Source organism: Pyrus communis, chromosome 9 (genome assembly GCF_041283825.1).
Source record: "Pyrus communis isolate YQ-2024b chromosome 9, ASM4128382v1, whole genome shotgun sequence".
Classification (NCBI taxonomy): Eukaryota; Viridiplantae; Streptophyta; class Magnoliopsida; order Rosales; family Rosaceae; genus Pyrus; species Pyrus communis.
The window spans coordinates 9210946-9326932 of NC_142573.1; the positions used below are offsets into that span (position 1 = coordinate 9210946).

The following is a 115987-nucleotide window of genomic DNA, read 5'->3' on the forward strand; positions in this document are numbered from 1 at the left end:
CTCACTGGCATTGTTGATGGCTCGGTGGCTGCTCCACCCAAATTTCTTCGTAATTTGGCTGGAAATCGCACATCTACGTTGAATCCTGAGTTCGTAATCTCATTCATTAAGAAATGAAATCACAATTATTCAATACAAGCGAGCACATAGATGAGATCAAAGGTGTAGAAATGTTGGCAACCACTATAGGTAAAATTCAGAAGATATAATGGAAGCGGTCAATAGCGGTCGAAGTGGCCACAGTGCAAGCAGGTAGGCATCATTGCAAGCAGGCAGGCAACATTACACACAGGCAAGTAGCATGCTTCGGTGCCTTCAGTGAACCTAGGGTGATGACAGGCTCGCGCCTCTGACGCTCCTCCTACATTCTTAGCGGCACCAACTAAGAAGTGGCATGTTGAAGCGTGACCATCGACTTTGCCTTACTCTGAGTTGGGACGCCGATAGATTTGCCACTTGCAGCGGAGGTCCTAACGGTCATTCCCTTGGTTGCGAGAACAACTTGACCATTCTTGGAAGCCATTGATTTCGAGGGTTGTTTGGATTTCTTGAATGGAGAAATAGATGAAGGGCAAAGATTTTCCCATTGGGTGTGCCAAATTTGTAAAGACGAAATTCCTACAACAAATAACACAAGAACACATGTACAAAATAATATTTGTATTAGTGAATTTAGGGTTTATGACATGCTCGACCCTGATATCCCCTGAACACCAAGGTAGGCACGTGCTAACCGACACCCGAAGGTGACGAAGCCATATTAGGATGCATGAGAACTAATAATATAAATAATACTTATAAATTTAAATGTAATTAATATGCAATTGAGGAACATGTTCAAAACATACAACTAATTCTATACACTAGAAAATAAATGATATAAAATTGAATGAACAAAGGAGTGGGTCCAACACCGAGAGAACTCGAAGATGCCGATGCAGAAGTGCCTTGATGCCAAGATTGTATGCCTCGATTCTAAGTCTTGAGGCGGCGCAAAACAAACATGAGTAGACCAAGTTATATATAAATAATACTGAAACAATTATTCAACATACTAACCCCCAAAGTTTTATGAAAACTAATAGCTTCATAGGTGATAGGTTTTTCCGAAAACGCTAGCATGCCATAAAACTTCTCATGAAACATATATAGTAAAATGTGCTAAATAGTGGGATCATGTAATAGTATCTCACGGCCAAAGCCACCAACTTATGCCCGACCGAAGCCAATATATGAGTATCATCGTCTTTAGGCACCAACCTATGCCTGACCAAAGCCCATATATGTATCATCGCCCATCGACAGAACCGTGACCACTAGAGACGCACAAAAACATTGAATATACTATTTCCAAACATAGGTACATATATCTCAAAAACATCTTCATAGCATATAGTCATCCACCATATATACTATAAAGAAGTGTAAAAACATGTTCATAACAGTATATAGTCATCCATCATATATACTACAAAGAACATAAGTTCGATAAAATATGGTATTCCAAAATATTCTCAGTATAGCATGATAACCATAAAGTGTTAATCTAATTTACTCATAAAACGTTTCATAAAATGTAACCATTAAATCATACTTTTCATGTATGCATTTCTACTATTAAAACATGCATTTTAGAAAGGGGTACACTCATACATAATTCGCCATAAAAAAGCCAAGCAAACTAGCGAAGATAGAAACGTCACAATAAATGCACCTAAGCACATAAAGGGTTCAATTAATAAAACTCTAACTAAATGATTGAATTTGGGAAAACAGACGTAAAAAACAGATTCAGGACGTCAAATTACCTTAAGAATAGTCCTTGATAAATTTTGTAAAAGTCAACACAAAGAATATTCTTTGAGAATATTCCCATGTGTGAGATACATGATACATGTCACGTAAGTCAAATAATTCATTTCTGCTAATAGTTGACACGTGTCCTCTTGATGACTCTTCCGGTTTTGATAAGTCACATGTCATGTGTACGATTGATGAGATACATGATACATGTCACGTAAATCCTCGTATGTCAAAATTTAATGCGTTGATGAACATTTATTTTTACCAAAATTTACATGTCTACAACTTTATCTGACCGTATAGTAATTTCTCTCAAGAACTTGGAGGGCACTATACCGTTGTTTATGTACGCTTACATATATTGTAGTGTCTCCCAACTATATTATTGCTAAAAATTTGTAACCGGTTTCAAAACTTGTTCATATATTCTCAATTCCCATGGGGGAGAAGCAGTATTGTTGGGATATTGGAATAAAAATGTTTACCAGTCCCAATCTATTTTTTTTTTTTTGTTTTTTGTGGTTTTATCATTTTTAACCAATGAGAGAAAATGCAACATTCCCCCCGCCCCACCCCTCCATCATAGATTGAGTAATATCTTAACACAATCTGTCTTCACAAATGTGAAAAGATAACAACACAATTAAAGTCAAAATTTTTGGGCCATCCCAATTTTTAACTTTTGACTAAAGATGAATATGATTTTTGTAAAGAGTCTATAAACGAATCCAGATCCTCATTGTGAGGATTCTAGGAATCCGTTAATTGTGTTAGTTGATCGTATATCGTGCAGTTAAAAATCATATTAAATTTATTTATTTAAAATTAAACACAAATAGTACCTAACAAAAATTGACCACACGATGTACGATAAAAGGACACGATTCACGGATCCTCAAGATCCTCACAAAAATAATCCGGAGATGATCTTGTTGGTCTATAGACTAACTTTGACAAATACGACACAAGGATTCACATATAAGCAGAAGTTTGTGGAAGAAGAAATAAAATTATAAATGATCCGAGTGCATTATTTCAAGCTCCTGCATTGAACTTGGAATAATCCCAAAAATAGTGACATGGCTGGACCACTAAAGTTAAGTTGGCACCTACAATATTTACCCTAATTACAATATTTAATGATGAAACAATGCTAATAAACCAAGTCATATTTTGTTGAAGAATAGAATCTCATACCGGTAAGAAAAAAAATATACAATTAATATAAGGCAGTTTCTACCACTAATATTATAAGTGATTAAATTGGTATAACATTGGTAATATTGATGGTGGACCATGTTTAGACCTATAAAGTTTCGCATGATATCAGTTAAGATTATTTTTTCGACAAGTCGTAGGCCCGATTTACTGGGCTTAAATTTGCCTCTTTAAGTTGGGCTTTCGAAAAATTACTGTAGCTCCAACTTAAAGAGATTAAATGACTGTACCCTCAAAAAATTGCGTTGGCCCTAGTAACTGAATGATGATCGAACTCTCGAAAAGTTGCGCTAGCTTTGATTTAATGACTTGACTAGTTCCTAGTAAATTGGCCATTGTGACTTGGATTGCCCCATGCCTTTCTTGGTTGGACAAGCCCAACCGTCGACTTCCGTCTTCCTGAATTGGGAAAGCAAGAACAAGTCTATTTTCCTTTTCTTCTTATTACAGGCGACCCAAAAATGAGTTCACAAGACACGATGCGTAGGCTCATCACATCAAAGTTGCCAATCTAAAGTAGTGTGCGTCACTTTATGTATCAAATTCAAATTTTCTTTTTTGTACAACTAATGTAACATAGACAATGACTGAAAAGAAACTGGCTTGAGTTTCATAGGAGAAGACAAAGTTGTATGGAATGCTGATTTGAGGTCAACAATTTAATGCATGTATTCTCCGTAAACAGACGGGTATAGTATTTGTGTACCTATTTCTCATGCCTTTTAGTCAAATAGATTGTGTTCGAGTTGGACAACAGTCATACAACACAACATACAGAAGGCGGAATGACACAATCACGCAAAAACATGACCTATAGGAAGGATCGATGTACAAGAGCACTTATACAATTCCACGATATGTTAATATTCCACCATGCTTTCGAAGTTGATGTTCTCATTGGCCTACTCTATCGACACTGGCCGGGCAAGGAGGATATCCCAAAAGCTTCCTAGGCCCAAGGACTAATCCCTCCGGAATATGTGAGATGCTCCTACCGTGCACTGCAGCACAGTGCCTGGCCACTTTGACAGTTTCGGGGTTCGAACCTAGGCTGGAGAGCACCAACCTATATTATTGAATGTGTAACAATCCATTTCAAATTTTATGTAACGAAAAAAATATTTTTGTATTTTCACTTTGAATGAGTTTTATTTGTTTTAAACTTGCTTTATGCCTTAAATGGTGTGCCCAAAGTGGGGCCCACCCCCGCCTTTTGTCCCCCATCCCACTCTCCTCTCTTTCTCCTCTCCTTTCCGTGAGCTCTCTCACTCTCCCTCTCACAACTCTCTCTTCCTCTCGGCTCTCTCTGAAAACAGCCCTTCCAAGGGCCTACCACAACAAACAACAACAACAATAACCCTCCACCACCATCCTCTCTCCTCTAGGTGAATCCATGAACCCAGAAAACACCCCAAACCTTTCCCTTACCCTCGACCGACACTATTCATCGTCTTCCTCGTCGAGTTTCTCACAATTCCGACGAAGGTAAGCCTTGAAATTGGTCCCTATCATTGTAGATCATGGCTAGGTTCACGGTTAGTAAGTTTTTGGGTGATTTTGGTGGGGTAGGAACTCGGAAAAGCTCAAGGGAAGTCACTGTGCAAATATGGAAATTTCCAGGCCGTGGTCGTTTGGCCAACTTTCAGGCCATTTTCCGGCAAACTTGAAGGACATTTTTGCCAAAGATGATTGCAAAACCCTAATTGTTGGATTTATTGAAATATAAATCAACCTTAAATGGTCAACAATGTAATAGGAATGTAATATTGAAGAATATTGATGAGATTGTAATTTGATTCCCTCTGAATCAATCTTATATTCGGGTTTTGGAATACAATTAAGATTAAGATTGATCGAGTATTTGACAACAATATGAGGCTAATAAGTGGCATCACAGCCACTAATTATATGATTAAAACCTATTAAGTTTGAAGTTGGATTATATAATATTTTCATTAACTGCTTTTTTATTTTATTTTGATCTTAAATGACCAAGGTGTCATTGCATATGCTTGGCATACTAATTAAAATATTATCTGTCCCCAGTATGTTTGAACAGAACGTCACATTCTTTTCAAGAATGTATTATGCACCCAAAACAGAGATAGAACACTAAATTTGTAAATTACCGTTGCATCCTTTTGTTTTATGAAATTTAAAGCGCTTTTATTCTTTAATTTTCCTCATAAAAATTCACTCCAATCTTATCCTAAATCAAAACACTTTCTCTGGCCTTACTCACAAACACAAATTCTTCCCACATTTTGGTAATTTGACTCCGCCCGTAACAACATGACTTCTTATTTGATGACCCTACAAGTTCAACCACATTGATGCTCCTGTTTAAGATTCACTTCATAGAACTTGTCTCAAAAAACCGACATGTAAGATAAAAGGTGCTCAACAATCTCCGGTTATGCCATAACATATTGCTGTCTTGCATGTTTTTTGGTCTACTGATGTAAAAAATGAGAGCCCTTCCTCATGCTCGCGTGCATGTTAAATGTGCAAAAAATTAAACTTCCAAGCAATGGTGTTGATTATAAAATGGACTTTGAAATCTTTTCACACACTCATCAAGAAGCAGCCTGGATGGTGCAAGTAATGCTAAATTTTAAGATTAGAATTAGTGGACAGTTCGAATTTGGCACGTGATTTGACATAGAGTCAAACGACAAAATCCATTTGTAGACGGCTAAAATTTGAACCGATGAGGCTGCTGCAGCTGTCTACTTTTTTAAAAGCCAACACAGATATTTTAAGCCATCGGTGGATTCGAATTTGGTCTACATTAGGTCTTCCAATGAGAATTTGATGTCTGTGTTCACGCCTTTCTCAGCGTTCACAGGACCACCAATACTATACTTGAAAGGTTGAAGGTACGAAATTTGTTTTCTTGCGTGTATATAATAAAATATTCAATCATGGACATGGACGTCCAAGGAATCGTTGCCTACAGTCTACAGTGGGGCCATATATAATTAACAATAGTGAAAAGCGAGAATCAAACACCCCATCTGGGATGCAAGAAAAAATATTTATAACCGCTTAAATTATGTGCGCATGTATTTGGCTTGGTATGTTATAATAAGTTCATGACTAGCAGACGTGTAATTCATATCACTACCTACATGTTGGCATATATAAAAAAATATATTTAATACACTAATGGTGCCTGCACTGTGTACAAGCTCATATATTAGAGCACCTGACTCTTCCTCAGTGCTAAACCAGCTAATTAATTAGGCAGATGGTCTTCTTGAGCCATCTCCTTGTTTCCAGAAATGAAGACTTCCTCACAACCGAAAATCATGGCATCCCAAGAAGAAAAAGCACCTTCCACCAAAGCTGCTTCTTCACAGCATTCATTTCAACTCATTCCAATTATACTCCTCCTTATGTTGGCTTCTTCAGATTCAGAAGCAAAAGCAGAAGTTGTTGGCCAAGAAGCAGAAGCTCTTCTGAAATGGAAAGCTAGCCTTGACAACAATACAAGCAGACTCTCTCTTTTGTCTTCCTGGACTGGAAACAGTAATTGCAATTGGGATGGCATTTCTTGCAACAGTTTCGGAAGCATAACACAAATAAACCTCGCTTTTTCTGGCTTAAGAGGTACATTTCATGCTTTTAATTTCTCAGCTTTCCCAAGTCTCATGAGCCTAAATTTAAGCCACAACGCGATTTTCGGAACCATCCCATCGGAGATAGAGTTTCTGAAAAGCCTTCAAATCCTTGATCTTTCTAGAAACAACATCAATGGGTCCATTCCACATGAAGTTGGAATGTTAGGCAACTTAACCATTCTGTCCCTTAAAGACAACAATCTCTCTGGAAATCTCCCTACAGAAATATGCATGCTGAATTCACTGAGTGTGATCGATGTAGCAGATAACAGTCTCATGGGTTCCATTCCAGAAGCAATTGGAAACCTGATTAGCCTCAAGGAGTTGTATCTGATGGGAAATCAATTAATTGGAAATATCCCACCTGAAGTAGGAAAGCTCAAATTTCTTACTCATTTGGGATTGGTTGGTAACAAACTCAATGGCTCTCTTCCTTCAGAACTGAATAATTTTACATTTTTAAAGTGGTTGGCGTTGAGTAACAACAACTTTTCTGGCAGCATTCCCCACGATATATGCATCAGCGGAGCACTCGAATGGTTTACAGCACACAGCAATCAGTTGACAGGCCCCATGCCTAGAAGCTTGAGGAACTGCACCAGCTTAGTTAGACTGAGGCTTGAGAGGAACCAGCTGACAGCAAACATAGCTCAAGAGTTTGGCATTTATCCGAAACTAACTTATGCCGATTTGAGTTACAACAGATTCTATGGAGAGCTTTCAGAAAACTGGGAGCAGTGCCAAAGTTTACAAAGCTTGAGGCTCAGGAACAACAGAATTTCCGGGGAGATACCTCGGCTTGAGGGATTAGTTCCGCTCAATGTGCTCGACCTATCTTCAAATAATCTCACAGGGACAATCCCAAAGGAACTATGGAAGTTGACAACCTTGTTCGACCTTAACCTAGGTGATAACAAACTTTCAGGCAGCGTGCCCTCGGAGATTGGAATGCTAACCAATCTACAATATCTTAACTTAGCAGCCAATGATTTCAGTGGACTAATTCCGGAGAAATTAGGCGGGTGCACAGAGTTGTTGAGCTTGAACTTGAGCAGAAACAGATTTAGTGGGAGCATTCCTTTTCAGATGGGGAGCATAAACACTCTTCAAGTTCTTGATCTCAGCCAAAATTCACTGATGAGTGAAATCCCACCACAGCTTGGGAATTTGATGAAGTTGGAAGCCTTGAATCTCTCTCACAACGAGCTCTCTGGTTCGATCCCATCTACATTCAGTAACATGTTGAGCTTGACAGTCGTTGACATATCATACAACCATTTGGAGGGTCCCCTTCCCAACAACAAAGCGTTCCATGAGGCTTCGTTTCTAGCTTTTGCGAATAACACAGGCTTGTGTGGCAATGCTACCGGTTTGAATGTTTGCCCGTCCAAAACAAAGGGGGAGAAAAAGAGCAGAAAATCAGTTATCTTCATCGTACTCCTTGTTTTAAGCATCCTGTTTTTTGCAATTGGGGTAACTGGGGTTCTTTGTGTGGTCTGCTGTCGGCAGGAAGGGCAATCAAATGAAGACCAGTTTACGGTTTGGAGCTGTGATGGAAGACTTGAGTACGAAGACATCATTGAAGCCACAGAGGAATTCGACTCCAAATATTGTGTGGGGGTGGGAGGCAATGCGACTGTTTATAAAGCTGAGCTGCCAACAGGTCGGATTGTTGCGGTGAAGAAACTTCACATGCTGCAGGATAGTGGAGTGGCAAACCTCAAGGCTTTCGAGAGTGAGGTTCGTACTCTTTCAGAGGTTCGTCACAGAAACATTTTGAAGCTTTATGGTTTCTGTTCGCATCCACAGCACCCTCTTTTGTTGTACGATTACGTAGAAGGAGGAAGCTTGGAAAACATACTGACCGACGAAAACCATGCGGTTAAGTTTGGATGGATCGAGAGGGTGAATGTTGTCAAGGATGTTGCTAATGCATTGTCTTATATGCATCATGATTGTTCACCTCCGATAGTACATCGAGACATTTCGAGTAAGAACATCTTGCTGGATTTGGAATATCGAGCTTATGTCTCCGATTTTGGTACAGCTAAGCTCTTGAATCTTGAGACTTCAAATTGGACTTCGTTTGCAGGCACATTCGGATACAGTGCTCCAGGTACTTATCTTCTGAATTCTTCCATTTAACATAAGTACTTATTTCCTGCTTTTACTCATCATGACTTGTTCTTTGTTCTGCAGAGTTAGCATACACAATGGAAACGAACGAGAAATGCGATCTTTATAGCTTTGGAGTGGTTGCACTAGAAGTGATCATGGGAAAGCATCCCGGAGACCTCCTCTCCTATTTTTTGTCATTGTCATTAACATCAACACCCGAACCTATGAAACTGAACGACATCTTAGATAAGAGGCTCCCGCTTCCAGAAAATCATGTCGTTGAAAAAGTGATCACCGTTGCAAACCTTGCATTTGCGTGCTTGCGGACGAATCCCCAATCTCGACCAACCATGCAACAAATTTCCCGCGAGTTGTTATTTTGAAGGACCATTTTTGCCTTTTTAAGTCAAAACCCAATTACATAAGCTATGACGAAAGCTGGGCCGGAAGATCCAAACCATTCAAGGGAGAGAAAGAAATGTGGGCCGTTCAAGTTTTTGGATTTCCATGAAGTGAGCCAATGGAATATGAAGAGAGTAATACAGTTCCCTCAAATCAAGCAGATAAAACTGTCATTAGAACGTGATCTTTTGCTTTTCACAATTCACTCGTTTCATTTATTTACTGTTTTATTGTATTTACTTGCCTTCTATGACTTTACGTAGTTAGTTGTGTGTGTGTGTGTGTATATATATATATAATCTTTGAGAATACAACAATCATCGAGTCAATTAATCCAAATACACTTAGCCTCTCCTATTCTCTGCGCTACTTTTCCTTCCTGTGCCATTCTCAAATTCTATCTCGTATCAGCCTTAACCCTCACTAACGCTCATCAAACTCGATCCCCTATGGCCTCGATCACAGCTGCCTCTAACACCTCCACTATTGGCGATCTTTCTCTTCTTCTTCCACCATGACCGCCATCACCTTGTCCCTTCCCACCATCTTCAATATCTCTCACATGATCAATACTCCCTTGGATAGCCAAAACTACCTCTGTGGTGCTCTCAGTTTCAAGATATTCTTGACATTCAAGACCCTTGTCCTCACCATTCGTGATCAAATCCGCACCTTGAAACACGATTCAGAGAAACCTATCACTTGAGTACCTCCTACACGCCAAAAGCCTCTTTGACTCCCTTGCCACCATTTGTGCTGCCCTAAATGAGGCTGAACTCATTGATTATATTCTTGCTGGTCTCGGGCAAGAATATAAGGCATTTAAAACTTTTGTCCATCTTCGTAGTTCTATTTCGTTTGATGACTTTTATGACTTACTGATTCAGGAGGAGCACCTTATCAAGACAATATCTTCTCTTTCTCTGTCCTCTGGCATTGCTCTTGTTGCTGATCGTGCTTCCCCTGGCCATGCCAGCCACAACAACACCTCTACCCTTTCTCCTCGCACCAACGGATATCCAGGCAACAGTAGAGGTCGTGGTCGTTCTGGTCGTGGCGGTTGCTGCTCCCACAATACTTGGAACCGTCACACTAATTGGCATCCCCGCGGTCCATTGACTGAAAACCGTCCACCTCTTCTCCCTACTCTGACACCGCCGCCCACTCCACCTCAATATCAGTTTGATGTCCTCTGCCAACTATGTGGTAAACCTCATCACGGAATCTAAGAATGTTCGAAACGAGGAAATTTACATATTTCGCCACTACCATGTAAGAACAAGTTTATGATCCGAGGAACCCGAATTCATCCAATTGAATCACAACTTATATAAGCCTTTCATTAAACACACTCAAGAACAAAATCGTTAAAAACATACCTGCATTATTCGATCCTAATGATGAAGCCATTGCAGCTTCTGTGCTCAAAACCTTCTCCTCTTTTGAGATAATAACAGCTCTTCTAATCAAAGGTCTTAGAACAAAATAAGCCAGTAACCGCAAGAGCAGTGGTTTAAGCAATATATATAGTACTCCTCCGTCTATTCCTTATCAGAATCAGACTAGGATCTAAACTATACAAACCATAAAGAATTATGAATTCCAACACTAAGCTCTTTTCCCAAACCAATTGAACTTCTCTCAATATTGTTATCCTAAAACATTGAAGACAACCAAATAGCTTTAATCAAGCCTTTTCGATATCAATCTCAAACACTATTACCGGTTCTATTATATATTTCATACTCATAATCTTACATACCATACACCTTGGACATGCCGAGACTACTTGGGAGGTTGATTTTGGAGCCACCCATCATATGACTGCTAGAGTATGAGTATGATTCATATAGTTTGATAATAATCCTTGTTGTCTCGGATTACAATAAAGAAGTCTTAATATGTTTATAAGAGTTAATTCAACTGTGGTTTGGATTGAAACTCTGTGTTGATAAGCTCGGGTATAGAATTCATGCTTGCACAAGGATTTGGTCTTGTAATCCTTGTAGGATTGTTATAGGGCAATCTAGTAGTATAAAACCACAAGCCCCTGCTCTCACAAAGAATGCTCTTTTGTTCCAATTACCTATAACTTGGAAAGCATTAAGTTTTGCAGAGAAGAGAAGGCTTGTGCAGATTTTCATGGCTTCTTCGTCTATGAACATGTCTGCAGGTATGTACTGGTGTAATTGCTTCTGTTCTTACATTCACATTACATACACGATCAAAGGGTTGTGATTTAGTTGATTAATCCTTATGTTCTTGGCTAATGAGTTAATCTATAAGTTTATATTTCTTCTTACATGTGGTGTAAAAGCCAGTGGATTTTTCATTTAAATTCAATCTTAAAATCGTTCTTTAAATTTGCAAACCAAACTGACCTAAAGGAACAAGTCTGTTTAAATTCGAATTGAAGTATACGATGTCGTTTGATTAGTATTCTTTAAAATTATGACCATTGGCTTCGGAAAACAAAACTGGGTTTTAAAATTACTATTAAAATTTTTTGACTGTTATAGAAGCAAAGAGGAAAAAACAACTCTTAATTTTCAATCTGTGAAGGAAAGATCCATAATCTGATATGGCAATTTCATCTTTCCCAAACATCATAAAATCAAAATTCTTGTATATCTATTGCATCCACTGTGTTGATTATGATGTATGCATATTAGGTAATTTCTATTTCCTCTTAATCCATCTTGTGTTAATATAGTAATACATAAAGATGTATTCTGTAATTTCTGCCATGATTAATGAAAAACGTTGAATGAAGATTATACAATGCGTTTGATTCCATATCTGCAGTTTATTGACATGTTGTTCTTTTGTTTTCTTGTCACAATTGGAATTATGATTGGCGTGATGATTGAGTTTCTGTATACACAGATGGGTTGTTTAATCTATATATGTTTTTCATGTTCATGAGAAATTTATATATATGACTAAATTGATTCATAAGCATTGTGTGTTAAGTGAAAATGGATTGAAATCAAGAACTTTTGGTTCTTTTGTTGAGATTTCATTTTGAATCTGTCTGCAGTTTCACTTAAGACGCTCAACCTTGCTAGTGTGTCTATTCTCACTGGAGGCAGCAATTACAAGAAATGGAGGCGTGAAATTGGTTTATTGCTGACATTCAATGAGTTCGACATTGCATTGGATTCGCCCAAACCACCAGATTTGATGGATAAGAGTACCAAAGCTGAGAAAGCTGATTCTGAAAGGTGGATGAAGGCTAATAAAATTGCCTTACTAATTCTTGAGAATGCAATGACTGACACAATGAGAGGGGGCATAAAGATGCATGCTCTTGCGGTGGATTATCTCAAAGCCATTGAAAACAAGTTCAAGGAGTCTGAAAAGGCAGAAATTAGCTTGTACATGTCAATGTTGACAACTTACAAGATTGATGGCAATACTTCCATCAAGGACTATATAATGAAGATGACAGATGTAGCAGAAAAGCTTAACTCAATGGATGTGACTATTGGTGAAAAACAACTTGTCTTCATGATTCTGCAAGCATTACTAGCAAAGTATAGTCAATTGAAAGTGTCCTATAATACTCAAGACAAGACATGGACCGCTGATGAGTTAATTGCTCAATGTGTGCAAGAGGAATCTCGACAGAAACAAGAAAAATGCAAGGAGCTCGAATCTGTCAATCTTGTGCATAAAGAGACCACTTATGCTTTTGGTAAGACATTTAAATTCTCTGATAAGTCTGGTAATCCTGCTAAAAATACTAAACCCTCTAAGTCTAACAATCTTAAAGTTAAACCTAAAGATGTTTCTAAGATCAAGTGTCATCACTACAAGACTAAGGGTCATTATAGAAAGGATTGTGAGATATTCAAGGATTGGTTGAAAAGTAAAGGTAGAATTGATGTCTATGTGTGTGTGGAGTCGAATTTGGTTGAAATTCCTGCTAATTCTTGGTGGTTTGACTCTGGTTCTTCAGTTCACATCACAAACACATTGCATGGTTTTGAAAAACAAAAACAAACTGGTATAAATTCTTATAATGTTTTTGTGGGGGAAGGGTCAAAAGTAGAAGTTAAGGCTATTGGAATTATGAATTTAAAAATGAAGTCAGGTTTTGTTCTTAAGTTAAATGATGTTTTATATGTCCCAACAATGAGAAGGAGTTTGATATCTGCATCAAAATTAGTGAAACAAGGTTTTGGTTTTTCTTGTGATGATCAAAATATTAACTTTTTTCAAAAACATAAGAAAAATATATTGTTATAGATAGCTGTTTTGTATGAAGAACTATGGAAATTAGATTGCATAGTGGTGGAAACACCTAGTTTTGTTTTAAACACGAGTATCAAAAGAATGCTTGACTCTAAGTTTTCATATGAGCTTTGGCACAAAAGGCTGGGACACATTTCAAAAGATAGGATTTTGCAATTAACTAAAACTAATTTGATTCCTGCACTTGATTTCAAAAATGCCAAAGAGTGTATTGATTGTATGGAAGGAAAATTAACCAACACAAGGAATTTTGAGGCCAAGAGAAGTCAGAATCTCTTAGAAATTATCCATACTGATATTTGTGGTCCCTTTCCAGTTAAAACTATCTATGGAAATAGCTATTTTGTGAATTTCATTGATGACTTCTCTAGATATAGTTATACCTTTCTTATTAGTGAAAAATCAGCAGCACTTGAATGTTTCATAATCCTTAAGACTGAAGTTGAGAAACAACTAAATAGGGAGATTAAGATTGTTAGATCCAAAAGAGAGGGAGTATTTTGGCAAGTACACTGAGGCTGGACAATAGAAGGGTCCCTTTGAACTTTATCTCCAACAACAAGGCATTATAGCATAATATACCACACCTGGAACACCACAACAAAACAGTGATGCTAAAAGAAGGAACATAACTCTTATTGGAATGGTTCGAAGCATGATATCAAGATCCAAGTTGCCTAGTTTTCTCAGGGGTGAAGCACTCAAGACTGCAAATTATATTTTGAATAGAATTCCCACCAAAGCTGTTAAGAGTACACCTTTTGAAGTCTGGACTAAAAGAAAGCCACGCTTTGGACACTTTCATGTGTGGGGGTGCAAATTTGAGGCAAGATTCTATAATCCCAGTGAGAAAAAGTTGGATTTTAGAACAACAACCTGTTATTTCATCGGATACTCAGAGAAATCCAAGGGTTTTAAGTTCTATTGTCCACAAGCACACTCAAGGATCCAAGAGACTCACAATGCAATATTTATAGAAAATCAAAATGTTGCTAATTTGATAACAACTGAAGAATTCATTTTTGAAGAGTTGCATGATTCTCAAATTGCTGATTGTCCAAATAATTATATTCAAGTACTAGTTTTTTAGAGATCTTCAATAGTTAAAGATAAAGATACAACAATGACTAATGATGTTCCACAACCAGTTATTGATGGTCAAATTGAAACTACAACTGAAGCAGTTCTACATCAAAATGATCAACCTATGCAGCAGCCATTAAGACAATCATCCAGAATTCGAAAACCAACAATATCAAGTGACTATGTGTATTTGCAGGAATATGAATATGATTTTAGTGATATAGATGACCCATTGACATATCCTCAGGCAATGGCTAGTTCTCAATCAGTCTTGTGGGAGAAAGCTATGAAAGAGGAGTTGGAATCTATGTCAAAGAACAATGTATGGACATTGGTGAATTCTGATTCAAGTATCAAGTCAATAGGTTGCAAATAGGTTTATAAGACCAAAAAAGATGCTAAAGGAAGAATAAAGAAATACAAGGCTCGATTGGTTGCCAAGGGCTTTACATAGAGAGAGGGTATTGATTTTAGTGATACTTCTTCCCCAGTTTCTTCGAAAGACTACATGAGAGTGATCATGGCATTAGTGGCTCATTTTGATTTAGAGTTACATCAGATGGATGTCAAGACTACTTTTCTTAATGGAGAATTGGAGGAAGTCATCTACATGAGGCAACCAACCGGTTTTGTAGAACAAGGGAAGGACAATATGGTTTGCAAGCTCAATAAGTCAATTTATGGACTTAAGCAAGCAAGTAGGCAATGGTATCTCAAGTTTGATAGAGTGGTTACTGCACATGGCTTCATTGAGAACAAATTGGATGGCTGCATATATTTTAAGTTCAATGGAACCAGATTTATTTTTCTGGTTTTATATGTAGATGACATTTTGATAGCTAGTTCAGATAAGCAGTTGCTGCAAGAAACCAAAACCATGCTCAATTCTAATTTTGAGATGAAAGATTTGGGGGAAGCTCACTATGTGTTAGGGATAGAGATTGTCCGAGACAGAAAGAAAAGGCTTCTAGGACTTTCACAAAAGGGGTATATTGAGAGAGTGTTAGCCTATGTAATATAGAGAACTGCAATGGTGCTGATGTTCCTGTGAATAAAGGTGAAAATTTTTCCCGAGAATAATGTCCACAACGAAATCTGGAAAAGGAGAAGATGAAGTTAAAGCCCTATGCCTCTCTTGTAGGAAGCCTAATGTATGCAAGAATTTGCACTCGGCCTGATCTTGCATTCATTGTTGGTTTATTAGGAAGATATTAATCGAATCCAGGTGAGATGCATTGGGTGGCTGCAAAGAAGATACTTCGATATTTGCAGAGGACAAAAAGTTTTCTGCTAGTGTATGGGAAGAACAACACATTAGAAGTTGTTGGTTTCACTGATTCAAACTTGGCTGGAGATTTGGATGAACGGAAATCAACAGGTGGTTATGTTTTCATGTTCACTGGAGGTGCTATTTCTTGGAAAAGTGCAAAACAAACTATAGTGTCTACTTCTACCATGGAAGCAGAATTTATAGCTTGTTTTGAGGGTATGAAACAGGCTGTGTGGCTTAAAAACCTTATCAGTGAATTAAGAATTGTTGATTTAATTCAAAAACCATTGAAGATGTTATGTGACAACAATTCAGCAGTGTTTTTCTCCAAAAACAATAAAAGGACTTCAGCTTCTCGGTTGATGGAAGTGAAGTTCCTTAAGGTTAGGGAAAAGATGAAAGAATGTGCCATCATTGTGGAACACTTGGCCACTGATTTGATGATAGGTGATCCTTTAACTAAGGTCTTGCCTAATGGAATTTTCAAAGATCATATTACTCGAATGGGAGTACTGGATGGTCTTGATAAGTGGGAGTAGTCATAACCGATATCAAGAGCTTGTGGAAGCCTGTTGTGGAGTGCTTTACAAGTAGGAGTATGTTGCACAAGGTTTTCTGGAAGCTAAGTTTTATAGCTAGTTTCTTGTTTCGTGTTTTGTAGCTAGATTTTATTTATGCTATCTAGTTAGTTAATGTTTTCATATAGTTCAACCTTTCCAGATAAATCTGTGATCAGTTGTTCAATGGAAACAGTTTGATAATTCAATAAAGCTTGAGTCAATATTTTCGACATTTTGATAAGCTGTTGGTGAATTATAATATTTTGTTTTCTGTTTTGGGCTTTATGAGTGGGAGTGAACTTCTGGTTTGCTCAAAAGCTGTGAGATGTTGTTGATAGTATGAATTGGACTTTGTGATTTATAAGATAAATTTGTACGATGTATTGCAGAGGAGTTTATGAATTCATTGACTGATATGTGTGAGTAGTATTCTGTTGGAAACATATATGTAAGACTTATGCGATCACCTTTATGTTGAATCTGAGATGATTATTTGCTATTGTGAAATCATACTCAAGTGAGAGAATGTTAGAGTATGAGTATGATTCATATAGTTTGATAATAATTCTTGTTGTCTCGGATTACAATAAAGAAGTCTTAATATGTTTATAAGAGTTAATTCGACTGTGGTTTGGATTGAAACTCTGTGTTGATAACTCGGGTATAGAACTCATGCTTGCACAAGGATTTGGTCTTGTAATCCTTGTGGGATTGTTATAGGGCAATCTAGTAGTATAAAACCACAAGCCCCTGCTCTCACAAATAACGTTCTTTTGTTCCAATTACCTATAACTTGGAAAGCATTAAGTTTTGTGCAGATTTTCATGGCTTCTACGTCTATGAACATGTCTGCAGGTATGTACTGCTGTAATTGCTTCTGTTCTTACATTCACATTACATACACGATCAAAGGGTTGTGATTTAGTTGATTAATCCTTATGTTCTTGGCTGATGAGTTAATCTATAAGTTTATATTTCTTCTTACAATGACTTCTGATCCATCTACTCCTAGCCTACTTCAGCCCTACACAGTATCTCTCGTATTGGCCAATCATCATTATCATGTTCACATGGTTCTCTCTCTCATTATACGTCCCTGTTATAAAAAAGAATCTGTTGTCCATTTGTCGATTTTGTCGTGATAATTTCTGCTACTTTGAGATGGATGATATTTCTTTTCGTGTGAAGGAGAAGAGGACAGGACATGTGCTTCTTCTTGGCATAATTATGGAGGCTGCATTCGGGCTGATCTTAAGTTACACCAAAAATCGCTTTCTATGGCGAACGAACAACCCGCAATGTATGGCATGCTCTCCTTGGTCATTCTTCTAAGTGGTATTTTTAATGTATTGGCAAGTAAGTACCACTTTAACCTATTAGTGGTCCAGTGAATTCAAATACAGCATGCCATATATGCCCTTTAGGCAAAGCTTGTAGACTCCTTTACTTCTTACACTCATACATCTTCCAGTATTTTGACTTTTGCATCTTCATGTTTGGGGACCTGCCCCTATTTCATCAAATTTTGGGTACAAGTTTTACTTATCAATTGTGAATGATTTCTCTCGGTTTATGTGGTTATTTCCTCTTGCCTAAAAATCGAATGTCATGTCTACCTTTGTGACATTTATGGTTGAGAATAGGTTTAGTAACACTATTATCATACAAATCGATGGTGGCCGTGAGCTCACTAGTCATGCTTTTTGTACCTTTCTTCAACAACATGGTATAACTCAACAATTTTCTTGTCCTTATAGGCCACAGTAAAATGGAACTGTGGAATGAAAGCATTGTCATATTTTTGAAATGGGTTAGCCCTGCTTCAACGCCTATTTCCACTGCCCCATCCGCTATGGCATTGGCACTGCAGGCACCATCTACTTTCTCGCCGACTTTCAACCACAACATCACTTCATCGGACTCTACATACTCATCTCCTCAGCCACAAAAATTCAGAAATGTAAATACCTTGACTTATGGCTCCGATAGATATCTGCTTCCACATGGATTATCACCTGCACTTTATGACCCTTTGTCCTTTGAGCCATCAAGCTACACCCAAACCTCCAAATATCCACATTGGCAGCAAGCCATGTTGGAAGAGTATGAGGCCCTTCACCAGAACCATACTTAATCCCTTCCTGTCACTTGCCATATGAATATTGTAGGGTGCAAATGGGTCATTCGGGTAAAACAAAAGGCGGATGGCCCTATTGAACGATATACAGCATGACTAGTTGTTAAAGGTTATAATTAACAAGAAGGTCTTGATTATGCATAAATATTTAGTGCATCTGTCAAAACAGACACCATTCAAACCATCCTTGCCTTAGCTATTTCCAAGAACTGGACTTTGCAGCAACTTGATGTTTGGAATGCATTCGTAAATGGAATCTTGCAAAATGAGGTCTATCTGAAACAACCGCTTGGTTTTGTCGATCCCCAATGCTGCACGCATGCTTGTCATCTTCAAAAGCTCTATATGGACTGAAACAAGCCCCTCGTGCTTGGTTTTAACGTTTACACTTTTTATTGCGTGGCCTAGGCTTCTTCCACAGCCAATCAGATGCGTCCTTGTTCATTCAACATTCCTCCACACCCTTTATACGTTCTTGTCTATCTGGATGACTTGATTGTCACATGCTCTAACGCTAATGCTATTCACCAGTTTATTGACTGATTTTGTGCTACATATGCAAGTCGCAAGCTGGGGACCTTGCTTTCTTTCTTGGTATGGAAGTCACACGAAAAGAAAATCAGATGTCTTTGTCTCAATCTCGCTATGCTACAGATTTATTAAAGAAGTTTAAGATGGATCTCTGAAAGCCTAGCCCCACCCCGTTTCTATCTTCTATTCGCTTGTCTGCTCATGATGGCGATTCCATTCCGCACCCTGCATTGTATCGCAGCATGGTTGGTGGTCTACATTACCTTACTTTATCTCACCCAGACATTGCATTTTGTATTGTGTTTTCTATTATCCCATGCAGTTTGATTTACTGATTGATTTTACAACCTCAATCTTCGAGTGTTTCTGATCAGCAAGTATTTCATGAATGAGTGTCACAATTTGCGTGTTATTTTTCTTTAGCTTTTGTCATACAAGAGTTGAAACTGTTCCCATCCTTCTTGGTCATGGTTGCCGAGGACCCTTTTTTGGTTTTTCGTTACCAGATGATGGCTTTGGTGGTTGAATTTTTGTATGAATATTAATCTATTTTGCTGTATCTGCTCACGTACATGTTTGTTTATTCGTATCAGGCTTACTGATCCGGTTTTTCATTTTCTTTTGTGTCAGGTAGTAAATATTTGTAGAGAAAATGGAATCTGGAGCAAGCGAAACAAGCACAGTTGTAACTCAACTTAGTGTCGGTGGATTTGGTAGACATGTGATTGTGCCTGATCTTGTAAAGTACTTGGAAGAGTGCATTGGGCTTGTATATTTGTGCAGGTTGAAAACTTCTTTGACCCCTCAACACTAATTTCCAGATTTTTGTCTCACTGATGCTTCAAATATAAAGATCAAGTGATTATACCGTGGTGGAGCATCATGCATTTGTGCATTTTGCTTGCCTAATTCTGTGGCTTGTGCTATGGATGCAGCAGGGCATTCTCAACTTTTTTACAACAATGAACCATTGAAAGTTAGTTTAGGCCCTGAGAATCCATCTTTCTTGAATAGGAGGAGGGTGGATATTTGCATTCAAGTTATCTGATGTACATGTTGAGATTGGAAATTTAGTTAGCCAAGATGAATTTTTTGTTACTTGGAGAGGACCTCCTTATGGTGACTTTATTGTGGATCATTTTGATGGAACATGCAAATTATGGTTTACTAGAGACACTGAGTTTTCATTTGAAGGGAAAAGGAAGAATGCAGTCATTGTCGGAGCGAAGCACTTTAATAGGAAGCAAAAACTGATTCTGAATCATCTGATGAAAATTCTTAACAATTCCAATAACATCGCTCTTGTGTTTTGTTGTATAGGGCCAAGTCATCTTAGTATAATCATTCACCCATAACACAAACCATCAAATTTCGTGCATAGTTGAAACAACGGAAGGACCCGACACATCAAAATGCACTCATTTAAAAGGAACAGTTCTTTAAGGGGAACTCAATGAATAAAAGGTTCGATGACTCTTTGCTAGAGTACATACATGACACTCTAGTTCAAAGTTTGAAATACCAGTAAATAATGATGAAACCAACTTTTGTAAGTAGCCAAACGAGGCATGCCCAAGCCACCGATGCCATAACAAATCTTCTTAATTTTGTCACCATTTCCACTACGTACTTGATTCATTATGCTGGAAGCCACATCATCGACTTAATACAATCTCATTCTCTTAGTACCACACCCAATTATAGCACGAGTGCGGATATCCTGAAGTAAGCAAAAAAAACGAAAATATTAGTATGATACAATCTAGTTGTTTGGTAACTTGACCGACTGATAAAAGATGATTTGATAATGCCAGAATAAGTAAGGTATTGTGTAAAGATAAAGATGGGCGAGTGCAATAGAACCAGCCCTTGTTACTGAGATAACATCCCCATTGGCAGTGATGACACTCTCTTTTGGAAGAGAAATCATGGATTGAAAGAGAGAATTGTCATGCGTCATGTGGTCACTAATCCCAAAATCAATAATCCAACTGATTTTTCCCGAATATCTTGAATCATCTCGATCATCAAAGAGGGATATTTGATCAACAAGAGGCAATATTGTCTTCTTTCCCATGGTTGCAGTGTATTGAACTATTGATTCGGCAAGCGTAGCTTTAAGCTTTTCAATGCCAATTGCCAAGAACAAGTCGCACAACAAGGATTAGGATTTTTTGTGCTACTTGTAAAAACACAAAACAACATTGAGTAAATTTTAGTTTCGGGTAGGATTGACTGTCCAAAACATTAGACAATCGACAAGTTTTGGGGGCTGGTAGCCAAGCAAGAATAGGTTTTTCGAATTTAGGAGTTTCTTTCTGGGAAAAAAGAGACATGTCGAAATGTGCTTTGATGCCAAAATAAAAGTGTAAAACTATATATGAGTTTCATGGTTTGTATTATTGTGTTTTATTCTTCTCTCAAGGAGGAAATATACATAGTATAAGGATGTCTAGGTACATAGAACCCCTATTCAAGGAGAAACCCCTATCAATTACAAATCTATAATAAATAGGAAAATTAACTAACGCTAACAAACATGACAATTTCTTATTAGATGACCTTACAAGTTCAACCCCATGATGCTCATGTTGAAGATTCACTTCATCGATAAAACTTGTCTCTAAAAACCGACATGTAAGGCCTAAAATATGAACTAGTCTCAACAATCTTCAGTTATGCCCTAACATATTGTTGCTTTGTTATGATAGTCTACTGATGTCAATTTAAGAGTCGTCCTTGTGCTCATGTGCATGTTGAATGTGCAAAAAAATATATTTCCAAGCAATTTCTCTAGTCTTGATGATGAAATGGACTCTAAAATCAATTTCTCTAGTCTCAACAATCTTCAGTTATGCCCTAACATATTGTTGCCACGTTATGATAGTCTACTGATGTCAATTTGAGAGTCGTCCTCATCCTCGTGCTCATGTGCATGTTGAATGTGCAAAAAATTATATTTCCAAGCAATTTCTCTAGTCTTGATGATGAAATGGACTCTGAAATCAATTTCTTTAGTCTCAACAATCTCTAGTTATGCCCTAACATATTGTTGCCGCGTTATGATAGTCTACTGATGTCAATTTGAGAGAGTCGTCCTCGTGCTCATGTGCATGTTGAATGTGCAAAAAATTATATTCCCAAGCAATTTCTCTAGTCTTGATGATGAAATGGACTCTGAAATCAATTTCTCTAGTCTCAACAATCTCCAGTTATGCCCTAACATATTGTTGCCGCATTATGATAGTCTACTAATGTCAATTTGAGAGTCATCCTCGTGCTCATTTGCACTTGAATGTGCAAAAAATTATATTTCCAAGCAATTTTTCTAGACTTGATGATGAAATAGACTCTGAAAAACCAGATTTGGCATCATCTTTTCACACACTCATCAAGAAGTAGCTTGGATGGTGCAAGAAATGCTAAAGTTTAAGATTCGAATTAGTCAGATAGCTCGGATTTGACATAAAGTCAATCAAACGACAAAATTCATTTCTAGACCGCTAAAGTTTGAACCTCGTTTTTGCATAATCTCTATTTTTCTAAAGCCAACACACATTTTAAGTCACCACTAGCAGTTGAATCTGGTCTACCTCAGGTCTTCCAATGAGTTTGATGTCTAAGTTCACAATTTCCTCAACATTCACACAACCACCAATACTATACTTGAAAAGTCAGCATTAAGTGTAATAAACAATTAGTTGGAAATTTGAAAAAAAATTCAATCAATTGCATTATAATACTTATATACCCGACTGTATTTAGAACATAATAAAAAATTTCTCGAAGAGTTGAAACTAAGAAATTTTATTTTTGCATATATATAATAAAAATGCAAAAAAAAATGTCCATAAATATTTGAATTACAAGTCATTTCTAGTTTTTATTTATTTTTTATTTTTTATTTTGCTACAAAAAAGTTAGACAAAATGAAATACCGGTTTTTCTTTTTTGTATTTTATGCAACCATCATTTAGAAAGGGAGTAATTAAATTTTGGGTTCTCAAGTATAAGATGAATACTCTTAATTAATTAGGCTACGTGATTTGGCTTGCAACATTGTAATATGTTCTTGACTAACACTAACAGACACGTAGTCAATCATATCCCTACCTACATGTTGGCATATATAAATCACTATATTATATAAAATAATCAAGTGGTGCCTGCACTGCGTACAAGCTCATATATTAGAGCACCAAACTCTTCCCAACGCCAAACCAGCTTAATTAGGCAGATGGTTCTTGAGCCATCTCCTTGTTTCCAGAAATGAAGATTTCCTCACAACCAAAAATCATGGCATCCCAAGAAGAAAAAGCACTTTCCATCAAAGCTGCTTCTTCACAGCATTCATTTCAACTCCTCCCAGTTATACTCCTTCTTATGTTGGCTTCTTCAGATTCAGCAGCAAAAGCAGAAGTTGCTGGACAAAAAGCAGAAGCAGCTCTTCTGAATTGGAAAGCTAGCCTTGACAACAATACAAGCCTCGCTTTCCTGGATCGGAAACAGTAATTGCAATTGGGATGGAATTTCTTGCAACGGTTTTGGAAGCATAACACAAATAAACCTCACTACTTCTGGCTTAGGAGGTACACTTCATGCTTTTAATTTCTCATCTTTCCCAAGTCTCATGAGCCTAAACTTAAGCCACAATGCGATTTTTGGAATCATCCCATCGGAGATAGAGTTTCTGAAAAGCCTTCAAATCCTTGATCTTTCTGGAAACAACATCAATGGGTCCATTCCACATGAAGTTGGAATGTTAGGCAACTTAACCATTCTGTTCCTTCAAGACAACACTCTCTCTGGAAACCTCCCTACAGAAATATGCCTGTTGAATTCACTCAGTGTGATCGATGTAGCGGATAACAGTCTCACAGGTTCGATTCCAGAAGCAATTGGAAACCTGTCCAGCTTAACCGTTCTGTCCCTTTCTCGCAACAATTTCTCCAGCTCAATTCCTTCCACTATAGGCAACCTGATTAGCCTCAAGGAGTTGTATCTGATTGGCAACCAATTAACTGGAAATATCCCACCTGAAGTTGGAAAGCTCAAATTTCTTACTCACTTGGGGTTGGTGAATAACAAACTCAATGGCTCTGTTCCTTCAGAAATGAATAATTTTACATTTTTGAGTGGTTGGCATTGAGCAACAACAACTTTTCTGGCAATATTCCCCGCGATATATGCATCAGCGGAGTACTCGAATGGTTTACAGCACACAGCAATCAGTTGACAGGCCCTATGCCTAGAAGCTTGAGGAACTGCACCAGCTTAGTTAGATTAAGGTTTGAGAGGAACCAGCTGACAGCAAACATAGCTCTAGAGTTTGGCATTTATCCAAAACTAACTTATTTCGATTTGAGTTACAACAGATTCTATGGAGAGCTTTCAGAAAACTGGGAGCAGTGCCAAAGCTTACAAAGCTTGAGGCTCAGCAACAACAGAATTTCCGGGGGGATACCTCAGTTTGAGGGATCAATTCAGCTCCATGTGCTTGACCTACCTTCGAATAATCTCACTGGGGCAATCCCAAAGGAACTAGGGAATTTGACATCCTTGTTCAACCTCAACCTAGGTGATAACAAACTTTCGGGTAGCGTGCCTTCGGAGATTGGAATGCTTACCTATCTACAACATCTTAACTTAGCAGCAAATGATTTCAGTGGACAAATTCCAGAAAAATTAGACGGGTGCAGAGAGTTGTTGAACTTGAACTTGAGCAGAAACAGATTTAGTGAGAGCATTCCTCTTCAGATTGGGAGCATAAGCTCCCTTCAGGTTCTTGATCTCAGTCAAAATTCACTGATGAGTGAAATCCCACCACAGCTTGGAAATTTGATGAAGTTGGAAGCGTTGAATATCTCCCACAACAATCTCTCTGGTTTGATCCCATCTACAGTCGATAACATGTTGAGCTTGACAGTTGTTGACATGTCATACAATCATTTGGGGGGTCCTCTTCCCAACAACAAAGCATTCCACGAGGCTTCTGTTCTAGCTTTTGCAAATAACACAGGCTTGTGTGGCAATGCCACAGGTCTGAATGTTTGCCCGTCCAAAACAAGAAGGGAGAAAAAATCAGCAAATCGGTTATCTTCATTGTACTCCTTGTTTTAGGCATCCTGTTTTTTGCATTTATGGTAACTGGAATTCTTTTTGTGGTCTGCTATCCGCGGGAAGCGCAATTAAATGAAGACCAGTTTGCGGTTTGGAGCTATGACGGAAGACTTGAGTATGAAGACATCATTGAATCTACAGAGGAATTCAACTCCAAATATTGTGTGGGGGTGGGAGGTAATGCAACTGTTTATAAAGCTGAGCTGCCAACAGGCCGGATTGTTGCAGTGAAGAAACATCACATGCTGCAGGACGGTGGAGTGGCAAATCTCAAGGCTTTTGAGGGTGAGGTTCGTACTCTTTAAGAGGTTCGTCACAGAAACATTTTGAAGCTTTATGGTTTCTGTTCGCATCCACAGCACCCTCTTTTGTTGTACAATTTCGTAGAAGGAGGAAGCATGGAAAACATACTGACCGACGAAAATGATGCAGTTAAGTTTGGATGGATTGAGAGGGTGAATGTTGTAAAGGATTTTGCTAATGCATTGTCTTATATGCATCATGATTGTTCACCTCCGATAGTACATCGAGACATTTCGAGTAAGAACATCTTGCTGGATTTGGAATATCGAGCTTATGTCTCCGATTTTGGAACAGCTAAGCTCTTGAATCTTGAGACTTCAAATTGGACTTCGTTTGCAGGCACATTCGGATACAGTGCTCCAGGTACTTATCTTCTGAACTCTTCCATTTAACGTAAGTACTTATTTCCTGGTTTTACTCATCATGACTTGGTCTTTGTTCTGCAGAGTTAGCATACACGATGGAAACGAACGAGAAATGTGATGTTTATAGTTTTGGAGTGGTAGCACTAGAAGTGATAATGGGAAAGCATCCAGGAGACCTCCTCTCCTATTTTTTGTCATGGTCATTAACATCAACACCCGAACCTACACAACTGAACGATGTCTTAGACAAGAGGCTCCCGCCTCCTGGAAATCATGTTGTCCAAAAAGTGATCACCGTTGCAAACCTTGCATTTGCGTGCTTGCAAACGAATCCACAATCTCGACCAACCATGGTACAAATTTCCCGCAAATTGTTATTATGAATTACCATTTTTTCCAAAGATGTTCGAAATGATTATCTCATGAATCTTGATCAGAAATCTCCGCTATCTTCTTTGACATTAATTCTTCATCTGTCTAATGTCTATACAATAGCTCTTCGAAATATAAATTAAAATGCAGTCTTCACATCTAATGGGATGGGAAACTGATTCAGAAAACCAGACTTCGCCGCTTAAATCTTCGGATACTGTGAGTTTGCTTGCATTTATGCATTGATTTGCAAATTTTTGCTTCAGGGCAACTTTGGGGTAATTTTTATAGGCATTCCATTGGAAGGGAATTGAAGGGGATCCATGGTTATAGGCTCATCGGGATAGAGCAAAGACCAATTATAACGAGTAACAATGAAATGCATGAAGATGAGGATGTTCAACTTGGCCAGTTGGTGATAGGAGCATATTTAGGCGACTTACTTAGCTTGTTTTCGTGCATCTATGTTGTTAATTCATAGTTGTTTTAGTAGTTTAAGCCATTTTCGTGTGTTTTTAGGTTCATATGGCTAAGGAAGCAAAAAGATGCATTTTGGAGCATTTTGGAGCAAAATTGGGCTTGGAATGGATAGCATATGCTTGGAGCCAAAGTGTTGGACGAATTTGAAAGCCTTGTATGCACTTTGGACATAAAACAAAGGGCCTAGCCCAATCAAACAATCCTTTGAGCCATGCAAAACCTCTAGCCCAATCAACAACCCTTAGCCACATGCATTTCCACCTTCCTACTTCATCATTTCATCATTGCACCACCATTCACACACACATGCACTTACTCTTTCATCATTGCACCACCAATTCAACACATGCATTTCCACTTTCCTACTTCATCATTTCATCATTGCACCACCATTCACACACACATGCACTTAGTCTTTCATCATTGCACCGCAAATTCAACACATGCATTCACACACCAACAACCTAGCTCTTTTTCCATCATTATTTCATCCACATGCACTCTCAATCATAACAACCACATTCACTCTTAAACAATCACCCACATATTCTCCCATTCCCTCTATAAAAACCCATGCATTCATACACAAAAATCACATCTCATTTTCATACACAACACACCACAAACACATCCAATCTCCCCTCATTGCCGTGAGCTACCATTCCCTTATAATCCAAACACCACTCCTCATCCATTTCCATAATTCCCCAATCCATTCAACACACCAACAACATCCCTTAGACCTTGTGCTACGACGAAGAGGAAGATAAGAGGGCCTAAACGTTCATACAATTCAAGTTTGAGTTGTTGGAATGTTTAGGTGTTTCTTTGATTCTCTTTGTTTTGTACCATGAGGAACTTCCTCTCGGCTTCATTCCATTAGATACACTCTCCCATTTCTTAAAGGATTTCGACATCAGTTTTGCTTCAAGGGTTCTTTCTTCTTAATCCTATGTTCACTCATGTTATATATTTTTATGTCAAACCTTTTGTAAACATGAAGTGTAACTAATCTCTCTCTAGGGATTCGATGTAGCCTTGCAAGATTGCCGTGTAGTTAATTCGGAATTCTCATTTAATCTATCTATTTCTTGTTTCATTCTCCGATTTAATTGTGACTTAGTGTGTTGATTTTAATGCTTGATCATCATTTGAATTAACCACAGGTTGTTTAGCCAAGATTAAAGCACACATCATGCATAATCTTGGTAGATATGTGAATGAATGAAGGGAATGTTTTGCAAACATCCTGCCGAGTGTTCCCTTTGGTTTTGTGAAAGTTTCTTGTGCACTACATAGTCTTGATTAGGAACCAAAGTTGCACATCACAATTAGGCTCATGATTAGAGACATTTGATCAAATCCACACATCATATGGCTGATCATATCTAAGTGAAACAAACCCAAGAAATAAGTAGAGGGATGAGTATAATCTGACTTAACAAGCATGGACTTGGCTTAGCAATGGTGAAATCGAATCTCTAGCTTCATCTCCATTTGTGCTATCTCTTTTTATTAGCTGTTGATTCATTCATTTTGTGTTTACTTCATTTCCTTATGCTTTAATTTACAATCTGTCATTTAGTTTAATCAAAACCTAAATCCCCCTTTACCTTATTGTTCAATTTAGTTAGAAATCAATTTAGTTTATGCTTTAAAGCATTTTGAGTCTTTGGTTTGTCTTAGTGTTTTAAAGTTTAGTTTTGCATTCTTTGAGTCTAGTATAGTGTTTTAGATTGTGTTTTTAGCGTTTTTGAGTCAAATCCAAGTGATTAACAATCCCTCCTAATCCCCGGTCCAGAACGATCCCTACTTACATACTTACTACAATTGTCAAAAAGAGGGTTTAATTTGTGTGCGTATAATTCTCGCATCAAATTTTGGCGCCGTTGTCGGGGATTAGAAAATTTGCTAATCCCTTGGATTGTTTTATTTTCATTTGTTCTTTTTATTTTATTCCACATTCTTAATCTTGTTTTGTTTCTTGTTTTAGGTACTAGTTTATGACTCGGAGTTCTCATCCGATTCATGAACATATCCTGGAGTGATTGGGTTCTACGTCCGGCTGCAAGACGTAAAAGAAAGCGCTACTTGGGAGGCAACCCAATGCACTGAATAAAACAAAGCATGTTCATAAAAAAATAAAAAAATAAAAAAATAAAAAATTTATTTATTAAATAAAATACTAAACATGGAGAAAGGTGGAGCCTTCACAGAGGTTGTTTACGTGAAGCCCCACTACGAGGCGTCGAAGCAGAAGGCATAGAAGCGGAAGGCATAGAAGCGGGAGGCATAGAAGCGGAAGGCATCGGAGCGGAAGGCATCAGAGCGGGAGGCATCGGAGCTAGAGCATTCCAGGCCTCAATACTTGGCCAAGCGCTGGATGACCCAGGAAAAAGGTGCCTCTGGAGATAAGCAGCAAGCTTTTGACGGTCACTTTGAATCCGACCTTCAGATTCTTGCAGCTCATCAAGCTTCCTCTTCATGCCCGCTGAATAGTTATTTGCAAGCACATGCAAACTTCTATTCTCGTACTTAAGCTGTTTGATCTCCTGCTTAAGACTTTCCACCTCTCCCATCAACGATTCCACTTGGCGGGACCGAGCAAGCAGGCGTTGGCCCATGTTGGACACAGAGCTCGCACACTGAACACTAAGTGCGAGGGACTCTTGAACGGCCAACTCATCGGACCGTCCTGACAGCAGCCTACTATCTTTTGGAGTGAGGAGGTTCCTAGCTACTATTGTAGCTGTTGTGGCGTCCTGCATCACAGAGTCTTCACCTGAAAGAGGACCGTTAGAAGATAAGAAAGAAGGGCGCCATACGTTACCTTGACGCGGCGCGCCCGTTTCACTGCTGAGACTCAATTCTAAGCTAAGGTTCGATGGGTTTGCCATTTTTCAAAAGTGTTCAAAGAGAAGGGGTGGATGGAGTTAAATTTCAAAGGGCCGGAGACGATGTTCAAGAATGGGAATTCTTCAGAGTGTGTTTGTTGGGGTGATCGATACCTCTATAAAAAGCCAAGGCGACGCGTCCACCGATTCAAAAAGCCGGAATTTCCGGCGTAATTTTGGCGACGCTTTCTCGGCTTTTCAGAAGACGTGTTCAACTTTGTCAAAAGATTTCTTCTTTTCAGAAAACACGTGGAGGCCATCATCGCAACTACACGTCTTTAGCCGACAAGCGCAAAGTTCGGCGACGCTTTCTCTGCTTTTCAGAAAACGCGTGCAGCTTTGTCAAAAGAGCCGCATCCGCACTACTACGTGTCGTTCAGAAAGCGAAGGGGCGTCGTTCAGAAATCGAAGGGGCGCCTGCTCAGAAATCGAAGAGGCGTCTTCAAAGATCGAAGAGGCGTCACTATTTCAAAAAGCCGGATTTGCGGGATCAAAACGTTTGTCGACAAAGGTAAAAGAAGAGTACCACCACTTGATATTATCTCTATATATGTCGACCTTCGTCTTTTATGGCAAGGAAAATCTGAAGAAAATGCCCAACTCTCCCTCACCTCTGAGGGCGCACTCCCAGCAAAGCCTTTTGAAATACTCAATTTTTTCTTCTTCCCCAAAGATGATACCGGATGCCTGGAGTACAGATGACCCAGGAGGAAACGGCAGATTGAAGTGTGCTGATTCATTCACCGCTTCTTCAAAAGCAAAGGTATCTCATATCATCAAGGTCAAAAGCAAAAGTATCTCATATCATGCTTTTTCCCTGTCTTTTTCTTTGTCCTTGTTCTTACTCGCATGGCAAAGTAAAAGAAGCAATCAGCCGGCACTTGGAGTCAGTCTTCCGATCTGGAGCCAACTACCTGGAATCTATTCCTGATTGCTTACCTAGCGTTGCTCTCGAGTAGTCATCTTCAACGGTTGATACACTTCCGGAGAAGGGACCACTTCTGCAAAAGGGAGCGAGTAAGGCAAGTGACAATGATACATTGAAGCATGTGGAGACAAACATAGGCTGAGTTATCCTCCAACCCTTTTCAATACGAATTGGAAAGATTGAACAAAGAAACAGACCAAAGGGGTAAGCTCAGACCTTCGGGGAAGACCAAAAGAATCCTCCAGCCCAGTAGCACAAAGGAAAATCAACGATGGGCGGAAACCAGTTCAAGAGAAAGCCTGTGGAATCACCAAGATCAATGCCTCAATGCAATCACCAAGGAGAAGAGGGAATTTACACTCCATAACCAGATTTGCGTCCCTAAACTCTTCTCTTTGTTAATTACATTTTGCCATGTTTAGTATGTTTAAGTGCTTTTTGTGTGTTTACTTATGTTTTGTGTGAATCTATGCTTAAAACATTGAGGACAATGTTTAATTTAAGTGTGGGGGGGGTAACTAATGTTGTTAATGCAAATTCGTGGGATTTTATCACCCATAACTTCAAATGTTGTTCCTTGCTGTTTTAAGGTGTTTTTAAATTGTTTTAGAGTGTTTTAGTGTGTTTTGTTTTATAACTCCGAAAATCACATAAAAATTTGAAAAAAATGTTTTGAAAAGCCTAAAAATAGTGTTTTGAGTCGTTTTTGTGTGTTTGTGTCTTAGGGTACCTTCCAACACAATGATAAGGATTTGGTTTGTAATTGCATGACGGTTAAAAAGAGTTATAAACATGGATGAAAGTTTGATTTACTCTTGGTATATGCTTGGTTATGGTTATAATGTATGACTTCACATGCAATCATAAAAGAAAAATTCGTTTTTGTAACATGCTTGAAGGAAGGAACTCAAACAAACGCTACAACCTTGTGAGACTTGAGCCTAAACATTCTTTGGAGAGTTATTTTCTGTGATTCTTTGTTTTCTAAAGTTGTTGCATGATCTCATTATTCCTTGCTTGGTTGCTACTTAGAATGCAATTGTATCATGCTAGAACTAAATGCTAGAACTTATATCCATTTCATTCAAAGCATTGAATTGCATAACATATATCAAGATAAAGTTGTGTAGTTGCCACCATAGCCAAATAGCCTTACTTCCCATATTTCGTATTTGTTGTAAGTTTTAACCCCTTTGAGCCTTGTTTAGCCTATGTTCTTTGTTAACCCATGTTATCCTTACCTAGCCTAGAATAGGACCATCCATGCCTTTGTTCTTAAAGCATAGTAAGCATGACGGAAAATGAATTCCTTTTTGATTAATATGTTGCAGAAAATAAGTGTGGGGGAAGGATTATTGATGAGAGTTGTTGTGCCATAGGCACGGCTAAAAAAAAAAAAAAAAAAAAATTGAAAAAAAAATGAAAAAGAAAAGAAAAATAAGAGTTGTTTGAATTTCCCCTATTAGTCTAAAAGTTGTTTTCCGCGCTCTAAAGGGAATTCTAAGTGCCTAATTCAATACTTTGCTCACTATTGCTTTAAGAATGTTTGTTTATCCTTCACCTTTCATTGTTAACCAATACCCTAGCCCCGTTACACCCCTTTGACTTCTATCTTGATCGTTATGTGTTCAATAATGTGGAGTTTGGATTTGATATGAGCTTATGGAATCACTGGTTCTCATTCTAAGTAGTAGCATTCCATTCATGAGATCATATTCATGTCATTATTGTAAATCCAGAAAATGCTTTCTTTGTTATAACATATGTGAGATACTAGTCTTTCATGTTTACATCAATCTCTCACATATAACTAGTGTAGGGTGTGTAGTCAGAAAATCTGTGTGAAAATAGAGTGCATTCTAGTAAGGAATTGAGTAAATTCTCTAAAGCATGTTACTACATTTGAAATGTGTTTTAATTGCTTAATTGTGAACTAGTATGTGGTGACTATGATTAAGAATGTACTTAAGTGTAAAGATGGCTAAAATCTGTGAGAATAATGATTTTTAACTAGTCATGTGCATTGGAAATCCCTAAGACGGTTGTTGGAAGGTTTAGGTTGTGTTTTACTTGTTTAGTGTCGTTTTGTTTATTTGTTATTATTTTGTTTTGCTCGAGGACTAGCAAAAGCTAAGTATGGGGGAATTTGATAGGAGCATATTTAGGCGACTTACTTAGCTTGTTTTCGTGCATCTATGTTGTTAATTCATAGTTGTTTTAGTAGTTTAAGCCATTTTCGTGTGTTTTTAGGTTCATATGGCTAAGGAAGCAAAAAGATGCATTTTGGAGCATTTTGGAGCAAAATTGGGCTTGGAATGGATAACATATGCTTGGAGCCAAAGTGTTGGACGAATTTGAAAGCCTTGTATGCACTTTGGACATAAAACAAAGGGCCTAGCCCAATCAAACAATCCTTTGAGCCATGCAAAACCTCTAGCCCAATCAACAACCCTTAGCCACATGCATTTCCACCTTCCTACTTCATCATTTCATCATTGCACCACCATTCACACACACATGCACTTACTCTTTCATCATTGCACCACCAATTCAACACATGCATTTCCACCTTCCTACTTCATCATTTCATCATTGCACCACCATTCACACACACATGCACTTAGTCTTTCATCATTGCACCACAAATTCAACACATGCATTCACACACCAACAACCTAGCTCTTTTTCCATCATTATTTCATCCACATGCACTCTCAATCATAACAACCACATTCACTCTTAAACAATCACCCACATATTCTCCCATTCCCCCTATAAAAACCCATGCATTCATACACAAAAATCACATCTCATTTTCATACACAACACACCACAAACACATCCAATCTCCCCTCATTGTCGTAAGCTACCATTCCCTTATAATCCAAACACCACTCCTCATCCATTTCCATAATTCCCCAATCCATTCAACACACCAACAACATCCCTTAGACCTTGTGCTACGACGAAGAGGAAGATAAGAGGGCCTAAACGTTCATACAATTCAAGTTTGAGTTGTTGGAATGTTTAGGTGTTTCTTTGATTCTCTTTGTTTTGTACCATGAGGAACTTCCTCTCGGCTTCATTCCATTAGATACACTCTCCCATTTCTTAAAGGATTTCGACATCAGTTTTGCTTCAAGGGTTCTTTCTTCTTAATCCTATGTTCACTCATGTTATATATTTTTATGTCAAACCTTTTGTAAACATGAAGTGTAACTAATCTCTCTCTAGGGATTCGATGTAGCCTTGCAAGATTGCCGTGTAGTTAATTCAGAATTCTCATTTAATCTATCTATTTCTTGTTTCATTCTCCGATTTAATTGTGACTTAGTGTGTTGATTTTAATGCTTGATCATCATTTGAATTAACCACAGGTTGTTTAGCCAAGATTAAAGCACACATCATGCATAATCTTGGTAGATATGTGAATTAATGAAGGGAATGTTTTGCAAACATCCTGCCGAGTGTTCCCTTTGGTTTTGTGAAAGTTTCTTGTGCACTACATAGTCTTGATTAGGAACCAAAGTTGCACATCACAATTAGGCTCATGATTAGAGACATTTGATCAAATCCACACATCATATGGCTGATCATATCTAAGTGAAACAAACCCAAGAAATAAGTAGAGGGATGAGTATAATCTGACTTAACAAGCATGGACTTGGCTTAGCAATGGTGAAATCGAATCTCTAGCTTCATCTCCATTTGTGCTATCTCTTTTTATTAGCTGTTGATTCATTCATTTTGTGTTTACTTCATTTCCTTATGCTTTAATTTACAATCTGTCATTTAGTTTAATCAAAACCTAAATCCCCATTTACCTTATTGTTCAATTTAGTTAGAAATCAATTTAGTTTATGCTTTAAAGCATTTTGAGTCTTTGGTTTGTCTTAGTGTTTTAAAGTTTAGTTTTGCATTCTTTGAGTCTAGTATAGTGTTTTAGATTGTGTTTTTAGCGTTTTTGAGTCAAATCCAAGTGATTAACAATCCCTCCTAATCCCCGGTCCATAACGATCCCTACTTACATACTTACTACAATTGTCAAAAAGAGGGTTTAATTTGTGTGCGTATAATTCTCGCATCAGTTTGCTACCCTGCAGACACTCTCGGCCCTCCCCCTGAATGGAAGGAACACATACGGTGGTACAGACTTTTCAAACCGACTTGGATTGAAACTCAGATTATCTTGAAAATATTCGGAGTTGTAATGCGTTTATTGGAAGAAAACAGACAAGGAACGTGCGGAACGTGCACAGACAGCACAGCAAGAACAGAACGTGCACAGACAGCACAGCAAGCTCAGTAAGGAACGTGCACAGACAGCACAGCAAGGAACGTGCAAGTGCATGTGTGCTGTCAGATTACAAGTGTGTAGGGTGTAAAGTTTTTCAGTTTTCTTTGTATTGTGTATAAGTATGCCTTCCATAAGGCTTTCTAAGATATGAAATATATCACAATTCGAATCAGAAATCAATATGGTATCAGAGCAGGAAAAATAACATGCTTCTGCATCATCTTATCCATGTCGTTCGCATTCACGCCGAGTCAATGAACCAGAGAAAAATGGGGAGAGAGCTGCCATGCACGACAGCTCCGACTGACCAAATTGCCATCAGAACGTAATCCAACCCATCAGCGAATCACAGCAAAGCTCAAGAAAGAAGCTAATACAAATTCAACGCCGGTAGTTAACGACTGGTCGTCTTGTCGTGTCGGAGCTGTCTTCGTCTTCGCCTCTCTTTCTCAGCCACGACCATCTGGTGAACCCTTTCGATTCCGACGAGGAACATCAGACAGAGCAGAATCCGAAAAAGGGTAACGAAAGCAAACGGCAACAAGAGCAGGAACAGAGCAAAGGCGGAACCTTGGTGACCGTCGACGGCGCAAATGAGCTAGAACTCGAGACGCTGCTCAAAGCCTCGGCGTACATGGGCATTCTGAAAAAGCCAGATCCAAACTAACTCCGTGGTGGTGTCGCAGCCGAACCGGTGCACCGTTTGCAGGAAACGGGTCGGGTTGACCAGGTTCAAGTGCAGGTGCGGGACCACGTTCTGCGGGGTTTCACAGGTACCCCGAGAAGCACGCTTGCTCGATCGATTTCAAGACCCTCGGGAGGGAGGAGATCGCCAGCCGAGAAACTCAAGAAGATTTGATCCGGGCAGTTCATCGAGCACGTGTGGGAATTAAGCTGATTTTCTGTTCCCTTAGTTTTTTAATTTAATTTTATATTAGTTTTTCAAAAACAAAAAAAAAAAAAAAAAAAAAAAAAAAAAAAAAGAGGAAAAAAAAAAAAAAAAAAAAATTCTTTCTTTATTCTTATAGGTCTTTATATGGCGGAAGAGAATTCTTATTCGTTTGGAGATTCCCAGATATCTTCCTCCTCAACCATGTCTGAGGTGGATGTCAATCCAAATCAAAGATTAAGCTCGGTCTTGTTAAATGAGTTTAATTACTTACCTTGGTCAAGAGCAGTGAGTCTTGCCCTAGGTGGAAGGTCCAAGCTAGGGTTCATAAATGGAAGCATCGAAGTTCCTGATGTTTCTTCACCAACTTATGAAATCTGGCTTTGCAAGGATCAGCTAGTTATGTCATGGCTCCTAAATTCCATGGAACGTAAACTAGCTGAAATATTCAGTTATTCTGAATCATCATTCAAACTATGGCAGACAGTCAAAGAAATGTATGGCAGCCAGAACAATGCTGCACGTGTGTTTCAATTGAAGAAGAACATTTCCACATACAACAAGAAGGAAAACCCTTTGTTCAACTTCTAGGCAGCATGAAGAGCATGTGGAATGAGCTGGAAATGTATCGGCCTCACACAACTGAGGCGTCTTTACTACTAAAAAGGGCAGAAGAAGACAAGATATTTCAACTCTTGTCAAGTCTCGATCCAGGATACGAAGACCTACGAAGCCACATACTCATGAACCCCGAACTACCTTCATTCACCAGCGTATGTGCAACAATCCAACGTGAAGAAGTACGAAGGAAAGTCATGAACACTGGCACAAAAACCAGTGTAACTGAAGCAAGGGCTTATCTAGCCAACGAAAGAAAATACAAAGTGAAGAATCCACACTTAAAGTGCCAACACTGCAACTATACTGGTCACGTTAAGGAGACATGCTGGATTTTACATCCAGAATTAAAGCCAGAGTTCATGAAGGATAACAAGGGCTCACAAAGACTGAACTGTGCACCACATAGAGCCAACAATGCAACTACCTCAACCTCTCATAGGTCTGATGCACTCAAGAGCTTCACTGCAAATCCAGCTGCACTTATAAATGAGTTTGCAGTGTATCTTCAAAGCAAGAAAGAAAGGATTAAGAGTGACCAAACGGTTGGCTTTGAAGATGGAAGTTCAAAAGCTTTGCTAGGCAAGTTTGCTGGATTTCTGACAGAAACACAACACATGGCCCAAGATGACATGCAAGGTATCATGACTGCTTTTAAAACTGCTCTTAATGTAAATATGATGCATGATTTGTGGATTGTTGATTCGGGTGCCACAGATCATATGACCAACCATGTTTCTAAGTTTCACAAGTTTGAAAAATTTTCAAAACCGTCTCAAGTCTCAACTGCCAATGGTGAGAGTTCTAAGGTTTTAGGGAAGGGAAATGTCAACTTAATATCGGACAAAATTGAGTCAGTAGCCTTATTTGTTCCTTCTTTTCCATTTCAACTTCTATCTGTGGGTAAAATCACCAATACCTTAAATTGTTTGGCCATTTTCTCTCCTCACAATGTCATTTTTCAGGATTGCCTCACCAAGAAGACGATTGGTGAAGGGTTTTACCTTGATGGCCTCTATTACATATCAAAAAACAGTCCCAGAGGATTTCAAGCCAAGTCCAGTCCATCCCAAGATAGTCAATTATGGCATCAACGTTTAGCTCATCCTTCCCAACCTGTTTTGTCTTCCTTGTTTCCAAACTTAGGTAATGATTTAATTTCGTGTGAAACATGTCATTTGTCTAAAGCCACCAGATTGCCTTTTACATCATCCTTATCTAGGACTAGTAAAGTTTTCGAACTAGTTCACTCAGATGTATGGGGACCAACGTTTGAATCTTTTGATGGTTATAAGTATTATGTAACTTTTGTTGATGATTTCTCTAGAGCCACATGGTTGTACCTTTTAAAGTCTAAGAGTGAAGTGATTGAAGTTTTTAAGGATTTTCACAATCTTGTTAAGAACCATTTTTCCTCTCAAATTCAAACCTTAAGATCTGACAATGGCACCGAATATATGTCCCATATCATGTCATTATATTTGAGCAAGCATGGTATCATGCATCAAACAAGTTGTGTCGGCACACCTCAACAAAATGGTGTAGCTGAAAGGAAAAATCGTGACATTCTGGAAAAAACGAGAGCATTAATGTTACAAATGAACGTACCAAAGAGATTTTGGTCACAAGGAGTCATGGCGGCTGTGTACATCATCAATAGACTTCCTAGCCGAGTCTTGGGTTTTAAATCTCCACTTGAAGTCATGAAGGGAAGAAAAATCGACCTTTCACATCTTAGAGTCTTTGGCTGTGTCTGTTTTGTTCATATACAGTCACACCATCGAGATAAGTTGGACCCTAGAGCTCTCAAATGTATTTTTCTTGGTTATTCATCAACACAAAAAGGATATAAGTGCTATGATCCTCAACTAAGAAAAATAATTGTATCTAAAGATGTACGATTCCATGAAGCTAACCCTTTTTTCAGCAAATCACATGAAGCCACAAGTCAGGGGGAGTGCATCTTAGACCTAATTCCTCTACCAAGAATCTGTACTTCTACACCTCCCATTGAAGTCAATAATGAAGGTACTCATCCTGATAATTCTGTGCATGATGATGACTCGGTGCATGATGATGACAACGGCAACATAGAAAATCCTCAAGGAGTGGATGACAATTTGAATGAGGATGAGACAAACCTCCTAGTACCTCGACGCAATCCTCGGCGTGATAGACAACCTCCCACAAGGTTTCAAGATTTTGTCACATATAAACCGAGGCATCCAATTTCAAATTGCGTGTCGTATCAAAAGGTAACTCCATCTCATGCTGCCTTTCTTAACAACATTTCAAGTCACAGTGAGCCTCAAAACTTTTATGAGGCTAATAATCAAGTTGTGTGGAAAGAAGCAATGAGAGAAGAACTCAAAGCACTAGACCAACACAAAACCTGGAGCATCACCAAACTTCCACAAGGAAAAAAGGCAGTAGGCTGTAAGTGGATCTATAAGATCAAGTTTAATTCTGATGGTTCGATTGAGAGGCATAAAGCCAGGCTGGTGGCACGAGGATTCACTCAAACATTTGAGGTGGATTACAAGGAAACATTTGCTCCTGTCGCAAAAATGAACTCAGTAAGGGTTCTATTGTCTGTTGCCGTCAACAAAGGTTGGTCTATGTATCAAATGGACGTGAAGAACGCCTTTCTACATGGTGATCTTGAAGAAGAAGTCTATATGAGATTGCCACCAGGACACCCTCAAAGCCAAGAGCCTAATTTGGTGTGTAAGTTACATAAGTCAATTTATGGACTGAAGCAATCACCACGTGCTTGGTATGCAAAACTAAGTAGCGTTCTTCATAGCATTGGTTTCAAAAGGAGTAATGCAGATTCATCATTATTTGTTCGCACAAGAGCTGCAAGCAAATTAGTTGTGTTGATATATGTGGATGACTTAATAATTACAGGTGATAATGCTGCTGAAATCACCACACTCAAACAATCACTTCAACAACAATTTGCGGTTAAAGATCTTGGGGTATTGAAGTATTTTCTTGGAATCGAAATGGCATCTTCTTACAAGGGACTATTTCTTAATCAACGAAAGTACGTCATGGACCTACTTAAAGATGCAAATATGAGTGATGCCAAGCCTGCACTTACCCCTCTTGATAGCAAGCTTAAGCTTGACTTGGGAGGCACGCCACTCTCGGATATCAGCTTATATCAGAGGCTTGTCGGCAAGCTGATCTACCTAACGATCACCAGACCAGACATCTCACATTCAGTAAGTATTGCCAGTCAGTTCATGCACTCTCCCACCATCGAGCATCTGAACCTTGTCAAAAGAATCTTACGTTACTTAAAAGGGTCTGTTGGTCGTGGCATCCTCATGGCAAAGAATGACAACACTCAAATCATGGGGTACTGTGATGCTGATTGGGCAGGAAACGCAATCGATCGCAAGTCCACCACTGGTTATTGTACCTTTGTTGGTGGAAACCTGGTCACGTGGAAGAGCAAGAAACAAACTGTCATCGCAAGATCAAGTGCCGAAGCTGAATATCGTGCAATGGCCTCAACCGCGTGTGAGCTGATATGGCTAAAAGGACTTTTATGTGACTTAGGTGTGTTCACAGCTCAACCAATGACCTTATTCTGTGACAACCAGGCTGCCATGCACATAGCATCAAACCCCGTCTTTCACGAGAGGACGAAGCATATTGAAGTCGACTGTCATTATGTCCGTGAACAAGTACAGTCGCAGGTGATTCAGACACATTATGTAAAAAGCCTCGATCAACTGGCTGATATATTCACCAAACCTCTGGCTTCTCATCAGTTTCAAAGACTCCTCTCCAAGCTTGGATCCATCAACCTACTGGATCCAGCTTGAGGGGGAGTATTGGAAGAAAACAGACAAGGAACGTGCGGAACGTGCACAGACAGCACAGCAAGAACAGAACGTGCACAGACAGCACAGCAAGCTCAGTAAGGAACGTGCACAGACAGCACATCAAGGAACGTGCAAGTGCATGTGTGCTGTCAGATTACAAGTGTGTAGGGTGTAAAGTTTTTCAGTTTTCTTTGTATTGTGTATAAGTATGCCTTCCATAAGGCTTTCTAAGATATGAAATATATCACAATTCGAATCAGAAATCAATAGCGTTCCATACGTTGTCCACAACACCTGCATAAAATTAACCAATATAAATTAGTCCAAGCTCTGTAAGTGAAAACTGGAATAAAATTGTATGGAGCAAAGCAGACGGCGTGTACCTTCCATCCTCTGGGAATGGTGAATCCTTCATACTCAATGTCAGCAATGGCTTTCCTGAAAGAGCCAAAGATGGGAGGGAAGAGCCGTATGCTTTCACAAGCAACCTGCCAGGTATACTTCATCTTCTTTTTGTCATCCTGTGTCAGATTTTCACCTAGCCCTTTGCTTCTCATTATCTCAGCATGTTCTGATAAAAAACAAAATGCAACTCACCAATATGTTCGCAATTAAAATCGATGAAATTGGACTGCATCAAATGTTACATACCTTTGAGTAGAACACTATGGAAACATGGATGCTGAGCCGACATTTTGAAGGTCATGGCAATGGCAAAAGAAGTAGTATCATGTGCTGCAAAAACAAGCAAAGCCACAACAACCTCCTCTTCGGTGATTCCTCTGCGAATCGTACTAGCCACCAATCGAGAAAGCAACGCTACTCCCTGCTCTTCTTCTTCTTCTAGATTTCCTTCCATTTGCACCCTCTTCTATCTTAGTACTTCAACCAGCATTTTGTCTATCTCCACCCTCGCTTTCTTTACTCTCCAAACCTTGAACCAGGAATCTGAACCTGCACTGCAAAAACCCTTTCCAAAACTCTCTCAAATGTTCCCAACATCTCTGCCTCCACATCGATCCCCAAGAAGCACTCAAACACTAGAGTAAACGTCAAGATTTTCGTCGAACGGTAGAGGCTAATTTTGTCCTGGCCTTTCCACTTTATGTCCAAATGCAACTGCACAGAGTTGCATATTTTGGGCACTAAAGTCTCTAGCCCCGCCTGGCCAAGGCTCGCCTATAAGCCTGCGAAGGCAGCGGTGCCTCTCCCCTTGCTTTTCCATGATGGAGTCCTTTCCCATCAGCTGAACGGAAGTCGAAGGCCACGAGCTCACCACCAACTTGAACTCATTGGACAACAGAGACTTGTTAGCATTGCTCCATTTACAATCACAGTTGGTGATTATGTGTAGTGAAGATTTTGCCATATTTCGCAATCCGGGGTTGGATGAAATCATCAAACAAACTGTTCTTCCGTTGAGCTTCATAGAACTCCATTGTCTGGCCTACCCAAGGAGGCCCCATCTTGCCTGGTGGCAGTCTTTTCTTGTTCGTGTTGTGGATGCAAATTTCCGCCTTCTTGATCTTGGACAAAATTGCACCTACAAAACAATTAACACCTTAGCTTAAGGCCAAGAGCCTCACGCACCCACGATGAATTGGGGGAGGGGGGGGGATTGGCCGAAGAACCTCCGATGCCAACGTTAGAATTTAGAGAGAAAAATTATTTGGAGAATTTTTGGAGTTTTACCAGAGTGTGGACTTCACTTTTTAGAGAAAATAGGGTCATATATATAGGGAATACAGGTGGCCCTTAGAGGTTTTTTGTGTGAAAATGGGTGATTTAATTGGTGATTAATGGATTAATTAGGAATTAATCCATTAATTAGCCACTTAATCTCCATTTACATGGAATAATTTGTAGGTTATGAAGTAATTATCTAAGATGAGGATGGATGAGATAATTTGGAATTTGTTACCTATTTTGGACACTCTTGGCTTGATTAAAGAATGATTGTCCATTGCTCGCGCATAGGACAACCGGTGTGTTTTAGGGGTAACTTTGTCCTTTTTACCAAAAATCCACGTGTCGTCTTGTGATTATTTTTGGCTCCACATGTGTTAGTGTGTTTCTTGCACCGCAAGCAAACGATGAAAAAGACCATTGCAGCAAAGCAACAGAAGAAACAAAATGAAAGACTGCTAATTTCATTAGCCATTGATGATTTCATGGACTAAAAAGTTGGAAATTTTTTTAGTTCTAATAATAATGTGGTATCAGGTGAGCAAATTGATTTTGTTCTGTAAAAGAAAAAAAAACCAGAAAGTCAAACCGCATGACTTTTTTCAGAAAAGTCAACCAATCATGAAATCGTAAACCGCCCTAGGTCGATGTTATCCCAAATCAACAGCTCAGATCTTCCCGTTACGTCGAATAAACGTGAAGTTTCACATATTTTCGAAATGGGTGACCGACCAGAGGCTGCATGTGAGGATCACAAGTCCACTGGCCCAGAGAATGACATACGATAATAATAAATCATCAGAAAATCTCATGCTTCTTAAGTTTTTAATCAGAAAAGCAATCCCAAAAAATCTGGTAGGGTTGCTGATACGAGGATCAAGATTGACTAACACATGATGAAACCGTGGAATCCTTTCAATCTCTCATGATTGTTGATTTTAACAACAAGAGATATTGGTCACTAGCAATACGGTTTTAAGTTCGACTCTTATAATGCTGAGTTCAGTACCAAATTATTGCAAACCATTGTGCATTTTAGTTTAGCCTCTCACCCTAGATAACAATATTAAGAAAAGTATAAGAAGAGACACTGGAACTTTCCACATTAGAACTGCTTCACAATAATGTCAGATTAATGCATAAATCAAACTTGTTACAAACTTTTACATAAAAATAGAATTTGATTGACACAAAACCAACAATAAGCAATACACAAATGCAACTTAGTGCGCTTTTATTGGCTTTTTAATGTCTCCTTCATAATCAATATAATTTAATAACTAGTTTCATTTGTGTATATATGGCGTATTATATGTATGCAGCAAAGAGTGGTCAAACCAACGCTATTTATCATCGTGCTAAGGGCATGCCTCATGCATAAATTAAGCACGGAAATGTTAGGGACCACGTTTGTGGATCTATGTGTGGAATATTATTCCTAAAATTTGTGGATCATATATACACGCACACCACGAAATGATATAATATAACCCATTTGTTAGCCATGCAGAATGCATGATCCTCCAATATGGAAGATAAGATAGGTTAATCTTCTGTGTATATAAAGCCAACGCCCCAATTTGATGTCACGGCTTCATCAAAAGTTTTTGGACAAAAAAGTTCAAAAGCAACCCAATATAATGCATCAAATAATGCAGGAGTATCTTTATCATATAAATAGTGTTTTTTAATAATTAATTTTTTTGCACATTGGTTTATTTATTTATTTATTTTATAACTAGTATCTCACAATAGACTAGCAATAATGTGATTCAATAAAAAAGATCTTTCGCACACACATAATAATGTAATTCAATTAGTTATCAAATGATTGTTTTTTTAAACAAACAATAATAATGTAGTGTCGGTTATAAAAAAAGGTCTTTCGCACGCACATAATAATATGATTCAATTAGTTATCAAATAATTAATTCATTTTAGCAATTTTTTTTCTCTACTTTTTGTTCTAATTTCTCTTTAATTCCCATTGTAATTAGTCCAAATATTTGACTTTCTTTTTGTCATAAAAAATATATTGAAGCAATTCACGCATATAAATAAATTTAAAATGTGTAAGTCACACATAGTATGCCATAATTCAAAAAAAATCTTTTTCACGCGTGTGAAAGCATGCATGAAGGCTAGTGTATATAAACCGAGAGAAATGTTCTCCTTCTAGATTTACATTCTTAAAAAAATGTTTATGTTGACGCATTGTGAATATGAGTTACGCATCTTGCAAGATCCGACATGATCAGTGATTCAGATTAGTTTGAGTTTGCATCGATCCTCCATTGATCGTGTAGCCATAGTGGTAGTACAGTAGCTAGTAAATAAGGTTTTGAGTACATCCGAAACCAAGAACCCATCCATACTATGCATACACATACATATGTTCTGAGGAGATCCAAATATGTAGTTTGAGAGGGTGTCAGTTGTTGTAGCAGTTGCTGGTACAAATTAATGGAAAAGGATCGTGTTTGGATTCTCTTTGTGGAGGTTCGAATGATTAATCAATTATGTTCGTTTATCGTATATTGTGTGGTAAGAAATCATTTCAAATTTAATATTTAAAAAATAATATAAATAATACTTAACGAAAACTGATCATATAATGTTCGATAAACGAACATGATTGATTGATTCCTCGGATCTCCACAAAGAGGATCCGGATCCTTTTCCCAAATTATTAACCACATTTATTTGAAGGGATTCAGAGTTTTGGACTTTTGCACACAGAACAGAAGAAGCGGCAGTAAATTCATATTTCCGTGGCAAAAACGAATTGGGACCTGAGTTTATTTATAATATTTGCAGCCAAGCGCTCTCTCTCTCTCTCTCTCTTTCTCTCTTGCTCAATTTTAATCATTGCCATCTGTTACACACATGTACCATACTCGTTGAAAAAAAATATTGTATACCATACCTTTAACATATACATTTTCCTAGCTACAACATTCACCGCAATGTGTTGAGCTAGAAAACTCCACAGAAGTATCACTTGTATGCTAGAGGGACAATGAAAACCCCTCTCCACTTACAAGAAAACCAAAGGGGATCGTAATGGGAATTCCAGGAAAGGTCTGGGTCATGCAAAACTGATTCTATAACGTAGCAAATTAGTCTTTTGGCTTAAAATGATTAGGTTATATCAATAACCTTGATTGTTTTATTGATAGCATTGGTCAAACCCATTGTTCTTTGACTCATTTGAAATTCGGTATGGGTGTCCGACTCTTGTCATATGTAGGGAATTTCTTACAAAAATTACCTATGTATTTTGGTATTATTAATGTGAAAGTTGCTCCATTCAGATAATGTTAGTGAAGTTTATCTCGCCCAAACTTGTTTGCCAACCCATTTCAATATGTAGAGCCTCAACATACGAGAATATACTCTCCTAGAAGGAGAGACAGAAGTTTTGTAGTGTTTTCCAACCTGAAATAAACAATCATAAATTTGGGGTTTGATGGCTAAAAAATGCCGTTGGGAGTCTCAAAATGTGAGGCAAAACCAACCAGAGGTGTTGAAATAGCTAGAAGAGTTTTATGGGATTAATGCTTTCAACTGCCACCAAAAACCCTATTACTATTTCAATTCGCATGAAAGCTCATACGGTTTCTAGCTAAGGTAGTAGCTACTAGCTAGCTTCATAGGCCTTGCCATTTATCCATCACTGCTGCTCAATTTAAATTTGGGCTCTTCACAGTTCACTGTTACCCTTCTCTAAATGTGTGACAACTCAGAATCCTCATTGGCCAAGCTGTCTCTCTTACACAAGAAATTTTTTATCGTGGCGGAAACACGAGTGGTACATCACGTGTTTTTATGTAAGTGGTAGGAAATTTAATTTTTTAAGCTATTAACTTTTTAACACACACACCCCACTATTTATATAATGATACGTAGTGTATCACCTTGTATGCCGATTACACTACAAAATCTCTCATCTTACACGGCCATCAAACTTTGGCTGAAAACTTGAGATAAAATCTCATCACTCTCAATGACCAAAGATCAAACGCATAATAGAATTTTGGTTCTTGTTCTTCCATGTGCTTAAACTTAAGGGAACTTTAACGAAAAGTTTTCGGTACTGTTCACTTAAAGAAAAACCATATTTTTACACTAAAAAGTCAATCATGGTACTATTTACTTTATCCTTTATTTGTTCTTTATTGTCAAAACTCAAAATTTTCCAGTCATTTTCATTAATTTTTCTCAAACTTTTTATGCTCAAAGATGGATTTTAAACTTGAAAGAGCAATTCATTTGCAAAACCCTAAAACAATACCCTACTTTGCTGTCTTCTTTACTCCCCCCACCCAACACATTTGTGCAATCTCACCGGCTTCTCTGTAGATCTCATTAAGTTTGAGACAGAGCCCATTTCATCTCTCTCTCTCTCTCTCTCTCTCTCTCTCTCTCTCTCTCTCTCAATTTTAGTCATTGCCATCTATTACACACATGTACCATACTTGTTGAAAACAAATATTATGTACCATACCTTTAACATATACATTTTCCTAGTTACAACATCCACTGCAATGTGTTGAGCTAGCTAGCTAAAAATTTATATGCGGACCAAAGTGGGGAATTTGCATGAAACCATGACCAACTCTTCAAAAATGTGATACCCGACAAGGTGTTGGTCCAGTTTTAATTTCCTTATCCAACAACATCACAAAGATCTTCATGCAAATGAATTAAATGGTTTCCAATTTTCCAACTCACAAATATGAAAATGGTAGAGATGGATGTGAAAAGCACTTTAGCAATCTTTCATGTGGCCCATCGCAATTTACATGAATTTATAGGTAGAGCTCCACTAGTTTTGAAGCAACCTCATGGACCAAATTGTAATTAAATACATAATCTTATATTTAACACAATATCCATTCACGTTGAATATGGACCAGGATGAGCTTATCCTAGTTCAAGTTTTTTATACAAGGACAATGACATTGGAAATTGATGAATTGATTTTGGAGATTAACTCAAATTGGGTTCAAGTTCTATCCAGGGTTTTTTTTTTTTTTTTTTTATCTTAAATAGCAAAGTAAGAAGATTAGAGGATAGCTAAGCAGGTTAGAGCAATGTGCTCGTCTATTACACCTACGTTCAAATCTCACTCAACTTAATTTATATTAGATAAGAATATCGTTTGAATTCATAAACAAGCCAGCTTGAGGAGAACAACTTTCATGTGGCACAATTAAAGTTGGCACAAGTATACTATTGTTGTGACGTCTTATGTCAATCAGATAATGCCATATGAAAAGAAACTTTACTAGTATCTTTGTATTAGTGACACAAGACGCTTCATGATAGTGTACTCATGTTATGGAAATCCTCTAGTTTGATATGGAGAGAATCATGCTCATCAGGACATGAAGTACAAAAGATGATTTCGTAATCACATTCATTTGTTTTATTATGCTTCCTGATTTACGTAAATGTTTGAGTTGTGGAATCTTTCCTTGTGCAAATTGTCAACGATTGTAAAGCCTCTGTAAAAACTGCATAAATACCATGTACTCAGATCAATGGAAATCATCCAAAATTCAACCAAAAACCTGTGTCTTCTTTATGTTCCTTCTCTGCAGTACTTAAATCTCTTACAGTTTACACAAGATGTATGCTTCTTCTTGGAACAAATATAATATCATGTAAAGAAAGATAAAAGCAATTAGCTCTATAGTCCAACTAATATAATCTGTCCAGATCATAACCAATATTATATGTCATTGCCCATGAGTGAGTGAGTGAGTGATAGATTATGGTATTGGTATGCATCTCAAAAGCGTAAGCTAGCAACTTCAGAAGTTGATACCATGTGTGTAAGAAACACAAGAGAGTAAATAGGAGTAAATGCACCTGCAACACATCAACTAACCACAATACTCCCTCACCTGCTAATATTAACTTCTCCCCTATCTACCCTTATATATTCACCCTCTTCCCCCTCCCTACAGTTACTGCACCATCCTTCGTTCCTTCTGCTTCTCCCTAATTTCTAATTTCTTGCTCTTCCAAGTAACTAGACAAAAATGGGGAGAGTGAGAAGAAATGCAACCTCTTTGTTCCTATGGACTTTGGTTGCTGGGTTGCTCTCCCAGAACTTGATCATCCCTGTCAGGTCCTCCGCTGTTCAAGACCAGAAGACCTACTACTCTCCACCAGACCCCCACTCTGGCAGCCCCCCTGGAGGTCTCTCTCTCTCTCTCTCTCTCTCACAGTTGATATTATGTCATAGCATGCACTAATATGTGTTCTCATGATCTCTCCTACTAATGCAGGTTCACACGGAACTCCTTCCCGCCCACCATCACACGGTGGCGGCTCTCACAGCCCGCCCTCTCATGGAGGTGGCGGAAGCCACAACCCTACACCATCACCACCTTCCAACTGTGGCACCCCACCAGCACACCACAACCCTACTCCATCCACTCCAAGCGGTGGTGGCTACTACCACTCTCCGCCACCAACTTATGGCGGCAGCCCCCCAACCACACCAATAATCGGTACCCCTCCCACCCCAGTCATTGTGAGCCCCCCAATCCCAGTCATTGGAACCCCACCAACTGACCCGAACACCCCAACTATTCCCACTCCACCTTTTCTTCCTGACCCCAACTCCCTTCCACCCTTCACATGCAAGTAAGTAACCGATTTACATAATAAGCAGTGATTAGCTGGTAACGAATATCATACTATAGTATTTGGCACATTACTGATATTTGGTTGAAAATTCGATTCAATATCAACTAAATATTGAAAATGTACCAAATATTGTAGATAATAAAACGATCATATCCAAAAATGTTACATATACATAACTTCACTTCCATCTCTAATCACAAAAATTGTTACCATGTTTTGCAGCTACTGGAGGAGCCACCCAACACTGATATGGGGTCTGTTGGGCTGGTGGGGAAATTTGGGCCACTCTTTTGGTGTGTCTAGTCTTCCAGGGATCGGATCCGGCATCATGAGCCTCCCGCAGGCCCTTTCAAACACCCGCACCGACGGGCTAGGAGAGCTCTACAGACAAGGAACTGCTGCCTTGCTGAATGCCATGGTGGATAACAGGTTCCACTTCACCACCAACCAAGTCAGGGACAGCTTCGTCAGAGCACTGGGATCGAACAAGGCTGCAGCGACTCAAGCCCGCGTTTTCAAGCTTGCCAACGAAGGAAAACTCAAGCCAAGAGCCTGATCTCATTCACAATCATCATTTGCTTCATTTAATTAAATTTCGAAGTTGATCTTTATGACTTGTTTAAATACTTATATCTAAGACTACTTAAGAGAGGCTTCAGAGTGTGTGTTTGTTATTGTTCTTGAACGTTACGTTCTTAGTTTCTAATCAAATTTGCAGTGCTACAGCATGTTAAGATGACGCATACTTTGGTTTAAATTTATTTATTTCTTATTTTATATCATCTTAATTCATTTTTAATTAAATATAATTCAAGATTTATTTTCATATCTCATGCAGCATAAATAGAGGCAACAGTGCTACAAGTGCCAAAACGAATCCCAAACTTTAGATAATTAATGTGAAAACGACATGACAATGTTTAATTTATGGAAAGTAGATGAAGTTCAGGTAAAAATTACAAGTTAATAAGACTATAGTACTACCTCTGCAGCTCATACTCCTGAACGCGTCTTTCGTGTTGCAGAAAAGAAAATATGTAAGGATCACCGTTTAAATTATCAGTACGGACTATTTTTTGTTGAGTAAAAGCATGAAATCTCTAAGTTGTAATCAGTTTCCTAATCCTAATGACATCTTAACTCGCATGCTAATCATACCCGAAGGATGTCTGTAGAAGATGAAAACGCAAGCACAAGAACATAGCAGAAATAAAACTGCCAGGAAACTGTAACAGGGAGAAGAAATATAACAAAACTTTCAATCTTGCACAAATCCTAGTTCTCTTCCCCTTCTAAATGGATCACTAAGTTGCATACGTGAGTTAGGCCAGCTAGTTAGGTCACCCAAGTTCAAATCCCCCTCCACATGGGGGTTAGATTAGAATACCCGTTTTGTCAAACAAAAACTATGTCACCAACTCCACTTTTGATTGAGGAGGTTAAAGATGGGATAACCAATAACTTGGGATTAAGGTAATTGAATGGGAAATTACTGTTGTTAAGGCCAAAAAGATTGATAAGATATAGCTTTGCTTGGTCCCCTCTTAAATGTCATGTTTAAACTTTTCTCAGCATAATATAATGTTTAAAAGTAGGACACATCCAGCTAAACTAAGCAAAAAGTATTTGAACTAGGGGAATGGCATAGGTACACCATGGCGTCCTGTGCCAATTAAATAAGAATATGCCGGTAAAAAGTTACACAAATCTTTATTTCATTGTCACAAGATGTCACATTTGCAGTATACTCGTGTCATGTAAGTTTTTTTTTTTAACCAAATAACAATTCATTAATTCACAAACAAGCTAGTCTTGGTCAAATGTGTAGCCCAAGTTAAAGCAAATATTATGGTACATAATTATGTAAAAAAGCACACAATACAAACAACACAAAACATTGTGTGAGCTGAATGGGTGACAAAGATCATATATAAATGAAATTTGAGTTAAATGCATCAAACTCAAAGCAAGCCTAAGGTATTACATGTACTTAATGGTACAATGAAGGACTAAACATCATAATAAATGGATACCTACCAAACTAACAAAAAGGGATCATATATAAATGAAATTTGAGTTAAATGCGTCAAACTCAAAGCAAGCCTAAGGTATTACAATTTACATGTACTTAATGGTACAATGAAGGACTAAACCTCATAATAAATGGATACCTACCAAACTAACAAAAAGGAAATGTATGATATACGTTAAAGGGCCAAAAAACAAGAGTGGCACCATTGTTGTCCACATATTTTCAATTTCCTACCCCATAACAGCGTACTCTAACTCACCCACTACCTTAAATCTAATAGTGTTTGTTTGGTGGGGCAGAGAGAGAGAGAGAGAGAGAGAGAGAGAGAGAGAGAGAGATGAACGACCCATGGAACCGTCCACGGAGAGTTTTCCCGTCAAGATTGGGGGAGGGGTGGAGGAAGAGGAGCAGTGACGGAGGAGAGGACGGGTGACAACAGAGAGAGAAAATAGAGAAATAAGTAAAATCGACAGTTAAAATACTTTGTATGCCATGAGGAAAGTTTTAAGTGTACATACAATTAACTGCAATGTGATACTTGTAGTAATGATTTTATGATAGCAGTTGAGTTATCATCCATTGCCCAACCTAGAAAGTGTATGTAAGTTTTTAAATCTTCTGGGGAACAAGACAACTAAATGCCATCTTCTACTTACTTAAAGTGTTGTGCTTCTGATATTTCCTTGTGCAACCTACGGATGCCTGTCCCAAGATGCATCTGTTTCTATGTTCCTCCTGGTAAGCTTCAGAAGACCTTTCTAATGCCTCAATATACAAAGATGGACACTATGATTCGAACACTAAACATGTTCCCTCGGTACAACAAGCATTAGTTGCAACATGCACATAATAATTTTCTTTGGATGTTTAATAAAAATTTTGGCATGTTTATAACAAGGCACATATAGCAAAAGAACGAGCAAAAGTACTTCCTACAAAAGTAGTCCCAAACAAGCCCTAATTCTCCATGAACAACTAGAAATAGGTGGTCATCTCAATCTCATGCTTGTGATTACATGGTTTGTCAATCAAATGACATTCAAGATCAACCAGGGTACAGTAATGAGAACAGCTATCGAGTTTTTATGCTCTTATTTTCCCACTGGATATCGGTTGTTCAGATAAGAGGAAAAGAGGATCAAAGTGAATGAAGAGATCTACACATCTAAAACTTAACAAATGTTGGAATCCCAGCAAATATCTTATTGAACAGAAAACTACTTTTATAACTCTTTCTTACTTCCAAATAATGTAATAGGAAGATTAATTTACAATTACATTGGGCAGCCAAGTTTACAGTTGACCTAACCGATACTGTATATCTATCATGTATACTCTTCATCGTGCGACCTTCAAGCTTGTCGAGCATATCAGCCAATTCAACATAGCCTTTCTTCACAACTAATCAATTGATTTCGGATTCGATCCAAAAGAACAATTAAAGATGTGTCTTTTCAAATCCCTTCCGCAACAAGTACTGAACAAAAAGCTGGTGCTAAGCCATGCACTGAAATTACTTCAAAGCTGGGGCCAGATCCACCAAATCAAGCAAAGCAAGGGAGAATTTGGCAAGCAGTTACCTCATATGAGATTCAAACCATTTAAACATCCTGTCAGAGTGCAAGCTGGTCATTTCATGATACGCAAATGCAAGATTTAACTCCTCTTGGATGTAATGGGCCAGATGCTTGTCTAGAGAAATAATTTTACTCTCTCTGACAGCTTCTTTCCAACGTGTTCTACGGCCATCATTCTTCATATATCCATTCTCATCGATAAAACCCTTTTGCCGGAAGAGTTCAAACAACTTAGCAGAAACAGACTGATCAAGACCTGGGATTCTATCAGCTAAGAGATGTGGCGACAAGGGGAACTCCATGCATTTGAGCTCTGCAACATCAACACCTTTATTTCTCAAAACTTTCATGTACTCATCAATCTTTTGCTGCCTAACTATATCTTTGGGCATGTGCATGAAGAGGGTTGGGGGATAGCTCTCTTCTATTTTGACTCGATCAAACACCCCTTCGGCAATCATGATTGCAATACTATTGAACTTCAACACAGTGGCAAGCACAGAAACAAAGTATCCCCCAGAAGAGGCCCCCATAGCAACAAGAGGAAGCTTTTCAAGCTTGTTTTTCTCAACCCACCATCTGATAATATCTTTAACTCTAATTAGCTCCTTCCCCATAGTCCAGCATGTCCCCACACTTGATATGGTAATGACAGCAAACTTTCGGGCAAGAGAATTAAGAGCAATTAGCCTTTCCTCTGGCAAACCAATGCAGTCAGGGCAGTGAGAAGATTTATCCCAAAAATGAGGAGCTCTACCTCCGCAACCATGCGCCAGAAAAAGAACTGCTTTAGGCGAATCTGGTATTTGCCATATTACTTCTGTTCCATTTGGAAACTCTAAGGTTGGAGAAAACCGCACCACTGACTCATAGCTATTCCACTTTTCCTCTGGAAGTCCAAGTAATGAACTGGTCTTTGGGACAGTGTTGCCAACTGACAATATGAAAACTAGAAGAACTAATGTAAAACATACTGCGAGAAATGCAACCCATCGGTTTTGAGGCCCATTCCATGCCTTTGATTTGTTTCCGTGCTTCCACATTCTTACTGAATACAAAATATTGGGGAAAATTCTTCAGATGAAGTTTTCAAAAGTTACAAAAAGCTGACTAAAAGCAAAAACATCGGTTGAGAATATATAAGAATCAATTGTAATTCAATAAGCAATTCCACAACTTAAGAGTATAACGACTGCAACAACTGAAGCCAAACTCAACAATTACTCCATCAAAGCATTTTAAATCAATGGAAAATATACAGCTGACAACAGAAATAAGGTCCATTACATAAAAATCACCAAGAACCGGTTTTCACTTTTCACATATCAAATCGTCACCACACTTTCACATACTGTAAACAACTAAAAATGGAGCAACCTTATAGAATACTGTAAATAAAATTTCAAGGATCCTTTAAGCTGATTTTTTTTCATTTATCTTTGAACTTCAAAGTTTTTCTTAAGTACTTTTCGGGATCCTTTACCGAGTGTACAAGTGCTATCTTAAAGGTACACAGGCTAAATCTCTAGTCTTGATAAACCCCTTTCTAACCCTAAGTTTGATTAAAGCCACAATTAGGTCCAACTAATCATGAATTAAGTAATCTTCAAATTTATGCCTTCCACATTTTCTATAGACTTGGAAATATCACATGCTTTTCTAAAGCTACAATCTTTTGATCAAAAGTTACAATCTTTGATGAGGAAATGCAGGGGAAAACACCAAACAAAGAACATTTTGTTTGAGTCGAATCAAAGCATGCAAGCAACATACAAATTCTTGTTCCTAATATTTCGTTTTCCTCGAATTTTCTCGGAAACCAAACAAGTCGAAAAAGGAACAGCTAAAACGTACCGGGAAGAACTCCAGATCCAGTTCTGGGAGCGAGCTTTCTCCGAGAATTTGGTGTCCTTTTTTCAGTCGTTGGATACCAGACCACCGTTAATACACCCGCCCTGAAGGCTGAGAGTGGTGGGTCACTTTCTATGGGCTTTGATTGATAGGTTTTTGGGACGAATTTTGGTCTCAGTCCATGACGGCCCATAACTATTTCAGTTAAACTTTTATCGGTTGATCATTGAAAGGTATTAGAATATCCAAGATTTGATTAAAAAATATTAGCACTTACAAATTGTATCACACAAAATTGATCTCAAAGTAAGGTTTATTCTAGTTATTTGGTAATTTATTAACCACAGAGAATTTATTTGGGAAGAAAGAGAAAGAGTGATAAAGCTGAAGAGGAAGAGTGATCTCAGCCGTTCAATTTTACGTGAACGGCTGAGATTATTTGGTCTGCAGAATTCGAATGGAAATGATCCGGAGAGGATTCTTTCCGAACTTTTGTAAGTTGTGATTAATTAGAATTACGATTTGGTGGTACTTTTCTTTCATTACTGATTTGGGAAGGAGCTCATTTCCCCCGATTTCTTCACCGAGAAATTTTAGAAACAAAACCGTTCTTCTTAGTTTTCATTTGCATTAGAAATTGTTAATATGTTAATTAGATTGAACAAGGAATGATTTTTGAGGTAGTAGGAAAGAGAATGGATGATTAATTAGCCATGGAAGTTGAGAAGCTGGAGGACAGCATTTGCTAGCAGCTCGCCACAAGTGGCACACTGCGCGGCAACAGCCGTTGTAGAATCAATTGCATGGATTTGGATCCCATCCATATCCAAATTGTGGGGATTCTAACGATCCTTATATTTTAGTCATTTATTGTGTATTGTATGGTTACAAATCATTTGATATATTTTTTTATTTAAAATTAAGTACAAATAGTACTTGACAAAAACTGACAGCACGATGTATGATAAACGACTAGGATGTGAAAATCCCTAAGATCCCACAATTTGGATCTAGAGAGGATCCTCTTCCCAATTGCATGACGGCAATCAATAATCTAAGCTTGCAAACCAAAGAAATTTTGTACCGGATCAATGTCATAATATAATTGGTTGCATTTTTTTTTTTTTAAGTTTCCAACTATATTATTACACTTAATGTACCGGACAATTTTCTTATAACGACCAACTTCAAAATTTGCATTATAATTAGTAAAATTATGAAAATACCCCTATTGACGGGAACGGTGACTTTCGTTTACTTTCATCCTGGGACATGTTATGATTTTCCATTCATTTTATTTCCATAGCTCTCATCTACATGAATGCGTAGGCGCGATTGGAATCGAGTTTAGAGCTAAAATGAAGCTTCTATGATTTTTGAACGATAGGGGCAATTTGGTAATTTTGCAAGTGAAGATTTTTCCCCACTTTGGACCTCTACATGGTTGACACATGGCGTCCCTTTTCCCATTTCTGATACCCTTTTTCCTCTCCTTCCCGTGATCTCTCCACTTGAGTATGGATTCCTTTTATGATCATTGTTACTTGTTGTTTTACCTTGCTCTAGCACTTTCGTTTAGTAGTATGCTCTGGACATATTCATGATCGTTGAATACCTTGTTTCGTGCATGCTTAAATTAAATGTATTGTTATTATTGCTTCTTAATGTTGCGTATTCGTTGTGAATGTTGTTTCTTGCATAATTTTGCATAATTTTTAAATTGCTCGTTCTTTCATATCCTCACATAATAACACACTCATGGCTTTTGTCACCCCTGGGTGTCGGCCAACACGTGCCATCCAGGTGTTATTTGGATATTTGGGTTGGGGCGTGTCATTTCCCAACACAGAAAAAAGTTGTCCCACAACAACATTCTCCATAAGCGTTGGTAGCATGTAAATAAAACTAGTCCAAAAGGGATTTGGATCCCATCTAGAGGGAGCTTCTTCACATCCTATCATGGTACATCGTACGGCCATAAATTATTATGAAATTTTTTTATTTAAAATTAAATACAAAAAATAACTATCGAAACTGGTCTCATAATGTATGATGAACAGATATGATGTAAGGATACCTAAGATCCTCGTAAAGGAATCTGGATCCTCTTTGTGAGGATCCTGAGAATCTGTGAATCGTGTCCGTTCATTTTAAATTTTCTTATTTAAATTAAACACAAACAATATCTTAGAAAAACTAACTACACGATATACGACAAACACACACGATTCACGAATTCCTAGGATCCTCACAAAGATGATCTAGTGAGGATCATGTTGGCTCGTAAAGGGGATCCAGGGCAGATCTCAAAAGGATTTAGATGAATGAGTGATATTCCACATCAGCAATGTCATGTCAACATTATTAGTAAGTCTATTAGACCATCTCTAACCCTTGGAGTAAAACCTAAAATTTTTAGCCCATAAAATTTAAGTTTTAACTAAGAAACAACTTTTCTGCTCCAACTCTTATGGTCTAAATTTTTTATCCCAAGGTTATTAAAGAATAGATTTAGGCTAATTTTTTTTAAGTAAATTTAAAAAAATTATTTACACTATCCTAATTTAATTTTATGAACATTGTAATCTAAAAATTATTTAAATTCTGATAAATATTGAAAAATCACTAAATTTGGGTGAATTTAGAGTTAAATAAATTTTTCAAATTACTTTAGTCATTGGATTTAAATTTGGGTTGTTAGATTTTTTTTATACCGTTAGATTTGATCGTATCAGCTATTGGATTCAATAAATTTATAAATATAAAACTAGAGATTAACAAAGTTTAAATCTGAACCATTGGATGGAATCCGTTACTCTGCACCGTCAGATGAAATGAAGAGCCATTCGGCTCATATATCTTCCCCGACTTGCCCTCATGGGTGTGTCCCCTTGCTATTTCCAAAAGTGGGGGCATGGAATTGTAAATGGCGCATCAATCCCATGTGGTTTTAAAAAAATTGAGCGCATCCACGATTAGACATGGGCTAGTCTACTAACCCAAATTCAAATTTTGGCCGAAATTTGGCCAATTTTTGAGTTTGAGCCCGTAATCCAATTTTAGGCCGAAGGTTGGAGTGTTTTTTGGGGAATAGAAAGTAAATTTTGAGATTTACTTTAAGGGTTAAAGTAGTTCTTAGGTTGTAGGAAAATTTGTTAAAGAGTAACCGTTGCCTCCTCAAATCCTCTCCCTCTTTTTGTATTCACCCTGTCGTGAAATTCAGCACAAGATAAAAGCCTGCAAATTGAGTTCAAGATCCACTCCAACCCAGAGCTTGTAAGCAATAAAGCTTCAATGTTTCCATGTTTTCTCTAATTAAAGTTGTTTAAATTACCTAATCACAGGTCAATAGCTGTTAATTATGGGAAAACTCCCTCAACGTAGATCCAGATCTCCTGCTACTGTATGAAAGAATTTGGATTTAATCGTCCTTTATTGGGTTAATGCCCAGTAAAATCAATGTGGGTTGTAATTTTTATGCTTCATGAATATTGGGTTACGATCTGGGTCAGTTTTGTGCTGCATTTTTTCATGGAACCGGTTCACAATGTTGGGTCTGGTTGCTTGTTGGGAAAATTAGTTTGGAAAGTAAAATGCTTCTTTTCTCTCTGAAAATGAAGTCAGGAAGATCAGTGGCGGTTTTTCGTTTCGTTTAAATCATTGTCTTTGCAAAACAACTTTAGTTTTGTAGTGTTTTCATCTACCCTGGAAATAATAATGTAGCAATTGACCTGTTTTATTTGTCTGTGTGGCATCAATTGGAGAATGAACATGTCTTTGCGGTCTAAGCGAGATGAAGGTCTCAAAAATTCTTAGTCATGAATTATAGCACACGAACTCCTCAGTAACGAGTTTATAATGCCCGTGAATTTCCATTTTTCTCATGTATGATGATGATTTGTTTCTTTTAATCATGTCAGTTACCAATACATTACCTTGTTTTTCCTGCATTTGTTAGCATACTCTCTTTTAGTCGAAGTTTTTGGGATTCTGAGTCAACTTTTGTGTGTTGAATTATGTAGAACACTTTTGGATCGATATGGCGAATGTGTACAAACCAAGGAACATCCTGATTACTGGAGCTGCCGGCTTCATTGGTTCCCATGTTGTCAACCAGCTCATGCGGAACTATCCTGAGTACAAGATTGTGGTCCTTGACAAGCTTGATTACTGTTCAAATTTGAAAAACCTTCACCCTTCACATTCATCACCCAACTTTAAGTTTATCAAGGGAGACATCTGCAGTGCGGACTTTGTCAATTCAATTCTTCTCAACGAGTCCATTGATACACTAATGCACTTTGCAGCCCAGACCCATGTCGACAACTCTTTTGGTAACAGCTTTGAGTTCACTAAAAACAACGTCTACGGTACACATGTTGTCTTAGAAGCATGCAAAGTCACTGGTCAAATCAAAAGGTTCATTCATGTAAGCACAGACGAAGTGTATGGGGAGACAGATGAGAATGCTGTGGTGGGAAATCATGAGGCTTCTCAGCTTCTTCCGACAAACCCCTACTCTGCAACTAAAGCTGGAGCGGAGATGCTTGTTATGGCGTATGGACGTTCATATGGATTGCTGGTGATAACGACCAGAGGAAATAATGTTTACGGCCCCAATCAGTTTCCTGAAAAGATGATTCCAAAATTTATTCTATTGGCTATGCAAGGGAAGCATCTTCCGATTTATGGAAATGGATCCAATGTCAGAAGTATCTCTATTGTGAGGATGTCGCAGAGGCATTTGAAGTCATTCTCCATAGGGATGAGGTAGGCTGTGTCTACAACATCGGGACGAAGAAAGAGAGGAGATTGATTGATGTGGCTAGGGAAATTTGCCAACACTTCTCTTTGAACCCAGATGCACATATTAAGTTTGTGCAGGATAGGCCTTTTCATGATAAGAGATATTTCATAGATTACGAGAAGTTGAAAGCCTTGGGATGGTCCCAACAGACATCGTGGGAGGATGGGTTGAAGAAGACATTGGACTGGTACGTGAAGAATCCCGACTGGTGGGGGGATGTTTCTGGAACGCTAGTTGCTCGCCCGAGAAACTGCGAAGTTTCTTCAAATTTTTCTTTTTAATGATATCACTGTTATTACAACTTCTCTGTCTTCTTTTCTTCTTGGAATGCCAGTCAGGTGTATATCAAAGAGAATAAAATGATTGTTACTTGGAAAGCAAGGCAGGGTAAAGCTGCGAGATTCAGGAAGTGAGCCTTCAGATTTATGAGCTTTCCATGTACAACGGAAGTTTTCTCCAGCTGCTTGTTGTGAATACGCACAGGAAACCCGAATGAATTAGGAAAACAGAAAGACTAGGGACCGAAAAGAATACGCAATTAGGCACAGAAAACACGAATGGATTAGGAAAACAGAAAGGCTAAGAATCGAAAAGAATACACAAACTGCAGGCACCAAGAGAGAGGGAAAGTAACTCTTTCACACGGGTAATCAGAACAAATCGAGCTGCTGGCAGCCCTATTCACAAAATTTTGTAAATTAGACATATGAGTTGATATACGTGCTTATTTCCTATTGGTGACACATCATTTAGTTTACAAATTTAGTCTTTTTAGCATTACCCTTTTATATTTAAAAAGAAAAAAAAATTACGCTTATAAGGAATACGATGAGATTTTAAAATGCTAACAAGAGCCATTTTCTAAATATAGAACATTATTACATAATATTGGATGACAAAATTTTAAGGACCACTTCAAATTTAGGACTTTGTGCGATTGCACATTTCGCTTCCCTCCAAGACCCCCTGTGCTTATATCATGATGATGATAATGACAGTGGTGCCGACAACAAAAGTGAGGTCTTGGGACGAAAGGATCCAGTAGACAATACATGATCAATGGGACGGATCGAGGAGATAGGCCGTGGTGGTCAGAAAGCAAGTCAGATGGGTTGGCTTGGCAACATGCATGCGTACCCAACTAATTATAGTACACATGGGTACCCAAGTAACAACATGCATGAGTATCCAAATTATAACTCAGCTTATCACCCGTATGCATATTCAAGTTATAACACAAATGCGTACCCAGCTTATAATATGCATGGTACTATGTTCGAGCACCCAACTCACATGTATGCAAACCCGCATCCGCGGACGGACAACATGAACATGCCATCAAATTCGGATCCAACACTTGAGTATACCTTCAACTACTTCACTGCAGAAAATCCCAGAGTGCGCCATCATGTAAAAGATAGCTACAATTCCTTTTTACTTTCTTGGTCAGCTAGAATTTCTAGAATTTTATTTTTTTTCTTTTCCCTTTTCGGTTGAATTTATATTTTTTGTTATTGGATTTTGTGACGATATTTAGTGCTTGAAGTTTGTCATATAATGAATTTTTTTGGTATTTAAAATGTTTAATTTTGTTGCTTGATCTCTCTTTCTCTTTCTGTCTCATGTATGAGGAACTAGTTCAAATTATCAACAAAATATGTAAGTAGTAGATTGCCCTAGTTGATAGGACATTCACTTATTGTGTCTCTTATACCTTTCCTTAACATAGTTTAGAATAATAATATCATTTGTAATTTTGTTTTTCTTTTTGAAACAAAAAAATTAAACAACAATAGTCACTAACATTAGTTACAAAATAAGGTGGCTAAAGTCTTAAACATTGGCTAAGAATCCATCCCCTTAGTCACTGTTTAAGATTTTAGTCACCTCATTATGTACAATTAATATTAGTGATTATTGTTCACTTAAATTTTCTTGTAATATATATATATATATATATATATATATATATATATATATATATATATATATATATATATATATATATATAGGGTTCTCAAATTTAGGGCCAAAAGCTCAATTATTAGATTTACCTATCCACTAAAAATAATAATCAATCGAGCAAACTTCAGCATATATACATGCAAATGTGACATTGGCTGATTCATTGTCATGGGGATTGACTTCTGGTGTTGGTGAATCACATGATGATGATTAGAATGAGGTTAAAATGCCTCTGACTTAGACATAAGGAAATAATTATTAGCCATATTAGGCAATGAATAATGCTAAAACATGCACATAACTAAAGTATTAGGCAGGTTAGGCATAAGGAATTAATTATTACGCATATAATTAGTCAATGAATAATGTGCTAAAGCATGCACATAAGTAAATTATTAGGCATATTAAGCATGTTTTCTTTTTTATATATTAGGCAATGAAACAATATATAGTATGCGGGTGGGTAAAACATTGCTTTCTCATTTGGAAAAGGCAAAAAACTTTCATAAGAGCACAAGCTTTATCGTTTTTCCAAGTAATGCATCATCTGATCCTCTGAAAGCTTAATCATAATTTTTTTTTCTTTTTTCGAACAAGCTTATCATAATATTAAATAGGGGCATGTAGACTTGAGAATCTAAATAAGATAAGTGTATAGATTAAAACCTGGATGGTTTATAAATTTAATTCAGATTTCTATTTTAATTCGTAATTCTTAATTGCATATCATATTAATTAGCTCCACCAAGTTCCTTATTTACAAATGTTGTCATAGGTGTTGAGCCCTTACATAACAGCGTAGGTTCAGACCCCATCGGTGGCTAATCTAACAAAATATATCGTTTGACAAAAAAAAAAAAAAAAATGTTGTCATAAGAAAATTTGAACACGTCCACAACTAGCTCTACCGATTAATATGTGATATTCCATTTAAATTCAATTTGATACCATAAGCAATGATCATTGGGAGAAATACTAAGGAGATTCTCCGCACAAAAGAATCTTTTACCACTAACATGATCGCAAAGAATGAGAAGAAGATGAAATCACCATACGAAAGCTTATAGTTACATACGTACATAAAAAACTTATGGATCTACACATGTAGGTACCATAAATGTAGGTTCACACATGATATAGATACATAAATATAGAAAACATAAGCCAATTTTCATCCATGCCAGACTATATACTTCAAATTAGGCCCATACTATATACTTCAAATTAGATACATAAATAGGTTCCAGGTTGTCATCCATGCCATCTTCAAACTCATTCCACCATTCTTATATGATTCATCTATATAACTACTACAAAAAAACACTTTGCGTGACGAAATCATATTTGTTGCGCAAAGTAAGATTTCATCGCTCAAAACCTTGCGCAACAAAAATATTTGTTGTGCATGGTTCGTCGCCAAAGCTTGTGACAATAGGATTTGCGCGAATAAAATTAATCTTTGTCGCGCAAAGTTTTTTATTTTTGATTTTTTGATTTAATTAAATTAATTTAATATTATGCGCGACGAAATATTTGATAGTGTAAGATTTTGCGTGACAAAAGTATTTGGTTTTTATTTTTTTATTTAATTAAATTGACTTTTTGTTTTATTATTTCTATTATTTAATTTAATTATAGTAATTGTTTGCACGACAAAATATTTGGTAGCGCAACTTTTTTAATTTAATTTAATTGTATGACTTTATTTTTTTTTAATTACTTTAATTTAAATAGACATATTCAAAATAAAATTACATATGAAAAATGGTGATCAAATTATCCATAATATACATTTTATTAAAAATGTACATATAAATTAACAAATTACAATAATAAAATCCTAATACAAGTCTATTGTGGTGGTGGTGGCGGGAGATATAGTCCGATAGCATCATAATCCTCAACACCTCAACTTTCACCGTCAAAGTCCTGACGATTCCCTACAACAACAACAAAAAAAACAACATAAAATAATACCAAAAAATGGGCTTAACCTCCCCTAAAATCGGCATACCCAAAATTCGACCCAACTCCATCCCTCACCCTATGCCCGAACCCAAAATTAACCCCAAAAACACATATTAATGAAATATAAATTAAAATTTAGAGAGAAAATACCTTTTGGCAAGATTGAGAGAGAGTGAGAGATAAGGAGAAAGGAGTAAGTGAGAGATAGGGAGAGAGGAGAGAGTGTGAGAGAGTGAGAAGAGATAGTGAGAGAGAGAGAGAGAGAGAGAGAGAGGAGAGGAAAGGAGAGATTGAGTTGAGAGAGGGGGTTGGATTTGGGGAGAGGGAAAGAGAGGAGAGGTAAGAGAACTAGAGAGATACATAGAGAAAATTGTGGAGGAGTTATTTTGATTTTAAAAACCGTACCACTTTGCGCGACGAAGGATACAATTTTGAGCGACAAAAGATTGGTCGCACAAAGTCTTAAAAAAAATTTCCCGCCCCCATTTTTGGTGCCCACCCAAATTTTTAGGGTTTTGCACTACGAAATATTGGTCGATCAAAACTTTGCACAACGAAAGATTGGTCGTGCAAAGTTTTAAAAAATTTAACAATTAAATTTTTCATGTACCATTTTCGGCACCCACCCAAATTTAAAGATTTTGTACGACGAAATATTGGTTCTGTAACGACCCGTCCCCAAATATTATAGTTTTTATAATTTTTAAATGTGAAATTACAAAAATGCCCTTCGAGGCAATTGGTTTTCTTATTATTATTAGTATTAATATTATAAATGTTGGTCCACTCACCTTTTCGATTTTTGGGCCCCCTCAGGAGTTAGAGTCGAGGCACACGATCCTGGTGTTAGGACACTTCCGCTTAAGTACCCTCAAGTCTTCTCTGTGAGGTACCCATTCCTTTGTTCGTACCTTTTATTATAATTCTTTCATATTATTCTTAATTAGTTGTATGCTCTAAACATGTTCATGTATTAGCATTTTCTTTCTAATGACATATTTTATTCGTAGGCATATTTAAAATGGCTTCGTCACCCTCGAGTGTCAGCTAGCGTGTGCCCATCCTGGTATTAAAAGGATATCGGGATCGGGGTGTGTCAGTTTGGTATTAGAGCATGCTTAGGATCTTCTCCTACTTTAGTAATGTGTCGGCCTTGATATCACTTGGATGTCATGGTTTCTATTTATTGATGTCCTTCGGAACGGTTGTGCAATCCTCATTCTACCTGAATAGTCACATCCTATTTAAAGTATAAGAAATTCGTGTCGAGATTATGCCTTAAGTTAGACGTACTTGATTGTTGGACGACTTTCTACAACAAATCGATACTCTGCGTCATGTGTTTCTTGGGAATTGCAGGCAGAGTCAGATTACATAGAAGTGACGTGAAATAGAGAAATCTTAGTGAGACGAAGACTAGTTAAGATCAGTTGAGAATCGAAAGCGATGATGGTCCTCTATGACATGCGTTCCTTTGGAATGGAGGGCAGAGGCATAACTGTTAGGAGATTATGCAAAACATCGGAGGCTCGTGTAGGAGAAAATTAAGAATGCACCAGTTATAGGCAAAGTTAGCAGGTAAATGTGAGGTAGACCGAATCAGCTTCTTCTAGCTTGTCGTTCCCACTGAGGGAATTCGTGTGGACCCTCAGGAAATTTCTCAGTGAGTGTTTTCCTGATAATATCCTTGTCTACTCCAACCTTGAGTTCCGTTTAATAAACATCAACTTTCTACTAAAGTCCTCAAATGTTGACCTTGCTTAGATTTCGTGCCTCACTTAGGAGATGTTAGCGTAGTAGAAGATATTCTTCTCAAATCCAAGGTTGTGACTGTTGGAAAATCGAAAATCCTCTCGAGTGTCGAGAATTACGGATTACCATTGGTCGTGTCAGTTCTATCGATAGTTATCAACAATTCTTTGACCATAGTCCTATCTCCACTTCCTTTTGCTAGAAAACAAGTCAGTTTTGTTCAAGATCTTGTCCCACCTGACCATTGTTCTTACACTTTCGATGACATTGATCAATTTCAAATCTGACGGTGATGGTTATTGAATGGTTTGTCATGTGCTAATGCAACATGATCGGGTAACGCTTAGGCATTTTGATGTTGGAACAACATGAAGTGAATCGTCATACTTATAACCTTGGGCCATCTGCTACCATCCTTACTTGAAAACCTGATGACACCCTTCTGTGGAGACGTTGGTGATGATTCAATGTTTGTCGACCATTTTACTCGATGTATTATCCATCAGTCCGTGAAGACTATACCTTTAAATATTTGGCCGAATTCCTCATTCTCGAATCTTTCAGAATCTCTTATGACATTTTGGTCCGCATCGACTTTGTTCATAATCTCAATTTCACCTCCTGGTACTAAAAGATATCTTAGTTAATCTTGGGTTACCCTACTGTCCTTCGTATTATTTCTGAAGTAAACAGATTGTCCAGGAGGACCACTCAAACGTCGAAGTTGTTAGTTGTGATCGTCAGCCCCTCAACCACCCAATCAGCACTCAATCGGGGCGAATCTTCACAACTGGTGATTTAATATTCTTGGAGTTACCGTTATAATGAATTTTGTGAATTTTGGGTCGAGGGAAAAATCTAAATTTCCTTTTGTCATTTTTCAATTGACTATTGTTCAACTTAGCAAACTTCTTAATTATATCTTCACTCGAAATGAGCTAAGTCTTTGGTGACAGTGATTGATAGAGTATATCAATGTTTACGACTGCACCATTGTGTAGCACCCTGATCGTGCAAGCGTAGTTGCTATACACCTTAATAGAAAGATACATTGATACCCAAATATTCTTCAATCAGTCACATTTCCACCTTATGCGAAACTTTCAAATACTTTTGCGACATGACTCTTGATCATCAGGAAACTGAGTTAGCCAATTTTTAGGTATGATTACTTTAAGTGGTTACTACCTAATCAAGTTAGGTACTTATATGTATGCAAGCATCAGAGTAGTACATTCAATAGATTTAATGGACTTGTTTTGACCCTTAAATTCTTGAGTGTTCTTTTAGCCTTCTCAATATGGTTTCTCGCTAAGTCCGTACAAGATTCACGAGGAATCGACTAGGCTGAAATGTGTGCCCAGCTCACATTGACTCTGACATGAACATTAAGAGCATAACCTTTTTGTAAGCTTACCATACTTACCATAAAGAATTCTAAATGGTCTTGAGGAGTAAGCAGTCTTCTAGCATGGAATTGGTGAAGGTAGAAATGTAGATTCTGAGTTTGGCGTTTGTGGCATCAATTTCTATGTGTGGCTCGAAACGGTAACCATCATTTAAAGGAAGTGGTCAGAGTTATGCTTTTTCTAATATAAGTTTCGAAATTTTTACCTCCGACCAGGAAAGCGATGATTGTGGTTAGTCACAGAGGAAATGTTTTACGACAAGTGTTGGTCTTTACGCATCTTTCGACCATTTCACTTCAGGACTTTATTGTTCATATGTACGTGGATGTTGAAGCACTCATAGCAGCTTTATTTGGTGCACTTTGAAGTAATGCGAGAGCGCGATCGAGGTGTAAATCAGATGATCTAGGCACATTCTCACATTGAGGAGCAAAATGGCATTTTGGCACCCTCGGGAACTTCTCATTTGCTTACTGAGAAAACAATGAGTTATCGACATTATAGGCTGCAAACTGTAATACCGATGGCTTATTTGTTAGGTTCGCTAAGCAAGTGGGCAAGTCGGCCTGTCTACGACAGGAGTTATTAGTTAGCTATGATTAGGACTCGACTCAAGGTACACCTATCCTTAAAGTACGTGAGATGACGAATGTTTAGGCGATGCCCATTTTCATTTTGGTTTTGATTTTCAATACAAATATTTTAAATTGCATTATTTTATATATATATATATGTATATTTTTGTTATTACAAATTTTGGGTGAGTTATTTCCATTTTCAGTTTTAAACTCAATACAAGTATTTGAATCTTACGTTTTATATATCTATTTTTGTCGTCGTCTTATTATATGTATATACATTTTTTACTTTATGTTATTACATGATAATATGTATTTTCAATTTTATATTTTTATACGAGTACTATACTATACCATTATAGTAGGGAAGGAAGAAGGTATGGGCATGGAGGCATGAAAGAGAAATCATTGCAATCTGATCACTACGGAATAGCATTCTCTTTTATGTAGCCGCTCTAACTTAATTTCTTCCTTTTATATATATTTATATACATATTTTCTCCTTACTTTCAAGTATTTTACTTACAACAAGTTATTTAAAATTTCGGGGACATAATTTTCTTAAGGGTGTAGATTGTAATAACTCGTCCCCAAATATTCCGGTTTTTATAATTTTTAAATGTGAAATTACAAAAATGCCCTTCAAGGCAAATGCATTGACTTTTGTTGGCCGTCTTGTCATGTCACATAAGATCCGTTTCCTTGGCGTATTCTTGTAGTACTCAGCGTTATGGACGCGTGGGCGTAAGCGGAGTCGAATTTGGAGTTATAATGAACGAAGTTGAGGGTAAAATGGTCATTTGACCATAAATCTGGAATGCTTCAAATTTTGTTGGACCATTAATCTGGAGCCATGTGTATGGCTGTGAAGAAAAGAATATGAGAGAAATGAGAGGGTGCTGCCCAATTAAGAAGGAAGGGATGGGTGCTGACCAATCAGAGAAAGGAGAAATGAGGGAAATGAGGAACCCGCCAACCTAGACTTCCCTTCGACCCGCAACCAGACCCGATTCCTAGAAACACCCCGATGTCGATTTCGGCGTTTTCCCAGTGAATTGACTATCGCCACCACCTTCACACGACTCCACGATCCTCCTTCTTCATGTTCAATCCCAAACCTGACGGGAACTGGCCCAGTTCCGTGATGAGCAACGACGGCAGCTCCGAGAGTCCTATGATGGCGATCTTCCTATCTTGCAGGCTACACCAACCATCACAACCACCAATACACTTCTCTTGAACCCAGAAACAAGTCCCAAGCTTTGGTTGGTGCGTCAGAACATTGGGGAAGACGAATCAAAGTACACCTATTTCTAGGGTTCCGATAGATCGAGGGTATTTTCACGCGTTTCCTGACCGAATTGGACTTCGACCCATGTATGAAAGTTGTTCACCTTGTTGTGTTCTACATTTTTGTAAAATTTGGGAATTTTTGTAGTTGTTGAATTTTCTGGCGAGTCGAGGATGTAGGTCGTCATGTGCGGCGACGAGTGGCCTTCTAAGCTGCAGCCTCGTGGCAGCTCATGCGACAGCTGGTGAAGGGAAGCCTGAGGTCCCTCCTTAGGTTTTTCGACGTGCCGAATCTGAATCTGCTGTCTGTTTTCCCAAATTATAACGGTTTAGTAGAGTTTTACTAAATGGTCACTAATTGTGGTTAGGTGCATCGGTGGAAAGTGGCTACATCCTCGATAGCTCGAGCGGGGGCAACCAAATATTTGTGAGTGGACCCCTTCTTAACTTGCACAATTTTATAAAATATTAGGCTTGCATTCACGAAAAGTATGATTTCATGATTTTATGTTTTATGCATTATTTATGATTTATCACACTTACGCTTTACAAAAGGTAATGAATTATTACATTTTCATATATGAAAATCTATGGATTATGAATATGATTTATATTACGATTTCCAAATATGCGTTATGAATTATGGGATTTTCTTATATGGAATTCTATGGATTTACGAATATGAATTATCATGTTTTCATGAGATGAGGATTTGAGCTTTCGGGCTCTGGATTTGATATGAGATTTTGAGATATGTTTTCGGTGCTCATCTAGTGCGTTATCGTACAACACATCCACATAACACTAGTATGGAGACGTCTATGGCCATAGGACACAGTTGAGGATGATTATGTATATATTTCTTCTCCGACGTAACCCGGAGTTGTACAGCTTTACCTTCGGGTGATGGAGCCTACCATGTTTCTTCACTGACGTAACCCAATGTCGTACAGCTTTACCTTCGAGTGATGGACAGGTACTGCCTTCGGACGAATGAGGAGTGAGATATTTATGTTATACCCCCAGCTTCACTAGCCACGGCTAGTGTTGGTGTGTGATGTTATATATTTCTTCTCTGGCGTAACCTGGAGTCTTACAGCTTCGCCTTCAGGTGATAGGGCCTACCATGTTTCTTCACTGGTGTAACCCAGTATTGTACAACTTTACCTTCGGGTGATGGATAGGTATTGACTTTGCGCGACTATGATACCCCTAGAGAGTACAGTATTGATTAGATTTATGGATTTGCCTTTGGGCGACAATTGCATCACTATTGAGCATTGTTTTATACGTACATGTTTTACGAATGTTTTCATGGCATGTAGAGTTTTCGGAAAACTACTATGTAGTATTATATAAATATGTTTTCAAAACAAGGGATTAGTATGTTCAAAAAGAAAATGGTTTTCTTATTATTATTAGTATTATTATAAACATTGGTCCACTTACCTTTTCGGTTTTTGCGCCCCCTTAGGAATTAGAGTCGAGGCACACGATCCCGACATCAGGACACTTCCGCTTAAGTACCCTCAAATCTTCTCTATGAGGTACCCATTCCTTTGTTTGTACCTTTTATTATAATTCTTTCATATTATTCTTAATTAGTTGTATACTCTGAACATGTTCATGTATTAGCATTTTCTTTCTACTGACATATTTTATTCGTAGGCATGTTTAAAATGGCTTTATCACCCTAGGGTGTCGGCTAGCACATGCCCATCCTGGTATTAAAGGAATATCGGGATCCCGGCGTGTCAGGTTCATCACGCAAAATTTTTAGAAATAAATTTTATTATACAATTTAAAATATAAAATTAAATAAAAAATTAAAATAAACACGGTTTATGCGACGAAATATTAGTATTTGTCACACAATGATTTAAAAATAATAATAAAAAAGAAAATAATTTTATTTTACAATTTAAAATATAAAAAAAATAAAATAAATAGGGTTTAGGTGACGAAATGTTGATTCATCACGCAAAGAAAATAATTTAGGTTCACAATATAAAATATAAAATTAAATAAAAATAAAATAAATAGTGTTTAGGCGACGAAATATTAATATTTGTCGTGCAAAGTTTTTCAAAAATAATAAAAACTATGAAAATAATTTATTTTACAATTTAAAATATAAAATTAAATATATAAAAAAAAAAGAAAATAAATTGGATTTTGACGACGAAATATTTGGATTTCGTCACGCAATGTTTTTAGAAAATAATTTTTTTTTTTTTTTTTTTTTAAACATATTGTGGGACGAAGTCTAAAATTTCATCGTGCAAAGTGACTTTGCGCTACGATGTGTGTTTCGTCATGCAAAGGGTGCTTTTTACTAGTGTATCCACACATATAACTTGGGATGTATTAGGATCATTGTCATCTCCTTCTTCAATACCATCTGGAGGAGGGTGGGGTGGGTGGTGGAACTGGCTGCAAGAAAACGTTAAAACTAGGGTAATGCTAAGGAAACTAAATTTGTAGATTAAAAATTTTGTAAACCAAAGGATATGGAAATTGATAATTGAATTATTACTTAAGTGTTGATTAACATGCTTATAAATTATTGGTGATACATAATTTAGTTTGCAAATTTGATCTACAAATTTAGGCTACCTAGCATTATCATGTCCTATAATATCCCACTCTTTAGCTTCCCTCCTCACAGTCGACACTCTAATATCCTTCTCCCCTTTTTCTCTCGTCATTTCTCGACTTTCTTCTTCAACCTGAGCACAGGACAAAAGGCTGCGATTTGTACTTAAGTTCCACTCCAACCCAGGATTTGTAAGTCATATATAAAGCTTCAATCTTTTCCATCTTTCTACTTTGTTTATATTGTTATCTCACTTGAAATTAATAGAGTCAAATGAAGGTCTATTAAATTCTTAACCTTAAGTCATCAACACATGAAAGCCTGGCTAGCAAGTTTGTTTTGTCCGTGGATCTCCCTTTTTTTGTTTGTGTCAGTGGCAATATATCCCCTTTTTCTCCTGCATTTGTTAGCATGCTTTATTTTTATCCTGATTCTTAGTCAAACTTTATATGCTGGATTATGCAGGAGTCGTTTGGATTAATATGGATACTGAGTATAAACCGAAGAACATCCTCCTTACTGGAGCGGCTGGCTTCATTGCTTCCCATGTTTGCAACCGGCTTATCCGGAACTACCCTGACTACAACATTGTGGTTCTTGACAAGCTTGATTACTGTTCAAATTTGAAGAAGCTTCATCCTTCAATGTCATCCGCCAACTTCAAGTTTATCAAGGGAGACATAGGCAGTGCTGATTTTGTCAACTTCATCCTTTTGACCGAAAACATTGATACAATAATGCACTTTGCAGCCCAGACCCATGTCGACAACTCTTTTGGTAACAGCTTTGGGTTCACCAAAAACAACATCTGTGGTACACATGTTCTTCTAGAAGCATGCAACGTCACTGGTCAAATCAAAAGATTCGTTCATGTAAGCACAGACGAAGTCTATGGAGAGACAAATGAGGATGCTGTGGTGGGAAATCATGAGGCTTCCCAGCTTCTTCCGACAAACCCCTACTCTGCAACTAAAGCTGGAGCTGAGATGCTTGTTATGGCATATGGCCGTTCATATGGATTGCCTGTGATAACTACCAGAGGGAACAATGTTTATGGCCCCAACCAGTTCCCTGAAAAGATGATTCCAAAATTCATTCTCTTGGCTATGCAAGGGAAGCCTCTTCCTGTTCATGGTGATGGATCCAGTGTCAGAAGTTATCTCTATTGTGAGGATGTAGCAGAGGCATTTGTAGTCATCCTCCATAGAGGTGAGGTAGGCCATGTGTACAATATTGGAACGAAGAAAGAAAGGAGGGTGGTTGATGTGGCCAAGGAAATCTGCCACCTATTTTCTCTGAACCCTGATACTCATGTAAAGTTTGTAAAGAACAGGCCCTTCAATGATCAGAGATATTTCTTGGATGACCAGAAGCTGAAAAACATGGGATGGTCGGAAAGGACTTTGTGGAAGGAGGGTTTGAGGAAGACCATGGGATGGTATGTCAAAAATACCCAATGGTGGGGAGATGTTTCTGGGGCACTGCTCCCTCATCCAAGAATGATCATGGTTCCTGGAATTGAAAGACAATTTTATGGTTCCGAAACTGGCGATTCTGCTTACCGTTTGTCAGCAAGTGATTCTGATCACAGCAAAATGGTTGCTCCGGCTCCAAGGAACATCGCATCCACTGATAAGCCATCTCTGAAGTTTTTGATTTATGGTAAAACAGGGTATATCGGAGGCCTTCTTGGGAAGATTTGTGAGAAGCAAGGGATACCCTATGAGTATGGACGAGGGCGTCTTCAGGAACGGTCCCATCTCATGGCTGATATTCAAAGTGTTAAACCAACCCATGTTTTTAACGCTGCTGGAGTGACGGGCAGACCCAATGCGGATTGGTGTGAATCCCATAAACCAGAAACAATTCGGACCAATGTTGTTGGTACATTAACCTTGGCTGATGTCTGTAGAGATCACGGCCTCCTAATGGTGAATTATGGCAGCGGTTGCATTTTCGAGTATGATGATGCCCATCCTGCAAGATCAGGAATTGGGTTCAAGGAGGAAGACGCACCCAATTTCGCGGGTTCATTTTATTCCAAAACCAAAGCCTTGGTACTTTCTCAAACTATAGGGTTTTTTTTTTTTTTGAGAAAACTATCATGTTTATTACTGTGATAATTTTGAAAGAAGTTTTAGAATAGCTCCTAAGTTCCCAACTGGTATCTCTTTCCCATTTGTGTAACAGGTTGAAGAGCTTCTGAAGGAGTATGAGAATGTTTGCACTCTTAGAGTTCGAATGCCAATATCATCTGATCTCAGCAACCCACGCAACTTCATCACAAAGATCTCGCGGTACAATAATGTGGTCGACATTCCAAACAGCATGACAATCTTGGACGAGCTTCTGCCCATTTCAGTTGAGATGGCCAAGAGGAACTTGAGGGGCATATGGAACTTCACAAACCCCGGCGTGTTGAGTCACAACGAGATTCTGGAGATGTACAAGAACTACATTGACCCCAGTTTCAAGTGGACTAATTTTACTGTGGAAGAACAAGCCAAGGTTCTCGTTGCAGGAAGAAGTAACTGTGAGGTGGATGCATCTAAGCTGAAGAAAGAGTTCCCTGAACTGCTCCCGGTCAAGGAATCGCTGATTAAATACGTGTTTGAACCCAACAAGAAAACATTTGCAGGTAGCGCAGCAATTGAAGTGTTTCATGAAGTCGACCTCGTCTCCTAGGGTTTTAGTTATTTATTTATCTTGTGTGAACTCTAACTTTTCGTCCAAAAAACAAAAAAAAAAAAAGTCATTTATTTATCTTGTGCGAAATGGCTAGGGTTTTAGTTATTCTCATGCTTTCATTCCATCAGTGTCATCCTATTAATTAAGTTAAATTTTTTTCTGTGATAGATTAGGATAATTTCATAAGTTGGTGGTATTGGTTCTGCTTCTGGTTTGCCTATTGTGCGATAAGAAACTTTGGAATTGCTTCAGATTATTTTTATTTATATAAACAAGGGCTTTTTATTTATCTATTTTATTTTTGACAAACGATAGCATCAGTAACTTAAATTGCTAATAGTAAGAGAATCAATAGGGTTCGAACCCACACTATAGTACATAAGTATTATTATTTTCCGTCACTACGGTAAAACATCATATGCCCTTTGTGTGATTTTTCATATCCAATGTCTTTCAGGACATTTCCCTGCTCTCTTGTTTTTTTTTTTTGGTCAATATATTGTCTTCTCTTTACTTATGGAGAAATTTTGAAATATAACCATTTTAAAGAGCATTTATTGAAATAGAACCTAGTTTTTTTCTAGTTCTTATAAAACTAATCGAAATTGATTTTCATAAGACTTAATTACCCTTACACTAAAACTTTATCTTTCTCCTAATATTGAGTTGATTCTAATGAATCAAACTTCTACGGTGAGCTGAAACTTGAATTTTATGAGAGTAATTCTAATTGTTTAACAATTATGTTATAGGAATTAAACTCAAGTTGCTCAATTACATGAGCACATCGAAATTATTATAATTTATGACTATGATAACTTCTGCTAAGTGCTAACACATAGAAATGTCTGCTAAGTGCTAGCACACACATAATACAAAAATTATCTTACCTCCACATTACAATCCATAATTTTGTTTATCAAAAACCATGATTTTCTGGAGTTAATATTAACATAGTATAATTTTGTAAATCCTAAATAAAGATAAATTAAGAATATTCGGGATATTTGAAGATCTTGTTTTTTATTTTTTTAGAAACCTTGACGGTACGAGGGTAATTTTATAGATAACAAAAAAATAAGTTACACTTAGTTAGGGAGGGACATAAACCTTACCCCTCAAAAAATAGAGACAACAAAAAGGAATACACAAAAAAGAAGGGGGGGACATAAACATTACCATTCTAGAAACAAAAACAAGAATGATACAAAGAAAAGAAGAAAAAGAGGGGGGGGGGGGGGGGGGGACATGAATCCTAACTCTTCTAAAACCAAACCTATTAGGAGAAAAGAAAGAAAGTGAGGCAAACCTGGATGTCAACATGCACATTAATTTGAGAAGCGATAGCCAAGTAAGCCAACATAGTCTAAAAACAAAGTAGCACATGTCGCCATCTGAGGAGAATCATGTCATGTTAAAGATGGAGAATACAAGCCCATGTTAGAAAAATTGTCCACAACAAGATTTCTGTCGCGATATATGTTAGATGCATAGAAAGTCATTTTCCGAATGCGATCCAAACAAATAGACCATTGCGTATAAAGAGACTAGGGAGGATGAAAATCAAATGATTGAAGAGCAGAAATAACACTAGAACTGTCATTTTCCAACCAAAGTCAATGCCATCACCGCTGATATGCAAACTCTACACCACTAATAATTGCTGATAACTCTGCAAAAAAAAGAGTTGCAATGACCAATCCGGTGACAGAAACCTCCAAGAAAACAACCATGGCACCCTGAAAAACTCATTCACAAGCAGCAGGATTGGGATTTCCCTTAGACAAACCATCCGTATTAAGCTTAACCCAAGGAAACCAAGAAGAAGACCGAAGGACATGAAGAATAGTAAGTGCCTTGTGAGGGATAGGTCCGATCCCCAAAGAAGAAATGATCCAAGTGTCAAAACCCTGTGACATGCCCCAACCCCGATATCTCCAAATACCAGGATGGGCACATGCTGGCTGACACTCGAGGGTGACGAAGCCAATTTAAACATGCATACAATAAAATATGTTATTAGAAAAAAATACACCAATGCTGAATCGTGTTTAGAGCATACAACTAACCAAGAATAATAAGAATGGGTTTTTCTCAAAAAAATGGGTCCTACTCGAAGAAGACTCGAAGATACCTATACGGAAATGTCCTGATGCAGGGATTGAATGCCTCCCTTCTAACTCATGAGGGGCGTAAAACAAAAGGGTGAGTGGACCAAAATTTATAATAATAATACAAATAGTAGAAAATTATTTTCTTTCTGAGCATACTAACCCCCTGTTTTGAAAACATATATAATACTATATATAGTAAGCTTTCTGAAAACTCTAGCTTGCCATGAAAACATTCGTAAAACAAGTACATGTAAAACAATGCTCAACAATGGTGCTGATGTGTATTTAAACTAACCTAAATAATAGATTAATTTAAACCAAATTAAACTCGCAAGCGCACGAATCAAATGTAGTAATATATGCAAATACAAGGTCGATCCCACATGGATTGCTTTAATACCAATTTAACTGATTAATCACGCTAAACTTAATTAAACAAACAAATGATAGATTGAATTGAATAATTGAGTAATTGACTAAGACTAAAATTAACAAGAAAAATAAAAGACAATTCATTAAAATAAACACATGACACAAGAAAACCTAAGGTTATGAATTCACCGATAACAATCCTATTTACTTTTCCTAGAGCCAACTACTATCCAATTACCATGCTAATATTTACGGTTGTTCTTTTTAAAGTATGAATTAATATGTGGTCAGGCATCAACTCTTGTATCTCTACATGATAATTATATCCTATTGGTTAGGCATACAATTAAACACATAAAAACCCATTAAGTGTAGAAGAATCATGTCAACCAAGTAGGACTAGCTTGATATTGGTCATCCTCACTAGTTTGTCTACTCTTCTTAATCTTAGTTCCAATAAACCTAATTGATTGGTCATCCTCATAGATTTATCTAACTATCTAGGTGCAAAATTCCTAAAGGTGATCAGTCATTAGAAATTCGAATTCAGACTAAAATACCCACAAAGATTAAGAATATAACATGACATATAATTGGATAATAATTAACAAAGTACTTTGCAAATATTCATATCATGGCTTCATCATAAACATTAGAAAATAACGTAGTTACACATAAAGATAAAAATAAAAGAAAGATAGAACCCGGAGTCCATGGCAAAGCACATCCCTTAGCTCTTCTTCACTAATTTGCAAAGATGGTGAATGGTGCAATGTTGTGATTGTTGACTTTTGTGTATATATTCCTGTAATCTTGAGATTCGTAGTTTATTATGATTTTATGTAAATTATTTCTTTCCTTAGTGATACTTGAGAGATGAATAAAGACATTCAAAAAACAAAACAAAAGCATTCTCTTCTTGGCACTAGAGCCTAGGTTAGACCAAAAAAAAAAAAAAAAAAAAAAAAAAAAAAAACGAAATCAATCGCGCAGTCAGTTGTGCAGCGCCGTCCGACCAACAAGCGATGTTGTCGTTGCTATACGAGAACCCAGAACCACCAACTGTGCAGCGCGCCGTCCGACCAGCGAGTGACGCCATCGTTGCTGGACCCGAGTCTACCGCACCAATCTCTACATCCACATACCACAACCCGCTGGGCTATCTGGCTGCCTAAGATCAAATAGCCCATAAACTTGCAGGCTGTTGCTGCAACAGTCGCATTTGCACGCTCACCATTGTACCACTGTGCCGCGCCGCACCTAAACCGTACCCGCCGTTTGCAACTCACACCGTCTGCCTACCACGGCTGCTTCTTCAAAGTCCCAAACCCGATAGCTAACCACACTCTGCTATAGATCCGCACTAGCCAACTGTTGTTTTTCGTTCCGTCGTTCATTGAATTTCTACAGTTTTTTTTCTTTGCATTGAAGTTGTTCTGTGAAAGATCTGCAATTGTTTGTTAGAAGAGGAAAAGGGAAAAGAAAAGATACAAAAAAATAAAAATAAAATTAAAAAAATAAAAAAAGAAAGAAAAAAGGGAAAAAGGAAAACAATTTTTTGGTTTTTTGGCCCACACGGGCACAACATAATTGATTGGCTTTTTTGGTTTATTACCATTAATTGGTTGTTTGTGGTTGTTGGCCTTCTTTCTTGTTGGCCCGTGTTAATTGAAGCTGCTTGGAAATGGCAGTTTGGAGTCATACCGCTCCCAATCGATCCGACTGAATCGAACATGAGAATAAGACTATGTGTACCATGTTTGCTGATACAAATGTAGATTCTGAAAATATAGTTGAAGAAGTGTCTGCCTCTACTAATGCAGGTATCAATGGTAAGGCTTTAAAGGTTTTTGCCTTTGTTACGAATAATACATGGATAATTGATTCTGGTGCTACTGAACATATGACTTGTGATTCTAAATATAAACCCTAAAACCATCCACCAAAACCGTCATGAGTGTCGCCAACGGTAATCATGCCCCTATTATCGGGGAATGAACTGTCTCTCTTTCAAATACCCTTAGTCTTGTTACCGTGCTTGTTGTTCTTTCTCTTGATTATAATTTATTATCTGTTGCTCAAATAACCGTCGCCCTACATTGTGTTATGATTTTTTTGGCCTTCCTTTTGTGTCTTTAAGGATATTCGAACTCGCAAGACGATTGGTTATGGTATTAGAAAGGGGAAGCTTTACTACTTGGAGCTAACACTGAGCAGTACCCTGATGTTGACTCAAGCTCTTACTATGGAAAGACCTCAGGGGGAGCAGAACAAAGCTTCGGAGGTTTGGTTGTGGCATCGTAGACTTGGACATGCTTCTTGTGGTTATTTACGAAAGTTGTTTCCTAGCCTATTTCTTAAGAATGATGTTTCTAGCTTTAAATGTGGTGTTTTTGAATTGGCTAAAAGTCATCGTACTTCATCTTCATTTCCGTCCAGTTTTACAAAAAGTTATGCTCCATTTATGATAATCCATTCTGATGTTTGGGGACCATCTCAAACTGCTACATTTGGTGGTGCTTATCGGTTTGTTAGTTTTATTGATGATTGCACACGTATGACCTAGGTTTGTATGATGAAGTCCAAAAGTGAAGTTACTTCCTTGTTCCAGCAATTTCACAAAATGGTGCAAGTGCAATATAGGTCAAGAATACAGGTTCTCAGAAGTGATAATGGTGGCGAGTATGTGAACTCTGAACTTCGTACTTTTTTGGATCATCAGGGTATCGTTCATCAAACTACATGTCTTTATACTCCACGACAAAATGGAGTTGCAGAATGCAAGAACCGTCACCTTCTGGAAGTTATTCATGCTTCCTTACTCGAGGCATATCTCCCGTTGTCCTATTGCGAAAAAGCTCTCACTTCAGCTGCATATTTCATTAATCGTGTTCCATCCCGGTCAGTTGATTTTCAAACACCACTTCAGGCTCTCTATTCACATGTTGAAGCTCCTACAGTACCAAATCTTCCACCTCATGTGTTTAGCTGTGTAGCCTTTGTTTATCTCCATAAACTGCAGATGAGTAAGCTTGAACCTCGAGCTTTATGGTGTGTGTTTGTGGGTTATACCTTAAATCAGAAAGGATATCTCTGCTATCACCCTCCAACTAAGAAGTTGTTTGTCATTGTAGATGTTACATTTCATGAAAACGATACGTACTTTGCCCATTCCGAGTCTGGACTTCAGGGGAGAATCAGGTAGAAGTTCAAACTCTTAATTATACTGTTCCTGATATAGATATTGTGAGTCATTTGGATTTAACTGGTGATGTCTTGGAGACAAGTGGTGATGATTCACAAGCAAATAATGATGTGAATAACTTGGAATTAAGTGGTGATGTCTTGGAGTCAAGTGGTGATCATTCACATGAAAACAATGTTGAAAACTTCGAAAGGGACAAATCGACAAAACCAAAAAATTCCCTACCTTCCTCATCGTTGGACAACTCATTGCTAGCTTCCTCACCGTTGGACAGCTCCGTGTTGCTAGCTACCTCATAGTCGGTCTCACCATCTTTGAGCCCTAATATCCATAATCAATCGTCTTCGCTCCCGGATACACCACCATTATGTCGTCTCCCTAACCGTGTTAACCGAGGTATTCCTAAACTTACTTACGAAGCAAACCTTAAATGCAAAACTAGGTACCCAGTTAATAGACCCAACCCAGAATCTAATGTGTTATACCCGTTAAGTAATTATGTATCTACAAGCCACCTGTCAGAATCAAATAAGTCATTTGTATATCAATTATCTACTGCATATATTCTTAACAGTTTGCAGAAGGCTTTAGCTGATCCACGTTGGCAAGCAGGAATGAATGAAGAATTGAAGTCTTTGAAGAAGAATGCTACCTGGGAGATCATAAACTTGCCAGCTGGCAAGAAACCTGTGGGATGCAAATGGGTCTATACTATGAAATACAAAGCTGATGGGACGGTGGATGACTTCAAGGCAAGACTGGTAGCAAAAGGGTACACTGAAAAATATGGAATCGATTATACAGATACATTTGCTCATGTGGCCAAGATCAACACAATCTGTGTTTTGTTCTCCTTGGCTGCAAATCTTAATTGGCCTTTACAACACTTTGATGTGAAAAATGTCTTCTTGCATGGAGATTTGATAGAAGAGGTTTATATAGATCTTCCACCAGGATGTAATGCTCCAAATAATTATAAGAGAATTGTGTGTAGGTTGAAGAAATCCTTGTATGGTTTGAAGCAGTCTCCTCGAGCATGGTTTGGAAGATTCACAAAATCTATGAGAGTGTTTGGGTATAGACAAAGTAACTCTGATCATACTTTATTTCTGAAAAGGCGAAATATGAAACTTACTACACTCATTGTGTATGTAGATGACATGGTAGTAATAGGGAATGATCCGGAAAAACGTGCGGCCTTACAAAGATACCTGTTTACAAAATTTAAGATGAAGGACCTTGGATCCCTGAAATATTTTTTAGGGATTGATGTGTCAAGAAGTAGTTCTGGAATTTTCTTATCTCAGAGGAAGTATATTATTGATTTGTTGCACAAAAATGGAATGTCAGCTTGTCAGCCAGTAGCTACACAATTAAAGGAAGGATTGAAGCTTAGCGTTGATCCTAACCAAGTGCCAGTAGACAAAGGAAGATACCAAAGGTTAGTAGGGCGTTTAATGTACTTGGCATACACAAGATCGGACCTTGCCTATGCCTTAAGTGTAGTGAGTCAATACATGCATGATCTTGGAGAACAACATATGAATGCAGTGATGAGAATCTTGCGGTATTGAAGGGAAGTCCAAGAAAAAGAATTTTGTTTAAAAGGAATAACCACCTTAGCATTGACAGTTATACTGATGCATATTGGGCAGGTTCAGTAGATGATAGACGCTCAACATCAAGTTACTTTACATTCGTTGGGGGGGTAACTTGGTTACATGAAAAAGTAAGAAACAAAATGTGGTTGCTCGTTCTAGTGCAGAAGCTGAATACAGAGGTATGGCCTTGGGGATTTGTGAAATTTTGTGGCTTAAGCTTTTGCTAAGGGATATGGTTATAGAACATGCTCAACCCATGAAATTGTTTTGTGATAATAAAGCTACCCGTGACATTGCACATAACCGGGTACAACATGATAGAACAAAGCATGTTGAAGTTGACGGATTCTTCATCAAAGAAAAATTGGAAGGGAAGATAATTAAGGTACCGGCAATAAGAATAGATGATCAATTGGCAGATATCCTCACAAAGGCTATTTCAAGTCATAAGTTTTCAAGTTTCTTACACAAGTTGGGCATGTGTGATATATATGCACCAACTTAAGGGGGAGTGCTGACTTTTGTGTATATATTCCTGTAATATTGGGATTCGTAGTTTATTATGATTTTATATAAATTATTTCTTTCCTTAGTGATAGGATTGTAACATCTTCTAAATCCATCCTTGAGAGATGAATAAAGACATTCAAAAAACAAAACAAAAGCATTCTCTTTTGTGATGGTATCGGGGATGCGGGGGGTCTATAAAGAAAGCTTAGGGCACCTTATTTATACTAGAAAAACCCTAAAAGGTCTAGGAGAAACTTTCCTAAATAAAACAAACTCCTAAACAATTAATGACACAAACTAGCAAAGAATCCTTCTTGGCTTGGGAAACACGTCATCTGTCTTGCATGCCAGTTTTGGGGTCGATTTATCTTCTGGAAAAATTTGTAATAATATCATAAATGTAGCTTTATCTCTTATCTTTCCAAGCATATATCGCACACCATTAGGAAAAATTGGGAAAGCCTTCAAATCTTCATTCTCCTACAGCTGCGCAGTTTTGACGGGAAAACAACTTCTGCGATGATTGATTTGTGAAACTGGAATGAATGGCTTCATGGAAAATTATGACATTTGGACAAAATAGTCTTCAGTCTTTTAACTTCCTTCTCCAATTGTCCTTGCATCAAAACCTAAGAAAATGAAAGTAATAAGGCTCTTTTATAATCAATTCCATAACAAAACCTAGGGATAATTAATATGAAAATATGATAAATAATGCACCTATCAAGTGCTATCACCGTCCAAAGGCAAATCCATAAATTTCATCAATGTTGTACTCACTAGTGGTATCATAGTTGCCAGAAGGCATAACATGTCCATCACCTGAATGTGAAGCTGTACGACACTGGATTACGCCAATGAAGAAACATGGTAGGCCCCATCACCTGAAGGTGAAGTTGTACAACTCTGGGTTACAACGGAGAAGAATCATATATATATATATATATATATATATATATATATATATATATATATATATATATATATATATATATCAAAAGCTCAAAACCTCATCTCATAAGTCCATAGTAACTCATATCCGTAAATCCATGGAATCTCATATTCATAAATCCGTAAAATAAGTCATATTCAAAATCCATAGAAATTCATATACGCAAATCCAATAATTCATAACCATTCTTAAAACGTAATATTCGATCAATCATAAATATAAAAGTCCGTAAAGCATAATATAAAACACACTCAAATCATGAAATATGAAATGCATGTTAGGCTAATATTTTATAAAACCATGCAAGTTAAGAAGGGGTTCACTCACAGTGTTCCATTACCTAAGCGCCACTCGAACAAGAGAAGATAGTGTCACCTTTCATCGATGCACCTAAACATAAATAGAGAACTTTTAATAAAACTTTACTAATACGATAGAATTTGGGAAAACAAATAGCAGATTCAGATTCAGCATGTCGAGAAACCTAAGGAAGGACCTCGAGTTCCCCCACGCGCTACCGTCACGGGACAGCGGCCCGGGAGGCCACGCACCACGGCACGCACCGTCACACCGTGGACGGCAGCGAAGTACAGTACCTCCGGCGGAGGAGTGTGTGCTCCACTCGCCGGCCACGATAGCCTTCCATGCACTCCCACACGCCAACAATGGGATCTGGGTTGAAGGCTCAGGTCGGGTCGGATCTGAGTCAGATCTGGGCTTGGGTTGCTGGGTTGGGCCTGGGCTAGGATTAATGGGCCAGGTTAGTGAATTGGGCTTGATTTCAGATTGGGTTTAGGCCTGGTTAATTAAGTTGGGCTTTGGGTTATTAGGTTGTATGGCCCAAATGAGTGAGCCGATTTTGGGTTGGTTCTTTGGGTTAGGTCGACTCGGATTCAGGCCGGATTCCACGAAGAAGAAAGCCAAAATTTGAAAGCTCCGTTCAACCTCGAATTTCAACTAAAAATAAAAATCTAACATATCAAATTAAAGCCCGAGAAACAAGGAATCAAAATATACCATTAGATTCCTCGGTTGTGGTCGGAGTTAGTCGAAAAATTGCTTGAAAGTCACCAGGTTCCTTGCCAAAAACTAGGGAAGTTCCCCCCAAAGTATTTAGGTAGTAATTCAACATCAAAACACATGAAGAACTCAGAATTCATACTAAGAAATCATTAAAAGAGACTTTTAAGCATCCTCAAACCTTACCCAAGTCGGAACATCAAGGAACTCACCGGAGAAAAATAGTGACAATGGCTAGTGGAGTTTTCTACTTCCAGTTGCAGCATGCACAGACAGGGAAGAGAAAAAGATATGAAATTAAGGTGGCGTTGGTTCACAGGGAAGAGAGGATCTCAAAGCTGTCGTCGGAGCTGCGTGGTGGCATCGATGTGACTCAACGCCTAAGGTTGCGGATAGAGGAAAGGAAAGAGTTAGGATGAGAGAGACTAGGAGAGAGATAAAAGATTCGAGAGAATCTCAGAATGTTGGGGGGATAGAAAGACACGGGAAGAAAGGGAAGTGGGGTTATAGGCCTCACAGATTACAAAATCCCACACACACACCCAAAACATATCTCCATTTTAGCTCCAAATTCGATTTCGTTCACGCCTACGCGTTCGTAGGGACGAGTACTACAAGAAAACACTAAAGGTGCGTTTGTTGCATCGAACTGTCTCGAACTGGACTAGCTTTAGGGACTAAGATGGATTGACTTAGACTAGACTAAGCTAGACTAGCTTAATGAAGCATTTGGTGAAGTGTCAAACTAAGAAGCATGATAATAAATTTTTTTTTTCTTTTTCTATTTCTTTTTCCTGTTCTAGAACACCCCTGAAACCTATCTTCCCCTTCCTTTTTTCTGTCCAACCTCCATAGATTCCAATCACATCTTTTCCTTACCTTTTGACAAAAAAAAAATAAAAATAATCACATATTTTCCTTCATTTCAATTGATAAAGCTCTCTATCCAAATTCCACTACTTCCAACCACATCTTTCTCCTCCATTTGAATCGATAAAGCTCCCAAAACACAAATAATCAAAAATTCAGTTTCAATCAAAATCGAAATCGCAGCTACGTTCCTTGTATACCCAACAATGACACTCTAATTCCGGTCCTAACTTGAGTCTGGGTTACGAACCAAGACCGACTAGTCCAAAATCTCACCTCCTCGAGGTAAGGTCGTGCAGTCCGACGTCGGCAGAGCATGACGAGGAGAGAGAGGGAAATGACGTGATCTAATTTCGGGGCGATGAGAGATGGAAATGACGCAAACGAGAGTAGTGAAGAGAGCACACAAGAGTGAAGACAGGGCGCAAGAACAGAGAGATGCGTCTTAGCTAGTCCCATAGTTTGGGGGAGGAGGCATGCCAAAACCGGCTAGTGACATTGTTAGTCGAGGCGAGTCATCCCTAGTACCACTAAAGTTAGTCCTACGAGCGAACAAACATGGATTGCACTAATCTCTAATCCTATCCAGTTCAATGAGAGCTAAAGAAGGTAAACAAACGGCCCCTGATAGAATAGGTCATACGTTGCATGGTACGAAGGTCAACAAAAGTCAATGATTTCGTCTCGAAGGGCATTTTTCTAAATTCACATGTTCACAATTATAAAAACCATAAAACTGGGAACCGATCATTACACCTTTAAAATAACCAGAAATAAACTTCCCACCATGAACAATCACTAAATTGATAAACATGCAAAGACGATGAAAATAAATTGGATGTACGACCCTAATAAATAAACTTATTTCGAGCCTTCTAAATAGCTGAAATAGTATAAAGACCCGCAAAAAGCCATAGATTGTGCAACTATTTTGGAAAAGGGCTTACAGACATAGACATTCCAAAAAATAGCCAAAGAATCTGAAAGAGGCAAAGATGTACCAAATCGACATGCTAACCACCTCCAAAGTTGCCTAGATATCCGACATCCAAAGAAAAGATGAGCAATAGATTCTTCAGAATTACGACATAAACAACAAATGGATGCCAAAGAAATACCACATTGTTGCAGCGCACCCTCTGTAGGAAGTTTATCATGAAAAAACCTCCAAGCCAAAATAAGTAGTCGTGGCAGAATAAAAGTTGCCAGATAACCTCAGCCCAACACAATCACTATGTCTCATTCGAATAAGGTGACAACCAGATTAAAATAAAAACTTCTCAGTAGATAAGGGCTCCCAAATCAATTTGTCATCCTCAACATTTAAAGGCAAAGGCAGACGTAAAATATGTTGCACAATTGAAGGGAATGAATTTGTAAAATAATCTGGCAAAGACCAACTTTGTGCTTCAATAACATTTGAAACCCGAGGAAGAACCTTAGGTGAAATGACCGAAGATAAAGAAGGGCTAATAATAGGTTCATCCAACCATTTGTCAAACCAAAAGGAAACTGGCCTCCACTTGCATTTCTCCATATTCTCTTTATCGCACCTATCTCTTTCTCTCTAGATTTTAGGTCACAACACGTTATTAGCACAATTTAGAAGAAAAAACTCTTTTTTCGAGCCTAGCTGCATCGCCGAACGCCCTAAATTGAGCCACGTCGTCGAGCTCCCTAGGTCGAGCTGCTCCATGCGCTGAGCGCCACTGCTTAGGTTATAGCCTGAAGCCATTAGTCGAGCTGAGCCGAGCTGTCAAGCCAATATCCAAACCCAACAGAGATCTATACGACACCATTTTGTCCCTCGATCTCTTCTCATAGCCTCTGTGCTATTTCTGGTCAAGATCTATGATCTTCAACCACCCATGACTACCTGCAATCATCCTATGTGACACCCTAGTCTTCCCCTATGAATCCCGTTAAGATTCCAGTTGAATCTCGTTGGAGTTTTTTCTCCTCGTGCTTTTTAGGATCTCTCACTTGTGATCTATGCTTGTCGCCGCCTTCTATGACACCATCGCCCTCTGAGTAACACCACCTAGGTCCCTGCCCATCGTCCGACTAGCCTAGCGCCTTTTTTAACTTTATCATACAAAATTGATCTCGACTTTATTCTAGTTATTTGGTAATTTATTGACCACAAAGAATTTATTTAGTAATTTTGTAACTCTAATCAAATTAAAATTTTGAGTAAATATGCATAAATTAAAATATATAATTAAAGTTGAAAATTATGGAAACTGGACTAAATCCAACAACAGCTTAATTTTTGGACCTGGATCAAAGTACCCCTTGTTGCAGTTCTATCGAATTAGGAATGTGATTGTGTAAATCCCAATGTATCTAGGAGTATCTTGTATATTCCTATTAGGAGTAGATTACCTATTAAGAGATGTAATCCTAAAAGGGTAAGGATTTTACCTATCCTACTGCTATAAATAAAGACATAAGGGGGTGATACAACAACGCCTCATAATTAAATCTCTCTCTTCTCTCTTGTTGCTGTTGGCCCCTCTTCCTCTTTGTCCTTTATACAGTTCAGTCAAATAGACCTATAACATGTTATCAACACGCTTTTACCATAAGCTAAGAAACTAAATGATCATAGAAGGAGGTTCTCTTCTACCAAATTCAAAGGCTTTCAATCGTTTTCTGCCAATCAGGTTCTTCTAAAATAAATTAAGATATTTGAAAAAGCCTTAAAGCATGAAAACATTCCCCATGATGCATGAACCCCCTATATTTATATTTTCCTTCCAATTATATATATCATATATATGTTTATATATTTTGTCAATATATATAATTGTTCATGCATTAGGCATTTATGCTATGTGGAATTGTGAGTCAAAGAATCGAAATTAATTTAGAAGCAATTAGGGTTTTTAACCCTAGAATTCAAAAAAAAAAAAAATCTAGGATTTTTATGGCACCGCCGCAGCACCATCGTGTGGCGACTGACCTTGGAACAGTGTCATTCTGACACCCTAGACCTTGCATGCAACTTTTTTGGGTTCGCTACCTTTCTCGAGCCTAACCATGCTTCAGCCTGAGTTGCCTGCTTCACGGGCTTAAAGCCCCAGGTCCAGACCTGAGCCCAAACTTGCAAGCCTAAAGCCATACTGGCTGGTCCTTCATCTCAGCCTATGCCAGCAGCTTTGCTGCTAGGCTTAGCCTTGGCCACGGCCCGTAATATCATCAACTAGCCCATGAGGCTGGGCTTGTCTATGCCTTTGGGCTTTATCACACCCCCGTAAGCCTTTGGGCTTGCCCCCTGCGTCTGCTCTAGCCCAAAAATGCCAACCTTTACGACTGGGCTTACCCAAATCAGCTCGTGGCCTGCAGCCAAGATTTGGGCTGTTTTTAGCAGCCACCCGAGCCCAATAAACCATATAGGGCTTTGCCCTACCTGCGACACCCATGCCTATCGTGTGTAGGCTATGGTATTTCAAACCCAATGCTAATTTTCGCATTTTAAATAATTTTAACTCGCATGTTATAATTATTTTTGCTTCTACAATCGACCCCGAATGGACTCAATCTATTGAATTAATTAAAATGACCAGCAGTCCACTAATCTGACAATTAATCCAAAATTATTGGCCTGAAGCTCACTTTTTGGCATTAACGATTGAATAAATTATTTCATCTCTTTGAACCGTTGAATATCTTTCACAATCCCGAAGCACTCACACTTGAGTTCCTGGAGCAGTCCACGAATCTACTACACTTTAATGTATATTGTATTATGTGTTCTTGCAGTTACCCATATATGAACTAAACATTCATAACTAAATCGAACCTGTAGTTTCGAATTTAGTGCCTTTGAAACCCGAAGTTTTCATTCAAAACTTACCACATGAAACCTGTAGCTTTCATGCTTAAATTAAACCAATACACGTATATAGAACCTGAATGTTCTACGATGTATATCTATGGTTTTCCATATGACTAACCACGTTTTGTTGTACCCTCTGTTTAGGGACATGTCGAACTTGAACAAGCTCAATTTCACCGCTCTGGAAGTCTCCGAAAGAAACTACCTGAAGTGGGTTCAAAACGTGAAGCTTCACCTCACTGCAAAAAGTCTTAGAGCTACTATCTAGGAACAAACCAACGATGCACCGGTTGATGAAGCTCAAAAAGCTACTGCTATGATCTTCATCCAAAGACACATCCATGATGCACTGCAGACTGAGTACCTTGTAGAGGAGGATCCACGTAACCTCTGGTTAGCTCGAGCGGATCGTTTTGATCACCAGAAAGACGTGTTCTTGCCTGAAGCAAGACACAATTGGTAGCATTTACGCTTCCAAGACTTTAAGTCTGTGAATGAATACAACTCTAAAGTTTGTAGAATCCGATCACTACTTAAGTTCTGTAACGAGGACTTAACCGAACAGGATCTCCTGGAGAAAACTTATTCGACCTTAAATGCCACCAATATTGTCCTGCAGCAACAATATAGGGCACATAAGTTCACCAAATTTTCGGATTTGATATCTATTGTACTTCTTGCTGAAAAGAAGAACCAACTTTTGATGAAGGATTATCAAGCTCGAATGCAGCGACTGAAGCGCACGCAACAACTTCTAGTAGCCACAATCAACAGAGATCTCGTCTTGGCCATGGAAATGAGCAACAAGGCCTACCACGGGCCCAAGGTCCACCAAATAGAGGCCCATCCAAGGGAGGAAACTTGACCCAAAAACGCCAACCCCTTGCCTCGAAGGCCCCAAACTTCAAGAACAGGGAAAAGCTACCGTTCAATCGGATTCCACTGAACTGGACATGTGCTACCACCGTGGATCAAGGGATCATTGGTCACGCGTATGCCAAGCTACCTTCCAGGCCATTGCCAAGTATCATTCCCGTCGTGAGTCCAACTTTACGCATGTAGCAATCCCTAAAGCTGCTATTACATCTTTGGAGGTTTCAGATTTTCATGAAACATCCGCTCCTATGGAAGAATAAATTTTAGACATGCTTTAGGGTGTTTTACCCCTAGTGGCCGAACCCACTAGGAGTGGCCGAAACCCCCCTCCTAATTTCTAGGTTAATGGTTTAATTTTCGGACAATTTTTATAAGTATTTTGAATTATTTGTTTGGTTTGGTTTGTTTTGAACTTTGGATATTATTTTATGGACATTATTTCTCGAATTGATTAGTTGAATGAATGGAATTATATTTATGCATGTGACCAATTCAATTAATTTATTTCTAGGTATAACTAGTGAGAAAGTTAGTTGTTTTGCTAATAGTGCAATTACGCACACCATATTGCTTGAGAAACACTATTTCACTAACTTCGTACTTAAGAATGCAACTCTGACAACCCTCTCAGGCCCATCCAACATGATAGAATGATATGAAAAAGCCCGCCTAATGTTGTCCAATGGTACTGAATTAACCATTAAAGAGGCACTATATTCTCCACATTCCAAAAGAACGTTACTAAGTTTTAGAGACATTCAAGATAATCAATATCATGTTGAAACCACTGAAGAGAATGGTTCTAAATTTCTTTGTATCATTTCTTACGAATATGGCTAAAAGCGTATTCACGATAAGCTGGAACGTCTCCTGAATGGGTTGTACATAACAACTATTAAGCCATCAAGACACACCATGTGGCTGGCCCTATACCTGAGATATGATGCGCCATATCCTTAAAGCATCTTATGGGCATCACTTGAAATCATATCTCGGCCATCCGCTTTGCAAAGCATGTTCATAGGAGAAGTTGAACATTCAACCCTTAATTACAAAGATTATTCACGACCCCCCTAAATTTCTTCAGACGATTCAAGGGGATATTTGTGGACCTATCCAACCAACGTGTGGACTATTTAGATACTTTATGGTGTTGGTTGATGCATCGACATGATGATCACATGTCTGTTTATTGTCCACACGCAATGCTGCTTTTATGAAACTCCTAGCACAAATCATTAAGCTTAGGGCTCACCACCCTGATTATCCAATTAAGTTGATTTAACTAGATAATGTTGGAAAGTTTACATCATAGACCTTTGACGATTATTGCACGTCCGTTGGGATTGAAGTTAAAAATCATGTAACCCATGTTCACACCCAAAATGGCCTGGCAGAAGCTTTCATAAAGCACATTCAAATGATAGCTCGGACTTTGGTTACGCGAACCAATTTGCCGGTATCTGCCTAGGGTCACGCAATATTGCACACAGCTATGTTGGTCTGCCTGAGGCCCACCGCTACCCAACCTCATTCACCGTTACAGCTGGTTACTAGATACGAGCCTAACGTCTCACATTTACATGTGTTTGGGTGCACAGTCTATGTGCCAATAGTGCTGCCACTACGTACCAAAATGGGTCTTCAAAGAAAAATGGGAATCTATGTCGGTTATGATTCGCCATCCATTATTCACTACTTAAAACCCTTGACAGGAGATCTCTTTACCGCACGTTTTATGGATTATTACTTCGATGAGACAGTCTTCCCATCGTTAAAGGGAGATAAGATCATTAATGTTCCTGTAGAACGCTGCGAATTATTGTGGATTACTCCCACTATGTCTTATTTAGATCCCCCACACCTCAGTCTAAAACTGAAGTGCGACGCATTCTAGATTTTCAGAGCATTGCTCAAAGCATGCCAGATGCTTTTACTAATCTAGCAAATGTTATAAGATCACATATACCCGCTGCAAACGTACCTGCAAGGATTGACATACCTAACTTATGCCATAACACTGCCTTGGAATGACAAACTGTCCCCAAGGGTAGGGCGGCCGCACCTCCCACACAGCAAAGTACACTGACGGCTAGCCAATCACCTGCTCCTACCCTGAAGCGTGGCAGGCCTCTTAGTTCAAAAGATTCATAACCCTAAAAGAGGAAAACGGCACAAACTAGTGAACCTAGTCTGAATTCGACCATTGCTTACTCATCTGTTGACGGTGATGTTTTAGATGAAACATGTTGGCCTCTCGAGAATCGTGAGATTTCAGTCTATTATGCAGTTTTGGATGAGGTTTGGAATCGGAATGAGATAATTGTCGATGATGCATTCACGTATACCATTGCTTCCAACATCATGCTTAGTAATGACATTGAACCACGCTCCGTTGATGAATGTCGACATATAACAGATTGGTCAAATTGGAAACAAGCAATCCAGGTCGAATTTGATTCTCTCGCGAAACGTAAGGTGTTTGGGCCTATAGCTCATACTCCACCACATGTGAAGCCTATGGGCTACAAGTGGATTTTCATAAGGAAGCGTAATGAGAAGAATGAAATAGTGCAATACAAAGCATGCCTCGTAGTGCAAAGCTTCTCTCAATGCCCTGGATTGATTACGAGGAGACGTATTCTTCTATAATGGACGTCATAACATTCCGATAACGTTCCGCTACCTCATAGTGTCTCGACAAGCGCCAAAAAATGCTATCAAACTCGGTAATACTCAAATTACCATGGTGAAACTCTAGAAACTACTGTCTCTTCCTCAGCTGATAACTGGGGCTCAAAAAGTGTGCACTGAAGAGTCTCCTGAATGTAGCCCAAGTCATCTGAGAGTTACGGGGGCGAAAGCCCGTCACTGACTTCCACTAATATCTCACATTCCCTTGAAAGAAATAACCAGCTGTATTCGTCGATTCAAACAATGGGCATCTCATATTCTCTAGGGTGTCTTCCATATTTTCTAACCAATCCTCAGCCTCCTCACAGGTTCCAATTACATTAAGTTCTGTAATGCCATGGCTACGAGCAATCTCCATATATGTACGACTCGGCCTGTTATTACCAAGAAAGCATTTCGTATCATAGACGTCAATTGTTGAATTCCTCCTATTAAACCAGAATGAGGTCGTCGAAGTACATTCCCACCAGCAGGATGCATGATTCTGATAACAGACAAATAAGATTTAAAAGGATGAAAAATCATGGCCACAAGAAAGCTTATGATTACAAAATGGAAGAATGAAGTCCTAAGTATGCTCTGATATCAATCTGACACGCCCCGATCCTAATGTCTGAGGGGCAGTGGGATGGCCACGTGCTGGCCGACACCCGAGGGTGACGCAAGCCATTTAATGAATGCATATACTGAGAATATGTGAAAGTCATGCATATAAATTTTGCGCATAACTACGCAATGTAATATTCAAATACAAACTTAACAAAATAATATAATAGTGATAATGCATGGCATGTTCAGAGTACACATCTAATTAAGAATACAAGCGAAAGGTGCTATTACAAATGATGTCAAGCAGAAAGGATGACACGATATTATTGGTAAGGAAATGCCTCGTAGCTCGAATCGTATGCCTCATTCCTATGTCGTGAGGAGGCGCAAAACAAACATGAGTGAACCAAGTTGATGTATATGTAAAACGGAAACAGTTATTCAACAACATACTAACCCCCAAAGTTTATGAGAACTAATAGCATAATATGTGATAGGTTTTCCAAAAACAATAGCATGCCATAAAACCTTTCATAAAACATATATCATATATAATGTGATAACTAGTAGTATCAAATCGCCCGTAGGTAGGACATACGCCTGTAGGCAAAACATATACCCGTAACCAGAACATACGCCCATAGGCAGAACCATCACGCGTCTGTAGGCAGGATATACGCCCGTAGGTAGAACATACACCCGTAGGTAGAACATACGTCCATAAGCAAGACATACGCTTGTAGGTAGAACATACGCCTGTAGGTAGGACATACACTTGTAGGCAGGACAGTGACCACTAGATACACACAAAAACATTGAATATAATCTTTCCAACATAAGTACATATATCTCAAAACATCTTCATAGTATATAGTCATCCATCATATATACTACAAAGAGTGTAAAAACATGTTCATAAATAGTATATAGTCATCCATCATATACACTACCACGAACATAAATTTGATAAAGTATGGTATTCCAAAATATTCTCAGTAAAGCATGACAATCATAAGGTGTAAATATAATTTACTCATAAAACGTAACTATAAAATCATGCTTTTCATGTATGCATTTCTACTATTAAAACATGCATTTTAAAAGGGGTTCCCTCACAGATACTTCACCGCTAATAGTCGCACCTAAGCACATAAAGGATCCAATTCATAAAACTCTATCATAACGATTAAATTTCAAGAAATAGACATCATAAATGGATTCAGGGCATCAAAAAACATAAGAGGGACTTATGGTAAACCCACGCGCTACCACAAGGTGGCAGCTCCGGCAGCCACACGTCGCCGCACTAGCAGCCCTTTACTCGCGCGTACGCGTAGGCCCACGTGCAGCCTGGGTTCCTAAGATCCGACTGGGTTGGGCCGGATCCAAGTCTAGGCCGAGACTTAGTTCCTGGTCTTGGGCCTATTAGGTTTGGGCTTGGGTTCAACGAGTTAATGCCCTAGTTGGCACTGCCTAAGGGTATAAGTTCAAAGGCATTTAGGCTTAAAAGCCCGACCCAAGTCTCTAGGTTTGAGGACCCGGTTCTTTTTAGGTTTTGGGCTGAAGGGAATGGGCCGGGCTCTAATGCTCTTGGGCTTGGTAGCCCGGCCCAAAGGTTTAGGCTAAAGGACCTGGGTTTTTGAGTTTGGGTCATTTTGACCCGATTTCGACGGAAGGGAAGGTCGGAGCTTCCTAAGCTCCGTTCAACGTCGATTATAAACCCTAGGGTATGATCTAGCTACCAAGTTGAAGATAGAGGTGAGAGGGAAAGATTTTGTACCTGTCTCACGCCGTGAGGTGGCCAGAGTCGGCCGAATTTTTGGGTCAAAAGCCACGAGTTCGTCGAAGAGGTTTGGGTGGCCTCTAGGTGTCTCAGTGCTCCACAGAGGAAGGAGGTCCAACACGATGGTGGTGGTGGTGGTGGTGGTGGTTCCATGGGTGTGTGTGTCGCCAGGAAAGGGAAAATGAGAGGGGTCCAAAAGAGAGAGTGAGTAAGCTGAGAGAAAGTATGGTGTTCGGGGGAGAGAAGAAAGAATGAGGGGGAGGATAGAGGGCTACCACGTGGTAGGCATAGAGAAGGGGAGAGTTACGAGAGTCCAAAAAAGGGATCTGGATTGGGTAGGGGATAAAGGGCAAAAAATGGAAATTTCGTACTCCGTTAATATGTGAACATACATAATTTAGGACGGGGTTTCCCACAACATGAACATGCCATCAAATTCACTACCAACACTTGAGCATACCTTCAATTACTTTACTGTAGAAAATCCCACAGAGTGCGCGATCATGTAAAAGATAGCTACAATTTCTTTTCTACTTTCTTGGTCAGCTAGAATTTTTAGAATTCTTTTATTTTTCTTTCTTTTCCCTTTTCGATTGAATTTATGTTTTTTGTTATTGGATTTTCGTTTATCAATAATCACTAATATTAATTGTACAAAATGAGGTGATTAAAGCTTTGAACAATGGCTAAGGGGATGGGTAATGGATAAGGCTTTACCCACCCCTTAATCACTGTCAAGGCTTTAGCCACCTCATTCTGTATAGTTAATGTTTTTTTATAATGATATTTAATGCTTAATTAAAGTTTGTGATATAATGCTTAAATTTTTTGATATTTATAGTGTTTAAGCTTGATCTCTCTATTTCTGTCTCATGTATAATGAACTTTACTAATTCAAATTATCAACAAAATATTATATTAGTAGATTATCCTGGTTGATAGGGCATTCACTCATTGTGTTTCCATTCAAACTCTCACATCTTTTGTCAATTTAGTTTAGAGTAACAATATCGTTTGTAATTTTATTTTTAATAAAAAAAACTTAAACAATATACACTACAAAAGTTAACAATAGTCATTCACATTAATTATACAGAAGGAGGTGGCTAAAGCCATAAACAGTGGCTGAGGATCCACCCCTTAGATACTGTTAAGGTTTTAGCCATCTCATGTTGTACAACTAATATTAGTGATTATTGTCTACTTTCTTGTAATGATATGTATATATGGTTCTCAAATTTAGCCCCAAAAGCTCAATTATTAGATTTTTCCTATTCTCTAAATAATAATCAATCAAGCTTGAATTATTGAAAAATAATTTTTCCATTATTGTAGGTATAATTTACTGAACAATTATGGAGGCCAGAGAAAGAGAGGGTGCGGCACATAGAGAGAGAAGAGAGAGATATGTAATTATGAGGTGTATTCTATTCCACCTTATTGTGTCTTTATTTATAGTAGTAGGGAAAGTTAATTTCTCACCCTAATAGGATTACACTCTAATAGGATAATATCTAATCCTAGAGAATATTCCAAGATATCCCTAGATACACTAGGATTTACATAATCACATTCCTAATCAAATAGGACTGCAACATCCATGTCTTTTTCTAGGGAATGAGAAATGAAAATTTTATTTCCTATGCTTGGTAATGATGGAAAATTAACAAGAAAACACTACCTTTTGGAGATATAATGGACAATGGTTATATTTTCCTAATTTCTATAGCCAAGGAACTCATTTCCCAAGCACCGGCTTACCAAACACGGAAACTATAACAATTGCTTGCCGACAGCCTTGGCATGAAGAGGTTGTTTCATGATAAATATTTGGGTTTGCTGGTCCTAATCAGGAAATCAAAAAAGGAAACTTTTGCGTATGTGAAAGATTGGCTTTGGAAGAAATTACAAAGTTGGAGAGAAGGACTACTAAGTTGTGCGGGGCGTGAGATGTTGATGAAAACAGTTGCCCAAGCTTTGCCGATGTATTCCATGTAATGTTTCCTTCTCCCTAAATCTTTATGCGAGGAGTTAAATATGATGATTGTAAAATTTTGGTGGAGTGGTGATCCGGACAAACGGAAAATACATTGGCTTAATTGGCGATATTTGTGTAAACCTAAAAGTGAGGGAGGCCTTAGATTTAGGGATCTTTATACGTTTAACCTTGCTTTGTTAGCAAAGCAAGCTTGGCGTTTCATGCATCAACCTGAGTCACTTGCTTTTCGAGTATTCAAGGCTCGATATTTTCCTATGACGGGTTTTCTGGAGGCTCGGGTTAACGTCAACAGCTCCTATGTGTGGAAATGCATTGCTTCATCACGAGGGGTGATTCAGAAGGGAGTTCGGTGGTAGGTGGGTAATGGGAGGAGCATACGCATATGGCAAGATAATTGCATGTCGAAAGACCATGACTTTCGGATTTTGACCCCTCATCCGGCTCATTGGGGTATTGAAGCTACGGTGGATAGTCTCTTTTGGAATGAGTCAAAGCACTAGAATATACAGTTGTTGGATGAACTTTTCTCATCGGAGGAAATGGAGTTAATTTGTAGTCTTCTTCTTAACTTGAGGAACGTGGAGGATCGTCGAATTTGGCACTATGAGCGAAATGGCAAGTTCACTGTGCGGAGTGCGTACCATGTAGCACAGGCCCTTAATGTATCTAGTGGTGCAAATGCAGCAGCATTGTCTTCTTCTTTTGGTAGTGTGGGGGAGAAGTTTTGGAAGAAATCATGGGGTACATGTGTTCCATGAAAGGTTAAGATTTGTGCTTGGATTGTGTGTTTATACGCATTACCTACATGCTCGAATATTTGCAAATGGAGAGTGATAAGTGAAGATTTGTGAGTGGTTTGTGGTGGGCAAGTTGAGTCAATTAAGCATGCTTTGCAAGATTGTAGCTTGGCGAGGGCAGTGTGGTTTCGAAGTTTGGGTCTGAGAGTGAAGCTGGATCATGGGCTACCTCTAGTGCACTGGATCTCTCGTTTATCTATGCAGATTATGTCATCTAGTTTTGAGTTTTGTTTGATGTTGATTTGGGCTCTCTGGAAGCAAATGAACAACATGGTTTGGAACGGTACTTCGCTCCTACCGCAAGAGGTCATGACAAGAGCTGAGGGCTAGTTGATTAAGTTTCAAAAGTGGCATAAAAGTGTTATTAAGAAGACTAGCCTAGAGGTGCAACAGTGGCAGAAACCTGAGGTTGAGTGGTTCAAGTGTAATTTTGATGGGGCATGGAATCGAAATGGGTCACGATGGGGTTTTGGGGTGGTAATTCACAATCATTTGGGGGAGTTTGTGCCTGCTTCTACAAGTCCCATTGAGATGACACAATCTGCATTCCATACAGAGTTGATTGCTTTTCGAAATGTAGTTTTATTGGTTAAAAATAGTTGTCTTGTCGGCTGGAAGGTTATTTTTTAAGGAGACTCTAGTTTGGTGCTTGCGACATTAAAGGATCAAGGGGAAGATTGCTCATCCTTTGGTCCTGTAATAAACGATGTTAGATTCTTCCTCATAGGGATGGCTCACTTAAGGTTTACCCATGTGTTGCGGGAGGGTAATTCAGCAACACATCACCTTGCTCGTATGGGCAATGGGAGTTCTCAAGAGTTTGTGTGGTTTAAGGAGCCTCCAGATTTACTCCAAGATATTTTAGTTGAGGAAGGATTGTAATTTCTTTATTGTTCAGCTGAGGATAGGTCATATTGTTGTGCATGACACTTTTTTTCCCTTCAACCGGGTTGAAATCTCCGACAATGTTTTTATAGAGGCCCAGTATGCACACTATTCTCAGGTTGTACGTATCCTTCGTTGTTTAATGAATATCGTACCATTCTCACAACAACAACAACAACAATAAATAAATAAAATAAAATAAAAAATCTCACTTTTTCTCGAACCAAACGCACCCTAATGTTTTTAGCTAGCTCAAATTTGTTAACAATACTAGTACTCATGCATACAAGATTTTGTGTTCGATTTTATCATCACGTTCCATACATTGCCCTTACTGAATTGTGATCAAAATTGTGGAAATTTGCAATTTGCAAACTATTGAGGAATTGGGAAGTTGCTTGAAAGTTTTCTTTTATTATTTTATAAAAGAACTCAAAAGTTCTGTCCTCTTTTTCTTGTCGGAATGCCGCCATGTGTATACTATAGTACTATTCTACTAGAAGGTGGGGGCTTTCGCTTCCCTACTCTCTTGTTTCCACTGCAGAGGTAACAAGGGTTTGTGGGCAGTGTGAACTTGGTTGTTTCTTTCTTATTCACCACGTGAAGAGATGGATCTAGATACACTATTATCGTGACGTTTTATATTTATAATACAACATAAGAAAATAATATATGACATTGCACTATTGACATAAAAATCCTACAATAACAGTGTCTATAACATAAATTTCATACAATCACTTTGGACCAAAAAAACAAGGTACTGCTATTCATGTACTTTTATTTACTTCTAACACATACTACTTTTAACTTTCGGTTATCAGATTGAATAAATTGAAGAACATCAATGTTAAAAATTAACAAGGGTGTTTAGGAGATAAAAATGAAGATGTGAATAGCACTATCCAAAAAATATCCTACAAATTTGGGTAGTGCTATTCACACGCCTATTTTTACTTTTCACACACTCCTCTCAATTTCTGGCCTCCAAATCAAATTAATTAAAGAAGAGTACTGACCAAAAATTAACAAAAGTGCATAAAAATTAAAAATAAGTATGTAGATATCACTATCCTACGAATTTCTCTTTCAAATTAAATGCAAAGCATTGAAACAATGGTGTGGGTGGGCAAAACTTTGCTTTCTCATTTGGAAAAGAAAAAAAAACATTGATGAGAAGCACAAGCTTGACATTTCTGCACAGCATGTGGTCCTGTGAAACCTTGTCATAATATATAATATAAGGCACACAGGAAAAATGCAACCCTTTGCCGATCTGATTGATTTATGCAGCATTGTGCACAACATTATGACATATATGGATGTGTTTTAGGTGTGTTTCGTTGTTTGTTGTTTGATAATTGAGACATATGTGGCACTTTTTTTTAAAAGGTGAATCATTTATTCCATAGGAAATAATCTGTATAGTTGTTTTGGAATTTAGGTATTATGATTTTTACCACAAATGTCCTTTGTTTTAGAGAAACTCTATGATGGACCGACCTATATTATGATCCGGATGAATGATAACAGAATATAAAACAACAAACGTAATAGTTAAGGATCCAATGACTAACATCTCAATGCATACTAATGTTTTGCCTGAAATCAATGGTACTTTTGTTTCGGTTTTCAATCACGTAACGAGAGTAGTAGAAACAATCATTTCAATAGGTAAGTATTTTTTTTCTGACGAATACTACGTCTTTTCAATGATGAGCCTAATTTGTCGTCAGTTGAAGTTAATTTTTCTGTTGATGGGACCTATCCATCACAAGAAGATTTCACATTAATCTACAACCGTCGATCACAACAACACTAAATTTTAGCCAACAGCATTGATACATTGTTGTCGGCCGTATACGGAGAGATCAAATCTCAGGAATCACCCTTAATTTGACTTGATTAACTTGATTGGTAAGTTAATTAAAACATAATTACCATTTTAGTTGTGAACCAGTGGCTCTCAGCCTTCCAAATCCATCGCTACCGTCCCTCCAAAAAACGCAACAAACAGTCCAATAAAATATTTATAGGTTACAAATTTTTAATTGTCTCATATTCTACCTTAAAATTTTCAATTGTATAAATCTATCTCTTCATATTAATTAATGGGAAGAGATCCTCTTCGGATCTCTCCCATCAAATCTTAGGGATTCAGAGACTCGGATTCTTGAAATTTAATGCAACGGCTAAAACAGGGGATTCTTCTAAAAATTATAATAATTGTAACAATTTGATCAAATTTTAAAGATCCGAATCTCTGGATTTCTAGAATTTAGTATATCTTCCCTTAATTAATGACGTTGTATGTGTGGATTGACGATAAAACAGACTTGCACATTATTGACCGAATTGTGTAATTGATTCTCAATCTAGGACACAAAGCATTGATTTAGGTTAATTTAGAGCACGATAATGAGGGGTTTTTTTTTTTTTTTTTTTTTTTGTCTAATTGACGAAAGTGTGGCTTAAAAATTATTTTATTAATAATTTTATAATAGACGTGTCATCAATTTAGTGAACAACGAATTGCGAGACGATCAAATAACTTAGATGCATATATTTGGATAATCTCAAAAATTTAATGATGTAACAAAAAAATTGAAACTTCATAGACCACTTTAAAAATCGCCCTCAACGAGGATGTGAAATATAATTAACCAACAAAAAAAAAAAAAAAAAAAAAAAAAAAGAGAGAAAATTGTAGCAATGATTTTTTAACTTTAACTCAATTAAAGTAATGGTCATTCAACTAAAAATCTAAGACAATTAGTCCCTTAACTTATCACAACGTGTAGCTATGGCCCTTTCTATCAATTCCGTCAGAATTCCGTCAAAATGTGTTATGTTGGAAGGAAATATTGCTACAATTGTGTTAAGGTCAATGAACTATTTCTCTAATTGAGTTAAAATTAAGGGACCATTTCTCTAATTGGATTAAAGTTGAGGAACCTTTACTACAATTTTTCACATTTGGTTTTATATATTTGCCCATTAATTCAACCTCACATACATTGCACGTGACTCATGTTGATGGAAGTTCTAACGAAATTGACAAAAAGGACTATAACTGCACGTTTTGATGAGTTAAAAGACTAATGGTATGAGTTTTTAATTGAAGGATCATTGCTACAATTGTGTTAAAGTTAAAGGGTGATTGCAATAATTTACTAAAAAGGAAATATATAGTTGTAAATGCAAAATTCAATTCTTTTGTGATGCGTATTTATAAATATCCCGTTCTGTACCTTCCCTCCTCACACGCTCTCATCTCCTTCTCTCTTTTTTTTCTAGTCATTTCTCGTCTTGCTTCTTCAACCTGTCTTAAATCCAGCACAGGACAAAAGGCCGCGAATTGTACTCAAGATCCACTCCAATCCAGGATTTGTAAGTCAATAAAGCTTCAATCTTTCATGTTTTTCTGTAATTAAACTTGTTTAATTTACTTAATCACGGGTCAATAGCTGTTAATCAAGGAAAAACTCCCTCGATGTAGACTCAGATCTCCTGCTTATGCATGGAGTAATTCGAATTTAAGCGTGTTTTATTGGGTTGATGCTAGTAAATTCAATGTGGGTTGTTATTTGTTTGCTTTATGAATGTTGGGTTTTTGGCAGATTTTGATTTTTGATTTTTTTTAGTGGGTACGATCTGGGTCGGTTTTGTGCTGCATTTTTTTTGTTTTTGGATCCTGGTTGATTGCAATTTGCATTGCTGGGGGGTCTGGTTGCTTCGTTGGAAAATTGGTTTCGAAAAACGAAATGCTTGTTTCTCTTTGAAAATCAAGTCAGGAATCCGTTAAAAGAAGCTATTTTTATGGCCTAATTAATTATTCATAAGAGTTTCTTGTTCCTTCCTAAACTCTGCTGTTTTTTTTACAGTAATTCTGCAGTTATCTTTTAATCTGGCGGTTTTCGTTCGTTTGATGGTTATTAAATGTTTTATCAGCTTATTTTGTGTCACCTTTAACATGACATGAAACGTGAAAATCAGATGGAAGGGTTGTCTTCCTTCTGTATTTTATAAGTGCTGATTGGAGAGGCATGCTAAATTTCTGCTAGTCATTTCGGATCAAGGTTTGCATCGATGTCTATACAAGCAAAATAACTTTACATTGTAGTTTTTTTTTTTTTTTTTTTTCCTTGAAAGACTAATGCAGCAAATTTACCTCCCTTTTTTTAGGTTTGTTTAGAGAGTGGATGCCTATGCACCAAAAATCTGTTTTCTTTACATTGTTATCTCACTTGAAATTGAGTCTAAGAATGATGAAGGTCTATTAAATTCTTAATGATAGGTTATAAAACATAAAAGTCTCGGTAGCAAGTTTGTTTTGTCCGTGAATTTCCATTTTTTGTTTGTGTCAATGGCAATATATCTCCTGGATTTGTTAGCATGCTTTCTTTTAGTTGAGTTTTGGGATTCTTAGTCAACCTTTGTATGCTGTATTATGCAGAAGTCCTTTGGATCAATATGGATACTGCGTATAAACCGAAGAACATCCTCCTTACTGGAGCTGCTGGCTTCATTGCTTCCCATGTTTGCAACCGGCTTATCCGGAACTACCCTGCCTACAAGATTGTGGTCCTTGACAAGCTTGATTACTGTTCAAATTTGAAGAACCTTAATCCTTCAAAGTCGTCTCCCAACTTTAAGTTTATCAAGGGAGACATAGGCAGTGCTGATCTTGTCAACTTCATCCTTTTGACCGAGAACATTGACACAATAATGCACTTTGCAGCCCAGACCCATGTCGACAACTCTTTTGGTAACAGCTTTGAGTTCACCAAAAACAACATCTACGGGACACATGTTCTTCTAGAAGCTTGCAAAGTCACTGGTCAAATCAAAAGATTCATTCATGTAAGCACAGACGAAGTCTATGGGGAGACAGATGAGGATGCTGTGGTGGGAAATCATGAGGCTTCTCAGCTTCTTCCGACAAACCCCTACTCTGCAACTAAAGCTGGAGCAGAGATGCTTGTTATGGCATATGGGCGTTCATATGGATTGCCTGTGATAACGACCAGAGGAAACAATGTTTATGGCCCCAACCAGTTCCCTGAAAAGATGATTCCAAAATTCATTCTCTTGGCTATGCAAGGGAAGCCTCTTCCGATTCATGGTGATGGATCCAATGTCAGAAGTTATCTCTATTGTGAGGATGTAGCAGAGGCATTTGAAGTCATTCTCCATAGGGGTGAGGTAGGCCATGTGTACAACATTGGGACGAAGAAAGAGAGGAGGGTGGTTGATGTGGCCAAGGAAATTTGCCAACTATTTTCTCTGAACCCAGATACTTATGTAAAGTTTGTAGAGAACAGGCCCTTCAATGATCAGAGATATTTCTTGGATGACCAGAAGCTGAAAAGCTTGGGATGGTCGGAAAGGACTTTGTGGGAGGAGGGTTTGAGGAAGACCATGGAATGGTATGTCAAGAATCCCCAATGGTGGGGAGATGTTTCTGGGGCACTGCTCCCTCATCCAAGAATGCTTATGGTTCCCGGAATTGAAAGACAATTTGATGGTTCCGATACTGGCGATTCTGCTTACCCTTTGTCAGCAAGTGATTCTAGTCCGAGCAAAATGGTTGTTCCAGCTCCAAGGAACATCCAATCTACTGAGAAGCCATCTCTGAAGTTTTTGATTTATGGTAAAACAGGGTGGATCGGAGGCCTTCTTGGGAAGATTTGTGAGAAGCAAGGGATACCCTATGAGTATGGACGGGGGCGTCTTCAGGAACGGTCACAGCTCATGGCTGATATTCTGAGTGTTAAACCAACCCACGTTTTTAATGCTGCTGGAGTGACTGGCAGACCCAATGTGGATTGGTGTGAATCTCATAAGCCAGAAACAATTCGGACCAATGTTGTTGGTACATTAACCTTGGCTGATGTCTGCAGAGATCACGGCCTCCTAATGGTGAATTATGCCACTGGTTGCATTTTCGAGTATGATGATGCCCATCCACCAAGATCGGAAATTGGGTTCAAGGAGGAAGACACACCGAATTTCGCGGGCTCATTTTATTCCAAAACCAAAGCCATGGTCCTTTCTCCAACCATCATATCTATTACTGTGATAATCTTGAAAGAAGTTTTTAAATAGCTCCCAAATTCCCAACTGATATCTCTTTCCCATTTTTGTGTAACAGGTTGAAGAGCTTCTAAAGGAGTATGAGAATGTTTGCACTCTTAGAGTTCGAATGCCAATATCATCTGATCTCAGCAACCCACGCAACTTCATCACAAAGATCTCGCGCTACAATAAAGTGGTCGACATTCCAAACAGCATGACAATCTTGGACGAGCTTCTACCCATTTCAGTTGAGATGGCCAAGAGGAACTTGAGGGGCATATGGAACTTCACAAACCCCGGGGTGGTGAGTCACAACGAGATTCTGGAGATGTACAAGAACTACATTGACCCCAGTTTCAAGTGGACTAATTTTACTGTGGAAGAACAAGCCAAGGTTATCGTTGCAGCAAGAAGTAACAATGAGATGGATGCATCAAAGCTGAAGAAAGAGTTCCCGGAACTGCTCCCGATCAAGGAATCGCTGATTAAATACGTGTTTGAACCCAACAAGAAAACATTTGCAGGTGGAGCAGCAATTTAAGTGTCTCATGAAGTAGACCTCGGTACCGATCCTATGCATTTGTTTATTTATTTATTTATTTATCCTGTGGGAATTAGCTAGGGTTGTAGTAATTCTCATGTTGTGGTTCCATCAGTCTCATCCTATGAATTAAGTTAAATTTGTTTCTGTGATAGATTAGGATAATTAACTAAGTTGGTGGCATTGGTTCTGGTTTGTTTAGTTATTCTCATGTTTTGATAAGAAGCTATGGAATTGCTTCAGAATACTTAGAGGGGTCTACTGTAAGTTGGGGCATTGTAATTTTCAGATATGTAACCAATAAAATTATTTTTATTTAAACAAGAGCTTTATTTATTTTATTTTTTTATAAGAATTAAACTCCTACGGTGAGCCAAAACTTGAGTTCTATAAGACTAATTTTAATTCTTTAAGTATTATGTTATAGAAATCAAACTCAAAATACTTGATCATACAAGTACATATACATGTGACACTTCAGATGAGATCTCTGGCTATTAATATTCTTTAACTGAAATCTTGTTTGTTTTTAGTTTTTTATCGAAATCTCTGACATTAATGTAATAGTGTAAGTTACTATATTTTTTTAATTAAAATTTATATTTGTTTATATTAATGAGATTTTAAATATTGTCACATCCTAGTTCCGGCTTCGTCGTAGCACGATATTGTCCGCTTTGGGCCCCGGCCACACCCTCACGGTTTTGTTTCTGGGAACTCACACGAGAACTTCCCAGTGGGTCACCCATCCTAGGAATTGCTCTCGCCCGAACTCGCTTAAATTCGGAGTTCCGATGGAATCTGAAGCCAATGAGTTCTCAAAAACCCTCGTGTTGTATGGTGGTGGGCATGTACATACAAAACACATCACCCCCTCATCGTTGGTCGATGTGGGATGTTACAATCCACCCCTTTAGGAGCTTGACGTCCTCATCAGCACACTCGCACCACACAGCAGAGTGGCTCTAATACCATTCTGTCACATGCCAGTCCCGGCTCTGCCGCAACACAATATTGTCCGCTTTGGGCCCCGACCACGCCCTCACGGTTTTGTTTTTAGGAACTCACATGAGAACTTCCTAATGGGTCATCCATACTAGGAATTGCTCTCGCCCGAACTCACTTAACTTTGGAGTTCCGATGGAATCTGAAGCCAGTGAGTTCTCAAAATGTCTCGTGCTATATGGAGTTGGACATGTATATATAAGGCACATCACCTCCTCACCATTAGTCGATGTATGTTACAAATAAAACCCATAATTTGTAGGATTAAAAATAATAAAATATAAATTATATTCTCTATTATATTGTGTGTGTGTGTGTGTGTGTACATTCATCAAAATTAACAAAAAAAAAAAATATTGTACCAAAACATGGATATATTATTTAGAACACACAAAAAATGAAGAAGATATTAGGCTTAATAATATTAGTAAATTTCTTCGATTAAACTTAACTTAGGTACATTCTCAAATCAACGAAAAAAGAATGTACCCATATAAGTTTAAAAATGAATTAAAAAAAAATTGAATAGATTTTATATTTAAAAATTGGGTAAATTTATATAAAAAAATGGACATTTTACATATAACAAATTATTATATTTAAGAATGAGTACATTTAAGATTAAAAAAAATTAAAAATTATATGAGTGGATACATTTAAGATTAAAAGATTAAGAATCTTTTTATAATTCCCAAAAACTAATGGGTGCAAACTTATTATAATTTTTTAAACTACTTAAAAAACTTACTATAAAATACAATAGTCATAGTTTCTATGTATATATTGTATATTAAAATATGTATTATTGTGTTATTATTCTATATAAATTTTAAAAATTTAAGTTTTATTTATTTTTATAGTATCCATTAGGCAACATGACACATCCCGACCCGGAATATCCACTAGGACCTCAAATCGAGCTGTGCTGGTTAACACCTGGAAGGTAACGAAACCATAAAGTGTGATAGTGTATAAAATGTGAATAAATTAAAACCTAAAAGTGCTTAAGTACACGAGTGCGAAATGAGCGGGTCTGGACCCATTTCACGCGTGATACAGAGCATAGGTATAGTACAGTAAGGTAAGATAATGATTATGCCATCATAAGAAGACATATGTACTGAAAAGTGCCACGAATTCTCGTCGATACAGAACTCTACTACTAAAACCTGGAAGGGTGCAAAAATAAAAAATGTGAGTAAGCGAAACAAAAACTTTTCAAACCAATTTCAATTACCAAAGGTAGTAACCCCTTGTCGTAACACTTGTATAATTTTCCAGAAAATAACAGGCATGACTATAACTCAAAACCATAACCAAAATAACAGTCTCACAGCTATGCCGTCTAACCCAGGTGAAATAAATCAATATGAAGTGGTATGTCAGCCGGATCCACCTATTGTGGCCTGTACATCTGAACCCATAGCTCATCAACATGCTAGGCAATAGCTCATTAACATGATAACCGGGGTCACCTCACGTGACCCATACGGCTGAATCAATAACTCATCAACATGCTAGCCAATAGCTCATCAACCTACTAGCCAGAGTCAGCTCACGTGACATGTACGGCTGAATCAATAACTCATCAACATGCTAGTAAATAGCTCATCAACATGCGAGCCGGAGTCAGCTCACGTGACATGTACGGCTGAATCAATAACTCATCAATATGCTAGTCAATATCTCATCAACATGCTAGCTGGAGTCACCTCACGTGACCTATACGGCTGAATCGGTAGCTCATCAACATGCTAGCCAGAGTCACCTCACGTGACCTACGTTCACCTTTGCACTTCAAAGCATTCACAATAATTATGTGCAGATAATATACATATGGATATGTCATGATGCAATCTAGTACTCAACCATAACATAGTGTTTCCAAATATATATATACAACATGGCGTGAAATGCATAATCTATAACGCCCCACTTCCAAACTATTTATTTTCGAGAATAATTATCGCTGATAAGCCCAACTAGACACTTGTTTAACTAACTATCATTACTTACGTTTCCTTACTTTAATTTCTTGATTCTTCACACATTGATTTATGACCAATATTTAACCTTAAAATTAACGTTTATATAGTTGTTTCGCATATAGGTGAGACCTATCATCAGGATGAGCGCAGTCAATCAAGGCTTGGGGGCTACGACCCTTCCACATATCAGTGAGGAGGCTTTTGGTTTTCCGTATATACCTATATACTTGAGATTTTTCTCAGAAAATGTGTTTAAATGAAATTACGTTTGAAATGCCATGCCTATTGATTTATGCTTAGACTATGAATTTGTATGATATGTGTATATTGTGATTTGACGCAATGGACAATCAGGTAAGTACCAGATGAGTTGTAGATTGTTTATGTGAATTGATGATTATGTGAGATGTGTTGAGAGTTCATAAACCTACACCCCGGTGTTAGTGCTCCCGCCCGTGGTTAGGGCACAATCATTCACGTGATGTTCACCTCCCGCACTATTGGATCTAACTTAGGTGCACAGTCCTGTCGTACAGACCATTATAGGTGGTTCCAATTCGTAGGTGACCCGCGATAATTCACATAGTCTTCACGTGATCGTAGCACTTGAGCGTATTTATTTACACTCAGTCTTGTCGTACAGACCATTTTAGGTGGTTCCGACTGGTGTGTAGGTATATTTGTTGAGATGTGGATTTAAGCCGTACAGGTCACGTTAGGTGACTCCGGTTGACTTATCATTTGCATTTATTTATATCACCTGGCTTACATATTTTATTGCTTTATTTATATCACCTGGCTTACATATTTTATTGCTGAGATATTCGACATGGCATATTTGTGAATTTTGCTATTTCGAGCATGGTTGTGGTATAGATATGTATTCTATTTTCTAGGAAATTATACAGGTTTTACGGCGAAGGGTTACAATCTTTGATAAATGAAATGGTTTTGAAAAGCTTTGTTTTTGCCCACTCACACTTTCTGTTTTGCGCCCTTCCAAGTTCTAGTTATGAGTGCTTTTTGGTGGCTTACGAGGAATCCACAGCAGTTCTGACAGATTATCACCATTGTAGATTTACCTTTGGTGTTGTATAATTAGTAATCGTCCTGCTGGACTACACTTAGGCTATTTATGCTCTGGTTGTGAATTCACACTTATTTCGTCTTGCACCTTATCTTATCTAGTGTTCTAGTTAGTTGGGTTTTTATTTATTTGCATTTCTTATATTAATATTCCTATCTCTACTTAGTACGAGATCTTTTGGGAGCTCACTAGCTTCGGGTTTCGTAGGAACTCTGAAGTTAAGCGAGTTTGAGCGAGAACATTCCCAGGATAGGTGACCCATTGGGAAGTTCTCATGTGAGCTCCCAGAAACAAAACCGTGAGGGCATGGTCAAGGCCCAAAGCGGACAATATCGTGCTACGGTGGAGTCGAGATCTAAAGCAGACAATATCGTGCTACGGTGGAGTCGAGCCCAGGATGTGGTGGGGACCAGGGCCAGGATGTGACAATTTGGTATCAAAGCCAATCTCTGGTCGGAAGTGTGCCAACGAGGACGTCAGGCCTCTAAGGGGGTGGATTGTAACATCCCACATCGCCCAGGAGAGTGGATCATATAAGCATTATATGTATATTCTCATCTCTACTTAGCACGAGTCCTTTTGGGAGCTCACTGGCTTCGAGTTCCGTAGGAACTGTGAAGTTAAGTGAGTTCGGGCGAGAGCATTCCTAAGATGGGTGACCCACTGGGAAGTTCTCATGTGAGTTCCCAGAAACAAAACCGTGAGGGCATGGTCGGGCCCAAAGCGGACAATATCTTGCTACGGTGGAGTCGAGCTCGGGATGTGGTGGGGCCCGGACCGAGATGTGACACAACAAGTAAGATTAAAAAATTATAAAACACATTAAAAATAAAAATATAAAGTAATTTAAAAATGCCAAACACATTAAAAAAAATATAATAATTAATTTACAAGTGCGAAAAATTTGAAATAATATTAATATGCAAACGCTAGTGATCGCATCATCTGCATTGTGAGGATGGGTACATCATCATTTGAATTTTTAAAACCATACAAACCCACATGTATGGTATTTTTAAGGGAGTTCAAAATAAATCAATATCATTTCCCTTAGTGGTTGAAGAAAATTGAAGGGTTTTATTGTAAAAAAAAACGTGTAAGGTTTCGTTAATCTTGAAACGCAACTCCTTTCATTTTGCATATCCTTGAACCTTAGTATTTTGTAGTAATATACTAATGTTTTCTTATTAGACTCTTATATTGGGGTTCCTAATACTTAAAAGACAATTGTTGTTTTTATGTTTTGAAATAATATTTATGTCATAATGTGGTATACATATACAAATTTAGTATTATGTTTTATATTTTCAATATTTATTGATTTAAAATATATTTTTCTTAACCGGTAACGGGTCGGGTCATATTACCTGATAATATTAACAGGTCAATTTCAAATCGGATCATATTACCGGTTTACTTTAACAGATCTTCTACAACACTACCCATTAAAATATCGAATATATTCCAAAAACAACACGAACACCAAAAAAACACGACATGAAATGCCATTGCCAGGTCTGCTAAAAATAGAAGGCCTGATAAAAAATAAAAAAAAAACAATAATAAAGATCCGACGGTTGCAAATACTCCAAATATCATAGAATGTTTTAAAATCTTGACCACGTTAATAAGCGTAATTTATATTTTTCTAGTCGAAAAGTAAATAATTTGTTAGAAATTTGCCGACGGCGCTCACTAAGTTGCGCGCCCTTCTGCCGTGCTTCGAATCCAAATCACAATGATATCGATACATGTCCCAATCTCCTCTCCCAGCTCCAGGTAACTTTCCAATCCCAAAACCCTAATTTTTTTCCCCCAAATTTGAGTTCCTCAGCTGCTCCTGCACTTGAATTATTCTCTTATTCTTTCGTTTCTCTGATTAATGCTAAAGTATGATTCTTTTGGATTGCCGCAATGTTGGTAGGGTTTTGAGTCAATCAGAGTGATGCATTTTTCGTTTTGAATTGTGTAAATTTTTTGTGTTATGAATTTGATTTGTCATATTCTGGGAATGTTAACTATTAGGGTTTTGATGATGGAAATAATTGGCAAAACAGGTTCCGGGTGTCATCGATTCTTTGTTAGTGTATGATATTGCTCGTTTCGTCTTTCGTTTGGGTGTTCGAGAGGGTTCCTTTGGCTGTACATTTTGATGGATAAGGAGGAGAATGCTACTAGTGATGGTGATCATGAGGAGGCTTCTCAGTATGAACTGGCTGTGTGTCCCGAAGAAGACATGGAAGAAGATGTCGACGATGACGAAGAGGATGACGAAGATGAGGAGGTGGAGGAGGACAATGAGGATGAGGAAGAGAATGTCTTGAGTTTTATAGATGGGATTAATCCTTTGGATCTTGTGGAAGATGATGGTGGTGACCAACTTTATCAGCGACTTCTGGGGGCGGATTATGAGGCTTTAGCTGAGAGAAAGAGAAAAGCACTTGTGGACAGCCGGCCCGAAGGTTCGGTTAAGAAGGCCAGGCGGGAGGATCTTACTGGAGCAAGCATGGAGGAAATAATGGAGGCCATGAATTATGGTATGCAAAGGAGATCAAGGAAGTCTAAGAAAAGGGGTAGACGAAAAGGATCAACGAAGAAGCTAACCCCCGAGATTAATAGAATGCTTGGTGAAGCTAATCTTCACTATGCATTTGGCCGTTTTGAAGAGGCCATACCAATCTTGACAGAAGTTGTAAAGAAAGCACCAGATTTGCCTGACTCGTATCATACACTTGGAATTATCCATGACAATCTTGGTAATGAGTTGGATGCCTTGAATTGCTACAGAATTGCTGCATTTTTAGCACCAAGAGATCCAGCTCTTTGGGAACTGCTTTTTGACCGGTTCAATAAACGAGGCAACAGTCATGATGCGATTTATTGCCTTTCAAGAGCAATATCAGCAGATCCCAAAAATGTTAGTCTGAAATTTGATCGTGCTTCACTTTATGTTAAGCTTGGAGATTATCAGAAAGCGGCAGCATCTTATGAACAGATAGTACAAGCCTATCCTGATAATGTTGAAGCACTCAAGACGGGAGCAATGACGTATGAAAGATGTGGTCAGCAAGAGCGTTCTATACAGATTCTAGAGGACTATCTCAGAAATCATCCAACTGAAGCTGATCTTAGTGTCATTGATCTGCTGGCTTCCATACTTATGGAAAATAACTCACATAAGGAAGCCCTTCAGCATATTGAGCATGCACAACTGGTATTCTGTTCAGAAAAAGAGATGCCTATGGCAATGACAACTAAAGCAGGAATATGCCATGCTTACCTTGGAAATATGGAGAAGGCAGAAAGTATTTTTAGTGCTCTTGATGAGAAGAGTGCAGATAATGCTGACTTGATTGCTAAAGTTGCAGAGTCATATATGAGTCTTGGGCATCATAGTTCTGCGTTGAAGTATTATTTGATGTTGAAAGGAAATGTCGAATTTAATAATGGCTTTATAATTATGAAAATCGCTCAATGTCATTTGTCCTTGAATGACAGAGTACAGGCAATTTTGTGCTTCTACGAAGCTTTAAAGACATTTGAAGATGATATTGAGGCTCGATTAACACTGGCTTCTATTCTTGTTGAAGAAGCCAGAGAAGATGAAGCCATTTTGTTGCTATCTCCTCCGAAAATTCTACATCGTATGGATCCCCAAACGGATAAATCAGAACCATGGTGGTGCAATGGAAAGGTGAAACTGAAGCTTTGCGACATCTACCGAGCTAAGGGGATGACCAAGGAATTTGTAGATACAATCTATCATCTGGTACACGAGTCACTGAGCATTGAATCACTTCAGCAAAAGGTGAAAGTGAAAAGGAGGCTCACAAAAACTGTCCTGTTAGAAAGAGTCAAAGTCCTGGAGGATCACCAAAAAGAGAACCTATTGTGCAGATCTAGACCAGTAGCTCCTGCTTCAGATCTGCTTAAAGCTGCAAGAGCGAAGAAGTTGCTTCAGAAGAAGGCAAAAGTAAAGGAAGATAAGAGAGCTGAGGCCATGGCTTCTGGAGTTGACTGGCAAAGTGATGATTCAGATGATGATCCTCCGGACGAAATACATAAGGAACCTCCCCTGCCAGATCTTCTCAAGGATAAAGAGCATAACGACCTCATAATAGATTTGTGTAAGTCACTGGCCTCCTTGCAAAGATATTGCGAAGCATTGGAGATAATAAATCTTTTCTTGAAGACGACTCGCAACATGTCTTCTGTTGCGGAAGAACTCAGGTCTCTTGGAGCTCAAATTGCATACAACACACCTGATCCTGAGCATGGGGTTAACTGTGTAAAATACATTGCAGACCAGCATCCATATAGCAATGCTGCCTGGAATTGCTATTACAAAGTAATTACCAGATTAGATGACTGGTATGCGAGGCATTACAAGTTTCTACGCAATAAGAGAGACAAACTCAAAGACTGTGCACCTCCCAATCTCATTTCTGGGCATCATTTTACTAAAAAAAGCCGTCATCAAGATGCCGTGAGAGAATACCTAGAAGCTTATAAATTATTGCCAGAGAATCCCCTTATTAATCTCTGTGTTGGTACTGCCTTAGTCAACTTAGCCCTTGGACATAGACTTCAGAATAGGCACCAGTGTGTTGCACAAGGCTTAGCATTCCTCCACAACAACTTGCAGCTTTGTGAATTCAGCCAGGAGGCATTTTACAACATAGCCAGGGCGTACCATCAAGTCGGCCTTGTGACTCTGGCAGCTTGGCATTATGACAAAGTTCTTGCAATGCAAGTGAAGGATTACCCCATGCCAAAGCTTCCCCATGAAAAGCCAGAGTCTGCTGAAAATAAAAAATCGGGTTACTGTGACCTTCGCAGAGAAGCAGCTTTTAATTTGCATCTCATCTACAAAAAAAGTGGAGCGGTTGATCTTGCTCGAACCATCTTAAGAGATCACTGCACTTTCTGAGTATGCAACTCTACATTAAAACATTAGAATTCGGTTGCTCTTTGTTCTTGGTCTTAAGTATGTGAAATAATAACAGTAAAATTCCTTTGCCTGTTGCAGGAATTATGTTCCTGATCTCAGGTATTGCGACTGTTTGAATGAGAGGGTGGCTTCCTACTCCCTAGTTGATCTCTTCAGTTCTCTCGAAAGGCCTATTAATGGTTTTCCGTGGTCTAATCTGCTGAGAAATGGGAGGGAAACACTAAAAGAAAGGTATGTGATCCACTCAGCAATTTGTACATGACATTACTGCAAAGCCAGTGTTAAATCCCTTATTTCATGTCCAAAACAAGGGCCAACCTGATATTTATTTCATTACTTCACAGTCCATCTCTCTGTCTCCGCCTCAAATATATAATATCCTTACACACAAGGGGTTTCAATAGATTAGATACCAGATTCGAAACGTTACTTTCAAACGTTTTGTATCAATAAAAAACGATGGAAGTTGAGAACTTGCAAGTGAATTATATGAAATTTGATTTAATATGATATAGATTGATGGTATTGTTCCAGAATTACTTTTTATCTTGGCCAGGTTATGATTTTAGTTCATGTAATTTGAGTGAAGTTTTACTTTCGTTCTTATGGTTTGAGGCTTGAGCTGTCGCGATTTGACTCAGTTTACTAATTGTTGCAATTCAAGGACAATGACCTACTTTTGTCAATCTATTCTATCTATTTAGCTCGTGAGTGACATGTGTCCTTCGCATTGATACTTAAGAAGGAAAGTGCAGGTGAATATTCCTATACTACCCTTGTTGGTCCCGAGGGACGGAGGAGGTTAGGTTAGCCTAAAGATGGTTATTGGTTCAACTGTTCAAGGACGCGGGTTGCCCTTGAATTCTCAAAGTAAGAAGGGGTAGAGAAAATGTCTTGAGCCAATGTTCGAGTACCTAGCGCCACAGCCAAAAATACAAAGTATCGTAATCATTCTTTGGCCTATTTGTTTTCTTTTTCTGCTAGGTCAGATGTCACTATTACTCGTGGTGAAAAACTACATTTGTGTAAATTGTCATACAACGCCCCCCACATTTATGTAATTTGATGATCTTTTTTGCTTTGACTTTGGCTCTTTTATTTCCCATTTACCCATACTTCAGACAGATTCTTGCAGTCAAGAGACATCCCGTAACAATTATCTAACAATAGTTTGTTATATGAAAGGGAAGTGTTATTGGTACTTCAAAAATCTCATTATACACTCCTCAAAAGTGTATTTTTCTTTCTAACTATAGAAAGTTTGGAGTGTATGGAGTGCCAATAACAATTCCCATATGAAATTATAACAATCATTTATATCATCGATAGTGTTGCTAGACAATATATTAATTGCAAAAGAGTCTCTTCATACCTTCCCGTACTTTTGACCTTTTGTTCTTTGTCTATTTTGTACCTGATGGGACTCTCAACACCCAAGGTCTAGCAATTCGAACCATTCAAATTGAATTAGACGTCCTCATTAGTTCATTTCGCTGGTTCATCACACAAGTTAAGGGCTTCAAATTTTCTTTCAAACAAAACCAACTGCTCGGATTGTCTGATTCTTAAGCTTTGAACACTAAGGTTCAGAGGGGGTCCAAATTCAACTGCAAGTCCTAAGCAAATTAGATTGATGCCGCGTGTATATCTAAATTGCATGATACCCGGCTGAAGGTTGGGTCGACATAAATAAAAGGATGGAACACCAACTTTGTGGGCCCATGAAATTATGAGAAGCCCACATTTAACTTACCTTTGTGGAATCTCATAATTGGATCCTTGATTTTAGCGACAAAATGGAGCTTCTAGTACTCATGTGCTTTCAAACCCAAATTTAGAAAGGGTAGCGTTACCTACACGTCATTTTTTATATTATGTACATCTTCTAATTTTCAAATTTTAGATACTAATTAAAGATGATCAAATAACAAAAATTAAGAAACGGTGTGTGGAAAGTAAAAAAAAAAGTGTGAATAGTAGCACCTTTTAAGAAAATAATCTATATAAAAACTAGTTCATCGCTATTGTGGTGTTTCAATTTAATATACAATATTATGTATTGTTCAGCTATACTAATTTTCTCTCTTTTCCAAAATAGATCTAAAAACTCCATAGCCATCGGCGCTTGCTGTGACTTGGGGCGGTGACACCCCCTTTTGCTAGCCTTCCTCCTTCCTTTTTTTTATTGATTGTTGCAATTTTTTTTTCGTTTTAGTATTTCTGTCTATAAGTGCCTCCTTGTTGAGGTTATTAGTGACTATCTCCTAATAATTATTTTAATTTTGTATTCATGTGTTATGAGCTTATATTGGGTCTACTTCACTGTTTCTGGTGGTTTTGCTAATGGTGTTGATCACAAAATTCATATTGGTATGGACACTAATTGGTTCCTTTCCAGTTCCTCTTTGGAGTCGGAGCTACTCATTGTCAAAGAGTGTTCTCATATTTGTTATATAGCAATTTTTTCACACAAAATTTCTTTAAGTGCCAAATCGTGAAGTGTTTGACCCTTTTCACCTAGAATGGAGTTAATTTGGATTTGGAGTGTCATCTCAATTTTTTGAGTTTGGGTGTGGATGAATTCAAGATTTGGATGCTTCTTGCCCTCAAATCCACCAATATGGTGGCAAATAGTTTGACCAAGTTGACGTTTTATGTTTTGTTGAAATCTCATTGGATTTAAGAGATTGTATCCAGAATATTATCGTTGTCTAAAAAAATATACAATATTATGTGTAAGGTTTTTTTTTTACTTGTTCACATTAAATCGGAAAAACATGCAGCAATAAACTCTTTTCATATAAAATATTTTCAAAATTGAGCCAATAAGATCAGATCATCTTGCTCTAAATTAGTGTAATAATTTTGAACTCTTTCCCTACTCTATAATAGTATTAAAAAAAAAAAAAAAAAACTATACCATCTCGCTCAATCTCTTCAGGTTTGCCTAAATTGTAGGTCCTGATTTCATGTGCTTATTAAGTTTATGGTTCCTCAGAATTGGAGCACGTATGGTTTTTACTCTCAACCAAAATGTTGTGTACAACAAACAAAAAGACAGTATGTTGTGAGGTGTAGATCACTAACCAAAAGAAATTTGTGACATGATAGTGGACAGTCGCCTACCATGTCAATGTCACGATCGAGGAGAAAAGTAAAGATCATACTTCGTTGTCGATCGTTTGGATCTTTTCCATCAGGAGTGGATTATCTGTCTTTTCATTTTCATATTTTTTTTTATGTTCTTCTATGATGTGTGATCATGATTAAATCACGTTAATATTTTATATTAATTTTTTA

General features: G+C 38.0%; 6 protein-coding genes, 2 long non-coding RNA genes and 4 pseudogenes across 14 annotated transcripts; 10 read left to right on the top strand and 2 right to left on the bottom strand.

Annotated features, from left to right (window-relative positions):
* The first annotated feature begins 4088 nt into the window (after positions 1 to 4088).
* Positions 4089 to 4874, top strand: LOC148694194 (uncharacterized). The gene is made up of 2 exons (XR_015966959.1): positions 4089 to 4506; positions 4591 to 4874. It is a non-coding gene; the product is annotated as an uncharacterized LOC148694194 (long non-coding RNA).
* A 1257-nt stretch (positions 4875 to 6131) lies between these two features.
* LOC137740923 (uncharacterized) lies at positions 6132 to 9479 on the top strand. The gene is made up of 2 exons (XM_068480728.2): positions 6132 to 8760; positions 8844 to 9479. Exons 1-2 carry the CDS (start codon positions 6306 to 6308, stop codon positions 9143 to 9145), a joined length of 2757 nt encoding a protein of 918 aa, XP_068336829.2. The 5' UTR covers positions 6132 to 6305; the 3' UTR covers positions 9146 to 9479.
* On the top strand, positions 9191 to 13415 carry LOC137710157 (uncharacterized). The gene is made up of 4 exons (XM_088700647.1): positions 9191 to 9274; positions 10052 to 10370; positions 11281 to 11337; positions 12205 to 13415. Exons 1-4 carry the CDS (start codon positions 9191 to 9193, stop codon positions 13413 to 13415), a joined length of 1671 nt encoding a protein of 556 aa, XP_088556773.1.
* A 9669-nt stretch (positions 13416 to 23084) lies between these two features.
* Positions 23085 to 26173, top strand: LOC137740514 (uncharacterized; annotated as a pseudogene). The gene is made up of 2 exons (XR_015967018.1): positions 23085 to 25788; positions 25872 to 26173. The product of XR_015967018.1 is annotated as an uncharacterized LOC137740514 (transcript).
* A 251-nt stretch (positions 26174 to 26424) lies between these two features.
* On the bottom strand, positions 26425 to 42071 carry LOC137740515 (11,12-secotaxane synthase-like; annotated as a pseudogene).
* LOC148694195 (uncharacterized) lies at positions 36842 to 37652 on the top strand. The gene is made up of 2 exons (XR_015966972.1): positions 36842 to 36907; positions 37234 to 37652. It is a non-coding gene; the product is annotated as an uncharacterized LOC148694195 (long non-coding RNA).
* A 5277-nt stretch (positions 42072 to 47348) lies between the features above and the next one.
* On the top strand, positions 47349 to 49195 carry LOC137741056 (protodermal factor 1-like). The gene is made up of 3 exons (XM_068480864.2): positions 47349 to 48003; positions 48093 to 48453; positions 48679 to 49195. The coding sequence occupies exons 1-3, from the start codon at positions 47844 to 47846 to the stop codon at positions 49010 to 49012; spliced, it is 855 nt and encodes a 284-aa protein (XP_068336965.1). The 5' UTR covers positions 47349 to 47843; the 3' UTR covers positions 49013 to 49195.
* A 2465-nt stretch (positions 49196 to 51660) lies between these two features.
* On the bottom strand, positions 51661 to 53971 carry LOC137740303 (uncharacterized). Its single transcript, XM_068480164.2, has 2 exons — positions 53920 to 53971; positions 51661 to 53113 (listed from the first exon to the last, which is right to left on the bottom strand). Exon 2 carries the CDS (start codon positions 53106 to 53108, stop codon positions 52065 to 52067), a length of 1044 nt encoding a protein of 347 aa, XP_068336265.1. The 5' UTR covers positions 53109 to 53113; positions 53920 to 53971; the 3' UTR covers positions 51661 to 52064.
* Positions 53972 to 57061: 3090 nt separating this feature from the next.
* LOC137741040 (trifunctional UDP-glucose 4,6-dehydratase/UDP-4-keto-6-deoxy-D-glucose 3,5-epimerase/UDP-4-keto-L-rhamnose-reductase RHM2 pseudogene) lies at positions 57062 to 59100 on the top strand (annotated as a pseudogene). The gene is made up of 2 exons (XR_015966255.1): positions 57062 to 57192; positions 57939 to 59100. The product of XR_015966255.1 is annotated as a trifunctional UDP-glucose 4,6-dehydratase/UDP-4-keto-6-deoxy-D-glucose 3,5-epimerase/UDP-4-keto-L-rhamnose-reductase RHM2 pseudogene (transcript).
* Positions 59101 to 70632: 11532 nt separating this feature from the next.
* LOC137740516 (trifunctional UDP-glucose 4,6-dehydratase/UDP-4-keto-6-deoxy-D-glucose 3,5-epimerase/UDP-4-keto-L-rhamnose-reductase RHM1 pseudogene) lies at positions 70633 to 72966 on the top strand (annotated as a pseudogene).
* Positions 72967 to 100233: 27267 nt separating this feature from the next.
* On the top strand, positions 100234 to 103980 carry LOC137739220 (trifunctional UDP-glucose 4,6-dehydratase/UDP-4-keto-6-deoxy-D-glucose 3,5-epimerase/UDP-4-keto-L-rhamnose-reductase RHM1). Its single transcript, XM_068478768.2, has 3 exons — positions 100234 to 100427; positions 101494 to 103085; positions 103192 to 103980. The coding sequence occupies exons 2-3, from the start codon at positions 101511 to 101513 to the stop codon at positions 103654 to 103656; spliced, it is 2040 nt and encodes a 679-aa protein (XP_068334869.2). The 5' UTR covers positions 100234 to 100427; positions 101494 to 101510; the 3' UTR covers positions 103657 to 103980.
* Positions 103981 to 109376: 5396 nt separating this feature from the next.
* LOC137739665 (uncharacterized) lies at positions 109377 to 113771 on the top strand. 5 transcript variants are annotated; one of them, XR_015966820.1, is made up of 4 exons: positions 109391 to 109515; positions 109794 to 112666; positions 112766 to 112918; positions 113392 to 113771. XR_015966820.1 is itself a non-coding variant. In XM_068479325.2 (3 exons), exon 2 carries the CDS (start codon positions 109889 to 109891, stop codon positions 112664 to 112666), a length of 2778 nt encoding a protein of 925 aa, XP_068335426.1. In that variant the 5' UTR covers positions 109377 to 109515; positions 109794 to 109888; the 3' UTR covers positions 112766 to 113223. The 5 variants fall into 5 exon arrangements, 2 of the variants coding, with proteins under 2 accessions (XP_068335426.1, XP_068335427.1); XR_011069101.2 differs by having other exon boundaries at positions 113443 to 113771; XR_015966819.1 differs by lacking the exon at positions 113392 to 113771 and adding an exon at positions 113032 to 113223.
* The last annotated feature ends 2216 nt before the right edge of the window (positions 113772 to 115987 follow it).

What these genes read in the sequence shown, in the direction of transcription:
- LOC137740923 (XM_068480728.2), top strand. Translation starts at nt 6,306, where the DNA reads ATGAAGACTTCCTCACAACCGAAAATCATGGCATCCCAAGAAGAAAAA. An exon ending in ATTCGGATACAGTGCTCCAG is followed by an intron (nt 8,761 to 8,843) that starts GTACTTATCTTC and finishes TTTGTTCTGCAG; the next exon opens with AGTTAGCATACACAATGGAA.
- LOC137710157 (XM_088700647.1), top strand. Translation starts at nt 9,191, where the DNA reads ATGACGAAAGCTGGGCCGGAAGATCCAAACCATTCAAGGGAGAGAAAG. An exon ending in AGTTTTTGGATTTCCATGAA is followed by an intron (nt 9,275 to 10,051) that starts GTGAGCCAATGG and finishes TTACTGATTCAG; the next exon opens with GAGGAGCACCTTATCAAGAC. An exon ending in GTCTATGAACATGTCTGCAG is followed by an intron (nt 11,338 to 12,204) that starts GTATGTACTGGT and finishes ATCTGTCTGCAG; the next exon opens with TTTCACTTAAGACGCTCAAC.
- LOC137741056 (XM_068480864.2), top strand. Translation starts at nt 47,844, where the DNA reads ATGGGGAGAGTGAGAAGAAATGCAACCTCTTTGTTCCTATGGACTTTG. An exon ending in CTCTGGCAGCCCCCCTGGAG is followed by an intron (nt 48,004 to 48,092) that starts GTCTCTCTCTCT and finishes CTACTAATGCAG; the next exon opens with GTTCACACGGAACTCCTTCC. An exon ending in CTTCCACCCTTCACATGCAA is followed by an intron (nt 48,454 to 48,678) that starts GTAAGTAACCGA and finishes CATGTTTTGCAG; the next exon opens with CTACTGGAGGAGCCACCCAA.
- LOC137740303 (XM_068480164.2), bottom strand. Translation starts at nt 53,108, where the DNA reads ATGTGGAAGCACGGAAACAAATCAAAGGCATGGAATGGGCCTCAAAAC.
- LOC137739220 (XM_068478768.2), top strand. Translation starts at nt 101,511, where the DNA reads ATGGATACTGCGTATAAACCGAAGAACATCCTCCTTACTGGAGCTGCT. An exon ending in ATTCCAAAACCAAAGCCATG is followed by an intron (nt 103,086 to 103,191) that starts GTCCTTTCTCCA and finishes TTTGTGTAACAG; the next exon opens with GTTGAAGAGCTTCTAAAGGA.
- LOC137739665 (XM_068479325.2), top strand. Translation starts at nt 109,889, where the DNA reads ATGGATAAGGAGGAGAATGCTACTAGTGATGGTGATCATGAGGAGGCT.